General features: G+C 31.7%; 18 protein-coding genes and 1 non-coding gene across 23 annotated transcripts in view; 7 read left to right on the forward strand and 12 right to left on the reverse strand.

Moving 5' to 3' along the window:
* The window catches only part of LOC124843146 (uncharacterized), a 24679-nt gene extending 17670 nt beyond the window's left edge, over positions 1-7009 (forward strand). For both annotated transcript variants that reach the window (XM_088105746.1, XM_088105747.1), the window contains 10 exons: positions 498-578; positions 661-731; positions 1327-1423; positions 1505-1564; positions 2737-2791; positions 2915-3315; positions 3412-5271; positions 5384-5956; positions 6040-6098; positions 6456-7009. In XM_088105746.1, the coding sequence (XP_087961872.1) occupies positions 498-578; positions 661-731; positions 1327-1423; positions 1505-1564; positions 2737-2791; positions 2915-3315; positions 3412-5271; positions 5384-5956; positions 6040-6098; positions 6456-6651 (3453 nt within the window). In that variant the 3' untranslated portion in view covers positions 6652-7009. The remainder of the gene's footprint in view (positions 1-497; positions 579-660; positions 732-1326; positions 1424-1504; positions 1565-2736; positions 2792-2914; positions 3316-3411; positions 5272-5383; positions 5957-6039; positions 6099-6455) is intronic.
* Positions 7010-8737: 1728 nt separating this feature from the next.
* LOC124843108 (DNA-directed RNA polymerases II, IV and V subunit 9A) lies at positions 8738-11159 on the reverse strand. Its single transcript, XM_047319745.2, has 4 exons — positions 11004-11159; positions 10851-10926; positions 10370-10528; positions 8738-9261 (listed from the first exon to the last, which is right to left on the reverse strand). Exons 1-4 carry the CDS (start codon positions 11030-11032, stop codon positions 9181-9183), a joined length of 345 nt encoding a protein of 114 aa, XP_047175701.1. The 5' UTR covers positions 11033-11159; the 3' UTR covers positions 8738-9180.
* A 4876-nt stretch (positions 11160-16035) lies between these two features.
* LOC148203206 (uncharacterized) lies at positions 16036-16942 on the reverse strand. The gene has a single exon (XM_088106425.1). The coding sequence runs from the start codon at positions 16900-16902 to the stop codon at positions 16252-16254; it is 651 nt and encodes a 216-aa protein (XP_087962551.1). The 5' UTR covers positions 16903-16942; the 3' UTR covers positions 16036-16251.
* Positions 16943-21681: 4739 nt separating this feature from the next.
* On the reverse strand, positions 21682-22800 carry LOC148203207 (uncharacterized). The gene has a single exon (XM_088106521.1). It carries the CDS (start codon positions 22694-22696, stop codon positions 21878-21880), a length of 819 nt encoding a protein of 272 aa, XP_087962647.1. The 5' UTR covers positions 22697-22800; the 3' UTR covers positions 21682-21877.
* A 4346-nt stretch (positions 22801-27146) lies between these two features.
* On the reverse strand, positions 27147-28154 carry LOC148203208 (uncharacterized). The gene has a single exon (XM_088106442.1). It carries the CDS (start codon positions 28112-28114, stop codon positions 27350-27352), a length of 765 nt encoding a protein of 254 aa, XP_087962568.1. The 5' UTR covers positions 28115-28154; the 3' UTR covers positions 27147-27349.
* Positions 28155-33025: 4871 nt separating this feature from the next.
* Positions 33026-34247, reverse strand: LOC124836725 (uncharacterized). Its single transcript, XM_047311904.2, has one exon. It carries the CDS (start codon positions 34168-34170, stop codon positions 33280-33282), a length of 891 nt encoding a protein of 296 aa, XP_047167860.1. The 5' UTR covers positions 34171-34247; the 3' UTR covers positions 33026-33279.
* A 1890-nt stretch (positions 34248-36137) lies between these two features.
* Positions 36138-37246, reverse strand: LOC124836715 (uncharacterized). Its single transcript, XM_047311893.2, has one exon. The coding sequence runs from the start codon at positions 37227-37229 to the stop codon at positions 36330-36332; it is 900 nt and encodes a 299-aa protein (XP_047167849.2). The 5' UTR covers positions 37230-37246; the 3' UTR covers positions 36138-36329.
* A 3954-nt stretch (positions 37247-41200) lies between these two features.
* On the reverse strand, positions 41201-42467 carry LOC148203209 (uncharacterized). The gene has a single exon (XM_088106526.1). It carries the CDS (start codon positions 42302-42304, stop codon positions 41396-41398), a length of 909 nt encoding a protein of 302 aa, XP_087962652.1. The 5' UTR covers positions 42305-42467; the 3' UTR covers positions 41201-41395.
* A 1737-nt stretch (positions 42468-44204) lies between these two features.
* On the forward strand, positions 44205-46965 carry LOC124831425 (uncharacterized). The gene is made up of 2 exons (XM_088105748.1): positions 44205-45793; positions 46711-46965. Exon 1 carries the CDS (start codon positions 44234-44236, stop codon positions 45785-45787), a length of 1554 nt encoding a protein of 517 aa, XP_087961874.1. The 5' UTR covers positions 44205-44233; the 3' UTR covers positions 45788-45793; positions 46711-46965.
* Positions 46966-48967: 2002 nt separating this feature from the next.
* LOC124836745 (uncharacterized) lies at positions 48968-50684 on the forward strand. The gene has a single exon (XM_088105749.1). It carries the CDS (start codon positions 48974-48976, stop codon positions 50516-50518), a length of 1545 nt encoding a protein of 514 aa, XP_087961875.1. The 5' UTR covers positions 48968-48973; the 3' UTR covers positions 50519-50684.
* A 754-nt stretch (positions 50685-51438) lies between these two features.
* ATOEP16-2 (Mitochondrial import inner membrane translocase subunit Tim17/Tim22/Tim23 family protein) lies at positions 51439-53515 on the reverse strand. The gene is made up of 7 exons (XM_047311984.2): positions 53290-53515; positions 53167-53218; positions 52863-52937; positions 52549-52580; positions 52422-52455; positions 52093-52160; positions 51439-51721 (listed from the first exon to the last, which is right to left on the reverse strand). The coding sequence occupies exons 1-7, from the start codon at positions 53425-53427 to the stop codon at positions 51578-51580; spliced, it is 543 nt and encodes a 180-aa protein (XP_047167940.1). The 5' UTR covers positions 53428-53515; the 3' UTR covers positions 51439-51577.
* A 1561-nt stretch (positions 53516-55076) lies between these two features.
* LOC124836732 (uncharacterized) lies at positions 55077-76272 on the reverse strand. 3 transcript variants are annotated; one of them, XM_088105752.1, is made up of 25 exons: positions 76198-76272; positions 75991-76044; positions 72162-72242; positions 71567-71666; positions 71391-71475; positions 71240-71289; positions 70556-70635; positions 70138-70197; positions 69438-69537; positions 69278-69355; positions 69062-69129; positions 68870-68938; positions 68715-68792; positions 68537-68632; positions 65234-65304; positions 64556-64636; positions 64376-64469; positions 61423-61521; positions 58095-58288; positions 57891-58005; positions 56825-56956; positions 56644-56751; positions 56462-56571; positions 56277-56381; positions 55077-56195 (listed from the first exon to the last, which is right to left on the reverse strand). In XM_088105752.1, the coding sequence occupies exons 1-25, from the start codon at positions 76255-76257 to the stop codon at positions 55694-55696; spliced, it is 2670 nt and encodes an 889-aa protein (XP_087961878.1). In that variant the 5' UTR covers positions 76258-76272; the 3' UTR covers positions 55077-55693. The 3 variants fall into 3 exon arrangements, with proteins under 3 accessions (XP_087961878.1, XP_047167872.2, XP_087961876.1); XM_047311916.2 differs by lacking the exon at positions 76198-76272 and having other exon boundaries at positions 75991-76197; XM_088105750.1 differs by lacking the exons at positions 71240-71289; positions 75991-76044; positions 76198-76272 and having other exon boundaries at positions 72162-72203.
* Positions 76273-80511: 4239 nt separating this feature from the next.
* On the forward strand, positions 80512-85458 carry LOC124836797 (dihydrolipoyl dehydrogenase 1, chloroplastic-like). Its single transcript, XM_047312004.2, has 15 exons — positions 80512-80928; positions 81391-81537; positions 81640-81774; positions 81936-82044; positions 82454-82578; positions 82771-82896; positions 82973-83053; positions 83283-83345; positions 83438-83512; positions 83599-83677; positions 83751-83851; positions 84055-84168; positions 84787-84900; positions 85086-85157; positions 85263-85458. Exons 1-15 carry the CDS (start codon positions 80629-80631, stop codon positions 85308-85310), a joined length of 1689 nt encoding a protein of 562 aa, XP_047167960.1. The 5' UTR covers positions 80512-80628; the 3' UTR covers positions 85311-85458.
* A 1537-nt stretch (positions 85459-86995) lies between these two features.
* Positions 86996-87769, reverse strand: LOC124836803 (large ribosomal subunit protein eL29z-like). Its single transcript, XM_047312023.2, has 3 exons — positions 87649-87769; positions 87438-87541; positions 86996-87302 (listed from the first exon to the last, which is right to left on the reverse strand). Exons 2-3 carry the CDS (start codon positions 87537-87539, stop codon positions 87219-87221), a joined length of 186 nt encoding a protein of 61 aa, XP_047167979.1. The 5' UTR covers positions 87540-87541; positions 87649-87769; the 3' UTR covers positions 86996-87218.
* Positions 87770-88547: 778 nt separating this feature from the next.
* On the forward strand, positions 88548-90917 carry LOC124836813 (small COPII coat GTPase SAR1A). Its single transcript, XM_047312035.2, has 3 exons — positions 88548-88820; positions 88915-89046; positions 90338-90917. The coding sequence occupies exons 1-3, from the start codon at positions 88692-88694 to the stop codon at positions 90656-90658; spliced, it is 582 nt and encodes a 193-aa protein (XP_047167991.1). The 5' UTR covers positions 88548-88691; the 3' UTR covers positions 90659-90917.
* Positions 89805-89926, forward strand: LOC124836983 (small nucleolar RNA snoR83). The gene has a single exon (XR_007028697.1). It is a non-coding gene; the product is annotated as a small nucleolar RNA snoR83 (small nucleolar RNA).
* A 5648-nt stretch (positions 90918-96565) lies between the features above and the next one.
* LOC124836818 (conserved oligomeric Golgi complex subunit 4-like) lies at positions 96566-101588 on the reverse strand. Its single transcript, XM_047312048.2, has 3 exons — positions 100879-101588; positions 98725-99691; positions 96566-97483 (listed from the first exon to the last, which is right to left on the reverse strand). The coding sequence occupies exons 1-3, from the start codon at positions 101505-101507 to the stop codon at positions 96854-96856; spliced, it is 2226 nt and encodes a 741-aa protein (XP_047168004.1). The 5' UTR covers positions 101508-101588; the 3' UTR covers positions 96566-96853.
* A 1437-nt stretch (positions 101589-103025) lies between these two features.
* On the reverse strand, positions 103026-114371 carry LOC124836824 (calmodulin-binding transcription activator 5-like). Of its 2 annotated transcripts, none has more exons than XM_088105754.1 (15): positions 114223-114371; positions 113926-114073; positions 111323-111448; positions 110754-110869; positions 108766-108854; positions 108557-108602; positions 107633-107756; positions 107124-107240; positions 106984-107042; positions 106089-106125; positions 105749-105963; positions 104758-105455; positions 103945-104491; positions 103415-103714; positions 103026-103317 (listed from the first exon to the last, which is right to left on the reverse strand). In XM_088105754.1, exons 2-15 carry the CDS (start codon positions 113987-113989, stop codon positions 103258-103260), a joined length of 2598 nt encoding a protein of 865 aa, XP_087961880.1. In that variant the 5' UTR covers positions 113990-114073; positions 114223-114371; the 3' UTR covers positions 103026-103257. The 2 variants fall into 2 exon arrangements, with proteins under 2 accessions (XP_087961880.1, XP_087961879.1); XM_088105753.1 differs by having other exon boundaries at positions 106089-106128.
* Positions 114372-129156: 14785 nt separating this feature from the next.
* Positions 129157-131288, forward strand: LOC124836851 (chitinase-like protein 2). Its single transcript, XM_047312087.2, has 3 exons — positions 129157-129631; positions 130330-130489; positions 130582-131288. The coding sequence occupies exons 1-3, from the start codon at positions 129172-129174 to the stop codon at positions 131000-131002; spliced, it is 1041 nt and encodes a 346-aa protein (XP_047168043.1). The 5' UTR covers positions 129157-129171; the 3' UTR covers positions 131003-131288.
* Positions 131289-144179: the final 12891 nt, after the last annotated feature.

Below are 144179 nucleotides of genomic sequence, written 5' to 3' on the forward strand. Positions count from 1 at the left end.
CAGAAAGAAAAGAAATAAAGCTGTAAAAGAACAGCTGATAAAATGCCTATAACAAACTTGATACAACAGATGTCTTCAATGGGCTTGAAATAAGTAGAGTATATTGAAGCTGTACTCTATTTCAAGGGAGAATATCAGTTAGCTAGGGTAACAAGGTTCAAACATGTTAAAACATGGATGACTAGTTTTTTAGTATTATATAAAATAAAGTTGTTGATGTTGAACTTTATAATATCAAGAATGATTTTAGTACTTGTGAAAGTCACTGTCTTCAGGAGGAATTTGATCAAAGTGAAGAGTTTCATTGTCAATCTTTGATTAGCCTCTGCTTTCGTGTTCCCTTTTCTGTTGCTTAGTTTATGCTTTTTTCTCTGATGACATGCCAAGTTTTTTCTCTTGGTCCTAAGACAATTGCTGAATTCATAATTTTGGATGCATAGTTTTTTTTTTTTCTTGGGTCTATCTGGTTTAATTTGTTTCGGTTGTTTTCACTTTAGACATATGTTCTGGATGTTCATCCTTTCAATCCCCGAATAGCTATGAGTGCTGGATATGATGGAAGAACTATTGTTTGGGACGTGAGTCATCAATTACCTTTATCTCACTTCTCTTTAGGCCTTTCTCTATATTTTGAATAACTTCAACGTTTTCTGACTATAGATATGGGAGGGCATGCCTATCCAGATATATGAGATATCACGTTTCAAGTTGGTGGATGGAAAATTTTCTCCGTAAGTACAAAAATTAATGAACTAGGCCCGGAACTTTATTTTGCATAAATATTTTTATTTTTATTTTTTCTCAAAGAAGTTCTCATAATAATTTACAGTTGTTAATTTGAGATACTCATGGAAAGAATTGTGTACACTATTGTTGTTTACAACACTTTATTATATGGATTTCAAAATCATTTCTATTTCCTCAAAACATTAAAATTAAATTACTTTAAAGATGATATGTAAGTTAGATATTTTTCTGAGAATGTGGCTTTTGTATGATCTTTTTTAATACATATTTATTGTTGGGTAAATTAAAATTTTGGTCCCTAATGTCATTTTTGTGACTTGCATAAAATTGACTTGTCGAATTTCCAATGCCTTTCCCACTTAAATCAGTGCCTGTTGAAATTGAATCCATTGTTTGTAATCAATACAGGTTGCAATTTGCAATACGATGCTAGATCACCCTCTGGCACTGAATGCTGTTTTCTAATAAATTTAAATAACATTGACTGGTGAAGACATCATGATTTGTTGGACTTAATCTTCTAGTTTTCTGATTTATAAAAACTCGTTGATTGTTGAAATTTATTTTATTATCACCTAGAGATGGGACATCAATTATACTTTCGGATGATGTTGGTCAACTATATATATTAAGCACAGGTCAAGGCGAGTCCCAAAAAGATGCCAAATATGATCAGGTGCATATGTTATTATGCTAGTATGGTTCTCTTTTCTTTAGTCCTGTTTTGGTACTAATGCAGTCTGCAAAATATTTCTAGTTCTTTCTCGGTGATTATCGACCTCTGATTCAAGACACCCACGGTAATGTACTAGACCAGGTTAGTTGATTACTTGTTTTCTACTCTTTCTTTTCATTTGTGAATCTGTTAGATCCTAAGATGTACAGATACAACATGTGTTTCAGATTATATATATATATATAAGTTAATCTAAAGTTAACAAAATAAAAATTTTAAATGACGGGAGAATTCATGCTTAAAAAGTTATCATATGTCATTTTAAACACAATACAAAATGATATCTAATTATTGTAGTATTCAGATCATTGTTGGTATGGAAGTTTAAAAATTAAAAAAATACAATAAAAAATATTTGAATTGTTCATGTAGAATCCAACGTGCATCTTAATAACAGTCAAGACATAACACAGCTACTATTTAGTAGTGTTAGTTTTTATTAGGTTAGAACATCTTTTTTAGCTTGTTACCTATGTATCAATTTATCATTTGGGTTAGGTTAGGGGTGGGGAGAGGGGAATCAAGAAGTCATTTTGGGAAAAACCAATCCTGAACATCGATTCTTCTTAATGCATTTAGAAAACCAACTTCTTGGTGTACGTGGTCATTGTTTATAAAAAGGAAAGTACAAGTTAATTTGGCCAAAACCTTTTAAAAAACAATTAATGCAAAAAAAAAATGGTTTGTATAACGTGAAGGTTTTACTGTATAGAGGGAAAATTGGGAAGTTATATATTGGATGAAATTGATTAAAAATACATCGGATGAAATTTTATTCAAACGCTTGTAAATATATATAGACTGTGTCGTTGATTGAATATGGACTGTAAATTTTTCAATTAATGGCTATAAAATAACTCCTCATTTTTCCGTCTAAAGTGACTCCCACGGTATCAGTTTAGAGGAGCTGTACTCTGAAAGTAAAAAAAGAGTATTTGGGTTCAAAATATCTGACTTGAATTCAGAAGGGGAAAAGTTTGGAGTCTTAAAAATATAAAAGCCTTTTGTAAAGCTATTAAAGTGTAGTGAATAATTTAATTCACACTGGCACATTAACTGATGCATCTGGGGATACATTCACTGGCTATGCTTATGATAAATTTGTAGAGGTACACATAAGAAGCTTTTTAGTGGGTGGGCCCTTTTGTTAAAAATGAATTTATTTGATATTGTGGGTTAAGTTTTAATGCATGCTTTATCTATTATCGTACAACATGCTTTCTAATTTGAAGAACTAATGAAATTTAACTCAGGAAACTCAAATTGTCCCGTATCGACGGAATGTGCAAGATTTGCTTTGTGATTCAGGTTACTTGTTTTCTTGGATCTATTATTTACATATACCTGTTTCCTTGTGGTATTTCTTAGCCATTTCTTTATCCGTCATGTAATCTTATCAATTGTTGGTTATTTATGCTGCTAAACTTTCAGCAATGATACCATACCCTGAACCTTATCAGAGTGAATTTCAGCAAAGAAGATTAGGAGCATTAGGCCTTGAGTGGCGTCCATCATCGCTAAGGCTTGCTGTTGGTCCTGATTTCAATCTGGACCCTGATTATCACATGCTTCCATTGGCAGACCTGGATTTGGTTACAGAACCACTGCCTGAGTTTATAGATGTTATGGAATGGGAACCTGAAGTTGAGGTGTTTAGCGATGATGCAGATTCAGAATATAACGTCACTGAAGATTGCTCTTCTAAGGGTGAGAAAGGATGTTCAACCTCCAATGCTTCTGGTGATTCAGGGTGCAGCACAGACAACAGTGAAGGGGAAGACAATCACATGGAAAGCATCCGTAGATCAAAGAGGAAAAAACAGAAGACTGAGGTAAGTACAGGTTGAAAACTGTAAAGTGAACAATGGTTGTTAATTTTGTAACAACTTTAAATCATTCCGGTTTCCATATATTTTTTTTTTGTACAGACTGAGATTATGACTTCTTCTGGGAGACGTGTGAAAAGGAGGAACTTGGATGAGTGTGATGACAATACCATTGGGAGTAGCCGACGTAGGAAGGGAAAAAGTGGCCAAAAAATATCAAGAAGGAAATTTTCAAAATCTAAATCTTCCCGGCCTCAAAGGGCTGCTGCACGCAATGCTCTTCATCTATTTTCTAAAATTACTGGTACACCGACAGACGGAGATGGAGATGAAGATAGTTTGATTGGTGATTTTTCAGACAGTGAATCAACATTGCAAGAGTCTAATATTGACAGTGATGAATCTGATGGAACTTTACAGAATGATCAATTGAATTATTCCAAGGGAAAAGAAGTATCATATTATGAATCAGAGGACACAAAATCTCATGAGTTAACTGAAACTCGTGTGAATTCAATGAACAAGAGGAGGTTGGTTCTGAAGTTGCCAATTCGTGATATATCCAAGTCCACAAACGAGTTTGATTACCAGGCTGAGTTGGCTGGCTCATCATCAAAAACTATACCAGAAGTTACTGATTTTAATGAAAACAGACCAAGTTTTAAGGATTCAGGTTATTATTCTGGCAGTACAAGTAACCCTACAGTTGAAAGAACAGATAAACCAAAACTTGGCCAGGTGAAAGACCATGTAGATTTGCTGGGGAAAATTAAATGGGGAATGGTTAGGGCACGATCATCTAAACCGATGAGAGTGGGAGAAGCTGTGCCATCGGAAGAAAATCCTTACTCTGGAAAATGTCCTAATCATGATGAGAAACAGAATGTTAGTAGTGGGCATGAGAAAGAGGAAAAGAACTTTAGTGCACCAACCCCTGAATTTGAAACCCAAAATGATGACAGTCTGGTTGATAGTTTGGCAGAGATTAATGAAAATTGTGCTGATACTACCACCTCACAGCCTTTTAATCCCACCGTTAATGGAGGAAAGATCATAGGTTCCAGCAATTGCAGGGACAAAGATGAATCACTAATTCCTGCATATGTGATTCCTCAGGATACTGTTCCTGCTTCAATCAGCTATAGTGGGGTTGACCAACTACCTGAACCAAATATTAGTTTTTGTTCTGTTTCAACAAAACTAAGGTCGAAAAGGGGTGCAAGGGATCCTGAAAGTCCATCCAAGCATGAAATAAAATCGTCCGTGCTAAAGAATACTGTGTGTAGCTCTAATGATAATACTACTTTGAACAATGATGAACAGCATGTGCTTGTGGATGACAACACTAGAGATAAATCCAATCTGGGAGAGAATGTATCTCAAGAAATAGATCCTCAGATTAGAGAGAATAGTACTTCACAGGATTTGCTAGAACCACAAGCACAAAGAGATAAAATGTATAAAGCGGTTTATAGAAGGTCAAGATCACATAGGGCTGTGACTAATTTAGCTGACAGTGGTGGCCAGGGTGAATCTACTTCAAATGGGAGCAACAGTAATTTCAACACCGCAGCAGACTTCTGTAATGGCACAAATGAGGCTGTTCATATCAATGGCTCCTTAGAGTTGGAACCAATTACTTGTGACCCAAACTATGAGCAGAATAATTGCAAAGTGCTGCAAGGACATCATGGAGATTCTATTATTAAAAGTCCACAAAATGTTTCCACAAGTGGAGGACAACTCACAGAAGAAGAAAGGGGTTCTAGCTCAAAATTGACTGTTGGTTTGAGGTCTACTAGGAGTCGGAGATCTAGTTATAATATTCGTGAGACTAGTCCTGTAAATAAAAGGAAATCACTACAATCGAATGTGAAAGTATCATGGTTGTTGTTATCAACCCATGAAGAAGGATGCAGATATATTCCACAACAGGGAGATGAAGTTGTATATTTGAGACAGGTTACACATAATATTTATCTGATAGTAGCATATTTTTAAAACTTTTACATGTGATTTTTTTTTTAATTTTAAAACTTGAACGTGTTAACCTATGAAAATATCTATTTTTCAGGGACACCAAGAGTATATAGATTATTGTCGTAAAAATGAGTCAGGGCCTTGGAATTCACTCAAGGGACATATAAGAGCTGTAGAATATTGTAGAGTTCAAAGCCTGGAGTATTCCCATCTTGCAGGATCTGGTGATAGCTGCTGCAAAATGAACCTTCAGTTCGTAGATCCTAATTCAAGTGTTGTTGGGAAATCTTTTAAGTTAACCCTACCTGAAGTTACTAATTTCCCAGATTTTCTAGTTGAAAGAACTAGGTTTGATGCCGCTATGCAAAGAAATTGGACACGCAGGGATAAATGCAGGGTTTGGTGGAGAAGTGAGGATAATTCCTCTGGTAATTGGTGGGATGGTCGAATTTTGTGCGTAAAAGCCAAGTCTTCTGAATTTTCAGACAGTCCATGGGAGAGCTGTACTGTTCGGTACAAAAATGACCTCACTGAAACGCATTTGCATAGTCCTTGGGAGCTTTTTGATGCTGAAACTGTATGGGAACAGCCTCACATTGATGATAGCATGAGAAATAAACTGCAATCTGCTCTCACCAAATTACTGCAGTCAGGCAACACAGTCCAGGTATCTGTCCAAACATTCCTATAGAATGTTGAGTTTGTGCGCAGGTAGATGTAAATATTTACTTCTTTTTTATTAATATCCAGGATCGTTACGGAGTGCATGAATTGAAGAAGATTTCAAGCAAATCCAAGTTTATAAACAGGTAATCCATCTATATCCTTTTTGCACGAAATTGTGAAACGTAAGAAAATGTTACGTTGTTTGGTACCGTGACGAGGTTATGGATAATAAATCATTATAGCTATTTTATAAATAGTAACGGAGGAGATCAGAGTAAAATAAGATTTTGGTGTAATTTAGTCTGTTCCAGTTAAACTACAAAAATGTATTCCTGTTATTGGATGGGAGACAAAAATAGCTCGGTTTTTAATTCCCTCAATTTCCCCTCCAATCCAAAATTTTGAATCAAACAAGAAAATTAAAAAATCTATCCCCTCTCTCACTTTCTTTTATTTTCCTCCAATCAAGCACATCGTAAATATGTCTGCTAAATTTGCAGGTATCCTGTTCCTATATCACTTGAATTGGTGCAGTCAAGACTGAAGAACAATTACTACCGTAGTTTGGAGGCTCTGCAGCACGATGTGGCAAATTTACTGGCTAATTCCACTTCCTTTTTTGAAAAGGATGCCGAGATTTCAGCAAAAATCAAACGCCTATCAGAATGGTTCACACGAACATTATCACCTCTATAGCTCCAGCTTTTCTTTCTGGGGCCACAGGCCAGCATTAATTCCAAAGCATAATAGCTGGTTATTTTCCCCCATATATTTTTTGTAGATATATATTTTTTAATTGTACCTTGGATTAGTTTTTTCTTGCTCTCTCAATTAGCCTCTGAGAATAGACATAGGAATATCGGGATAAAGTAGCATTATGCTGTGGAAAATTCCTGCGGCTACATTCATTGTTTGTACAGAGACAACACATTGATAGCAAATGCATAATTCGAATTTAGAATTTGTGGGTAAGGTTGAGGTATTTGCTACCGATACGATACAATTTTGATAATTGTAGTATGAAGATATGAAGTAAGTTTAATTTTGTTTTAAACTTAACTTTTCATAATTCAGTCTAATATTCTTTTTGTATTTTATTTAAGTCTTTACTATTTCGATTCTTTGACAATTATTTTTTTATTTTTGTAATTGGCATATTATTTAGTTGTTTATTTAAGAAGTAGTATATCTCTTAGGTGTGTTTATGGATGGTTTTGGATTAAGTTTCATTAATTTTTTACTTGACTTGATTCAAATAGTTTGAATTGAATTACATTGATTTGTGTTATATATCTTACTAAATTTGAACCCAACCAACTTAACTATTAAGTTAGGTTTCCTTAAAAAAGAAGTTAATGGTTTAGGCTGGATGGAATATTTAAAAATTAAAATTGATCTTATAATTTTAAACATTAGCTTTTATCAATGCATTTTAATATAAATTTTGATTTTTTTTATGTATTTAAATAATGTATTTAAACAAGTTAAATAAATTTAGATTAAAAAACATTAATGCAATGACAGTTTGGGACAAGAAGAAAAATGTCTATCAATCCTTTTTATAAATTAAAATTAAAAATATTTATTATATTTGATTGCATTTCGGCTAAGACATGCTTACTATTGTGCAAGATTCCGAGTCTAAAGAAACTATATATTTTTATGAATTTCATAAATTTAAATGTTTTAATATTAAGAATTATGTTATTAAATAAATTAAATGTTGCTTATTTTTAATTAACTGATTTTATTGTCCATGAGATAATATAGTTGTTATTAGTGTCTTTTTTTATCTTTAATCAGTTGATAAATTTGTTTATTTTTTTCAATTTCTTTGTTGATAAGCTTATTCTTAAAAAGAAAATAAACGAATTAACGATAAAATTGAAAACATTGAAAAAGAAACAGAGGCGTTAATCGATAAATTGCCAATGAAAAAGATAAAAAAAAGTTATCATATCACTATTGAATATCAAAATCAAATGATAAAAATAAAATTTATTTTAAACACTCAATCAAATAATTTTAAATAAAAACTGAATTAAAAATATTAAAATTCATGTGAGGTATGTAAAACTTAATTAATCATATTTTGTTAAAATAATGATGTAATTATGTCTGTGAAAACTTAGAGACTTGAGCCTAACTTGTTTGAAAGTTAAAATCCCAATGGTTGACGTTGTTACTCATTAGTTCCCCCTACAACAAAAACGTAGGTTTTAATTCTAGTTTTTATTATATCTTTTGTTAACGGTTGATAGGTATCAAAAGAGAAAATTACAAATAAGAGGAAACCTTCTAGCAACGTGGTTTAATCGTTATCTTGTTTTTCAATATATGAAATTTAAAATTTTATTTATTGCTATTCAGTTTGTATTTTAAAAAATAGAGAATCATGTTTTCCAAAAGTACACTTTTGTTAACTTTTTTCACGAAATAATTTCTATTGGAAAGTTGGAAATAACTTTTCTCAATTAACATTCTTAATGTTATAAAAACATCAAGGTACTCTTATTAATTAATTTAATGACAGTTAAATTTATGGTGAAAACATTACGTTACTATTTAACTTTTAGGAAATTTATACAAATATTTTTAAAAATAGTTCATCAACCAAATAAATTTTAGTCAATTTTAAGAATCATGAGTTCTGGATATGAAAAAAATTGTCCCGGAACCAAATATATAACTTGTGTTAGTTCGAAATAAATGAGAAAAAGGACAAAAAGAAAATAGAGAAAACTAATAAAAATAACAGAAGAGACATAAAAAGAAAATGGTGTACAAAATAAAATAGAAGTGTAAGTAAATATATGTGAAGTATTTTTCATACAAAATTCTGGTATGAGGAAGTGACACTTCATTTTTAGATTTAGAAAATGTTGAATAAAATTTAAAAATAGCATGACACTTTGTTTTAGGCCTATCCGTACAAGTTATCAGCACTGACTAACAACAGTTTTACATTAACTATTTTAATCATTAGATCAGAAACTGCAGTTAAAACAAAAATAAAAAGCTTTTCAGAAATGCATTCTCTCCTCTGTCATACTATAGACAACAGAGCCCTTTTTGCTTTAGCTTAAAATTTGAGAAGTAGTTTCTGTTTTCCAAAAGCTTTTCAGAAACTTGACAAGAAAAATAAAAAGATTAACTTTTCAAAATAGGCTAAAACAAATATTGGATTTCCCCAGTATTGAACCTTCATCTGAAGAAGCTCAAATTTCAGTCTCTCCATCGGTATCCACAGTTTGGATTGCAGCAAACGAAAAAAAGTGTCATTCCTTCTTCCCCTCTTGCTGTTGCCTGAATACATAAAAAAAATTGCGATGCCACATGAGTAACTAAAATGCAGTTTGAAAATTTTGCCAAAAAAGCATTCAAAAGACATTTGCAGCCGATAGTAGGTTCCTCATCAAGGTGTGCCAAACTAGAGTCTAGTGTTCAGTGCAGAAATCAGTTTAGAATTTAAATAATTAAGAATTAAATAGAATGGGAAGACCTACTTTCCAAACCATGAATAAAATCTTACCAAGATCTGTAGCATACATGATCAGTACTTGAAAAAGAAACATTTGAAACACGAAGATCTTCTAGCATTTTCAAGTCAACCAAGTAAGCAACTCCTTACATAAAGTGTTATATATCACAAAAACACTGACTATTTAGCAAAGGAAAACAAATCCCCTTAGTTTCTTATTTGACAAATGACTGCAGGGACAAAAAAAAAAATACCCAGTACTACATTCATCAATATTTTCCCAGAAAAAGAAAAGTCGAAATTTATTCACTGCAACAATCTGCCCAGAACCATGAATACTACAATGATGGAGACTAAGGCAGCATCACAAGCCATGCTGAATAGAAGTCAAACTTGTTCATGCTTTAATCATTCTAAAGTAAATCTGCCTAAACTTCCAAATAATGAAGGTTATCAAACTATATCAACGTAAAGACAAGAAAGGGTTTACAATCTACTTATAACCTATATCTCATGGCTGCTATCTATGCAATAGCCAGTATACTTTCACAACCCTAAACAGACTTACACACATTAGATAAATGTCAAGGCTTAAATCTCTTTATTAGTTGCTCTCCTTGTGCAATATGTCAAGACTAGAAAGAGCAGCATAGTGTTAAACAGAAATATTGTGCTATATGCAAGAAATAATAAACTTATGAATATTTATCCTCAAATCTTCACAGCTCTACCTCCACATCGCTCCATGTACACACACACAAGGAAGAAGGGGATACCCATCCAATGTGGAACTAAATCAGAATATTGCAATATGACCTAACCTTGGCAAGGACCATTTTACAATCTATCTTCTGCTTAATTCTAATACCAAGATAGCAAACTGCAAAAATAACAAAACAATTTCACAGTTTCAAACACAGAACAGGAATTTACCTGGAAAAAGACAGCTTCACCATGATTGCATTGAGTGCAGCGAACAGACTTGGTCCGAGGAAGCGTTGGATCTGCAGCTACATCCTGCAACACTTGAGTGCGCTCTCCAACAGAATGATGTATCTCATTCCTGTATACACAGAAGTTATCTGCAACCTCCTGAACAAAAAAAAAAAAAAAAAATAGTCAAACAAGCATGTCCCATTAAAATTACTCATATCAGAAATGCAAAGAACCCCTTTCAACATTTTCTTCAAAACAAAGACAACCAACATTTTGACCCATGATTGGGTAGAGCTTAAATCAATAAAATAATCGCTATTTTCTACTAAAAAAATCAAACTTTTTTTCGGTCCCAAAATAAACCAATGCAAACGGGTACTTGACGTGGCAAAAACATGAAGACAATTTTCAGTCCGTCAGAGTTCCACACTTCAAAACAAAAATTAGCTGTAAAGGGATAAAAGAAAAGGAGAAGAACCTGATGGTCGCAGTTGCGGCAAGCGTAGAGAAGAATCTTCTGATCTCTGTCTTCTTTAGGGTAGAGAATGTTGTTACTGAACCAGAAGCAATGAATGAACAAAAAGAATTCAAAAGAGGGAAAATCGAAGAGGAAAATGAAGAGGGGACAAACCATTCACGGCAAAATTTCATAGTACTCATCTTGGCAACGATGTGAAGGGATGAAGAATCCTACTCGATGCTCTTCTTCGCTCCTTTTCTTTGCTCTTTCTGATTTCCCTCTCACGCCTCTGTCTCTGTTATGTAGCATCCAAAATTTGAACAATACACTAAATCTTTTTCTAAACACATTTTTAATTAACTCTCATTTTTTTTTCAATTTTCATGATAATATAAAATTTCCTACTCTATGAAATAAATAAAAATTATGTTTTAATTTCTAAACTAAACTGCTTTAAATTTTAAGTTTATTTCCTTATTGAGAAAATCTAGTTTTTATTATCCTAAACGTACTTTAGCTTAGTGAAAAATTATATTTTTCCTCTCATTACAAATAATAATATTTTTGTAATTAACTTACGTATATTAATTTACGTATATTAGTGAACACCTGAAGGAAAAAATAATATATGTAAAAATATTTTGTTGTGTTAATATGTAAAAATAAGGATAATATGTTTTCCATTCAATCCTTCTTTCTCATCCATCAAGTTACACCTCTTCTTTCACGAAACTATCAGGGCATGATAATGCACAATTCACACATTTTTATATTTCGATGCTACAATTTTTGGAACATTTAAACCAACTTTAAACTTTTATTTAATGTTTAATCAATCTGTTTGATATTTGTTTTTCTCAAATTCAACTATAAATAAAATTCACTTTAAACATCATTTAACTTAAAAGTGATATTTTTTTTTGTAAACTTTGTAGAGTTAAAATGAATTTGACTTTTCAAGCGACATTCAATCACATAACCAATAAAAAAAATGAATGATTCCATTTTTTTTTTCAATTTTTTAATATAATTCAAACCTTTTTTCTCCCATTTTTTTAAAGTTATTGTTTTTTATGTATCATTATGAAACTTTCACACCAGAATCAACTTTGCACTTAAAAGTTCATTCATCATGTGCTCTTAAAAGATAATATTATAAAAAGAGAAAGAAAAATATAATAAACGCAAAACTCATAATACCATGAAATGAAAATCTATCGAAGCCAAAACTAGTTTTTAAAGAAAACTTACTTATAAGTCTTCAAACTAATAAAAAATATTTCGTATAATTAATATCTAAATTTGCTAGTTTTTGTTAGCAAAATTACCTTCTATGCAATATAGAAAAAAAAATTAAAATATTATAAATACTTAAACAATAATTCTATCTTTTCTTTGTAGCACGCATATCATAACACATTTCATTATATTCCTTATAAGTCTATTTTTTAGGATGGGATTAAACCTATTTTGTGTCTTTTAATATAATATTAAAGTATAATTTTAACAAAGTTTGTAGATCTTATCACTTTGTTGTTCGGTTACAATTGAATCACAAATAAATATTTAGTCTCAAACTTAAATTTATGAATATGGGTTAAAAATCTCATTGACTAAAAATATTATCATGTATAAATAATATAAATTTCACATAAAATATAATTAAATTATATTAAAATTATTTTTTAGAATACCATTTGATAAAAATAAAACCATCACACCAACTTGAATTGTACTTTTTTTGTTGTGTGAAAACGTGTTATCTTTTATGAGTCATCTTCAATTTTTAAACAAAACAATAACAAAAAAATACCTAAATATGTATTTGAAATATTTGTTTTTTAAAAGATTGAGACCATTTTTAACTTAAAGTCTTGAAGTATTGAGTTTATGAGTTTTTTTGTTATATGGTGTTTTACTTTATTATTTTAATCTAATGCGAGATATAGACTCACATTTGGATTATTCTAAAAAATATATTATAAAAATAATGCTTTCAAATAGAAAGAGAAATCTAAAATAAAACATACCATATTCATTTATCTAATCACAAATCTTCACTTGATGATCTCAATGTTGAAAACTGAAGAACCATATGTTGTGACCTATCACAGTTTTAGCCCGATCAAATGGTAAATTAAGCTGGAATTGTAATTTTACTAAGGTGGTTCTATGAATACGTAAAAAAAATCTCTCTTTTCTCCCATCCAAAGGCTACTAACACGCTTTCTTGACTAAAAGACATCTCTCCACTTAGGCTAAGTACTGAATTCCCTCTCGATATTAGTGGTCTCAAACTCAATGATTAGTCTTAGTGATCAGCTCATATGAATACAATATGATTTATAATTGAAAGTCTTCAACAAAGTTCAAATATGTATGTCATGTTAAGAAGAATAATCATATGAAGTAATATTCATGATTGAGAATATTTCTATTCGAGAAAGAATATACCGATACGAAAGAGATCACCATTAAGGAAGAACATTAAGGTTTTAGATTATATAGAGTATCAATCCCTTATGTTAATTGGACTTTGTATCTTCATAATAAAACTTCTCTCAATAAACCCATCAATAACATACAACTCTTTCACCTAAATGAGTGTCTTTTTGTCAAAAAAAATAGTGGTTTTATAACGATGTCACTGAGTGAAATAAAATATCCAAAATTACTATAATTTTAGTATTTCAAAAAATAAAAGAAAATGATATTTTAAATTTGCAACACAATATTAAATTTTTTATTTATTTCCAAATATTTTTGAAAAAAATGTGTGTATTTACAAAAAATAAAATGAATGTATATTAATTACTTCAATAACTAACATATTTATTGTTTTTATTATGTATATAAACAAATTTAAAATGTAATTTTGAAATTAAGGAGGTCCTTTTTGAATGACAATTTGTTATATGTTTGAGATAATTCCATTAAACAAAGCAAGGCAATAGAGAACTGGAGACGAATTTATAGAGAATATTTTTTTAGATAAATAGATATTAATTTTATTAAATATTATAAATAACTAAAATATTAAATCACACATTACTTTTCCAAACCATAAAATAACTTTAGAAAGCTCAAATTTCAATCCACCATACATTTTTTTTTCTCTCTTATTAAACAGTTCTATGAAATATATAGTTTGACTTAGCTCCTCTCTGTCAATAAAAGGTTGATAGATATATGGACCAATATATCCTAATGAACATTTATAAATAGTTTACACCTACTATTATAAATGTTTTATTATAAAGGTTGATAGATAATATTTTAATATTTAAATTTAATTTTTATTATATAAATTGAAGCAATTGTTTTATATAAATGAAACTAAGTTTTTCCACTTAAAGGAAATTTATTTTTCCGAAATAGTAAAAAGAATTATAAAAAATACAAATATAGAGAATCAAAACATAAATAATTAAAGAGACTAGCCTTTATTCCCATTCCATTTACCTTTTTCATGTTTGTTCTGTTTCTTTGTTTCAATCTTTCTTCTTAGGTTTCATTATTCTTCACGACTTGATGAAAACGATACTTTCAGAATATTCATCTGCTCCACACATGCTTCTTTCAATAATAATTCTTAGTCAGTGTGATAAAGTGTTTTTAGCATATGGTTTCTTTATTTTATTCTTTATTACTTATATATGTTTTAGAGTTTGTAGTTTTTTATTTTTTAAAAATTTTATACAAACATATTTTTTTAATTTTAAACTCTTTGTTAATAATATAGCTGATCGTTTTTCAAAATTTTCTTATCTTTTGTTAAATTTTTATACAATCATATATTGTTTATGTATTCTTTATTTTGAGATATTTATTAATAATTTAATTAATGAACCAAAAATAATGTTTTTGATTTCTTATATGAAAATATTTTTCGTTTGGAAATGTTTAGATAAGTTTATTATTAAAATATATTTATTTAAATAAGAAAATATGTATATTTTTTACTTTAATTTACTTATCAAATTGTTAAGAAAATATTATTATATAATTTTAACAATATATAAAATTATTCATCAAATTATAAAAAAATTTGAAATTAAAATTTATATTGAAATTATATAATAATATTTTTTATTTAATTTTATTAATAAATTACAACTAAACATACGTATATTTATTTGTTAAAAAATAAATTTTGTAAACATGTAAAAATAATTTATCTAAAAATTTCAAAATAAAAAAATATTTTCACATAAAATAAAATAAGAAACATAACAAATTTTAAAGACTATAGAAGAAATTAAAATCATTATTCAAATCTTTAATTAAATTACTAACAAATATTTCAAAATAAAGAATCTATAAAAAAATATATGATCGGATAAAACTTTAACAAAACATATTTTTTTTGAAAAATATATTAAATAAATAGTTTAAGATTAAAAGATAAGTTTATATAAAAATTTAAAAGAACATAAAACCATAAACTTTAAAAGAGAAACGAACTGTAAAATATATTATATAAAACTATACTAGAAAACAATATTTATATAATATATTAGAAACCGTAGTTTTAGAACACGATTTCATTATTTTGAATGTTTTGAAGTCGTGTTTAATAAACACAACTTTACATATTTACGTAATATTGCGTGATCTCTTTTATCATAATGGTATATTAGGAATTTATCATCCATAAAAGCACATAAGGAAAAGATAAAATAAAGATTAATGGTTTTTTTTTCACTTGCTGATTTTTAAAAATACCAAAAGAATGTATATTTACATGCATGTTTTGAAAAGATTTATATAGTCTATTGTATTTTATCTAGTTAGTTCTGTTAGTTTAGTTTGTTGGGTAGTATAGTTATGTTTTATCGATGAAAAATTCATGGGTGAAATTTGTTGATCTGGTTCATATTCTTTCTGCTCTCTCGTTCTCTTTCCTTTAGTTTTTTTTTATTTTGATCAATTATGTCGTTAGTAACGCCAACGATGACCTTTGCATGTGAGGATGCGCAACATAGAGTTGTGGTTACGATGGAGAGAATGTGAAATATATATAATTTCATTTTTGAGATAATTAATTCCATTAAACAAAGTAAGGCGATAGGGAAATCAGGGAAACGAATTTAATAATTAGAATATTTTTTTTAGATAAATAGATTATAATTTTTCATGAATAACTATAACATTAAATCAAGCATTACTTTTCCAAACCATAAAAACTTTAAAAAACTCAAACTTCACAAAACACATACATTTTCTTATTACATATATACTTCTATATGAACTAGTTTATGACTTCCTCTCAGTCAAGAAAGGTGGATAGATGTGGATCGATATATCTAAAATTTCTATAAATACTGTTATATTTTTTTCTATATCATAATTTTATTTTTTCTAAATATCTCCACACGGTATTTAGAAATTATTTAAAAGTTTAAAAAGTAACACTGATCTAACGACCCTTCTTCTCAATCGCACTTACCATCTTATTCCTCATTCCCGAAACCACAAGGTTCATATAATCCTTTGTAAGCTTCACCGGTCCTTCCACTTCAACATTCAATTCTCCTCTTCCTTTATCGTCGTTCTTTATTTTCACTTTCATGTGCATGGTTTCTTCGCCAACCATGAAATCGTGCGTCGCCTGCACTCTTAGTACCGTACCATGCTTCTCCTCCTTCTTCTTCTCCAGAGTGAAACATCCTCCGCAATCATTTTCACAGCAAATATAACGAACCATTTCTGTCTCCGGTAAAGGTGGCGCGCAGTAATTCTCCTTAGCTGAATTATAGGATCCCCCGAATACGGTGTTCATGTAATTACATAAAATGCCGTACCTCTTGTCTCTCGTGACTCGCATTTCCAGCTTAGCGAAAGAACCCTTACCAGTGTCCTCGGAGATGTCGACGTACACGGTTTTTACACGACCGGAGCACATCTCTTGGGTTATGTCGATAGTTACGACGGTGTCACCGAGGGAGTATGTGGTTTTCGAAGAGAACCTGGTGGCTCCATCCTTGGCCTTGTATTTCTGTGTTTTGGTGTTGTTGACTTCCAACAAACGGCTGGATTTGAGCCTCACAATACTCTTATTTCCTTGCATATTGCCTCTGAAATGTTTATCACTATCTTTATCATGTTCTCTCCATGTAATGCTGCATCTTCATTTATAGGTAAAATTGAAACCACGCACAGATTCCAAGCGTTAAAAGAAAGAAAAGAATTATATGTTGAAAGAGACGTGAAGAGCATCTTTAATCGTAGAACAAGAAAATGTTATCCAGCACCGTTGTGGCCTGATGTTCTTCCACTCTACACGTACTGAGAATTTTACTGTTTTTTTTTTTTAATTCTATATCATCATTTAAAGTGTTTTTTTTATCCGTTTTTAGTGAATTTGGCAAGATAATATGCTAATATTTAAATTTAATTTCTAGTATAAATTGAATAAATTATTTTATATAAATTATAACTATAAGTAAAAGAACTTATTTTTTACTAAAATGAAATTTCATTTTCTAATAAAAAAATAAATGTTGGGTTCGCATGATGCAGAGAAACCAGAAAAGGCAGAAAAATCAAGAAAAGAAAAGCAACATAGAGAAAGATAGAAAGAAATGATCTGAATACTTCGAAATTGAATTACTTCCAAAAAGAAAAGACAGACTACAATATATAACCACTAGTAAAAAAAAGCTATTTTAACACGCTATATACGCCTCGGTTTTACTGAAACCGAAGCGTATAAAAGCGCGGTGGCAATTTTGTAAATACTGAGTGATTATATGTCTCGGTTATTTTTGAACTGGTGCCTATGTATGTTATTGTCTCGCGGTAAAAGGACAACCGAAGCATAAAAGTCATGTCATTTCACCACTTTTTTTCTGACAAAGCGCTATTACCTCGGTTCAACTCAGAACCGAGGCATAATACGCATTACTGCTTCGGTGCAGGCCCAACCGAAGCATAATGGGCTGCCCTTAGGTTAAATCTGAAAATCTGAAAAGGCTTCTCTCTCGCAAAGGCTTCTCTCTCGCAAAGGCTTCTCTCTCGCAGGATTTTCTCTCGCACGCCTCTCTCATCTTTGCCTCTCCGTCGAGCCATCAAGATGGTGTCTACCTCCCTCCGCCGGTGCTTCTGGACTCCACGGTGCCTCCAGTTCTGTCGCTGCCGCCGCTTATTCCTCCGACAACTGACACCGGTGCCTCTAGTTCTCACCGCGGCTCCGGTTCTCTCTGCTCTTCCTCCGATTCTTACTCAAACCCTCCCGCCAGACCCTCCCAACCCATCATCATCCAACCAGTTTCCTACCCTGTCAAGCCCAAATCCCCGCCGCTAGAACCCTCGCCGGAATCCTCACCACCACCTGCCGAACCGCAATCCCTCCGCCCGCCATCAGACTCGCAGCGCGCATGGAGGCCAGATCTGTGGTCATAGTGAGCCTCCAATGCCAGATCTGTGGTCATCGTGAGCCTCCGGCCACCATCGCGCGTTTCGCCTCCGCAGACGCCTCCGGTACCGTCACGATCTGGGGCACGTGAAACGATCTCCGGCCGCATCGACCACCATCAGTGGTCCGCCGACGGCCTCCGAATCAGTGCTTGCGGCGAAGGCCTAGAATCTTCTCGAAACTTCTCTGTGTGTGTGTGTGATATTATGTTTGATTTCGTTTATACGTGTGTTGTTGTTCTTACTGAAAGTTCTCGAATCAGTGATATTATGTTCTTATTGATATTATCTTCTCCGAATCAGCTTTCTGTGTTGTTGTTCGCTGTGTGGTTGGCTTGTTGTTCACTGTGTGTTGTTCGCTGTGTGGTTGGCTGACAGTGAAGAGATATGCCTAAGCCAAAGAATGACTGTATGCCTAAGCCAAAGAATGACTGTATGCCTAAGCCAAAGAATGACTGTTTACTAGCTCTGGGAACGTTAGAAGATCATTTGACAGTGAATAAATTAAAAAAAAAAACAAGTTATCGCCTCGGTTACCTAAAAACCGAGGTATAATCCATTTTTTTCTGACTCAGTTCATAACCGAGGCATAAAACCAATGTCTTATTACCTCGTCTGAATATGCTTCGGTTGTAAAACCGGTGCGTATAAAGAAAACCAACCGGTGCCATATCCTCGTAATGCAGTAGTGAACCAATCCAAACGACTGAAACAAACAAAACAAAACCGAACGATCATAAGCAGCCGAACGTAGGTCGAATATAACAAAGATCAAACAGCACAACCAAAAACAAAAACGAACAAACTTGACTGAACAATCATAAGAGAATGTTCGATCACAAAAAATCAGTACAAGCCGACCAAAAAATACCGACTGGTTATCAACATAAAACCGGAACCGTCAAAAGCAATAGAAGAGTCCAATCAAGAGAATAAAACAAACATAAATAAAGGCAATATAATTTATTCTCATCCCACTACCTCTTTCATGTTTATTCTGTTCCTTGATCTTACTATTTCTTTTTTTTTTTTTTTTGTCTTTCTAGTTATATTTTGTTTCTTTAGGACTCAAACACGCTATATTTCTCGATGTTCGGGTTTGTCTATCATGGGCTCATTCCAAACCACTCAAATGATACATATAGAAAGTATTTTGAATTTGATGCTTAAGTGAATAAGTATTTGAAAGCAAAAGTATTAAATGTAATAATTAATCAATTATTTTACTATGATCTTTTATCTATATTATTTATAATGAACTTTTATTTATTATTAACCTAATTAAAGCTCAATCATATCTTAAATATAATTACTGAACTGATGTGCGTTAACCTATTTTTATATTGGTTAATCGCACTCAACAACAATCGATCAATCACGTTATAGTCTAATGATTGCCATAATCGATTGACCTATGCTTATTCGAAAAAGCATTTTCAGTAAGTAAGTTGAAGAGCGATGGAGAGCGCTTGTTGGGACGATAACGTCCCCGTCAGATCCTTCACAATTTTGCTTATAACAAAGGTTCTACTGAGGTATATATGTAGAATGTGAAGGATAATCCATTGTGCTAGTTAGCTTAATAGAATAACTTTTTCTTAACTTTTTCTCTGCTCCACTCATGGCTCTTTCAATAATTCTTAGAATAAAGGTGCAACAAAGATATTCTAAATAATCCAAAAAGAGAATTCCGATTCAAAGTTTAGTAATTTTAAGTTAGTGATGAAATGTTTTCACTAGGTCATAACAGTAGCAGAATTAACTCACCGAGGTAACCGTGACTCTTAGCAGAATTAAAAGGTTTATAACGAGCACATTTCTTTTTCTTGTTTTTTCTCATTACATGGTTTATTAAATACATAATACTCTCAAACCATGTTAAACCTTCCAAGGCCTCAAACGACCAATTGCTGAACATTTTCTCCATAACGATGATAATATAATGTTCCATGGACTTTCCAAGAAGAGAAACATGAAAGTAAATATATAAAAATATATTTGCATAATCATAAAATTATTAAAATAAAATAACAAATAATAAAAATAATAATGCCTACAAGAAAAAATCCAAAATTAGATGTAAAAAACACATACAATATTAAAACAAAAATATAATGACAAATTGGAAATACATACAAACAAAAGAAATTAACAGTATCATACCTTTCGAACTTAATATTCATACCAATGCCACCATTCATCTCCTATAAAACGAAATTTGGAAAAAAAGAATAATATAAAGAAAAGGAATAGTCAATGTAAATAAAAGGAAATTAGAAGTGACAGTAAACCTAGATAATTTTACTTGCTTATTTCTTCGTTCTTCGTAAAACTAGATAGTTTTTTATTTTTTATTTTTTATTTTTCCTTTCTTCTTCGTGCTCCTTCTCTATGTTTTTTATTTAGTTCAAAAGAGGTGTTCCCTTCCTCCTAGAAATTATGTCTTTATGAAGGGAAGAAGTTTAGGATCTTGGGGTGACTCCAACATAGACTACAAAGAAATTGGTTAAAATGATTAGAGTGAATTATCTAAATCTTTTTTCTTTCATTTACTCCATTTTTTAATTTTATTTATTCTATTTTTTTTAAATTCTCTCCATTTTTATTCCTATCATATTTTTGGAGTTTTTTTTTTAAATAATTTTTATTTATCCTAATGAAATTGAATGTTAACGTCTATTACGCGTACAAATGAATATGTAAAGCAAAATCTCAGTGTCAAACACTACAAGAAAAATCGCAATTTTATACGGCCGAAATCCGTATATAACCTCCAAAATCCGTATAAAAAATGGTGTTATATACAACCAAAAATCCGTATATAAAAAGCCTGTAAATAACATTATATACGGATAATCCGTATATAATGTATATAGTTTTTGTAATAGCAGACCTGCTCATTCAAACAGCCAATTTACAAGACCTGCCCATATCAAATAGACAATTCACAACACCTGCACATTATATCCATTCACAAATTTGACAAATAAATTAAGTCTTAAAACCTACAAACAAGCATTTCACATTAATCATAATAGGAAAGTTTACATAATTGTTAATTATAATAAGTTCAAATAACATGAAATAAGTTATTGAGGGAATAAGTTTGAGTCATAGATGCCCTACTTCTAAAAACATAACTAGTAATCTCCATAAACATTTTCATCTTCTGGTTGATCTGTTAGTTGCTGTGGTTGTTGTGGTTGATGTGGTTGTTGTGGTTGTTGTGGTTGTTGTAGTTGAACATTATAGTATCAAACTATTTTTTCCTATAGTTAAACTATACTTTAAAGTATAGTTTAACTATTGAAAAAAATAGTTTGAAAGTAAATACAATCATTTGACAACCCACTATGTTTTTTTTAATGAATTTTGTATTTGTAAAGAAAAAAGAAAAGGTGACTAATAATATCAAATAAATATAAAAAAAAAGTGTCAAAATATCATTCTCGATTATCTATGAGATTAACAAAATGATAAACTTCTTAAAATTAAATAGTAGCCATTACAAAAGGTTTATGTAAAGTAAAGTAAATTGATACATTCACAACCCACTTTATTGTACACCAACCTAATGGGAAACGACGTTTTTGAGACCATAACAACTAGTTCATAACCCTTATTCTTGTTCAGGACATAGAGCTCATCCTATGCATATTCATACGCACGCGATGGCCAGAAACATATGTTGTTTCTTGTCTAGGAGTGATACTGGCAATCCTGTCCACGTCAGAAACATCAAACTCTCCGCCACCATCCTTCGGCGAACGTCGAGCGGGGCTGTTTTTAACAAGTGGAACCGTACTTGCCTCAATCGCACTTCGCATCTTCTTTGTCATGCTCGAAATCACATGGTTCGTATAATCCGTTGTAAGCTTCATGGGTCCTTCCACTTCAACATTCAACCCTCCTTCTCCCACATTATCGTCATTCTTTATTTTCACTTTTACGTGCATGGTCTCTTCGCCAACAATGAAATCGTGCGTGGCCTGCATTCTCACCACCTCATCATCATCATAATCCTTCTTCTTCTTCAGAGTGAAACACCCTCCGCAACCACTATCACCACAAATGTAACGAACCACTTCTGTCTCTGGTAAAGGCGGCGCACAGTATTTCTCCTTAAGCGAATCATAGGAGCCCCCGAATAAGGTGTTCATGTAATTGCATAAAATGCCATACCTCTGGTTTCTCGTGACTCGCAGACTCAGATTAGCGAAAGATCCTTTACCACTGTCCTCGGAGAGGTCGATGTAGACGGCGTTTACACTACCAGAGTAAATCTCTTGGGTTACGTTGATGGTTACGAGGGTGCTACCGAGGGAGTATGTGATTTCCGAAGACAACCCGGTGGTTCCACCCTCATAGTTGTACTTCAGCCTTTTGGTGTTGACTTCCAACGGAAAACGGGTAGATTTGAGCCTCACAACACTCTTATTTCCTTCCATTGCCTCTCAAATGTTTATCACTATTTTTATCTCGTCTGCTCTCACTCTAATCCTGCATCTTCATTTATAGGTAAAACTGAACCTACCCACAGATTCCAACTAACAGTTAAAAGAATGCAAAGAATTATATATGTTAAAAGAGCCAGGAGCATATTTAATCCTACAACTAGAAAAATGTTATCCAGCATCTTTCTTTTTTTTATTATTATTTTTTTATCAGCATCTAGCATATTTTTGTGGTCTGATATTCTTCCAGTATAGAGAATTTTACTGTTTTTCTAAAAATTCCAAAACATCATTTAAAGCTTTTGTTTTTCATCCGTTTTTATCTAAATTTAATTTTTAGTATAAATTGAATCAATTATTTTTGTAAATTATAACTGTAAGTTAAATCATTTTTTTTTACTAAAATGAAATTTCGTTTTCCTAAATAGTAAATGAAATTGATAAGAACTACAAATATAGAGAATGAAAAACAAACATAATTAAAGGGTATAGAGCGTTTATTCTCATCCCACGTACCTCTTTCATGTTTGTTCCGTTCCTTGATTTGATCTTACTATTCCTTTTTTTTTTCAGTCTTTCTTTTTACGTTTCATTGTTCTTAACCGCTTTTGATAAAAACTATTCTTACGCACTATGGACAACTTTCCCTCCGTTCCACTCATGGTTCTTCCAAGATATTCTAAGTAATCCAGAAAGAGAATTTCGATTCAAAATTTAGTAATTTTAAGTCAGTGTGATGAAGTGTTTTCACTTGGTCATAGTTGTTTGGTATTTATAGAGACTTTTTAAAACTTAAGTAGGGTAAATCTATGGCTTTGGAAAACAAATCCCTCAAGGGAAAGATTCGAACTAATAGAAAACAGACTTTCAAGTAATTTGATAACCAAATATCGTTTTTCGAAACGCAGTGAATGTATTATTAAGTCGACCTAGGCGATATAGGAGTTGGCCTTGATTCATTATTTAGAACTTAGAACGTCTAAGATTACTATAACAGACCCAATCAAAATTTGAACAAACTCAAATGCAAACAGTATCTTGTGAAGGAAAAAGAAGGTCAATACGAGGAGATTCCTCTAAATATATGAGAACACGATGATCAACTTGCATATGAGGTTGCCTTAATTAGTTGAGAAACATAATAACTCAACGTTGTATAGCAAAAAGCAAATGTTTGTACGAATATTAGTTAAATAAATGTCTTTGACACTCAAACGGGTTATCCAACTTTTCATTAATGCACAATGTGCAAGATTGATTAATACAAGCATGCAAGCTAATATGACACTATTATAGAGTAGGTCAAGACAATACTTTCTTCATTGGAGACAATGTTCTTGTTAAAAAGTTTATAACGAGAACATTTCTTTTTCTTGTTTTTTTTCTCATTACATGGTTTATCAAATACATAATAGCTAGCTATGATACCATAGGAACTTTTCAAAGCCTCAAAGTACCAACTGCTGAACATTTTCTTCATGACGATGACAATATTTGTGATGTTCCATAGACTTTCCATGAAACTAAGAGATGAAAGCTGAAAATTTTATTTCTGCATGTGGAAAAGCGTATGTACAAGAGAAGAAGAGATACAGATATACAAGGAACAGAAAAAAAAAAAAACCTTTAAAACAAAATAAAAAAAAGGTCAGGGCGCTAAGCCTCAGGAATTAGCGCTGAGCGACTGGAATCATGATTGAAAGATTGTTATTTTGAGAATAACACTCTTTCACTTCCTCTCTTCAACCTAAATTTACATCCGCGAAATATGATAGCATTGTTATAATCGCCTTTAGCGTATCCAGCGGCGCTTAAAACCGCAGAGATGTTTTGCTGACCGCTCATGTTCATGACCGGAACATTGTCATTGTTTTGGTTCCCAAACTCCATGTCCTTTCCCTTGACATCATCAAACATCTTCAACAACTCCCCTTTCGGATGTTTCCGAGGTTTTTCAATCTCGACACTCAAATCCCCGTCACCGCCGTTACTGCGAATCTTTGCCACAACAGAGACACCATGAGAACTACACGAAGCTACGAAACAGTGCTTCACTGTGATAATGTAAGGAAGCTCTTCATCACCATTAAGGAAGAACATTAAGGTTTTAGATTATATAGAGTATCAATCCCTTATGTTAATTGGACTTTGTATCTTCATAATAAAACTTCTCTTAATAAACCCATCAATAACATACAACTCTTTCACCTAAACGAGTGTCTATTGTCAAATGAAAAGTGGTTTTATAATGATGTCACTGAAATAAAATATCCAAAATTACTATAATTTTAGTATTTCAAAAAATAAAAGAAAATGATATTTTAAATTTGCAACACAATATTAAATTTTTTATTTATTTCCAAATATTTTTGAAAAAAATGTGTGTATTTACAAAAAATAAAATGAATGTATATTAATTACTTCAATAACTAACATATTTATTGTTTTTATTATGTATATAAACAAATTTAAAATGTAATTTTGAAATTAAGGAGGTCCTTTTTGAATGACAATTTGTTATATGTTTGAGATAATTCCATTAAACAAAGCAAGGCAATAGAGAACTGGAGACGAATTTAAAGAGAATATTTTTTTAGATAAATAGATATTAATTTTATTAAATATTATAAATAACTAAAATATTAAATCACACATTACTTTTCCAAACCATAAAATAACTTTAGAAAGCTCAAATTTCAATCCACCATACATTTTTTTTATCTCTTATTAAACAGTTCTATGAAATATATAGTTTGACTTAGCTCCTCTCAGTCAATAAAAGGTTGATAGATATATGGACCAATATATCCTAATGAACATTTATAAATAGTTTACACCTACTATTATAAATGTTTATAATCATAGTTTTATTTTTCTGATTATTTTCATACGGTAAATTGATACTTTGAAACCCATTTTAATAACTTCTCATATCAGGCCATATGAGAAGAGTAAGTACAATTTTTATTTATCATACAATATTTTTTCTTTTTATTTCTCAATTCTTATTATATCATATTATAAACTTACAACTTTATTTTCTCCTGTATATATTAAACAGTATCTAAGTTCTCTGGGAGTCATACGATTTCTTAGGAGTGATACTATCAACCGTCATACGCATACGCACGCGACCCTCAGGAACATCAACACCACCCTTGGGCGAATGTTGAGCGGGTTGTTTCTAACACGTTGAACCGTACTTGCCTCAATGGGACTTCGCATAATAAGGTGTAATTGCATACAATGCCGTACCTCTTGTTTCTCGTGACTTGCAGGCTCAGATTAGCGAAAGAACCGTTACCACTGTCCTCGGAGAGGTCGATGTAGACGGCGTATACACGACCAGAACAAATCTCTTGGGTTACGTTGATAGTTACGAGGGTGTTACCGAGGGAGTATGTGATTTCCGAGGAGAACCCGGTGTGGTTCCACCCTCATAGTTGTATTTCAGCCTTTTGGTGTTGACTTCCAATGGAAAACCTGTAGAGTTGAGCCTCACAACACTCTTATTTCCTTACATTGCCTCTCAAATGTTTCACTCTCTTTGTCGTGTTCTCTCCATCTAATCCTGCATCTTCATTTTATTTATAGGTAAAACTGAGGGTTTTGCAACAAACTAGTCATATGCAACAAATTAGACATATTTGTCTAGAATATTACATAAATGGGTAATTGTTGACCAAATATGAAGTCGTGAGGGCCAAAACGACTTCAAATGAAGAAGTCGTGTCCCCCTCCATGACTTCATACTGTTCATTTGGTTCCCTGCATAACTTTACACGGTTCATTTTGAATGTTTTGAAGTCGTGTTTAATAAACACAACTTGACCTATTTACGTAAATAATGGTATATTAGGAATTTATCATCCATAAAAGCACATAAGGAAAAGATAAAATAAAGATTAATGGTTTTTTTTTCACTTGCTGATTTTTAAAAATACCAAAAGAATGTATATTTACATGCATGTTTTGAAAAGATTTACTTTTGAGGATGAAGAGATTTAGTCTATTGTATTTTATCTAGTTAGTTCTGTTAGTTTAGTTTGTTGGGTAGTATAGTTATGTTTTTTTCTCTTACTTGTATATTGGCACATCTGTAAACATAACACAGTTACACGTTTCTTTCACAATGTATCATGTTTTCTTTTTTCATCCTTCTTAATCCTTCCTTCCTTTTACTATATACATCATCAATAAAATACAATATCATATGATATAATGCTTACTATCATTACAACAGACCTAATAAAAATATTAAGATCCCTCTTTTCATTAACAGATTTCTAATTAGCACTCCAAGTTTTTTTTTTCTCTATTTAAATTTTCATGATGATGTAAATTTCCCTACTATATCTTAAAGTTTGATCCATATGAAAGCTTTATACAAAAGAAAATTTCAAATAACAAGTTCAGAAAATTTACATTCATAAAAGACCATATATCAAATAAATAAAAATTATGTTTTATTTTATAAACTGTTTTAAATTTTAATTTTATTTTCTCATTGATAAAAATATAATTCTATAAATAGTTGACACTGTTATATTTTTTTCTATATCATAATTTTATTTTTTTCTAAATATCTCCACACGGTATTTAGAAATTATTTAAAAGTTTAAAAAGTAACACTGATCTAATGACAAGTCATGGTTTGGGTTCATAACTCCTTACGCGAGACATTGTCAATTTTACACGACTGTCAATTTCTCGGCTACCATCCTTAGACGAATGCTGAACGGTGCCGTTTTTAGCAAGTGAAACCGTACTTGTCTCAATCGCACTTAGCATCTTCTTCCTCATTCCGGAAACCACATGGTTCACATAATCCTTTGTAAGCTTCACCGGTCCTTCCACTTCAACATTCAACCCTTCTTCTTCTCTTCCTTTATCGTCATTCTTTATTTTCACTTTCATGTGCATGGTCTCTTCGCCAACCATGAAATCGTGCGTCGCCTGCACTCTTACTACCGTACCATACTCCTCCTTCTTCTTCTCCAGAGTGAAACACCCTCCGAAACCATTTTCACCGCAAATATAATGAACCATTTCTCTCTCCGGTAATGGTGGAGCACAGTAATTCTCCTTAACCGAATTATAGGATCCCCCGAATAAGGTGTTCATGTAATTGCATAAAATGCCGTACCTCTTGTTTCTCGTGACTCGCATGCTCAGTTTAGCGAAAGAACCCTTACCAGTGTCCTCGGAGATGTCGACGTACACGGTTTTTACACGACCGGAGCAAATCTCTTGGGTTATGTTGATAGTTACGACGGTGTCACCGAGGGAGTATGTGGTTTCCGAAGAGAACCCGGTGGTTCCATCCTGGGCGTTGTATTTCAGTGTTTTGGTGTTGACTTCCAACGGAAAACGGGTAGATTTGAGCCTCACAACACTCTTATTTCCTTGCATATTGCCTCTGAAATGTTTATCACTATCTTTATCATGTTCTCTCCATGTAATGCTGCATCTTCATTTATAGGTAAAATTGAACCCACGAACAGATTCCAAGCGTTAAAAGAAAGCAAAGAATTATATGTTAAAAGAGACGTGAAGAGCATCTTTAATCGTAGAACAAGAAAATGTTATCCAGCATCGTTTTGTGGCCTGATGTTCTTCCACTACACGTACTGAGAATTTTACTGTTTTTTTTTTAAATTCTATATCATCATTTAAAGTGTTTTTTTATCCGTTTTTAGTGAATTTGGCAAGATAATATGCTAATATTTAAATTTAATTTCTAGTATAAATTGAATAAATTATTTTATATAAATTATAACTATAAGTAAAATAACTTATTTTTTACTAAAATGAAATTTCTTTTTCCTAAATAGTATATTGATAAGAAAAATAAATATAGAGAATAAAACAAAACATAATTAAAGGAAATATAATTTATTCTCATCCCACTACCTCTTTCATGTTTATTCTGTTCCTTGATCCTGCTATTTCTTATTTTTTTTCTTGTCTTTCTAATCATATTTTGTTTCCACAGGATTCAAACACATTCTATTTCTTGATGTTCGGGTTTGTCTATCAGTCAATCTCTAATTTGTTTATTTTCCACCATATTCTCCTCGTTCCAAATCACTCCATTGATACATTGATACATTGATACATGGAGAGTCTATTTTGATGTTTAAGTTGATAACAATCTAAATTTAAAAGTATTCTAATATAAGAAATATACTCATCGACTTCTAGGATGGTAAAAAAATTCACGTTCGCGAATATTTGCGGATCAAATCCGCGACGGATAGTTAAAACCCGCGGATATTTACTACCCGCAACCCGCGGGTAGCGGATATTTTAATATCCGCTTATAAACGGGTCGGGTGCGGGTATTATACTATCCATACCCGCGGATACCCGAAAAAATAAAAATAAAAATTTAATTTATATTTTATTATGTTAAATTTAATTAAAATTAACATTAATTTATATTTTACAAGATTAAATTTAATGAAAATTGAATTTAAATTTAAATTAAATTAAATTTATATTATATTTTATATATTTTTTGTAGTTCTATTTAAATTATTTTAATAACTTATTAAAATATATTTTTTTAAAATATTTGCGGGTATCCGCGGGTTTTAAAATATCCGCGGATATTTTTTAAGCGGGTATTCATGCGGCGTTAAAAAGTTAACGGTGCAGCTGTCTCGCTGGCCAAAACTTAATGTACTGTCCACTTCTTCATTTGCGTGGCACGTTGAGAAAAATAACGTGTCAATTTTGAATTTAAAAAATGTTGATGAGGTGGAAATGTTATGACGCAAGCACATCAGCAGTAAGGAGGAAGAATCCCCAAATCGCGAAACCTCCAACCAGACTAGAAAACAAAACACAACCGCGACTCATTTGCATCAACCATCAAATTCCATCAAACCAGAATCGCGCTTTCATCACAAGCTGCTGCGTCGCCAACACCATGCCAGCCTCCATGTTCGTCTCCATGGTGCAACCTCGTCCTCCACCATCTTCATTAACCTACAAAGGAAACCAAGTTGAAACCCAATCGAGACCAGCGTTCCTTTACGCGAAACAAAACCCTAATCGTGTCTCGTACTTGTAAAAGAACATAACCAAGTCTCGTGTAGTTCGTCTCTTACGCCACCATGTCATCGCAAGCTTCGCTACAGCCATCGCAAGAGTTCATCCTGCCAATGTGAGCTTCAAGCCATCAATTTGCAGAAATCCCTTCGCGGCACAGGCAAGCAACTTTTCCCTTTGCAATTCTGAAACCCTAATTTGGGTAGAAAAGGCTGCCACATGTCAAGCCTTCATTGGCATGTTCATCCCGAGTCAACTCCTTTTCTTTTAACTCTATGTCAAAACATTTCCACCTCATCAACTTTTTTTTCAAAATTTCAAAATTGACATGTCATTTTTCCTGAACGTGCCACGCAAATGAAGAAGTGGACAACTCATTAAGTTTTGGTCAGGGGGTCGCTACACCGTTAACTTTTTAGTGCCATAAGCAAAAAGAACTAACTTGAACAGTTTTTACACAAATTTGGACATTTTTAAATTTATTTTAAAAGGTAGGATCACTTTGAACAAACGTCCTGATTCGAGGGACCAAAATAGGTATTAAGCCTAGAGAAAAAGAATGATTAATGTTGTCATGTAAATAAAAGGAAATTAAAAGTGATATTAAAATTTGGTAACTCTACTTGCTTATTTCTTCGGACACAAATAATAAATGAATAATTTTACTTCCATTTACTCTTTTGTTCCTTCTTCTCTATCACTTTTTCATTTCCTATACTCCAACTACCTTTTTCTTTTTACCTTTTCTTCTCTTCTTCTCTAAGATTTTTATTTAGCTCAAAAAGAGGTGTTCCCTTTCCCTTACAAATTAGGTCTTCCTAAAGGGAAGAAGTTTAGGATCTTGGACGTGATTCCAACATCATAAACTACAAAAAATGGTCAAAATTATTCGAGTAAATTAACTAGATCTCTTTTCTTTCATTTATTTTATTTTTTTAATTTTATTTATTCTATTTTTTATTCTTTTTTAAATTCTCTCCATTTTTATTTATATCATATTTTTATTTATCTGAATGAAATTGGATGTCGACACTATTACGTCTCACGTACAAATAAATGTAACGAAAAATCTCAGTGTCAAAGTATAGTTTAACTATTGAAGAAAATTGTTTGATACCAAACATAATCATTTGACAACCCACTGTATTTTTTTAATGAACTTTTGTATTTGTAAATAAAAAAAGAGGTGACTGTTTGGGTAAATAGGATTAAAAATTATATCTTCATATTTTAAACCTCTCCACTTAGTTTAGATTATTTTTATTCTTCCAATATCCTATATATTGAATCTTCTCTTGTAAAGTCCGAATCTGAGCGCTGGCGATTTGCTAAAGATATTGCGACACTGGGGTTAGTTTTTTAGTTAAACCAATCGATTATTACAGTTAAGTTTTAGATGTCTAATAAATGCAATTATCTATTCCTTACCCACTAGTGCAGTCAAGGAAAAAGACGACAACGGTTCCGCAACCGAGGCATTGCCTCAGTTTTGAACCGAGTCAAAAAAATTCAGATTATGCCTCGGTTTCCAGACAACTGAGGCAATAAAGTGTTTTTAATTTTTTAATCTCAACCGAGATCGTTTCCTCGTTATGTTCTATTTTTCTATGCTCTTTTTAATCTAACCCGAGTCTAGAATTCTTGTTCAAACATAGCAAGAAAGAAGCTCGTTACCATTGGCAACTAAAATATAAAGATAACATACTGAAAAGGAAAACCATCCACATATGAAACTTGGTGCTGAGTTCTCACTATTCAATGAAAAGTATGAAGCCACAAACTTAACAAATAAAGTACATATAAATAGAACCTATGATTGTGCTGGAAAAAAGAAGGAAAGAAGATATGAATGACATAAGGAAGAAAACAGACAGAAACACAATTTTGAGACAAAAAAAAACAATATGTGGCTTGATTATCACGAACCAATGGCACCCAAACTCCATCAACGCGTTCTCACTACCAAATCCTCTGATTATCACGAACCAGTGGCACCCAAACTCCAACCTGCACTAACAACCCAAATTTTCAACCCCAATCAGAAGCCCCTGACGGAGGTGCAATCGGAGCTCTCCAATAGGCTTCAAATATGGACGCTGGCCAAGACGCGGGCGGAGACGTAGCTCCAGAGGGCGGTAGGAGAGAGAACGGTGGTGAGGGAGATCGAGGAGCGGCGGCTAGGCTCGCCGACACGCGCTGCACCTTCGGCGGAGGAGATCTTGTTTGCCACCGACAACTTCTCCGAGCGGCTGAGGTTGAAGTCCGGCGGAGATTGGAGCAATGTTTACCGAGGACGCTTCAACCACTCCATCAAGATGCTCCCTTTCTTTCTTTCTCTTCTTTCCTAGCGAGCAATCAGAAGCCGCAGAGCAAACTAAGAAGTAGAACCCCCAAATCCATTTCGTCATCCAATTGCAGAGTCACTATCTTGACCGATTAATCGGTGGAACCAAGGTTTTAAACGGTGGAAAAGAGGAATGAACAAAGGGAAACAGGTTTAATCGATAGAAAAGTGGTTTTATGGTCGCTAAGGCTGAAGAAAGGCAAAATATGGAAGAAGAATGTTGGATCTGTGAAGGAAACTAGACTTACAGTGCGGAGGAGAGGTGGATCTGTGATGGAGGTTGGCGATGAGGAGATGCGCTCTCGAGAGAGAAACTGGCACGCGAGGTGGATCTGTGATGGAGGTGCTAGGTTTTTGGGGAAAAGTTTCCTCCCAGAGGCTAGGTTTTCTTGGCTTTAAGGCTATGTTTCCTACAGTCCAAGCCCATATGTCTCGGTCCATCTGCCAACCGAGTTAGTATCTTTGCCACGTGAGGTTTATGCCTCGGTTCACCCTGACAACCGAAGCGGTATTCTTTTTAGACACCAGTTGCTTAACAACCGAGGTATATACTATTTTAAAAATTACGAGACTACCACCGCGTTTTGATACGCTTCGGTTCCAGAAAAACTGAAGCGTAATGTGCAAGTTAAAAATGCGATTTTTTACTAGTGACCTTATCTCTATATTTATAGGTTTTGAAGTGGACTTTTGATTAAGATTTGTCCAATCACGGTCGTAAGTATGTTTTTACCTTACTAATCGAATTGTGAAATCTTTAATGTGTGAGGTACTTAAACGGTTACAAATTTGGTTGGTGACCGTTTGACTAACTTTGTTTTGAAATTCTCATAGTTGACTTTCTGTGTGATTGACTCTCCGAGTGAAATAGATAAATCGGTCTATAAAAAATGTCAAAATATCATTTTCAATTCTCTATTAGATTAACAAAATGATAAACTTCTTAAGATTAAGTAGTAGCCATTACAAAATGTTTATGTAAAGTAAAGTAAATTGACACATTCACAACCCCACTTTTTATTACACCAACCTAAAAACAATCTAATTAACATCAGGTTTTGAGTAGGAATGGGAAATGACATTTTTTAGACCATACTAACTAGTTCACAACCCTTATTCTTGTTCACGACATACTGCCCTTGCTTTGTGTATACGTACGGGGATCCACAGGAACATGTTAATATTCTTCTAAAGGAGCGGAATTGAAAACCCCCGCATATATATGCACGCGATCGTCAGAAACATCAACCTCTTCGCCACCACCCTTCGGCGAACGTTGAGCAGGGCTGTTTCTAACACGTGGTTGAGCAGGGCTGTTTCTAACACGTGGTTGAGCGGAGCTGTTTCTAACAAGTGGTTCAGCAGGGCTGTTTCTAACAAATGATTGAGCGGGGCTGTTTCTAACAAGTGGAACCGTACTTGCCTCAGTACTTGCCTCAATCGCACTTCGCATCTTCCTCGTCATGTTCGAAACCACATGGTTCATATAATCCGTTGTAAGCTTCATCGGTCCTTCTACTTCAACATTCAACCCTTCTTCTCTCACACCATCATTATTTTTTATTTTCACTTTCACGTGCATGGTCTCTTCGCCAACTATGAAATCGTGAGTAGCCTGCATTTTTATCACCGCACCATCTTCCTTCTTCTTTTCTAGAATGAAACACCCTCCGCAACCACTATCATGACAAATGTAACGAATCACTTCTCTATCTGGTAAAGGTGGCGCGCAGTAATTCTCCTTGAACGAATCATAGGAGCCCCCGAATAAGGTGTTCATGTAATTGCATAAAATTCCGTACTTGTTGTTTCTCGTGACTTGCAGGCTCAGATTAGCGAAAGAATCCTTACCACTGACCTCGGAGAGATCGATGTACACAGCTTTCACACGACCGGAACAAATCTCTTGAGTTATGTTGATAGTTACGAGGGTGATACCGAGGGAGTATGTGATTTCCGAAGAGAACCCGGTGGTTCCACCCTCATAGTTGTATTTCAGCCTTTTGGTGTTGACTTCCAACGGAAAACCGGTGGATTTGAGCCTCACAACACTCTTATTTCCTTGCATTGCCTATCACTATTTTTTTATCTCGTCTGCTCTCATTCTAATCCTCTCTTCCTGCATCTTCATTTATAGGTAAAACTGAACTTACGCACAGACCAATGCAAAGAAGCATATTTAACAGTACAGCTTGAAAACGTTATCCAGAATCTTTTTGTGGTCCAATATTTCCACTATACTTAGTGAGAATTTTTATTGTTTCTTATAAATTTTAAAACATCATTTAAATTTTTTTATTATCTGTTTTTAGTCAATTTCGCAAGATAGTATTTGAATATTTAAATTTAATTTTTATTACACAAATTGAAGCAATTGTTTTATATAAATTATGATTATAAATAAAAGTAAATTGAAGCAATATTGCCTCTGAAATGTTTATCACTGTCTTTATCGTCTGCTCTAACTCTAATCCCGCATCTTCATTTATAGGTAAAACTGAACTTACGATTCCAACTAAGCGTTAAAAGAATGCAAAGAATTATATGTTAAAAGAGCCACAAGGAGCATATTTAATCCTTACAACTAGAAAAATGTTATCCAGCATATTTTTATTTTTATTTATTAATTTTTTATCAGCATCTAGCATATTTTTGTGGTCTGATATGCTTCCATATACGTACTGAGAATTTTACTATTTTATTTTTTAAATTCTAAAACATCATTTAAAGCTTTCGTGTCCGCTTTTAGTGAATTTGACAAGATAATTTGTTAATATTTAAATTTATTTTTTTGTATAAATTGAATCAATTATTTTTATAAATTATAACTATAAGGAAAATACTTTTTTTTTACTAAAATGAAATTTCTTCTTCCTAAATAGTAAATGAAATTGATAAGAAATACAAATATAGAGAATGAAAAAACAAACATAATTAAAGGGTATAGCATTTATTCTCATCCCACTTACCTCTTTCATGTTTGTTCCATTCCTTGATTTGATATTACTATTCCTTCTTCTTTTTTTTCAGACTTTCTTGTTACGTTTAATTGTTCTTAACCGCTTTTGATAAAAACTGTTCTTAGGCACTATGGACAACTTTCCCTCCGCTCCACTCATGGCTATTCCAATAATAATTCTTAGAATGAAAGTGCAAATAAAGATATTCTACGTAATCCAGAAAGAGAATTCCGATTCAAAATTTAGTAATTTTAAGTCTGTGTGATGAAGTGTTTTCACTTGGTCATAGTTGTCTGGTATTTATAGAGAGACTTTTTTAAAATTAAGTAGGGTAAATCGATGGCTTTGGAAAATAAATCCCTCAAGGGAAAGATTCAAACTACTAGAAAACAGACTTTAAAAACTAGTAATTTGATAACCAAATATCGTTTTTTGAAACTCAGTGAATCTATTACTATGTTGGTCTAAGTCGACCTAGGCGATCTAGGAGTTGGCCTTGATTCATTATTTAGAACTTAGAACGTCTAAGATTACTATAACAGACCCAATCAAAATTTGAACAAACTCAAATGCAAACATTATCTCTTGTGAAGGAAAAAGGAGGTCAATACGAGGAGATTCCTCTAAATATATGAGAACATGATGATCAACTTGCATATGAGGTTGCCTTAATTAGTTGAGAAACATAATAACTCAACGTTGTATAGCAAAAAGCCAATGTTTGTACGAATATTAGTTAAATAAATGTCTTTGACACTCAAACGGGTTATCCAACTTTTCATTAATGCACAATGTGCAAGATTGATTAATACAAGCATGCAAGCTAATATGACACTATTACAGAGTAGGTCAAGACAATACTTTCTTCATTGGAGACAATGTTCTTGTTAAAAAGTTTATAACGAGAACATTTCTTTTTCTTGTTTTTTTTTCTCATTACATGGTTTATCAAATACATAATAGCTAGCTATGATACCATCTTAGGAACTTTTCAAAGCCTCAAAGTACCAACTGCTGAACATTTTCTTCATGACGATGATAGTATCTGTGATGTTCCATAGACTTTCCATGAAACTAAGAGATGAAAGCTGAAAATTTTATTTCTGCATGTGGAAAAGCGTATGTACAAGAGAAGAAGAGATACAGATATACAAGGAACAGAAACAAAAAAAAAACCTTTAAAACAAAATAAAAAAAAGGTCATGGCGCTAAGCCTCAGGAATTAGCGCTGAGCGGCTGGAATTGTCATTTTGAGAATAACACTCTTTCACTTCCTCCTCTTCAACCTAAATTTACATCCGCGAAATATGATAGCATTGTTATAATCGCCTTTAGTGTATCCAGCGGCGCTTAAAACCGCAGAGATGTTTTGCTGACCGCTCATGTTCATGACCGGAACATTGCCATTGTTTTGGTTCCCAAACTCCATCTCCTTTCCCTTGACATCATCAAACATCTTCAACAACTCCCCTTTCGGATGTTTCCGAGGTTTTTCAATCTCGACACTCAAATCCCCATCACCGCCGTTACTGCGAATCTTTGCCACAACAGAGACACCATGAGAACTACACGAAGCTACGAAACAGTGCTTCACTGTGATAATGTAAGGAAGCTCTTCATCATCATCACATCTCTTTTCCCTTAAAAGGATAACAAGACCCTTTCGATCAGTGTCGCCTCCGTATAAGAAGAAGGAGGACTTCAGAACCCCACCTTGTGCCACAGGGACTTTTCTCTCCGGAAGTTGCTGTGTGCTTCTAGGTCCGTCCAGAGAAACATTTGCCAACAGAAGACCATTTTCGACAGTGATGTTTATCTTAAAATCAAAATCGCCCTTTGCATGGCTTGATGTGTGGTCATGAATTACGATGAATACCTCTTCATCATGATTATTGCGTGTGATTTTGGTGAGCTCGAGTTCACAGCTTGTCCTTCCAAATAAACAGTATTCTGCACTCCAATTGTTTATAACTTCAGACAATTTGCGGTTCCTGGTTTTACGAAAAAGAACCTCTGAATAATTGTCCAGGGGAAAACTTTCAGAGTAATTGTTGCTACTGGGAACGTTTCCCATGATGGATTCACTCAAATTAATCACAATGGTGAATAATGGTAATACGAATGCTTTCTTATAAATAGGACGCACTTTAAGAGAAAACAAAATCATTTCCCTTGGAAGGAAGCGTTCATCTTCCGCAATGGCTGCTTTTGAATTTGAATATAGAATAGAACCATTTCTAAAAAAATTTCAATTAGGAAATCCTTTTGTATTTAAATTGTTTATAGTATTCTTATGATAAGAGAAAAGAGGGTGAGTATATGTTGGATGGAAATTATTACTTACAAATGAATTATGTTAATTCGCATTTTAATTATATTGATGTTTTATTTAAAATAAATTAAAATTTAATATTGCTTTTTATCTTTGTTTATTATATGATAGTAAGAGAATTGAATATATACTTATTATGCATCATACTATAATTACACAGTAACGAAATAAAAATATATTATTTATATAATAAAAGAATACATAAATATCTCAAAAGAATAGATTATTCATTTACTTAAATAATAAAAGTTAAACAAAGAGACACAACAATCAAATGGTTGAGAAGAAATTACCAGTTAGATATGGTCAGGATATTTAAAGAATACATAAATTGAAGTAGTTCTGCTTATTATTGTTATAAATTATAGATAATAATATCTACCCATTTTTATTACATCCTCTTGTCTTTCTCATTTTTAATTTCTAAATTAAATAAATTTTATCTTTTAAAAAATTATTAAATACCAGCAAAACATATTTATTTGGTGGGAAAAGAAAAACACCTAATAAAATAATAGAAAGAAAAGTGGCGAGATTCCGTGTTCTGTGGCTTAGCTTACTCACAATAGTTACTTTTATTCCTTATTCTCAGTGCACATAAATTCCTTACATTAATTTGTATGAAGTGATTAATATTAATCTTTGCGGATATGGTGACGCACAAACACATAGCATCATCAACTTATCTAAGCTTACGATTTTTTTTTATTTGGTGACATCTTGAGATTAGGTTTCACCAAGTGATACACGCATTGAAATTAAAATTATAGTTTTGGAAAAATTGCATTATTTACATTTTCAGTTTTAAAAGCCGCTTGCAATTTGAAAGAAATATTTACTTTTTCATGTTTTTTAATAAAATAATATTTTAGTTTTGTAAGAATTTTAGTGAATAATATTTACATCCATTTATGTTTTGATAAAGTGGCATATTTTTTTCTCAAAACTTAAGATATCAGTAAGTTTTCAGACATAAAAAATCTTATAATCAGTACAGTAAAATAATAGTGTCAATCAAAAGTTGATGTAGCATCGACGCTAATTAGCCAAAGCATTGAATTTGTATGTACTTTGGCGATTCTAAAACCTTAGACTTGTGTTCGTTTTTGAAGGTTGATTTTAAGTAGCAATAAGTTAATGTCAATTCATCATTGTTTTTTAAATTGACTTTTTAATTGAAATTATTTAGTATCAATCAAGCCTAGCTACGTTGATTTCCTTTAATTTATTTTTAAGTTTATCTAATTTTAGGTTAATTACTTTTAATATTAATTTAATTTGTATTTGCTTGAATAATGATATAATTTAAAAATAAAAACTTATGAGACAATGCATTACTTTTCAAGAATGTAAAATATAAACGAAAAATAAATAAATTATAGATCATGAAAGAGCTAATTGTAAATGAAAGACATGAATTTAAATGAAAGAGATGATGATAACACGAATTAAGAAGATTAGTGTGGTAAAGAAAATAAGTGTGAATAAATGAGACGAGTGTGTAAAGATTTAACTTGAGTAAATGAGATAAGTCTCATAAAGTTTATATAGAAAATAAAGGAGGAAAAGTGTCATTAGGAAGAATTGTCATCTATACATTCAAATTAAAATAAATATATTGTTCTTTTTCTTAAAAACAACTTTCTCAAATCTTATTTATTTTTAATATTTAGTTTTTTACTTATTAAAAATAGTTAGTTATTAAAATTGGTTAAGTTTTAATACTTTGTTAAAAAAATTACAGATTTTAACTTTTCTTTATAAAAATTTATCTTTTACTTGAAATCTATTAACATAATACAAATATTTAATAAATTTTAGTAAAAATAAAAAATATATTAAAACACACCTGTTTTACATTTATTTTTTGTTAGCTTTATGTTTCTCCTTTTCTCATACATTTTTCTCTTAGGTGTGTATATTAATCCAAAGGTGTGATGGATCGTTTTTCTTTCTACATTTAAAATAAAAATTATTTTCCACACAATTATAATTTGACCATATTCAAGAAGTATTTCTTTACTCTTTACTGTTATATATATCTACTTTGTGAGAATTAGAGTTGTATGCATCATTATTGATATAAAACTCTAAACTTTAAGTAGACAAGAACTATAAAACTACATGACAATAACCATATAAATTGTGGTAAGATACATCAGTGAAGGTCGTGGGATAAGGATTGTTGGATACAAACACTTAGGTAAAATATAAAATAGGTTTATATACACATAAAATATTTATTTAAAAAAAAAAATTTAAATAATATTAGAAAGTCTGAGACATCCGTTTTAAGGAAGACAACGTTGTTATCCATCTCATTCTCCATCCGATGCCCCATTTTGGAAAACACACGATTCATGTATTATAAATTGACTTATTTCTGATTGACGTAGAACTTCCAACGACTACAGTTTCAAAATGGCAGAAGATCCCCTTCCGTATTCCTCTTTCACCTCCACGTATACTAAGATTACACTGTCGCTTCTGTACGTCTCAGTTATGGTGAAAACCAGATATCGCTTCCCCACTAAGTATGAAATGCACCTTACCACACACTCCTCACCCGTTTGATTGTTCATGTATCTATCTCTTCTTATCACTGTACACATTCAACGGCCCAGACTTGAGCCACATCACGTTAGTGTTTACGTTTGGTGTGTTTCCGTGCATCTGCATTATTGCTTCTGAAATTGTTTACTTTCTTAATGAATGTGCGTATTCTCAGTTATATAATCTTAGGTGAAAGTGATACGATCATATTCTTCGCGTTCAAAGAAAGCAAGCAAATGTGCTACGAGATAATAAGGAAGAATCAACAGAGAGAACAAAAGTTCCACTTGTGGCTTGTCAGATTGTGCGATTCGAGTTTTGTTTTACACCTGTGCCGTGCTGCATTGCAAATGGATGGAATCATAAGTAAAAGAATATTGCTCATTTGCATGATTCTAATGGAGATGTTACAGCAAATTTAGACCATGTATGTACACACAGTATAAATGGATTAAAGCGCCTCTAATATTCCATAAGTCGTTGAAATTATGGTTATAATGAGTTGAAAAACTTTTACATTAGGATCACAGTTACTGTCATAATATAGGACCAATGCTTCTTTTTTAATTTGATAAATACTCGTTTGATGTTTTCCATTTGACAAAGAATAATATGCATATCTTACATTATAACGACAAGGAAGATATTTGAATTCCAAAGTAAAATCATGTATATGCTACGAAAGAATATGAATATTAATTATATCGATGATAAAGAGTATTTGAACTTTATTCCTTTTATTTGTCCAAATTAATATCAGGATTTTTTATTTTTTATGTGAAAAAGTTTAGTATGTTGTAAACTAAATTTAGAACATGCGTCAAAGATTGAAACAGTGTTTACAGAAGTACTTAAAAACAAGGTCATCGTATTCGTAGCAGAATTCAAACCTATAATGAGTTACAAGTTTGATTAGAATATAATTGATGAACTCATGCAATTGAATAGAATATGTAAATGAGAAATTATTATTGTCTGAAATCAATATAGCCTTCGTTAATTTTCACGTTTTTCGTTTTTCATCAGCAGAAGTGAATTCAATAAAAGGTACAATTTGCACCATGACAATATATATTTATATATGTTAGTTCTTACTACAAAAACAAAACTCACCCAAAGTTACTACTACTGGAGATGACAAAGTCAGACTATACTCCTTAGTCGGTCTGTCAGTCGCTCAAAACAGTTTGTCGATATTAACAAATTTTAGAAATAAAAAATTGACAAAAAATTGGCGGACCAGTTTGTCGATATGCTTTAACCTGTTTTGTTATGGCGGCCTAACTCTTTTTGATGAACTAATGACAAATCGAAACAAAATAAACAGAGTAGCACATTTTTGTCACCTCTAATAATGGCAATAGATAATAGTTGAAACAGATTATATGACTGAAAAACACAAATATGTTGACTTAGTTTCACTGCAAGAAAACGTTGAAATTACCAACTCAGGGGCATCTCGTCAGAGTACCAACGGCTTCTTCATAAAATTCACAGTCCTGAAATATGAGAGAACTGTTATAATTGCCTTCAGTCCATCCACTCGAGCTTATAAGTGACGTGATGTTTTGCTTGCCGCTAATGGTGTAAAAGGCCGGAACAGCATCTGAACTATTGTTCTTTCCCCCAAAGCTAATGGCAGGGACATTATTACCATTACTTTTGTTGGAAAGCTCCATCGGAAAATCAGAAGTAGTAGGATTAGGGCACCACCCTTTTCCTTTAACATCATCAATCATGCTCAACAACTCACGTTTGGACTGCATGTAAGGCTTTTCAATCTCAAAACTCAAACCTCCATCACTCCGATCACTGCGAATCTTCGCCTGAAGAGAGACACCATGAGAACACCACGCAGAAACAAAATAGTGCTTCACAGTCATCATGTAAGGAAGCTCCTTATCGTTATCTCTTCTCTTTGCCCTTAAAACGACAATAAGACCCTTTCGGTCATTGTCACGTCCGTATAAGAAGGAGGAGGATTTGAAAACCCCACCTTGCGCCATAGGGGTTTTCCTCTCGGGAAGTTGCTGCAGGTATCTGGGTCCGTTTAGAGTAAGATTTGCTAAAACAAGACCTTCTTCCACTCTCATGTCCATATGAAAATCAACGTCGTCCTTGCCATTGTTTGATACATGGTCACAGATATCGATGGATATCTCTTCTTCACGCTTGCTGCGGTTGGTTTTGGTCAACTCGTATTCGCAGCTTCTCTTTCCAAATGAGTAATAATCAGCTTTCCAAGTGTCCTCAACTTCATGCCCTTTGCGGTTCTTAGTTCTGCGTAATACAGCCACGGAAGAATCGCCCAGAGGAAATCGCTCCGAGTAATCGCAGCTACCGTGACAATTTCCCATGATGGAAACTTTGTCTGTGTATTGGAACTCTGTGTTATGTGGCTATGGATGCACTTACACAATGCCAAAATAAACACGTTGTAGCGTCCATCTTCAGCAAAGGTTACTTTTGGATGAAGGTTCTTTGACAAACCCTAGAGAGTTTAATAGAGACAGCGAGATAGAAAAGTAATGATATTAAATGGAGAATGTTATTCTCTTATATGTGGCTTGTTTTATTCTTTATAATAACATTTTCGTTTGATGCCAAACATCATTCCTTATTCTGAGTGTGGCATCTTTTGGAATAAAGGATCTATCGTGATGCACAAGCTATTGCACCATGATGTAAAAGCTTATCCTACAGAAAATTAATTATTAGGTATATTGACGATTTCGTTAGTCTCCATCTTTGAATGTGTCATAGCTATATCAATGGCAAACCTATGAAGTCTCACATGCATGTTCAGAAGGGAAATAAAAAACATTTAAGAAAAAATTTATCTTTAAATGTTGGTACAATTAAATAATGTCTATTATTTTTCTCAATAAGCATCAATTAGTGTTTTTAAGAAAATTTGTTTTAGATTATCATCTAATCATAAGTCGGCATATAATTATTTTAAAAGTTATAACAATGTTTAGTTTTGTGATATGACACTAAAATTTATTAGGGTGAAGGGTGCAGTATGCAATATCCAGAAAAAATTCTCTGTTTTTGCTCTATGAATCTCAACAATACCTTGTTCAGTTATGACTAAGTAATTAATACAAAGATGTAAGATTTCTAGGTACACCAAGATTACCAAAAGCACCCCTTGATACATCAATTACCAGTCACTGGTTGGCTATTCAGAATATGTATGGTCCAATTAACTCCTTTAGGCCAGAAAGCTTTTAGAATTTCACTACTTTTAAAAAGAGTTACCATGTTCAAAATTGTATGATTCTTCTTTTCAAAAATGTGATTTTACTTAGGTGTGTATATTGTAGTCAATTGTTTCTTTATTCCTTGTTCATCACAAAATTAATAAATTCTTCTAAATTGTATTCTCCAGCACAATAACTTGATTAGAGTTCATGTTTATTTTTCATTTAGAGTTTTGAAACTTTTAAAGACTGAAAAATTCAGATCTTCATACATCAGAGTGATGGATCCACATAGGTCTGTATGCACGAGCTTCCTTGCTTTCCATGATTTTGCTTTTTGAAATGGTTCTGATGTTGTTTACCAATGACATATTCTTCACATATTTGAGAAGAAGTTTATATTTGTGGGAGTCCTGTCACCATATTCTTTACTTCCAATGTCTTTAAACCTCCAAAATTTAAATGCCAATACCAAAAATGCCAAAGGGAAACTTTGCAAATCATCAATTGAAAGTTTCTCTACTACACAAGCCTTCTCAATGAAAAAAACTACAAAATTGAAGTTGAATACGAACACTATGCCTAAAAATAAAATTATGCATTTAGGTTAGAGAATAATATTGATTTAATGGCTGATATGCTTACTAGAAAGATGATTTCTTCAGCTTTTGTCTTTTTTTTTGTTTCTTCTTATAAAATGGTTAAATTTAAAAATAAAAACTATAAATATGATTATTTTAATTTTAAAAAAATTATTTAAAGGGTGAATTTGTAAAACAAATATGACACTAAAAATGAGAATCTCCTTTAGCTATCGAGATATATGTATTTGACGTTACGTATAAAAAAAATATTTTCAAGCTTATAAAAAAAATTAATTTTAATAAATTTCAATTACCAATTCTACAAAAAATTAAAAATTAATTAATTTTTAAGTAAATTACTTGATTATAAAATTTATCAAACATCTCAATTTATAGAAACAACATCTTTTAAATAATTATATGATAATTTAATTAATCACTATACAAAAGGCCGGAACAGCATCGCCTCCTCTTTCTCTCTAGCCTTAACCTAACAATGTCACTCTCAATAACAAAGTTAAGGTTCTGTATTTCTTTTTCCATTTCCAAGTTCTCTCCTTTTCTTCCAAACCCTTCTTCTATCTCTTCCTTTCGCTTACAGTATCACTCTCAGCCTCCTTCAGTTGATGTTCACGACGTCGTCTCCCAATTTCATCGCATGTTCCATATGCGCCCTGTTCCTCCCATTAACCAATTTCAGCAGATCTTGGGATCTCTTACAAAGATGAAACACTATTCTACAACTATTTTCCTTTTTAAGCAAATGGAGCTCAAAGGAATTCAGGGTAATCTTGTCATTCTCAACATCGTCATCAATTGTTTGTGCCACTTAAGCCAAATGCCATTCTCTTTCTCTATTCTTGCCAAGATTCTCAAACTGGGTTATCATCCAAGTGTCATAACCTTAACTACCCTCATGAAAGGTCTCTGTCTTAATAGTGAGGTCAAGAAAGCACTGACCTTTCATGACAAAGCAGTAACACATGGATTTCGATTTGACCGCGTTAGTTACGGGACTTTGATCAATGGCTTGTGCAAGGTAGGAGAAACCGAAGCTGCCATCAAGTTGCTCAGAATAATAGAAGGCGGATTATGTAAGTCTAATGTTGTAATGTACGCCACTATCATTGACTCTCTGTTCAAAGATAATCTTGCAAAAGAGGCTTATAATTTGGTTATTAAAATGATATCAAATAACATCATGCCTAACGCTTATATCTATACTATAATGATCGATGCTTTATGTAAGGAAGGAAAGATAAAAGAAGCTAAGAATGTGTTAGGTGTGATGGTGAAAGCTTGTGTGAAACCTACTAGTGTTACACTTAACATTTTAATAGATTGGTATTCCTTGGTTAACGAGATGAAAAGTGCTAAACACATATTTAATGTTATGACCCAAATTGGAGTAACTCATCAGGTTCGCAGCTACAATATCATGATTAATGGATTATTGAAGAGTAAAAGAGAGGATGAGGCCATGAATATCTTTCAGGAAATGCATAAAAGGAACATGGTTCCTAACACAGTGACTTACACTACTCTTATAGATGGTTTATGCAAATCTGGGAAAATAAGTTATGTTTGGGATCTTATTGATGAGATGCATGATAGAAATCAACAACCAGATGTAATCACTTACAATTGCTTGATACATGCTTTGTGCAAAAACTATCATCTAGACAAGGCATTTGAATTATTCAAGACAATGATGGAAAAGGGAATTCAGCCGAGTATGTACACCTGGAATATACTTATTGATGGAATGTGCAAAGGGGGAAGACTTGAGGAGGCACAAGAGACCTTTCAAGATCTTTTAATTAAAGGGTACCGTTTAAATGTATTTTGTTATAGTACTATGATCAATGGTCTTTGTAAAAAGGGTTTGATTGATGAGGCATTAACCTTATGGTCCAAAATGAAAGACAATGGTTGCTTACCTGATGCAGTAACTTTCGAAATAATGATTAGGGCCCTCTTCGAAAAGGATGAGATTGATAAGGCAGAGACATTTGTTCGTGAAATGATATTTAGAGGCTTGTTGACATGATGAAAGGTGAAACCTCATTTCTGTATTAAGTTAAATTTGTGTAGTCCTACATAACCTACTTGAATGGTTGCTATATGTTGTATCTGTTTGATGGAAGAAGTGTGACCTTTCTGCAATTGATGCTTGTCTTGCTACATATGGGATGTGAAGAGTTGAAAAATTTTTATTTTGTGCTCGACATTTTCACTGCTATAGAACTTCTGTGTTTTTTTTTTCATTGCATTGTCTGTCAAGAACAAAACCGTGATTTCCCTCCATAAACTCTAATGGCTTTTTTTTTTTAAGTTCATTTAACTTTTTAGAGGTTCTCTACCACTTAAGGTAATTGAGAAAGTTTACTATCATACTATATATTACCTTATTGATATTGATATAACTCATTACAAGTTTTAAATTGTGTAAATAACCTTCAATCCATTGAAAGAGAGGGCCCACTAGTAAATCAATGTAATTGAAATTTTGGATATTTTGTTATCAAGTTGTAGCATATGCCATGACTCTTTCTGGTGTTTGCTGCAGCATCCTGTCTCTTGAATATTTTACCTTAACTTCAACAAATTCTACAATATCACACCCTCCTTCGTGTGTGTATGATTACAAAATAGTTGAGTTGTTATCACTTAAGTTATGAGGTGCCTCCAATTGATAGTTTCATAAGAAAACTGCAATTAACTTAACATTGTATCGTAACAAGCAGTAAACGGTGGCATTTTAAAGATACAGTTCTTTGTGGGATTATAATATGCATAAGAACATTCTGAACACAAATGGAATTCATTTGCAACTATATCAAAATCAGAAAATTATTATCATAGAAATTTATTGTTGATTTGTATGCGATAACTTCTCCCTTCTTTACTTCTTGCTTCCTACTTCTTTCCTTTTTTGCTTTTCAATTTCTGAAAATTTTAGGTGATCTGCAGTGAAACTATAACGGTCACCTGATAGATCCTGGGAGACTGGGACTTCATCAGAAGTGTGAAATTGTCTGCTATGTTACTGTCCCATGTATATTCTAGATATGTTTTTTTTTATGCTTCTTGCATCTATGGTTTACATCTATTATGATTGCCTATATGTTGCTGTCTTGTATAACTCATTGTGTTTTATGACTTCAATTCACATGGTGTGAATAAACATTGTCAAATCTGTTGCAGAGACTTAAAACCAGTCGCAATATTCATTCACTAAATTCTTGGAATGCAGATAAGTTCATTTAATCGCACATATGAACAAAATAAAATTGCTTAGCAGAGCAAATAGTTCATTTATGCATACATCAACGTTCCACGGATAAACTTCAAATTTTATTACCAAACTTTGTTATGTCATATTCAATTGAGCTTTTTGACACAAGTTATCCATTCATTACAAGTCCACGATCCACCAGTGGGTAAAGAAGAAAAATTATATTTTTAATTCAAAGTACAATTTTAATCTTGTTTAATTTTTTTTATGTGCCATGCCCAATTCATCTATATAGCTCAAAGGTTAATGACGTTTTGATAAGAACATTGGTCTAATAATTGGATCCATAGTCTTATAGTTTTATCTATTCATAACTCAATTATATCTAGCTATCTTTTCTAAATGTCATAGCAATAGAATAAAGACATATATAATCAATTCACAACAATTTTTTACCGTAAATTTTTGTATAATATTATATGGAATTAAACTCAGTAAAATTGTAATTAGTTCTTGTCTTTAATAATTTAAAAAATAAATAGATTTAATCACTCTCACTTAACTTAATAATAGTAAATGGTAAGATTTAAATAAAATTCACTTCTTAACATATTATTTAAATTTGATTTAAACTTGAGTGGGTATGTTAACACTGATCGATTTCTGAGTGAAGAAGAGAGACAGAGAGGTTCCATTAATCCTCCATGGGAAACACTCAAACTACCAATTACTCTGAGCAGTTTCCTTTGAGCAACTCAGCAGTGATCTTCCTCCCCAAATGTAAAAGAATATTTGTGATAGATATTCCATATTACTTTGCCAATGTAAAAGAATATTTGTTTATTATAAAAGGAGCATCGATCAATCAGCTTATAATTTTCATTTGGACCACTAATAAGAAACGGACTTGAAATAGTATTTTTGTTATTAATATACATTCTTATTCTAATCATGTTTTCATGTTTGAAGTTAGTCAACCAGGTCACGACGTTGTCAATTTAATAAATTTGATTTAGTTTCTAAATACATAAAAGTACGAATTGGTCCAAACTTTATGATTTTGAAAAGTACAGTTTAGTATTATGTTCGTCCTAAAAATTACAAATAGTAGAAATAGTCTCACATTTTTTTATCAGCAATAATTAATAATAAAATTAAAAAATTAATTTTATTAATTTAATACATCTTTTTATAAATATGTAACTTTTAAAATCCAAAGCGGTCTCACTCAGGTAGGATGTAACAATGGCAACATTTCAACAGATAAAGTCAGATTTTAAGCTTCTACAATGTGTAAAGTATTTTACATTTTCAAAGACTTAATTAATTATTTAATCAAATAATTAAAAAATAAAATATTATTAGATTTTGAAGGAAGGTATAGTAAAAAATATGGATCTGTATTATTATTTGTGGAATTATTATTCGTAGAAGACTTCAATCATTATTTGTAGAAGCCTTCAATGATTGTTTCTCTTTCTCTTATTAGCAAATTTTTAGTTCATGAATCAACAAAGAACTTTACAACTCGTCAATTGAAAGTTTGTCTACTACACGAGCTTCTTTAATGGAGAAAACTACAAAATTGAAGTTAAATACGAACATTATGCCTAAAAATAAATTTATGCATTTAGGTTAGAGAATAATATTGATTTAATGGCTGACATGCGTAGTAGAAAGATGATTTCTTCAGCTTTTGTCTTTTCTTTTGTTTTTTCTTATAAAATGGTTATATTTAAAAAAAAAACTATAATTATAATTTATTTTAATTTTAAAAAATTATTTAAAGGGTGAATTTGTAAAACAAATATGACACAAAAAATGAGAATCTCTTTTAGCTATAGAGATATAGGTAGTTGACATTACTTATAAAAAAAATATTTTCAATTTGTGCTTATAAAAAAATAAAATTTAATAAATTTCAATTACCAATTCTACAAAATAAAATTTAATAAATTTCAGCATCACCTCCTCTTCCTCTTTTGTGTTAACCTAACAATGTCACTCCCAATAACAAAGTTAAGGTTCTGTATTTCTTTTTCCATTTCCAAGTTTTCTCCTTTTCTTCCAAACCCTTCTTCCTTCTCTTCCTTTCACTCTCAGCCTCCTTCAGTTGATGTTCATGTCGACGTCGTCTCCCAATTTCATCGCATGTTTCATATGCGCCCTGTTCCTCCCATCAACCAATTTCAGCAGATCTTGGGATCTCTTGCAAGGATGAAACACTATTCTACAACTATTTCTCTTTTTAAGCAAATGGAGCTCAAAGGAATTCAGAGTAATCTTGTCATTCTCAGCATCATCATCAATTGTTTGTGCCACTTAGGCCAAATGCCCTTCTCTTTCTCTATTCTTGCCAAGATTCTCAAACTGGGTTATCATCCAAATGTCATAACCTTAACTACTCTCATGAAAGGTCTCTGTCTTAATAGTGAGGTCAAGAAAGCACTTACCTTTCATGACAACGCAATAGCACAAGGATTTCGATTTAACCGAGTTACTTACGGGACTTTGATCAATGGCTTGTGCAACGTAGGAAAAACCGAAGCTGCCATCAAGTTGCTCAGAATAATAGAAGGCGGATTATGTAAGTCTGATGTGATAATGTACTCCACTATCATTGACTCTCTATTCAAAGATAATCTTGCAAAAGAGGCTTATGATTTGGTTATTAAAATGATATCAAATAACATCATGCCTGATGCTTGTACCTATAATATAATGATTGATGCTTTATGTAAGGAAGGAAAGATAAAAGAAGCTAAGAATGTGCTAAGTGTGATGGTGAAAGCTTGTGTGAAACCTACTAGTGTTACACTTAACATTTTAATGGATTGGTATTCCTTAGCTAACGAGATGAAAAGTGCTAAACACATATTTAATGTTATGACCCAAATTGGAGTGACTCCTACAGTTTACAGCTACAATATCATGATTAATGGATTATGTAAGAGTAAAAGAGTGGATGAGGCCATGAATCTCTTTCAGGAATTGCATAAGAGGAACATGGTTCCTAATGCAGTGACTTACACTACTCTTATAGATGGTTTATGCAAATCTGGAAGAATAAGTTATGTTTGGGATCTTATTGATGAGATGCATGATAGAAATCAACAACCAAATGAAATCACTTACACTTGCTTGATACATGCTTTCTGCAAAAACTGTCATCTAGACAAAGCATTTCAATTATTCAAAACAATGATGGAAAAGGGAATTCAGCCGAGTATGTACACCTGGAATATACTTATTGATGGAATGTGCAAAGGGGGAAGACTTGAGGAGGCACAAGAGACCTTTCAAGATCTTTTAATTAAAGGGTATCGTTTAAATGTATTTTGTTATAGTACTATGATCAATGGTCTTTGTAAAAAGGGTTTGATTGATGAGGCATTAATCTTATGGTCCAAAATGGAAGACAATGGTTGCTTACCTAATGCGGTAACTTTCGAAATAATGATCAGGGCTCTCTTTGAAAAGGATGAGATTGATAAAGCAGAGATATTTGTTCGTGAAATGATATTTAGAGGCTTGTTGACATGATAAAAGGTGAAACCTCATTTCTGTATTAAGTTACATTTGTGTAGTCCTACATAACGTACTTGAATGGTTGCTATATGTTGTATCTGTTTGATTGGAGAAGTGTGACCTTTCTGCAATTGATGCTTGTCTTGCTACATATTGGATGTGAAGAGTTGAAAATTTTTTATGTTGTGCTCTACATTTTCACTGCTTTAGAACTTCTGTGTGTGTTTTTTTTTTGTTTTTTTGCATTGCATTAATTGTCTGTCAAGACCAAAACCCTGTTCTACCTCCATAAATTCTAATGCCTTTTTGTTTTTCAATTTCATTTAACTTTCTAGAAGTTCTCTACCACTTAACGTAATTGAGGAAGTTTACTCTCATACTATATTACCTTATTGATATTGATATAACTCATTACAAGTTTTAAATTGTGTAAATAACCTTCAATCCTTTGAAAGAGAGGGCCCACAAGTGATTTACAGCTGTACAAGCTTTATGTCTCTTTATGAGACAAAAAGTATTTAAGTTCCCTGATTTGCATGTGTCTACGTCTTTCTGTACTCACAAAAGTATAAAATTTGTCATAAGAACATGGAAAATCAATGAAGGTATTTTTAGAAGACAGGAGCTGAATAGTTGATCAAAAGTTGAAGTAGAAAAATACATTTGAGTTTATCCAAAACAAATTGAAATTAGTGGATGGAGATGGGCATTACAATGTAGCTTCATTGACATTTTCCTGTTCACTTATAGGAATCAAAAGTCTTATTGAAAATTAATCAAATGCAATGGAAATCATCCACTAAATATTCTGCCCACAAAATTCAGGCATGATGTATTTAGTATTTAATTTTACATTTAAATGTTTTCTATGAATGTTTATTAAGGAGAAAAGTAGATTTACATAAGCAAGAAAAGAAAACAAAGCATTAAAATCATTTGACAAGAAATCCACAAGTGACAACTAAAATTGAAAAGGAAATACTTGCAAGTTCATCTTAAACATGTATTACTGTCACGTTCAGAAGCAAAGAAAAGGTAACTACTGTCTTAAGCCAACTCGAACAAGACAACCATTTAGAAAATCCCAGTGAGAAGATTAGCAGCAGTGGAGATAGCTGCTCCTGTGATAGCACATTGCACAATATGTTCATGGGTGGAATCATCCAATGTAAGGGCAAGGGTCGCCCCTGTGATTGCTCCTGCAACTGCGCTGTTTTTCTGCATCAAATACAATAAGTTATGACGTTATTATAGTTGTGCATGTTATATTATCAATATAGTGAACACTAGAAAGTGAAGTTAGATCACATAGCACTATGCTGAAAGCAATAGAAAAAGAAAAGGCAATAAAAAGTGAGACACAAAAGCAATTTTTGTCATTCACTGAAAATAGGGAGAGAATGAAAATTATAGAGTTGAAAATGATCCACAAGAATGGATCAAAATATCCCAAAAGTAGGTACTGTTTTTCCGGCAATGAGACAGATGTGCCGATCTGCCATACTGGTTAAATACTAAAGTATTGAAGTTGAGATGTGAAATATGAAACCAATTACTAAAAAGAAACCGAGAGAGAAAAAAGGTGCTACCCAGTCATGAGCTCCACGAGCTTCCTTCAACCCATAAGTGAGACCTGAATACAATCCTGCGGCCAATCCTGCATTCAAAACAATCTTTTAAGGTCCATCTGGCACTTAAATAGGGGAAAAAATCGTGCAATGCTGGCAAACTCATCGGAGTAAATAGAACAGATACAAGAGGGAAATAGAAAATATTGAAACCCAATCTGTCATTTGTAACTTTGGTGGCAAATCTAAGTTATTACTCAGCTTAAAGCATTCACTGTTTTTAGAAAATTCACATTTTAATATAACATAAGCAAATGGTATCCTGGTTAGGTAGAGGGAAATTTCAATACCCCATTGTAAGGACTCTTTGCCCGTGCTCATCACCTGAGGATTAGAGAAAAAAACAACAAAATTAACAGCAAGAAAAATCATACGGTATGTTCACTTGAGGTATATATTATATAAATAAAAACTCACCATGGCCTCAAGAGATTTGTTACTGGTCTCTCCTAAATGCACAAACAGAAAAGAACAAAAGATCAATACTCTGACAAATTAAAGCTTTCCACCGCACAGATATTCAGTACAACAATGTTAAGAAAGGGAAATAAAGAATTTGACAAAATTTATTTTCTTTTTTGTCTTTCGTTGTTGGGTTAATATATATTTTCAACTCCAATTCTTTGAAATATCCCTATTCCGGTGGACCCACACTTCATTTGAAAAAGAAAAAAAAAGCAAAATGCAATAGTTATTAAAACTCCACTGATAATGAATCTGGCATAATGTACCTCTAAGACCCGGCAACTGATTTTTCTTCGTATTTGAAACTTCTGCAGGCAAACCGCTGCTATTTGCCCCGTTACCTATGAGTATGCGTATCATGCACATCAATACGTTACCATTCTATAATATTATTTTTGTTTACAAATTGGATCACATTTACAAGAAAACAAGAAAGGAACTAATTGAAAAATAATTTACAAAGACGATACAAATCTTAAATCAAGATATATCCCATTCTTCGTATCATTTCCATAATGTAACAAAGATGGTTTACAATTACAACAGAAAGTGGAGGAGTGTCGGTTGCACCTTCAACAGCAGAGAAGAAAGCCTCGCGGGACACAGCTTGAACCGCTCCTATCTGAAAAAAAAAAGGATATTTGTACAGAGAAAAAGGAAGAAAGAGAAAGAAAAGGGTGTTGTGAGAAATACTCCAGCAGCTTTGACGAAGCTCTCAAGGATGCGGTTGAGAAGAGGGTGTCCAAGATCGAAGAGTCCTTTCTTGTCGAAGCTACAGAGCTCATCAAGAAGAGACCGAGTCTCCAAGTTACTGCTCGTGTTGAGGTTCATCTTAGCTAATATGATTCAAATGCTCTCTGATTCAATTCAGGAGTGGGAACGAAGAGAATGTTGGTAGTAATAGTAAGAGTGGGAGAGAGACGACGAAGTGAAAGAAAGAATAGAATGTAAGAAGAATAGGGGGTTGTAGGACACGTGTGTACACGTGGCTTGTGAGGCAACGAGAACGCGAAGACGGTGCCAACTCATTTGCAACAGATTTCACACTTCACTTATTCCACTACACTATTAATCAGAGGTTAATGATGCCTAAGACCCGTTCCCCTTCTGCACATTTTACAAATTCAACTCCCTAAATCCATTTTAGTGTTTCTTTATGTATTAAAAATACTTTACCTCATATATCCTGTCTAAAACTGTTCAAATTTTAAATATATTTCCAATAATTCATATTTAATAAATTTTAAGTTTTTCATTATATATTATTACGTTTATTATGCATATTCAGTATTCAAAATAACAATTTTTTTTAACTCACAAAACAATAACAATTACAGCCTATTTAAAAAAAATCCTTCAATAAATAGATACATTACGTTCATCATATATTAAATAAATAATAGTTTAAACTAAATACATTAATAGTGTGTTTAGTTTCTAGAAAAAGATTTCACATTTATTACGTAAAGTTGAAAAATAGCAGTTACAAGTTTGAAACCTCAAACATGATTTTTCAATTTCAGCAAGTTTTCAGATATACTAAAGAAGTTTATACATATTAAATATTCTTAAATAAATTGATGTTAACCTTAAATATAAATTATTTTGAAATGAAGACCGTAACCGTCAAGGACTATTTCTGTCGGTATTGGTTCCCTAATGTTATCCATTAGAATTTTTAGAGAATTTGAAGAGATTACTAAATTCAGAGTCTGCTGTCTAGAGGGTTCATGTCTGAATGTAAGTAGTTTAGTACATATTCTAATAATTTAAAATCAATTTTTCGCTATTCCAACTCTGAAAGATAGAAAAACCATGTCTAATATTCAATTTTATAATCTTAAGCTTGCATTTATCTAAACTAGATAATACATAAATTTGATAAATGAAAAATTAAAAACATCACTATGACGCGTCTTTTGTTACTTAATCTATCATTAGTTAAAATTTATTCAAAACTGGAAATATCGTGTATTAACAGAAAATAATAATTAACCATGATTTTTATTATAAGAAATAATGAATTTCAATAAAGTATTATAAAAATGTGTTTGTAGGATGAATAAATGTTCAAAACGTACACGTAAATAGTTCTTCGGCAGGCTCAGCGCTGATACACGGGGCTAAGGTTGTTTCCGCCACGATCACTCATCCAATGCACACCGAAATTGAGAAATGTCAGCTACCTGGATGGAGACGTTAGCAATAATAGCAATTTAAGTTTTGAAATCCATTGTCTGTGACCGCAGTTTGAGCCAAAAGACATCATCGACGGCGGAGATTTTTTTACCAGAAACTTTAGTAATTGAGCAACCTACTTGATTTCAAAATGATGTTTTATATTGCCATGAAACCCTTGATCCTTAATATTTGGTCCTTTAATATCCAACTCCTACAGTGGCACCAAGATCAAGGGTTTCATGGCAATGGTAAAAGTTAGGCCAATCTGTCCCCACCAGAGTTTTACCTCAAGGACAGAATACTGGAAAATCCAAATAAAGAATTAAGAAGCGATCTGCGGCGAAAACTAACCACCGCAACTATATGGGAGGTTCAATGCATACGTTACAATTCATTAGATTTACATTGGATCATGTTTTCTTCCTAGTACATTTGCGAAAAAATGGCCCTAGAAAATCACTGCACATATCCCTATATATCACATTCACCAATATTGGGGAGGGAAAAAAAGGTAAAACCTGTGTGGGGCTAATATTGGCGCCCTCTATCTGTAAGTTGATATAACTTTTATAATGACAAGGTGGTCAAACCCCCCAACCCAGAATCCTCTGCAGAATCGAAAAATGAGCTTTAAGAGGTTGAGAAGGAAAGGTAAACGAGAATTATTGCTGGTGAATGTTACACAAATGCAACAGTTACCACGCTCAAAGCCCGAAAAGCCTACTAAAACATAGGAGCAGATCGAAGTTGCTGAATAATATCTTGCACTGTACAGCATTTCCACAATTCATCCCTAGAATGAATAATCAGAACTTACCCTCTCGGTAGAATGCAATTCTCACATTAGCACAGCAACCACTTTACACCAGCAAATCCATTGGCCACAAACAATACGCCTGACTCTGGTATGAAAATCTTAAGATCCAGTAACAGCCATCTCTGGCGGGGATTTTGGTGAAACCATTGTGTGTTCCTCACCACCCAACTGTCCATTGTCAGATGTGTCGTACAACCTATCCGAAGAATTTCTAGACGCAGCAGTTTCTTTCTCTAAATGGTTTAGCTCATCAGCCGATACACTACTATTCTCACAGCAGCTTCCAGAAACATGTTGCTCCTTTTCTTGATCGTCCTCTATACAAGGAACAGTAATAAAGTTGACTAAAGGTTTCTTACGAGGTAGCACAGCCTGGCTCAAAGTTGAACATAAGGCAGCAAAAACACGATCTTTAGATTTTGAAGTTTTAGACAACTTCGGCATCTGTAAAATCTCAACCTTTGTCAATTTTCTTTTCAGCCTGAGAGAGTCCATTGTTTCTTCATACTCTTCAGATGCTTCTGGATTATTCCTTGGTGGTGGCCGGTAGTCTTCATCATCCTCATCATAATCATAGTCAACCAACCCACCGGATCTTGGACTGAAAATCAAGAGATTTCAGAAGATGATGTTGTGCAAATTAAATAGACCAATAAATACAATGAAAAACAAGTATACCTACCTTAACTTTGAGTAGCTTTCAGCATCTCCATTGGATAAGGCATGTTGCCGTTGTTTCACTTTCTGATTATGTGAATTGGATGCAGACGCCGTATCCTCCTCATCACTGATTAACAACCAAATATCTGGAGACTCAATGCCAGGTATATAAAATCTCCTACTATAAATGTGAAAGAGGATATATACCTGTCCTCGTTAAAGTAGTCTTCCTCTTCTTTCTCCGGAGCACGCTCATCAAGTCGTCTTCGAATGTCATTCATAATAGAAGTCCCTTTTATCCCATCATTATCCAAATACTGAAGCAAGCACATAATCTTTAGTCAAAAACTGTACTTCGTAGAGTGTGGGTAAACGAAAATTGGAAATACCTGCTCATATTTTATTTTCAATGAATGAATGGAAACCAAGTACTCAAATTTCACTAACTGGTCCCAGAAAGAATCAACTATATACTTCAGCAATAATTTCATATTCTCCTGCATTATACAATATTATCAGTTCAAAAGTGCTCGAGGTAATGAACAATGAATACATATAAAAGATTGATACCTTGCGAATATACTCAAAAAGCTCAAGAACAGCTGAATTGAGCAGATTGTAGCGATTACCATTAGCAACAAAGGCATCTACAATTGGTTTCAGAAGATCACTTCTAACGAAATGATTTATAAGATGCTCATCCTGCAGGGCAACACTCCAAACTGTTACATGTACTGCAAGAGACAATTAACCATACTCACAAGAAACAACAATAAACAAGGGGATTAAAAAAATAGAATCAAGTAGTAATATCCTAAAACAAGATAATTAGTTTCACATTAAAAAATTCAACCAACTATCTTAAAGGTTGAGTTTCAAAATAATACCACGAGAACAAATCATACAAAAGAATTTAGTGATAACAATTTACATTAAAGCTACCAGCATAAACAACTTAATGCAGCTATAACAAAGTAAACTAAATTGCCCAAAAGTTACATTCTGGCTAACTGGTACCTTCCTCCCCTCTTGGAAATGAAAGGTCGGAGAACGGCCTGATTAAAAAGAAAAAAATTACAGATATTTTTACAGTTATCAAGAAGATGCTCCCAAACAGCCAAGATTTCATACTCCAAGGTTCTCAACCCTAGTTCCCTTCTCAATGAAATTTACTGCAATAAGCTCCAAATTGACAAAATGTACAACTCAACAATTCATCCATAGAAGCTTATGGAAGGAAAAAAACAGAATAAAATGTTATAGGTTCCACATACAATTGATTTCGAATAATCCACTCTATATTTCATAAATTCAGACCATTCTCAAGATTAAGTCACTAACATTACTAGTCAATATGCCTTACCCTAAAAAATAAATAAATCAGTAAATATGCCTCCTTAAAAATAAATAATAAGGTATCAGGGCTCATTCTGTAATGATTGGGAGAATGGTTTTTATTTGCTGTTGATATAAGGCTGTATGTGTAAGTACTATATGAACCATAAAATTACAAGCCAGTAGCAGAATATCAAGATTGAGTTAATACATATAGAATAGGGGAAGGGGGATCTTCACTCTGGCATTTGCACTGGCCAAAGTCAAAACACACAATATCTGCACAAACATTTAAACATACATGACGTGAGAGAACAGCGCGAACAAACCGCACAGCGCCAACAACAAGGTATTTCTCTCTTCTCCGTGACAGTAATAGAATTTTATCCGTAACTTTATTAAGAAGAAAGTTACACCTGCAAAAAAAGAGACCCATGTCTTAATCACATTAAGTGATTCAACAACATAAAGTCATTCAGGTTACTGCTTGGCAAGAAGGAAATACTTTATCCTGTATGGGTGGTGTTGGACGCAAAAGCACAGCAATTCACATATGTTTGATAGAATCTCTGGCTTTGTCCCACTCTGACACTTTATTTGGCTATTCACATGACCATTTTCTGTAGGACATGACGTTGTTATCACATCAATCAGTTGACTCAGATGCTTCTCATAGAAAATATCGATAATAGTATCCCTCTGTCAAGTAAAACTGAAAAGTTAATAAAAAAAAACTCCAATATAACCATCTAATAACACAAGAATGAGACATTAACGCATAGCATACCAGCTTCTCAAACAAAAATCAACACATTAAATTAACACAACTCAATTTTCAAAATTTGCAACCTGCGCAAACAAACTCAAATGAGAAATAAGAGAACGAAACCAATCCCACAATTGATTTCAACAATCTATGTTGTCCAACATCTGAATGTAAAAGTTGCACGACAAGCAAATAGAACTAATAGACAGTCTAGTATATCAAAAAATAGCTCAAAGCTGGAGGGATACACCCCCATTTAATACACTATTTGGTAGAATACTAAGAGCATATGAAAGGAGGAAAAAGAATTAATAGGGTTGTTAGGAGGTTAGGAGGATACTGATGTGTTTATAGCTGTTAGTGACAGTTAGTTAGAGGGAGGGGAGCCTATATAAGAGGCTGAGGAACTCCTGTACATTTTTCAGTTTTGTTAATTCTTTTGTATAGACAGGACATCTATATCCTGTGGAAGGAGAGAGTTCCCTTGGAGGCTTTGTGTGTGTACATTGTTACTGGTTATAGAAGAAATATACAGTTTCTTTTCTTCTTCTGCGCAAGTGTGTGTTGTGAGAGGAATAGATAAATTTCTTGATCAAAGAAACCTATCACTATTTTAGTCATGTCAATAGTCAATATGGAAACTCCTACTACTCACAAGAAATGTGCTCTAGAATTCTTGAATGCTGTAAGAGTATACGAGAAAACGAAAAAATAAAATAGTAGCACATGACTCAATTCATGGAAATAATATTGGAAGCCTGCCCGTCTAATTCCTTCACAATAATTTCTTCCAACAACTACCTGTGGAGTCCCACACGTCCCTACCAATCCAATTATCAAAAGATGCAACCTCTTCTAAACAGTAACAGGAAGCTGCATTGTAACTCTTAGAAAAACTCAACACCACACAATCTGCTTATAAGACGAGGGTTACACCTTCTTGTATATTATAAGTTTGTCATAGACTTAATCAATGTGGTATTTCCGAACACAAAGGACTGAACATATTGGGCAACTCAATAGCAAATAACAAAATAGAACCAACAACAATCGCTAGAATACTCACTAATAACATTTTAAGAAGTGAATTTGACCCTAACTCAACCCTACTACCTGTAAAGTGAGGTGTATATTCCCCTTGTATACTCTAATTTGTTGATATCATTAGATGATGTTGAATCTCCAACATATCAAGAGCAGAGATGATCCAACAAAATTGATTATCATCAACCAACTAAATCAATTATCATCAACTCCTTTCTACATATTCCCTCCAACCAATACACTTTGTAGCTCCCTAAATCACCATGATAAACAATATTGCTGCCAATAAACCATCCCATTCAATAACACATAAGTCATAGCCAAATACTACATATGCCAGCACTTCCCATACATTGTTACCGTTGGTTGGTTCATCTGTCCACATTTTAGACACTAGGGCACTTTCTCCATAGGTATTAGATATTAGATATGTCAATATAATTACATTCATGTATATTCACTTAACAACTCAAGCTTTTTGGATAGTTGGTTCCTGAGGCTGTTAGACATAGAGAAGAGAACAAATAAGAAAGCCATTTCAAAAGCTGAGATGTGATTCCAACCTTTAGTATCCACAACTTCAAATAGAATAAAACTGGAATAGAAGGCTAAAAATAGGACTAAGGAGCACCACTAAAGCTTTTAAAACCGGCACATGAGATTTATTTGATAAATATATGTTTAATAATCTTATTTGTATGTTTCTTGGCTAACATTATTGAGTAAAATTAGCTTTAAAATTGTCAAAAAATAGTAGAAGAATGTTATGTTTCTTGGCTAAGATCATTAAAATAAAGAAAATATAAGAATAGTGATAGAATGATATGATAATTGTTAATATGTCCAAAATTCAAGATGTTAATAGTGCTTATGAGTTTTTTTCATCATAAAGACTTAATAAATAACTTAGTCTAAAATCAACTTACAATCATATCATTATAAAAGGAAAGTAATTAGATTGCAAATGTAATAATTTATTAAAGCCTTTCAAATTGCTTAGTGGATTATAGAAGAAAAAAACTATTTGAAGTCTCACTAAAGATAAGACCAATTTATAGTATATAAGTGGGTGCAAACCTCTCCTTCCAAGCTAGTTTTGTGTTAGAAAGGAAAATAAATAACAATAAAGTATTTTGCTAAAAATATTAAAAAAACACAATGATTTCTATGATGATGATTATAAAAGGGAAATAGAATATTTGTCTGAAGAGGGGAAAATGGCATAATTATCTTCAAAATGAACATCCGAAAAAACAAGATATTGTCAAAAAAAGATAACAAATGCTTAAATATTACTATTTTATAATCAAATCCCCTTAATAAATAGAACCTTTAATATTATACACACACATATTGAAACATTTAAAAATCAACTTACAATCATATCATTATAAAAGGAAAGTAATTAGATTGCAAATGTCATAATTTATTATAGCCTTTCAAATTGCATTAGTAGATTATACAAGAAAAAAACTATTACAAAGGAAAATAAATACTACTCAAGTATTTTTCTAAAAATATTAAAAAAGCACAATGATTTTTATAATGATGACTATAAAAAAGGGAAATAGAATATTTGTCTGAAGAGGGGAAAATGGCATTAATTATCTTAATAATGAACATCATAAAAAACAAGATATTGTCAAAAAAAGATAACAAATACTTAAATATTACTATTTTATAATCAAATCCCCTTAATAAATAGGACCTTTAATATTATACACACACATTGAAACATTTAAAAAATAAAATGGGGGAGGACTCCTAGTTATGTGAATAGATCCATCCTAAGCATGCCTATAATAAAATAATTAATACAATGTAGTTTAAATTCAAGAAATGCAATTTTTAAATTTAAATTAAAATATCATTTAAATTTGAAGTAAATTCTAAAATATTAAAAAAGAAATCTCACTTCCATCCTGTTATCACTCCCAGGATTCTAGACTCAGTTGGGTCAAGCAAAAAATCAGTTAGAAAGCAAGGCAAAATTGAGAGATCAGAGAAAAAGGCCAAATCAAACCTGTGCTCCAGACAATGAGCATGAGTCTAATAGACTGCGGAGAATCTCAAGAAATTGGCAATGCATGTCATCCCCAAAATCTGTTATCATGCCCTTAACCTGTACGTTACAGAACTTAATTAAACAAAACTACTATTCAGAATCCACAATTTTACTGGGGATGTGCACCGAAGTTTATTTCCATTTATTATTTAGAAAGGTAAAATATATTGGTGCAAATTTCAATTAAACTTCCAACAAACTTTTATAAACAATACAACAATGGACTACTTATCAAGTATTTAAATTTAGGAGGTTTAGCACTTTACATTGAAAATTAAAAGATGCAATAAATTATAAAAAGCATTTAGTAAGAATATTTAAATGAATTATAAATAGATTATCCTGATAGTCCTTTCAATTTAATATCCATTATTTCCATTTATTATTAAGGCTAAACTACTATCAGGAACAAAGGCCAATATATTGGTACAACTTCCAATTTACCTTCAAACCAACTTTCATAAACGATACAACAATGATCTACTTATCAAGTATTTAAATTTAGGAGGGATAGCACTTTACATGGACAATTAACAGATTCAACAAATCTTAGAAAGCACTTTCACAGAATATTTAAAATAATAAAAAGATCATCTCGGTCACACCCTTGATTACTTTGTTCTTTGTCAATAACTAAGATTGTCTAGCGGAAAATTGAAGCAGAACATGAATATTGAGAATTATAAAAGATTTTACCACTGATTACTGTATCTATTGTCTACTCTGCTCTTAATATAATGCATCTTATGGTTCCTAGTTACTCCAAAATTTCACCTTTTAGATTTATGCAAATGACACTAATGAAAACATACTCACCATACCAGTAGTCATAAAGTCCAGAAAAATGCTTTATCACCTGCTTCACTCCAATATTTAAGGCTCTACTCATTTCTATTCAATTTTTTTTTGTCACTTTCATTGATGATTATCTACCTGGTTATTCTTTAATGAAAATTACGTTCTACTGTATTTTAAAGTTTGTCAGCTAAAATTCAAAATCGATTTATTCTTCTATTAAATTTTGTTCATTCAAAATGCTAGTGAATAAATCTTCCCAACATCTATTACTTCACAAGGTATTATTTATTAAACATCTTTTACTCCCACAGCATGCCACAATGGTGTTTTCAAAAGAAAGAAACAGCACTTGGTTGAAACCATTCGTAGACTTCTTCCCCATAATGATCCTCTTCATTTATAGGGGAAAAAAAACTTCTCTCCACGTCATTTGATCAAAACCACATTTCACAATCAAGTTCCCCACTCCGCCTGGTATCCACAATATAGTTTCAATCATGTTAGTTTTTTTGCTGCACATTATTTATCCAAGACTGCACTACAGGTAAAGATAAACTATCAAACCTTTAGAATGCCTTCCTTCCGTTACTCGCCTCCAAAAGAACTCATTGTCTTTGTCAATGATTTCAATGATACATTGCACCTACTAGACTTGCCCCTTCACTTCTATTGTAGTTTATGCCAATTTACTGCATACCCTCTACATATTCCATCTACTGTTCCAGAGCAACTATTGCGCTCGTGCTCCACCACACAGTGGTTGACCAACAGTGGACTCAAATTAGTACTTCCTTCCACTAATACTTCAACTTCATTTTCTCCAATCACCTCCACCTATGTCCCCTGTACTTGAACGTTCCACTGCACTACAAAAAGGTATTCAACTCTCACAATCCTAATATTCCGCTCCCTATGCTTGCATTTTAAATATGATCATATCTCATTGCTATTTATTTTCATCCCTTTTGATTCTGCATTTATTTCCAAGTCTATAAGTGAAATCATGGGCAATCCCAACTAGCAACAAGTGAAGTTGGATGAAATGGAGTCTTTACATTCTAGTGGCACTTGAGAACTTGTAACTTCACCTCCTAACAAGACTATGGCATCAGATTCATACATTAAAGACTAAATGTAATGGTCACGTTGATCAGTACAGGGCACCTATGATCGTTTGTGTGGCCAAAAACCATATTTTAATCTCTTCCTAGTCATGGCTGATATTCATCAGAGGCTTGTTTGCAAATCGGATATTAAAAATTGCTTATTGTAAGTGGAATTGCAAGAAGTTTATACAGACCAAACTTTGACTTTGGGTTTTACTGTCTCTAATGACTCCCACCTTATTATCATCTTCATTGTTCGGTCTATGGTTTCAAGCAGACTCATCATTCAAGGTTTACATATTTTAGCTCTGGCTTAATATAGTTTGCCATGCCAAATTATGAAGCTGACCAATCTGCTTTCTCCATTCATTCTCCATAGTATCCGTGATTTCCTTCTCCATCTCAGTAGTGTATTTATTGTATCACCTATGCTGATGAAATAATCATCAATGATGATGACATAAATGGTATAGCATCTCAAACCCAATCTCTTCAGTCAATTTCTGGCAAAAGACTACGGACATCTCAAATACTTCTTGAGGATTGAAGTTCGCTCAATCCTCTTCAAGTATTGCAATGTAGCATGCTTTGAATATGCTTTACTGAGACTGATGCTCAATTATCATCTTACCATAGCCAAAATCACTAGTTTTTCCGATGCTAGTTACTGTTTTCTTATTGGAGGAATCTGAGTTAATGGAGGTGCAAGCATAGCACATAGTTGTCAAATCCATGTCTATGGCAGCAGCTGCATGGGAGCTTAAATGGCTTACACATTTAATCCTAAAGCTAAAATTGCTAGACATATAGGATACAGAACTTATTTGCGACAATATAGTTACACTTCACATTCCGACAAACTCAAACTTCTATTAACATAAATTAACATATCTCTCAAATTAAAACACACGAGGAGAAAGTCACACACACAGACACCAAGGACATTCGATTTCCACCTGCATTCATCTAGAAAGAATACGTGACTTCATTTCCATGCAAAAACTTACCAATAGTCCAAGAAGTGTAATTCCCTCCTCTCGAACAACATAAGATCGCAGAAGATTAGGATCCTGATTCAAGAAGAGAATGAGGATGTCTGTCCTGCAACCATCACAACATTGCCCTCTTAATAATTAATCAATAAGAATGCCAGCAGAAAAGTAAAAACAAAAACGGGGGCATCATACCCAGTAAGCATAAGCTTCTTGTCTTGACTTTGCGAGAGTAAATCAGAGATGACGTCAAAGATCCCCTCATTCATCAGATCTCTACAAACATATATTCAAATCAACCAATAAAATTTAATAAGATCCAATAACAGAACATATAGCAAAATAAATAAATAAATAAATAACCGGGAATTCAAGTAATAAGGCCTCTATGCTACATGTAGAAAAAATAAATGTGAGAGCTTCCTAATAAAAATCCCATTGAAGTGCTTTTATAGAGAGGGCTTTGATAATTATACATAGAATTTGCTTTCTAAAGATGTTTACTGTCATAAAATTACCAGGCATATACTTAGTGAAAAATCCAAACTGAAGATATCAAATCTTCTGTAAATACGTACGATGATAGTTTAAAAATAAAAAGCATGGAGTAAGAAAAATTAAAAGCATATGCGAGCCTTCGCAGATCCACCATTGAAGATTCCATTACCATGCAAGAAGTAGAACTTTTAGACATGCTTGATCAAATTTTCCTTACAAGAAATAAACTTGACAAGAATACAACAATCTGCCTAAATAACTACACCAAGAATGCAATCAAACAAGAGCAACTGATTTTAAAATTGGAGAGCACAAACTTCATAAGAGGAAGACACAGTGTCAATTGCAACCTGTACCACTCCACATGCTACATACCGAAAGAGCCGAAGCTGCCGCACCATCTGTAAGCTCTTGCTACAACTAATAAACTCATGCAAGAAATGGACCTGTTCATCATAGGGAGAGGCAAGAATATTTAATATAAGAATCACCAGTAATGCCAATCATGAGCATAAAAAGTGGCATTAACATTAAAGCAAGTTAACACAAAAGATAGAAAAAACACTGTATTAATATACTCATACATAAATAAGAATAAAGGTCAAGCAGGCTGTTAATGTTATATGTTTTTTTGTTCTTATTTTGTAAAACAGTTATATTTCTTTATCTGTGTGAAGAAGTGGACTTTAAGCCTAACCCAACCCCACAAAACCAGCTTTTAAGGTGAAGTTTTTATCTCTAGTCGATGTGGGACTTCCAACAATCTGTTTTTATTTTCTCTTTATTTTGTAATTTTCAGAGGTTACACTAGTTTGTAACCACCTATAACTGCTCATAACATCTTTCTTTCTCTCTATAAGTTCTGTCTGGTGTAATCTTTCCAACACCAAATATTAAGTATTGTCCAAAATCTATTATGGTATCAAGAGCTGATTGATGATCCACCATGACCAATACCAGTTCTAGCTCCCTACCAACTCCCTCTAGATTTTTCCAACTGCTGTTGCGGACAAATTGGATGATTCCAATTATCTCCACTGGAAGCAACAAGTTGAACCTGTCATTAAGGCCCAACACTCCAGCGGTTTGTTGTTAATCCCGTTATTCCTCCCCAGTTTCTTCCCTCATTTTCTTACAGTCAAATCTTAGGTCAATCATGAAATTCTTCTCCGTGGTGTTGTTGATGCTGATGGCTTGTATTATTTCCCTAATCTTCACATTCCTCCCAGTCCTGCTGCTCACTCCTCAAGTTCTCCTCCTCCTCTCTCCAACACTCATCCTGTTACTGTTCTGGTCTCTGCCAATGGTCCCTCTCCTTCAGCATCTCTCAATTTATGGCCTTCTAGATTAGGCCATCCTCATGTTGATGTATTAAAAACTGTTCTTAGTCAATGCAATATTCCTTTCAATAATAAAAAGTTGGATTTCTGTTCATCTTGTTGTATTGGAAAATCTCATCATTTACCTTCCTCTCTCTAGTCTACTGTTTATACACAACCCTTTCAATTGGTTTTTAGTGATTTGAGGGGGGCGTCTCATGTTCCCTCTACTGCTGATTAGCTGTACTACATATCCTTTGTTGATGCCTTTTCCAGATTTACATGATTTTACCTTCTTAAGTTAAAATCTGAAGCTTTTACTGTTTTTCAACACTTTAAGTCTCATGTAGAACTTCAGTTTGATGCTAAAATTCAAAATATTCAAACTGACTGGGGTGGTTAGTTTAGGTCTTTTAGTTCTTTTCTTGCCACTCATGGCATTTCCAATTGTCTTATTTGTCCCCGCAAACATCACCATATTACTGAATTAGGGTTAACTCCTTTGTCTCATGCTACCCTTGCCTTAAAGCTTTGGGATTTTGCCTTTCAAATGGTTGTTCATTTAATTAATAGGTTACCTACTACTTTTTTGCAGTTTCAAGTGCCTTACAAAATTCTCTATGACTGTTCTCCTGGTTATGGATTTTTTAAGGTATTTGGGTGTGCTTGTTTTCCTTTTCTCCGTCCCTATCACCCACATAAACTTGACTTTCGTTCTGAAGAATGTGTCTTCCTTGGGTACTCCACCTCTCACAAGGGATATCTCTGTTTGTCGAAGTCTGGTCACATTTATACATCCAAAGATGTGGTTTTCAATGAATTTAGTTTTCCCTATCAGTCTCTTTTTTCTCCAGATGTTGTCTCTCATTCTCTACCTATGTATTTTGATCTTAATCGTAATCTGTTTGCCCCTTCCAATCCTCCATCTTGTCCTTCTTCCAGTCCCCCTTCTACTTTCTCTTCCTCTCATTCTTCTCCTTCACGCAGCTCTTCTTCTATTCCATCTTCTCCGTCTCCTATCTCATCCCCGGTTTGTTCTAACCTAAACACCCACCTATGCAAACACGTTCCAAAAGGCACCACCTCCTATAGTCTAGATCTGTGAGTTGCCTCTTCCTCCACTCCTTTCACCTTCACTGCCCTATGTGATGCAGACTGGCTTCTGACGTTGATGATCATAAATCCACCTCTGGTTTATTTGGGCCCTAATCTGATGTTCTGGTGGTCATGCAAACAGCGTGTCGTTGTTCGTTCCACTACTGAAGTGGCGTACTGCAGCTTAGCCCAGGCCTCTACTGAACTTTCGTGGATCCAAGCACTTCTCCAAGGGCTACACATTCTATTTTCTACTCCTGTTCTTCTGTGACCACCAGAGTGTTGTTGCTATTGCCCATAACCCTGTTTTTCACTCCAAGATTAAGCATATGGAGATTGAGGTCTTTTTTTTTCATGAGCAGGTGTTGTCCCAGCAACTCGTGGTCTCTCACATTCCCAACCTTGATCAGTAGGCTGATACTCTCACCAAACCACTCTCCTCTGCTCGTTTTCAATTCCTCCGTTCCAAACTCAAAGTGATGGATTTCATTCATCCCAATCCCTCACCTTGAGTTTGAGGGGGAGCATTAATGTTATATGTTTATTGTTTGTTTGTTGTTTGTTTTTTCTAACTTTGTAATACAGTTGTATTACTTTTGCTATTTTTATTTTCTCTTTATTTTTTCAATTTTCAGAGGTTACACTAGTTTGTAACCCACCCATAACTGCTCATAACTTCTTTCTTTCTCGCTATGAGTTCTGTCTGGCAGAACTGCAAAATGTACTGTAATCTTTCCATACATGTTCTATCATGGTACTTTACATTTTGTTCTTCTATATTGTTCTATCATGGTAACTAACTGAACTGTATTCCGTTAGGGCTGTCAGATAGGAGTTCGTTATTAGCCAATGCTCCACTAAAATAGGTCACAGATTCACATAATAGATAACTATGATATTCTTTACACAAGTTTCTATAAAACTGACAGTACTAGTACCTTGAATAACAACACAACAGTTTTCGGGGGTGGTACCTCGAATAACACAATGCATATTTTCCAAAGTTTTGAAACAAAGTCAGATTGGAGAGGGGGGAGCATAAAAGATCAATAGTTAATAGAATAATGACCTAAACAAAGTGTAGAGAACAACAGGAACCATTTATTGGCATAACCTCACACTGGAATTCCATTTCTTCTCTTAGTAAAATTTCATCAAATGTGACTGCACACACAAATAATAAGCTATGCCACCAAGAGGGAAAATGTCAACTAATGAAATACCAATGTCATGCTGGAAATAGTAAACTAGTATTTGTCATTACCATATTTTTCTTTGATTCAGGAGAGGTGGTGGGTGATTTTAACCTAGCAAACAATTCCTGGATAAATGTGTTGTCATCCTTCAATAAAGAAACAACCTAAAAATAACAGAGTCAAAACAAAATATAACAGTTCCTATATTAAATGTAAACCTTCTTTCCATACAAACCAAAATCTTACAATGGCATTGTTTGCATGTACTATGGAGTTAAGATTAGCAACAGTAGCCTCATCCAAAACTCTAGCCAAAACAACATCCTAAAAGCAATAAATGAAGGTAAAAACCAAGTTACAAATAAATAGAGTGAACAAGAAAAGGCTTCTGAGAAGCAAACCTTCAAAAATCCAACTCTATATGTCTGATGTATCTTAGATAATACAATTGAGTTTCTTATAGGTAAGGCCTACAAAGAAAATAGGTAAATACTATGAGAAAGAAGTAAAAATTTCCTGGCATGCCAAGAGATCTACCTACCACCTGGATTCTCTCCCAAAATAGAATAGATAAACAGATCACAAACACATACCTCTTTAAAAATAACATGGTCCTTTAAGAATTTACGATGATGTTGAACATGGGGAACCTTTGGATCATCTAAATGACATAACAATAGATTCAAAGAAAAAACCACTTTTAGTGTTTGTTCACTACTAACAATGCGTAAAACACAATAGGATGTAATGTCTAAATACCAAATAACGCATTTCACTAGTTTGAGAAAAAAAGTGTGCAACGAACTTACACTCAAGGGTACCAATAATGTCCATCATTAACTCATCACTAAATAAACGCTCAAAAATTTGTGTACTGTTAAGCAAAACTGCAAGAGAACAAACATATATATCAAAATTGACAAATTTCAACAAAAGGGAACTAAGTATGGCATAAAAGTGAATACTGACTGATCCCTTTGATTATTTTGAAAATCATGTGAAGGCCATCCATATTTTCCAAGTCTTCACAAACTCTGAATACTTCTATAAGTTTCCTAAAAAAATCTTGCTGCATTGGAAATACAAAATAAAAAAGGTTAATCTAGAGGGAAAATGGAAGGAATTTACATATTTCTAAGTTTTAAGGCACCCTTACATACACATGATCGTTGAGATGTGTAAACCTCAGAACAAAAGGGGGAAAAAATGTAACAGGATTGACTGTGTAATCTTTTTAAATTTGCAAACAATATAAGACTTGGTAAATAGTAATTAACGTTGGTATAACGGTGCAAGTAAATCAACAGCATAACCATCATCAGTATCACATAAGTATCAATTACTATACCATACATGTTGAAAACTTTGTTGGCAAAATCAGAAAGCACACTTCTCTACCAAAAAGTGATAAAAACATACCCCAAAATTTTATAATCCATGGTAACTTTCACCTAAATTTATTTAAAGATAAGAACAGTGAACAACTTAGAGTAAGAAAAAGTTGTAAATGTTACATGCATCAGAAGTCATGGATGACTCAAACTAACTATCTAGTCTATCTTATCATTCAGTCCTTTAATTACTGGGTGATCCCAAATCATGTACAATGAAGGAGCCTAATCTATGAAGACAATGTATGCACATATACAAGTGATTTATTTAATCTTACATCACTCAAAATTAGTTCCGCAAGCCGTGACTGATCTGTATTGCCACTCTCAACCACCATCTGTGAACAAAAAAGAGGATTAACTTCACTGAAGCTTGATAGATAAGTCTAAACAATTAAAACAATAGCACTGTGCCAAAATTCAACTGAAGTACAATAATATCTACCACAAATTGTGTGAAATATCATTAAAAGCTACACCAACATGTATTTTGTAACAATCATATAACAATCCACACAAAAGTGGCTCAACAAAAGCTATTAACTTGTAAACTATTAATTTGCTTTATTGTTGGTGGTAATTCCATAAACTGATGATAATTGCACAGCAAAATTGTTTCTAAAAGTAAATCAAGAACTTGCATGAATGGATGGATGGATTCCATAAGTAAAGCAACTTAAACAAGTACTTTCAAACCTTAAGAATCAATGGAAGTGTTGACAATTCAACTGTGGGCAAGTCCCTTGACTCACTGTTCACACTATGGAATGCCTCACCTGAAATATACAGCAAACAGAAAGACCAAGTCCATAAAGCACCGAACAAAATAATTCAGCAATATAATGGCTTCTCCCTCCTTTTTATCTTTAACTATAAGTTTAAATTTATTGAAATAGTCATGCCTACAAAAATTAAAACATGACAGTTTCTCATAGAGAGTGTATATACAAGCTGCAGCAATCTACACCCAAAATAATGGTTTCATCAACTCAGCTCCAGGACCAATACAGTCATATCATATGAATTTTACGCCATAGTAAGGAGGAGGAGTGTATTTACTCTAGTTCAAGAAGGAATACCGTGTACAGCACCAAATGACATTTAAATGGTAAAGCAGTAATTATTTTAAAAGTAAGAATTAGAACATCAGATAAATAAATAACTAAAACAAAAGCATATAGTAGCAGAAGCAAAAAACAACTCCTAAGGGTTATATTCTCATTAATAATAAAGTTAACAATAAAATAATATACAGAAATTAAGAAAGTGTTAAAAATTTTCAATAATTGAAAAGGTTAATGAGATATTTAGTAGATAAAAAATGTAAACAACTTCCGGTACAAAGAGAGAATAACAAAATTCAAATTTTTCATTACTTACTATTTAAAGTATTAAAATTCATATTCCTTTGCACATTGCAAATATGGTCCCTGAATAAAACAATTATATGAATTAAGATCTGTTTCATAGCAGAAAGAAAAAAAAATAGAGAAAGATGTGAAGTAATTAAATTTTAATAGTTATATGCTACCATATGTAAGAGCAACCACCAGGGACTTGAAAGCTAAGTGCAAGTTCAGTAGCATATTCTGGATCTCTCCATGAAATAATTCTATCTGCATAACAAAATAGTGTCCACCATCAAACTGACATACACCGTGAACCTTGACATGCTTCAAGAACAAAGGGTACACTACTAGTCATTACCTTCTTGTTTCCTGTAAATATCATCAGGAGAGATGCGATGCAAAAGTATGTTTTCATTGTCTTCTTCATCATAAACATATAAGCCCAGATCTTCTGATCGCTGCATTATAAGATATTATGATGTTTCATTCATCATAATAAAAAACAATTGAGATCAATCAACCACCTATTTCTGTTTAACATCAGATTTTGCTGTCAACTATAAATTGCATCTTTATGCACTAAATTAATAAAACATATTACCATCAATATCACCAATCACAGAGGAAACTACATATTATAAATTATTATCTTAATAAAATGCAAAGACAAAAGCCTCTGACCATACACATAATCAGATATAAAGTGGATATCAAGCATACAATGTAGAGAAGTGGTCATACATGCAACACACATGTTAGTCACAAGTGAAAGCTTTAATCAAAAGGTGTCCAAACCTCCAACTAATCAACACTAATGCAAAGACAAAAGCCTCTGACCATACACATAATCAGATATAAAGTGGATGTTAAGCATACAGTGTACAGGAGTGCTCATATATGCAACATACATGTTAGCACAAGTGAAAGCTTTTATTATCAAAAAGTGTCCAAACCTCCAAATAATCAACACTGACATGCCCAGTGCCTTGGTCATCCCATTTGCCATCACCATTCAAACGATAGACCTTGACACGCTGAAATCCAATAAGAAGAAATACTTGAGTAAAGAGTCAATGTAAACATCTCAACCATTCAAGATATTGAGATTGAAAACACATTCCTGGTAAGTTTTCCAAATGCCCATATTGTATTAAGTCAGAATTCAAAACCCTCTTTTTCTTTCGTTTTCCGAAACCTAAATCTTACTGATTCCACCTTTTCTGATTATTTTTATAGCAGATTAACTGCTTGACTAACTCTTAACAGTTTGAGTGTGTTTTGGATATTACCAAGTCACATTTCCAATGGATAAAATGGGCTTCTAAAGTACCTATCATGTAAGGGCAGATACTGGTGTTGCGAGAATGATTTTGCAGAGGCCATAATTGACTTTGAAAATAAATTAAAATGTTCAGTTTTTATGTTGTCCTAATTGTTTCTGGATGTTAAACCCTTCAAAGTATCTACATCTACATTTTAGAAGGGATTTAAATTTAACAAAAACTAATCATGTTTTTACTAGGAAGGGTTGGCTGCTTGAATTATAAGATATCATAAATTTGTCTTACATTACAAACAAAGATAGACTATTAACCTATAAATCTCTGTTATTGGTTTGACCATAGTGTTTCTCGGTCTTCCTCTACTCATTACAATTTTCTTTCTATTTGGTCAATGCTCCTAACTAACATGGTTGTCAAAATTGATTTCCAACACCAGAATGGATTGTATGCATGGGTGTAGGATTGTAAGATTGTATGCAACATAACCCATAAATAAATCACAACAAACATTTAACTAAAATTGAAAACTCAAGGTTTTATACAAACAGTTCCTAACTCATAAAACCAAGTCCCAACTTCAAACCTAAAGCCTCAGCCCCAGCCCCACTAGCACCATTTCCTTACAACAAAACAAACAGTGAAAAATAAAACCAAGTCTATCTAGTTCACACACTTACTGAGCTGTTGATTACAGGCACAAAGAACCACAGAAGAGGCAACTGAAACGAAAGAGAGATACTCAAGCTACAGAGCAAACAAAGCTGAGGGAAGATCCAAAGAGGGTCATAGGATAAAGAACAGCTGTCATGCAACAGATTAGGGCAGCAAACAGATTGTACAACCCAGTTCACTTGCCAAACTGACATTCCATATACTTTGTCTTTGCTTCACTTCTACTTAGGCCAAACTCATGTATTTCCAAGACCCACTTGTCTCCAAATCTCTAACTTCCCAATTGTTTCTCCTAAAGTATTCTCAAACTAAGGCTGCCTTAAATTTTATCATCACGAAAAAATCAATTCAGCTAAGATGGTGTAATCATGCACTATTAAAACATTTGCATATGTGGTTGCTGAAAAGAAAGCCTTCTAACAGAAGTTGATAGATCTTAGAGGGTGAATTTTAAGAGGAGGGACGGAGGGGTCGGCGACTATGCATATGTGTGTACACACAGTCTTATCTTTAGTTGTGGTGAGATTCCCAACATACCTGAGGGTTGAACATCTAGGGCATGGGAATAGATATTTATAGGTGGCCCAATAGCAGATGACATCAAGGGCTCATTAAACCTCGCTAGGATAAGTTTTGACATTATCTTAAAAGTGGATTTAACTTAATTTTACATAACCGTCTTATAAGATAAAATTTGCATCCTACTTATATAAGTTATAATTTGGTCATATCTCTAGTTGATATAGGGTCTCCAACAACAAACAAACAAACACTCCAATAAGTTTTTGGTCATATATAATATAGTGCAAAAACTGAAGGAAGAGGAGGACCACAAAACTTGTAATTGAAATCATTAAAAGTAACTTAGATCCAATGACCTTTTTCACCACGTGATTTATGACATAAGACAATGGCAAGCCAATGAAAGCATTAAAAATAGTATAGATGATCTAAAGGGAGAATTTTAAGACATGGCTTATAACATAACACATTGCCATCCTTTGTTCCGGGAAGCTAATCACATCTAGCCAGGGAAGGCCTTTTGTTGAAATTGGATAGATAAGATACAAGAAGCGAACAAAATAGTTTATAAGCTTAGTAAAATGTTCCTAAAACGCTATTCATTTAATGTGGCTGCTTATTTGAATGAATATAATACAATATTAATCCACGAAAATGTGAAAATAAGAGCTCCATGTTCCAAATAAGCCATTTCTGCACAACTTCCATTTTGTGCTAATAAGGATGCTTAAATAGTATTAAATTGTTGTATTATGTATGTGCAAAAAGCACAAACAGAGAAGAAAGAATGATGGGTCTTTGAATTGTAATCATTTAGTCTTATTTGCAAAGATTGAGGACAAGACAGAGAAGAGACATGGATCTTTGAACATGCCAATATTGGAGAGAAAACTCGCCAAAATTGATGAGTAGGCACTGGAAATGAAGAAGCAAACTTTAGAAATCTGAAAACTGACCAGAAGATCAGCAGTGAGCACTGCACATAGCAGAAGTGGAACAGAGGAGGGTTGAGGAGCAGAGGTTGCAAAACATAAGAAGGTGCAGGAGCTATGGCAAAAAAAAGTAGAGCAGACAGAAGAGAAACAAGTGAGAATGAAAACAAAAAATGCATCAGATTTAGGATGGGAATTTTACAAGTTGGGCACCAAAAATCCCTGAAAAGGCTGGTGCTCAGGGCTAAACTTGACTTTTGTCATTTATAGACTGTAATGGCCACTATAAATTTTGGGCGCAGATGTGCAACAGCCAGGAGCAACACAACTGCCCTTGGAGTTGGAGAAGCGGCAGGGTGCCACAACACTCTGCTCCAGCCCTATTACCACTTGATTGAGAACCACAGCCAGCTCATGACAAAAAATGTGCAGCTTCAAGCAAGAAATATTAACAGACAGAATCAAGAACCAATCGAAGAACAGAAACTACAAAATCTGGGTTAAATAATAGAATGATCATTTTTTTTAATTTAAATGAGTTCTTACTTTACTAGTGACTAAAGAACTGCCAAAACTGAGCATAGGCAAGTTTAAATGCTAATCTCGACGTGCTATATCTCCATATTACAGTTCATGCCGCACCACATTGTTGCAAGAAAAATGCAGTGTTGGACCCCTCATGCTAAAGACTTAACATCTCGAACACAAAAATAGAGGGGGAACCAGTAACTCTCACTAGGATAGGCTTTGATTGACACTGATTGACATTGATTCCATCTTAGAAACACCTATTGTATTCCCTTATACAGAGCTCCATAAGCACTCAATAACAAACCTATCATCAACAAATCATCCAAATCCAATCACTAGTTTTTAAAGGGCCTTGACTATCACATCACAACGTTATGTAGAAAATCCTACTTTTTATTATTTCCTGACATATCATATAAGTTGATACTAGGTACTATTAAAAAATCCTCAAATGAAAAACTCTGAAATTTAGAAAAGAAAAAACACAAAGGAATAAAAACAGCTATTAGTTTATCACACCAACGAGATACAACATAAAATGCGTATTCAAATATGAGCACTATCCTCCACTTCGTTGCCTTTCACGTTTCTAAGAATATCAACATAGTAAAGCATTTTATAAAGCATGATACTAACTGAGTGATAACTAACAATACACAGTAAACCGCTGCAGCTAAATACAAAAATCCATAACACTTATTCACACGTTCACCAATTCATCAATAAAACAAATTGATATGTGAACTCTGAACACGTCGAACAGCAAAGCAAAATGCAATTACATCCACTGAAACTCGAGGATTAAACACAGAAGCTTTCAACTACTCATAAAGCACACTTGCCTGCATCGAATTAGCGTTTGTCTGCGATTTCTGCGGAGCACCCATCGTAGGCAGCAACTCAAAATTTCAAAGCAAAAAAAAAAAAAAGAGAGAGAGAGATACTGAATTTTGGGGTTCAAATTAGGGTTTGGAGAACGAAAGAAGCGTGAAAGGAAAAAACAACTATAGCAAGGTAACCGAGCTTTGGGGAATCAACAGGAAACCCTAACTGCCATTGACGTAGCATGGTGAAGGTTCCACATATACACTCTCTTGTTTCTCTCTCATATATAATATTTTCCGTGCAAGAGTGTTTCCCTGACTTAGTTTATGCAAAGGAGAAACAGAAAACAAATACGCGTGAGTGAAATACCGAAAACACCACTATGTTCCCGCTGAAATTACTAATGCGCCATTTGCAACTGAAGTTCGCTTTACACGTGTTCGTGACTGGATGGATCCGCCCATTTGTCTAAATTATTTTGACTTGTATATAATTTTAATTTTAGTGTTCGAAAAAATAGTGAATTTTAATTTTATCTTTATTTTCATATAAATAATTTTTAAAATAATTATTCTTTATTCGTAAAAAAGATAAATATTTTAACCAATAAGAGACTTTTTTGTTAAATGAAAATTTACATGAATCCGGATAACATTTCTTGAATTCCATTTCAAATATAATAATTTTACAAATAAATAAATATTATTTTTATCACTTAAAATACAGTATTTTCCTATATAAATTAATAAATTTTATAAAATATATATTAATAATTTTAAATTTAATGAGAAAATTATTTAAATATAAATTCATAAGTTAGTTGGTTTTCAAAATTTAAACTATTATGATATTTTAATCATAATATTTTCATATGTTCATTTTTTTTAATTTTTTTGATTAAACTTCAAAACACATGAGAATGTTTAGATATTTTAGTTTTATAGACGATTTTGTCTTAACACACCTAATACATAGGTTGGACTGAAAAATGGTCAACTCAACTCTCTCCATCGTAGATTGTAGGTTACAATTTATTATATATATTTATTAAAGTACAATCAAAATTAATTCACTTGATTATTTTAGTTTTATAGACGATTTCGTCTTAACACACCTAACACATAGGTTGGACTAAAAAATGGTTAACTCAGCTCGATCTACCATAGATTGGTGGGTTACAATTTATTTTATATATTTATTAAATTACAATCAAAATTAATTCACTCGATTATTTTTTAATAGTACAAGAATCATAGTATTCACCTAATTCTCCAAATATTTATTGTAAAGATAGTAATTGAACATCATTGAACATCATTTTAGTATTTAAAAAGATCAAATCGTGAATCTATATAATTAAAGCTAATAAATAATTATAATAAAAAAGCTTACATAAAAATGGTAAAAAGAGCTAATAAAATGTTGGTGTTGGTGAGTTGAGTCAATTTGGCTCAAATTCGATTAATATGTGGGTTAAGTCTAACAAGTTTATTTCAACCCTATTTAAAAAAATTAAATTTTTTCCAATCCAACTTGGTTCGAAATTGTGATGACACAAGTTAACTCAAAAATTATAACTCATTCTGACATTTCTAACAAATTTGACATGTGTATGTTTATAAGCTTATTGAGTTAGAAACTCTATAATGTAAATCTTACTATAACACATCTCTTAAACATCAAATCACAAGTCATAACATTTTGGTATTATTTATATCGTTTTTTCTAGTCATAATTAATCTTTGTTATATTTTTTTTTCTAGTCATTAATGACTGTTTTTTTTAAGCTTATAGTCTATTTTATCATTTGTATCATTTAAAATTGAAATGCTTTCCCTTTCTTCACGTTATGTAAATAAAAATAGAAACATTATATTATTTAACAATATATTGCAAAGAAAAGTTTCTTTATCATAATATTAAGGTTGTTTAGAATTGAATTGATTCAAGAAAATCATGACTCACAAAAACCAACTTTTTTAATTGTTTGGATTTACTTTTTTTAATGGGTTAATTGTTTTTTTTTTGTTCTGTGTCAAGTTGGTTCAACATTTTAAAAAAGTTTCAATTTAGTCCAAACATGGTTAAAAAGTTTCAATTTAGTCCAAACCTGGAAAATGAATTTTTAACCATATTTGGACTAAATTGAAACTTTTTTTAAAGGTTAGACCAACTTGGCACACTGCACCCAAACCAGAGACAAAGAAAACAATTAAACAAATTGAATAATTTATTCAAATTTCAAATTGAGATAAGACAAAACTACATATTGCATACAATGTTGTTTATTTGTAATTAACTAATAACTAACAAGCTTAAATAAAAATGTTGTTTGTGACATTTATTGTTTTGTGACAAAGGTCAAGTGAGACAATTCACTATTGACATTTTGACTATTATGTTCTCGAGTATAAAAAGTTGCATTGACTATTAGTTATAACTTTTAATCCAATGGGAAACGTGTGATTTAACAATTGATATTTGAGCTAATGTTACAAATTTGAAATTTGATTTTAAGTAGAACAATTTGTCAATAGGAAATTATTGTGGGTTACATATTTTATTTTGTGGTCCATGCTAATTATGGTGAGTCACAATTAAAAAACTCACAATGTACTATAATAAACAATATGGTTTAGTTTAATTAAACAATAATGACTTTCTACTAAGTGTTGTCACGATGTAAACACTTTCTTAAAAAAGTTACATGTGTGTGATATGTAAAAAAGAACTTCATAAAGATAAACGTGAAATATATTTTCTTTCCCCTCCTAATATGATATAATTTGCCAATTATAATGAAATTATAAAATTTTTCCACACACTCATGGATTTACCTTGATTTGCATGTTGTGTAAAATTGGATAAATAACTCAATTATGTTGTGTTTCTTAGTAACTATATTTACACGAATAATGTTTTAATTAGTTATTTTTCTACTACAAAGAGTAGTTTTCCATTTAATCTTTCTTATAAGAGAAATGTTGCATCGCGTGTGTGTTTATCTACAGAATCTTCCCGTGTAGAAAAAGATAATTAAGTTTATTAATAAACTATGTCCTAATTATGTAAATAAATTGTTTTGTATGAGCTAATTTGTGTGCATTTATAAAAGAAAAATGTTAGCAGTAACCTACCTTTAACATCTATTATCTGTATTTGACAATAATTATAATGTGGTTTTTACTAATATTTTTTAATAATATTTTAGGTTTTTAGCCAAATGAAAAATGTAAAAACTTCTAACAAGTATTGTCAACATGTACAACTGACACAAGAGACCTAATCTACAAGACACTTAAAATCAATAAATTTAATTTTTTTATCGTATGTACGATCACATAAGAAATAAGGAGATGTTTAATATTTTAAAGATGTTCTCAGGTTATTTTTGTGTTTAATGCTACGTTGTATATTTTTCCTATTAATGGTAGTGATTGTGCCATCATGTAATTATTTGGCTTCTTAGTCAAATAATCCCATTGACGATAACGATGACCATGGTGAAAAGGATGGACCAGTGAGTTAGGTTGGAACTGAAAATAAACAAAACGAAACGAAGTGAAGATTGAATTAGAAATATATTTGGAGGATAATGTTCAAAACTCAACATACTAATAATAATTTTGACATTTTAAAGAGTTAGAAAAAAATAGAAATTAAGATTATGATAATTCTGTATATTATCAAGAGTGTTTCTAATATGATAAATTGAATCTTTAATTCATTTAGAAGTAAAACTTATTTAAATCTCATTATTGTCAAAGCTTTAATTTGTATAAATTTCTCAAGACCATTGATGAATAAGTTGAGCTAAACTGTGAGATATACCAAATACAAAAGATTAAATCAAATATAAAGAATTGTTTTTTTTTCATAAATTCAAACTTTGTATTTATGTTTTCTAATGGGTTGAACATGACTATAAATTTATGATTAGGTCGATAAAATACTATTTTAAAGAATTGTCTATAACAAATGTAAGATTTATACTCGCATAACCACATCTTAAGGTTATAAATTAACTTTTAATTTATAAATTTTAATTTTCCATCAAACTTATTCTACTATTCAGTTTTGTTATTATCTTATTATATATTGACATTTAATTATATTTTGCTCAGATATTTAGAAAAGAATATATAAACACCACAGTGTTGTAGTGTTGACTATTTTATTTATGTTGGACTTTTGCTTTGTTTTTTAAGATTTTGTTTATATTAAATGTTTGTTGTATACCCGACAAATTTGATTTTTGTTGAGCACTTTGGATTTTGTTGCCAAATTTACATTAAGTGGGACAATTTGGTTTATTTATTTTTTATTATTGCGGATAAAGTTTTATGTTTATTATTCAAATAATTTACATTTTTTAACAACAACTTTATATCTATTTTTTTAGAATAAATTTACGTATTTTATAAACGACCATACTATTTTTATAAAACATATTTTGAGCTCCAAAAGAAAAACCATAAAAAAAATTATGGTTATTGAGGTTGGAAGTTGAAAGTTGAAAGTTGAAAGACATTATAAATCAGTGAAGACAAAGAAAGAGAGAAGAAGGTGGGTTATCCCTCTTCACTCCCAATCCAACCAGCAAATTTTCACTCACAGATAAGCACTTATTTTCACGATTTCTGATTTCCTTCAAAATGCAATCATCCATTTCTCTCTCTTCTTCGTACGCTTCCACCGTCTCGGGGCCACGTCACTCTTTTTCTCTTTCCGGTGGCAGCCTCGTCCCTTCGACTCTCCGCTTCTGTGGTCTCCGCCGCCAGGCATTCACTTCCAGTTCCCTCAATCACCACTGCCGCCGGCGTCTGCAGCACTCCGCCGCAGTGACCGCCGCGCTTTCGAACAACGGTACCGGTCCCACATTGTTCGACTACGACTTGCTCATAATTGGCGCCGGCGTCGGTGGACACGGCGCCGCGCTTCACGCCGTTGAGAAGGTACGCTCAGTGCTTCTGCTTCAGACATCTGGATCGCTGAAAACCTTACTTTAGAGCGCGCGCTCTGTCGAGTTGGAAAATTCAGCTGAATTTTGTAATGAATTAGAGGAGTTAGTTTAATTGAGGCTGAAATGAAAGTTCTCTTCACTCTTTTTATGTTTAGATTTCAGTTTTGTGCCAACTTTAAAGTTTTACTTTGTTACTCAAAGTGTATCTGTTTCAGTTTATTTATTAACTTGTTTAGACGCGAGAAATGTTGCACCAAATAAGTATTTGGCGCGTAACCTAGATTAACAGCAAACAGCTAAGCTTTAAAACTTAGAGGACTAAGCTGAAACAGAAAAAAAAAAAAAAAGACGAGAGACAAAAAAGTATTTTAGCCGTTAATTAATTAATACATTGCGTATTGGTAAAGTATTATGTTATTTGAAGAAGTTATGAAGCGAGGAAGTGGTTTTGCAGGGCCTTAAAACGGCCATTGTTGAGGGAGATGTGGTTGGAGGGACGTGTGTGAATAGGGGCTGTGTTCCTTCTAAGGCACTTTTGGCTGTGAGCGGTCGTATGCGAGAGCTACGGGATGATCATCACTTGAAGTCGCTGGGTTTGCAGGTAAAAGTATTGTGTTGGAATTGAAATGTGTTTAGGATTTTAGAATATAGTGTGCATTGCGGCAGAGATATTGGTTGTATTATGATTAATTTGCTATTTTAGGTTTCTGGTGCTGGGTATGACAGACAAGCAGTAGCTGACCATGCTAATAATCTCGCTTCGAAAATCCGTGGCAACTTGACCAACTCTTTAAAAGCTCTTGGAGTGGATATTCTCACTGGTTTTGGAACCATTTTGGTAAGTGACATGTGCTCCGTGGTGTGAAAGATAAATACTATTGTGATTGCGTTTGGAAATTGAATTATTTGTTTATCAGGCAAGGCTTGAATTTTGACCACAAAAATGCAAATGTCAATTTTAAAATATTTGTCTGCTGCCTTGTCTGTGAATCCATGCAGGGTCCTCAAAAGGTGAAAGTTGGCTCTTCCAACAAAGTGGTAACTGCAAAAGACATCATTATTGCTACTGGGTCGGTTCCTTTTGTTCCTAAGGGCATTGAAGTTGATGGTACGCCGTACACTACATGTTTTATCTTTTCTCTTCATGACGTTATTACTTTATGCTAGCATCTCTAGTTTTACTTAGTGAAAGGATTTGATTATAGGCATATCTTCTTGCTACCAGAAACTAGGATGTACAATAGCATCTATGATAAGAATCATATCATGCCACTAGTGGCATAACGAGTAGAGTGCTATCAGTTATAAACGCAGTTAGCACCCATTGGAAAAAAAGAAGCGATCAATTTGGCATTAGAGAGATTTGATGGATAAGATATTAGTAAAATGTGTATAAGGCGATGAATATCTATATTCTGTTCTATTTGGAGACTGTTCCTCATGTTTACTGTTTTTATTATTTCTGTCATAACTTTTATTTAATTTCAAGTGAAACCTCACCAAGTATATACATTCAGGGAAGACTGTGATTACCAGTGACCATGCACTCAAACTGGAGACTGTTCCAGATTGGGTTGCAATTGTAGGAAGTGGCTATATCGGTCTTGAATTCAGTGATGTTTATACAGCTCTTGGAAGTGAGGTATTACTTCTCCAGTACTTATTTTTTTCTCCTTTCACCGTTGTATTTTTTTCATTAGAAGAACCTGCGATAGTTTGCCCTTTTTTAAGCATGTTTGAAAGTTTTTTATATTATTTCATTGTTCGTAATAGATAGAAACCTAATTAGTGCATGAGTGATATAGTTGCTAATAGTAATAATAATATACTGCAGGTTACTTTTATTGAAGCTTTAGACCAGCTCATGCCAGGATTTGATCCTGAAATTAGCAAGTTGGCTCAACGGGTTCTCATAAATCCCCGGAATATTGACTATCATACTGGAGTTTTTGCATCAAAGGTAATTACATGTGGTGATTTCTGGTATAATATTTTGTTGGGTAGCTCTGAACTCAGTCATCTTCTCCTCTACATAGATCACTCCTGCAAGAGATGGAAAACCTGTCACGATTGAGCTCATTGATGCAAAGACCAAGGAACAAAAGGACACTTTAGAGGTACCCTAATGTTTTTCCTTAATGCTTTCAATTAGTCAGTTAACTCTTAACACTTTAGAGGCAACTTTCTGGAAATTCTCAATTATAAATGACATTTCAAATATCTAGCAATCCATCCATCTTTGTCTGCCCATCCATATATGCACACCCACCCACCCACCCACCCATGCCTTTACATTCATATTTAGTTACTAACTTCTTAAAAGCTGATACTTCTGATTTGCTTTAGGTGGACGCTGCGCTAATAGCAACTGGAAGGGCTCCTTTCACACAAGGTCTTGGATTGGAGAATGTAATTTCTAACTGAAATGCCTTTATGATAAAATGTTTTCCTCAAAGGAAGTGATTGGGTATTTGGTTATTTTTCTTTACTTCTTCCTGCAGATAGATGTTGTAACTCAGCGTGGTTTTGTTCCTGTGGATGAGCGCATGCGAGTACTTGATGCAAATGGAAACCTGGTTTGTTTCAAAAGTTTCATGTACACATTATTTTTTCATCTTGATCTGACACATTGTTACTGATTTAGGGTGTGATGGAATGATAGGTTCCTCATTTGTATTGTATTGGTGATGCAAATGGCAAGATGATGCTTGCTCATGCTGCCAGTGCGCAAGGAATTTCAGGTAAGAAACAAGTAATTTTGCTTGTAATATTTGAGTCATTTGCTTCCTTTACCTAATAAAAGGTTGTTGACAGTGGTTGAACAAGTCACTGGAAGAGATCATGTGCTCAATCATTTAAGCATACCAGCTGCTTGTTTTACTCATCCTGAAATCAGCATGGTTGGATTGACCGAGGTGTATAATATTTTCTTTTTGTTTATGTTTCGACTTCCACCTGCTCCTTTTTTCATTCTTTTATATGCATGGCTATCTGTCTTCTCCTCTGTTATTCTGCTCTGTTACTCCCTTTCCCATTCCATTATTTTACATCTAAAATTCTTCTTGTTGGCCTTCACTCTGATGAACTCATGTATTATGGTTAAACACATTATATGCAGCCTCAAGCAAGGGAGAAAGGAGAAAAGGATGGTTTTCAAGTAAGCGTTGCCAAAACAAGTTTTAAAGCTAACACAAAGGCCTTAGCTGAAAATGAAGGGGAGGGTCTTGCAAAGGTTATATTTCTGTTTCTTTTCCCTTGATTCTCTTATTCTACAAAAGCTTATTTGGGTTGGATTGTAAAGGAAATGATGTTAAAACATCTATTTTTTAAATTCTGTTTAGTGCAATGATTTTTTAATTGTGATCATAATAGGGTTATTTTTGGAAATTTATTCGATTCCCCTTGCTAAAATTGATTTTGTTATCTCGATCTTGTAACCATTTTACAACCTTGAAAAAAGTGAGAATGGATTTTGTCAAACTACCCAAATACGATTGTGGACTCTCCCAAATAAAAACAAACTGTGGGTCTTAGCTCAGTTGATTTTTAAGATCGGGATGTTGTTACTGGGACTGACGGATTTTATCATCATACCTCCACCCCCTACCCCGCCATATCCTGATAGAGTTCTCTTGGTCACCAAAAAATAATCTGAAAAAATTGGACCTAGCAGTTAGAGGCTAACTGAGTTATCTACAAAAGATTATTATTTTGGTGATATCGGTGCTATTTGATTTAGAGCAGGGAGTCCTGGCTTACTTCTTAAGCTCATTATTGCCCTTTTTCTCTAGGAACGTTGTTGTTCTCTATCAGCTTCTTTGTTTACTATTTTTACGCTGTTTTCCTGCAGTTGATATACAGGCCTGACACTGGAGAGATACTGGGAGTTCATATTTTTGGGTTGCATGCTGCTGATCTCATCCACGAGGCGTCCAATGCAATAGCGTTAGGAACACGTATTCAGGTAAATTTTCCCTTCCAAAGCTGTCAAATGTGAAAGCCTGGGATTTGGTTATTAATGATCGCCTCTGCTACACTGAGAAATAAATAAGGTTCTTCGTGCCGTGTTTTTAAATTTACCTGTTAATAGCCTCAAGGATCTTTTTATCTTTTATGGTTATCTGTATGGTAACTCCCACATCAATGCAGGATATAAAATTTGCCGTTCATGCTCATCCGACTTTGTCTGAGGTGCTTGATGAGCTGTTTAAATCAGCAAAGGTGAGTTAATCCATAATTTATTTGTACACTTGCACGTTCATACACAAATAGTTAGTTATGCCTGGTTCTTTAATACGTGCTCTCCTCTTCAATTACTAAAATCAGGTTAAAGCACAAGCTTCTGCACCAGTAAAGGAAGCAGTTGCAGTTTAATCTACCCTGAGTATCCGCTTTACGAATGAGTTCCATGTACAATGGAGTTTCAATGCATTTCACATCTTCTGGCGGAATACTTCAACTCATTCAGGATCCAATAGAAGAAGGAAACACCGTTAAAAGGAGGCTCGGAATGGATGAGTGCCGCATATATTATTTTGTTGGCATATTGTTAGTGTCCAACAAAGATTATATTCCTTTCTCACTTCAAATACTGGTTTTCTCCAAGTTGCAGCCTAGATGCCGTCATGTTCTGTGTGTAGCAGTTGCCTATTTTTCATGTTCCGAGGCCTTTGCGAGTACCCTATTTTTCATTGTTTCAGTTTTGAGCACGAACATAAACCGTCAATTTTTCACGTTATGAAGTGACGATATAACGCAGTCCACCCTATAAAGCAATTTTGGTCTACATTTAGAATTTTCTGCCTCCATTCTGTAATTGGTATCGATCTTTGCTGGACATGATATGCCGAGATGATGGTGTCAAGCACCACGTGATGATGTTATGATCAAAATGTTTATGCCGTTATGAATCATCTAAAATATGGTTCTCCACCTGTTCATGCACTAATTATAATTTTAATTACTAATTAATATTTCTAAATATATTTTTAATACCAACTCACTTTAAACTAATATTCTTAAAATCTAAAACACTTGAACTTTATAAGTACATTATAGCTTTGTTTTCAATAATTCGTAGTTTTCAATACTGGTCTACTGTTCAAATGAGAAGCTTAGAAGACACATTTGTCGAGTCGTCAACTTCAAACATCAACTGACGATGGGCTTAGAAGTAAAGCCATGGTTGAACAAAATGAAGTTGTTTTACAGACAATCACTGCTTCTGAGTTATATGCAAAATCCAGTTTCTTTACTTTCATACAAAACTTCCTCAAGTACAGTTTACTCTGCGCTTGGAATTTAGGAGGTCGCAACTTTGGTTTATGCATCTTTAGATTTCTAGATTTCTCCACAAATTAACTTGTAGACAATTTAAAAAGAATTTCATTCTTGATTTTTTTTCTTCTTATAGAGAAGGTTTCACTAAACAAACTTTATGTTCCTTCTCACAACTCATGTAGCAAGATCAGAGGTATCACGAAAACTCCTACCTGTAACGAGCTATGGAAAGTGATCTGTCTAATATTACATTCACCAAACTATATATACAATAAAACTCCTACTTGTAGCCCTATACATTCATACACTCCAGTCAGCATAATTGTGAACACACTTCTTTAGTCTATGATGAGCATATCACAAATAGCGATTAAAAAATTACAAAAGGACCTGGGTATAATTTTGGAGCAATCATTTTTCTCCATCAGAACCCTCTCCGGGCAATGACTAAAAGACACAAAGACCTTAACATTCATTCCATTGATAAAAAAAATTCAAATAATCCACGTTCAACACCAATTCACCAACTCATCTTGTTTCTCGGTTTATGCATCGTAAAGTGTAAAACTTCTTTTCAACTTGGACCAAAATGGTTTCCAAACACATCCTAAAATCAGCCAGCCATGTCTGCAAAACCCTTTCGATTTTTTTCTCTTCCCAATTGAAACTACATCCAAAAGCAAGGCGACGTAGTGCTAAGCTAACCATTAAAAACAAAACCCATCTCCCTTTCCTTTCCGCAATTAAGATAACAAAAATTCAATTCTCACCCACAGCAATGATTAAAAAGATAACATTCATTCCATTTGATAAAAAAAATAAAAATCAAGGGTCTTCTTCAACAGAAACCAGGAAAACAAAATTAGAAGAGTACTGCATTCTCTGAACAAAGTAATTATACTACTGAAAATTGATTCCAAACAATTCCGAACAAAGTTTACCGTTTAAAGAAAAAAAAACAGTTTAAAAACCCTAAAGATTCCGTTAGAAAGTGCTTCCACTTTACTCTTCCTCGGAAGCAGTTTCACCATCCTTCTTGTTGTGCTTCCTAGCGTACCTCTGATTCCTCAGAAACTTGGGGTCCATCTGCACCAATTGCCAACAATAAAAATGAATACAATTAGAAAAGAAAACACACACACAATTTAAATACCCAAAAAACATACATATTCACATAATAGAAGATAACCTACAAATTTTAAAAAAAAATGAAAAATTTACCCCTTTGGTGGAAGTGTGGCGATGCCTCTTGGGCTTCTTGATGCCATTTTTGTGGGCCTTGTAGGACTGGTTATGAGCTGTGTGATTCTTAGACTTCGCCATCTCTACAATCATCAGAAAAAGCAGAATCAGATATGAAAAGCGGCAGAACAAATTGCGAAACGCAGAATTAGAAGAACATTGTGACGGAAAATCGAATGAACGTACGAACCGAAGAGAAAGTGCTTGCACAATGAGCCGGCTAGGGTTGTTGGAAGATGACTTTGTTTATTTATATATCGAGACGAAACCTTTTAGCGTTTTTCTCATTAAATGACGATAATGCCCTGGCCATAAACGCAACATCCACAAAATAGTCCAAACATAAATTATAAATGTGAAAATGTGTGATTTGATTTTAGAAAGATTAAACTACTCTAAGTCCAATTAATTACAAAATAATTTTGATTTTATTAAATATATGTTTAATCTATTATTATTATAAAATATTTTTTATCACAACTATAAATACATTTCATTTTCTTTAGTGCATCTTTTTGTTTTAGAATAATACAGTCCACAGTTTCACTCTTGAGTGCTTATTCGTGGGTTCATATAGGTGTAGTTGGTGGAATCAATTTATAATTTTCTATTTTCTAATGTTGTTTATTAGGTTTAATCATGTAAATGGCTAATTAATCAAGTTTAAATAAATAAAACAGAATAGCTTGAATTGTTTTTAAGATTAAATCAAATTTAGATTAATTTGAAGGATCACTCTATCACGGGTAATTACTAAAACAATAATTAAAAATATTTTTTTTTTCTAAAAACAATTATTATTTCAATAATTTTTATCACAAATTATTAAAATAATATAATTTAAAAAGTCAATAAACAAATTACCTAATACACTGAAAAAAAATGTTATTGGTACAAAGCAGAGAAAGAGACTTTGAATGAAAAATCACAATTACTGATCTCTATTAAGGACTGCCAGCCACCACCCACCAACCTTCTTTCAATCACTTGTGAGAAAATCAAACCAAAAAAGGTTAAAAAATTTAAAAATAATATTAACAAGAGAAAAAAAAAAAATCAGAGCTGTATCAGTGTATATGTATTGCATTGCATTCCCACCACATGCGCAGACACGTGATCTAGGATCTCTCTTTCTCTGGGGATCTGCTTCCGTCTCTTTTCAATTCCCATTCTTCATTTTCGTTCCTCCGATCTGCGACCGTTCTCTCTTACCCCAACACAACACCACAAATCATGTTTCTCTTCGACTGGTTCTATGGCATTCTCGCTTCCCTTGGTCTATGGCAGAAAGAAGCCAAGATTCTCTTCCTCGGTCTCGATAATGCCGGCAAGACCACTCTCCTTCACATGCTCAAAGACGAGGTTACCTTCCTCTCTTCTTTTCACCCTCTTCACATTTTTTTTCTTCCCAATCGTTCAAAAATTATCTTTTTATAATTTTGATACTTGGTTGCAGAGATTAGTTCAGCATCAGCCGACCCAGCACCCCACTTCGGAGGAATTGAGCATTGGGAAGATCAAGTTTAAGGCTTTCGATTTGGGGGGTCATCAAGTTGCTCGCAGGGTCTGGAAAGACTATTATGCCAAGGTTATTTATTTATTTATTTTTTTGTTAAATTTGTTTTAACCTCTTGATCTTTATGCTGGTCATCGAATTTTTTATGTTTCTTTGGTGGTTATGGGCTATGGGTTGTGTGATTTTGGAGTTTCTGAAAGTGGGGTTTGTCTAATATGAGGCACTCCCAGTTGCATGGGACGGAACATGTAGCCGATGATAGGTTTTTGGGCTTTGTAATGGTTTATTGCTTCTTTTTGTTTACCTGATTGCGGTTGTGATGCAACCAACAATTTCATAACCTGGTTATTGTATTTTTAGTTCCTTTAGGAACTTAACTTTGACTCTGTTTGGATAAACTTCTTCATAAACATAAACATGCCTATAGGAGAAGGAATTAAAGAAATATGAAATAAGTTTCTTTCATGTATAGGCTAAAATCAGATTTATGGCCAAGCTCCTTCTTAATCATTTTTTTGGGTTTATTCAGTCGATATGGCATTTCTACAATAATGTTTCATTTGGCTGGTTATGACTTCTTCACTGACCTTAAAAACCCAGCATCTTTACTTCCATGCTGGCTTGTTCATTATGGAGTGCTAGATTTTCTGATGGGTGTTTTGTGCTGTGGTTTTTGTTGATGAATTGTTGCTGCTTCCGTAAAACTTTTGCTCTCAACATTTATAGTTTGGGTTCTGGCTTGTGCAACATTTTTTCTGTTTAATAATCTAGTATGACTCAACTGTCTGCTTGAATTTTCACCTTGTGGATCCACCATACATGCCTTCATAATCCCAGATGAGGCTCTTTGTATTTATCTGATTCATGGGAGGCAAATATTGACTGTGGAAATTTCGCTGATAGCACCTCTCAATCTTTTTGGAGGTGTTTACTAGTTGATTTCCTAACATATCCTGTTTTTTCCTCGTGAATGAGAAAGAAGTAACGTACACAAGAGTGGAGGAACAAATAAAAGAAGCTTAGGTTTGTGGACTGGGATGATTATCAGTCTTCCTAATAAACTGAATTATCCTTTTAAGCATTGGAAGAAAATCAGGATTCAAGCCACAATCATAAATTTATGCATTCTTTCACTTTGAGGGAGGAGATGTATCTTGAAACTAAAATATGAACTTCGTTTGGTCTGTGTTGTTCATTATCTGGATTCATAACCTTTTCTATTCACCAATTCTGCTAAATGTTTGATGATTTCTTTAGCGTCAACAAGTTCTTCACATGTTTTTACCGAAGCTGCAATGACTATGATGATGAAGATGATATTGTTCTTGGATACTTCAGAATTCTCACATTGCTGTTTTTCCAGGTGGATGCTGTTGTATACCTGGTCGACGCCTATGACAAAGAGAGGTTTGCAGAATCTAAGAAGGAGCTTGATGCTTTGCTTTCAGATGAAGGCTTGGCAGGTGTTCCTTTTCTTGTGCTTGGCAACAAGATTGACATCCCTTATGCAGCATCAGAAGACGAGCTCCGGTATCATCTAGGCCTGACCAATTTCACCACTGGCAAAGGAAAGATCAACCTCACAGACTCCAACCTTCGACCCCTCGAAGTGTTCATGTGCAGCATTGTGCGCAAGATGGGGTATGGTGAAGGCTTCCAGTGGCTTTCCCAGTACATCAAGTAGAGTCTTTGTTCATCTGTAGTTCCCCTTTCTCTTGTCAACCAGCACTGTCTGCAGTTACATCAGAAGATCTTTTGACTTTGCTTTTGCTTTTGATGATTTTTGATTGGATTATTTGATACAACTGCAGTGATATTACATGATAAAATTTGTATCTTGAAAGAATTTTTTGGGGAATGTTCTCCTTTAAAATACTCGATTCTGTTGTAGGATGGTATGACTTGGCAGGAACTATTAATAAATCTGGAAGAATCTTAGTCCATTTCCTTCCTTGTTACATATGAATGGTGGCTGAGTTTTCTTATTTGTACCTTACCTGGTTATGATTTTGCAAATGAGAATAGAGAGGAATGTGCTATTGAAATAAAATTATTATAACACACTGTCATTGTATTGTGACTCTCTTTTTGTCAATGAGTACGTTTATGAAAACAATGTTGGGTTGTGACTAGTTTAAGATCATATGGGAATAACCATTGAAGGAAATCAAGGTTTTTTCAATGTCATCTTTTTCATTCATAAGGTTTCTCTTTTTCATTCATTGAAGGGAAGAACCTTAGTTTCTTTGTGTCTCATCCATAATAACTTAACGGGTGGCAAAAGAATAAAATAAAAATAAAAACTTGAAGAACTTTTAATTTAAAACTCCACTAAATTTAGCATTGATTCTTTGTGCTCTAAGTGTTTTTTTGGGTAATTTTCTTCCCCTTATAAAATTCCAATTGTTCTTCTTTTGTCTTTCTATAGAATGATAGTATTTTTTTTCCTCTTTGAACTTGTTTTCGTATGTAGAATCAATTATATCATGTAAAGATCTCCAAATGTCATTATCTTCTCGCATTCATTCTTGCAAACTCTTACAGCTGATAATTATGCAAACATTTTTCTTAGATACTTTAAAGTTAGTCAAATACGTTAAATGACAATTAATGATATAATAATAATATTATTAATTTATCTTGTGTACTATGTTATTTATATCATTATTGTGAATCCTTATTTAGTAGATATGATTAATTACTTTGACTAAATTTTAAGTCCTAATAATATTTGAGATATTTTCTTTAGTTAATTATCTTTAACTATTATTTATTCGTTCTTGTTAATATGATGTCGTCAAGTCTATCTACATGTTGATTGAGGTGATTGAGATGTAATTGAAACCATATAATACAAGCATTAGATTGAAATGTAATTAAAAACATATAATACAAATATTAGATTAAGATATAATTGAAAATATATAATACAAATTCTTATAAATGTGTCATTATTACTTACAGAGAAAATGTTAAAATTTGCACAGATTCTCTAAAATTATAGGAGTGTTATTATATTTGCTAATAGATGTTCAACAATGTTAAATACATAAGTTAATTGAACACTATAAATCATTGAAATACTTTAATTCCATCAATGACAACCCTTTTGGAGCAACTAAAAAAATACTAAAATTTTTAAAAGAAAAAAAAATATTTACAATTTATAAGTTTCATTGCATAAATGATGATGACACATAATTTTAGAGATGTAGAACATTTGTAATTTTATCAGGATGAAAAATATATTTATTCCTTTTCTTTTGAATTTTAATGTTTTTATTTTTTGTTTTAATTCGATCTTTTAATCCCTTATAGCTTAAGAATGAAGTAAAAAAAAATTAAGACTAAGATTCGTTAAAATTTTGGATCAATTGTCATTATATTGTGATCTAAACGTAAGTCTAATGCCATTAAACTAATGAAATAAAAAGATCATTGAGTTTTACATAATGAATTTGATTATGCAAATGTAGGAGTATTAAGAAAAAGAAGATAAATAGAAGGATAACTTTCATAATACTCAATGTTTCTAAATTAGAAAAAAAAACTGTTAAAAGAATTTTCACATAAATTCCAAAGGTGTAGAATTATTCATTGATTACCCTTGAAGATACCTTTTCTGGTCAATGTTTTTTTTAAGTTTTTTTACAGCACATATATTTTTTGTCTTGTTGCACAATGAACAATTTTCCAAAAGTAACATGTTATATTTTTGTTTTGTCACCATCCATTGTTTTTGAGTGTGTTGTTTTGTTGTACACCTAAATAAATTATTATTATTATGACAACATTGTTTCCTAATTCCATGTCAAACCCAATGACGCGTATCAGCCAATCAAAATGCAACGTTTGGCACACTTCCTCAGCACTTGTTATGAATTATTCATTTGTTATGTTAAAAGTTTGAGAGATTTGAATAAAAGTACCTGATTCCTTACTAGGCAGGTTGTTTCATGACTATATAATTTTTTAAAATTAATTTGTAAAATTAAAAACTATATTATTGTGTTTATCATAGAAAATAATAAAATTATTATTATTGTTATAATTATAAAATTAAATATAAATAAATTTTACAACTTTACTAAGATAGTTTTTATTTATTTCGTAGATGATTTTTAATTAAAAATAATTAAATTAAAAAAAATAATTTAATCTAAAATAACAGTTAAAACTTAAAAGCAAAATCACTTCAAGAATAAAATTGATAAAATAATTATTAGGTTACAATTGAAAAATAAATATGAAAAACAAGTCTCTCTCTCTCTCTATATATATATATATATATATGGGGTTTGCTAACGCGCGTACGCCTGTTTTTCAGTTGGTACAATGTGTACCGGGTTTTAGTAGACAAAAATATCATTATATACCATGGATTCTAAGTTATAAGGTTAAGGGTATTTTAATAATTTTCATTCTCAAAACTAAAAAAAAAAGAAACCCCCAAACCCTTACTCACCTCTCTCATTCCTCTCAACCATTTCGCTTTCATCTTTCTCACTCCAATCTTTTCTCTGTCATCCTACTTAGCCCCAATTAAAAAAATCAGAAACACCCTACTGTAGCCCCAATTGAAAAAATCAGAAACACTTGTCATTAAACAATCACAAAAAAATGATTTTATAATGAATTTTGATCTTATAATTTTGTCTTATCTAATTTTATCCAATTTTCACAAGCATAAGGAATTGGTAATTGACCTGGAAAAAATCAGAAATACTTTGTTGTTAAACAATTTCTTACAAAAAATGATTTTATAATGAGTTTTTATTTATAATTTTTGTCTTATCTAATTTCACAAGCATAATGACATCCGAAAGAATTGGTAATTGGCCTGGAGGGTTTTTTTAGAGATGATGATTCAACATATGCAGATGATGAAATTAGAGAAATTAGTAAAGATGGTGAAATTGGAGAGATCTTGAATAAGTGTTTCTGATTTTTTCAATTGGAGCTACAACAGGGATGACAGAGAAAAGGTTGGAGTGAGAGAGATGAAAGAGAAAGGATTGAGAGGAATGAGAGATGTGAGTAAGGGTTTGGGGGTTTCTTTTTTTTTTTTAAGTTTTGAGAATGAAAATTATAAAATACCCTTAACCTTAAACATAGAATCCATGATATATAGGATATTTTTGTCTACTAAAACCGGTACACATTGCTAAATGTACCAACTGAAAAACAGGCGTACGCGCGTTAGAACCCCTATATATATATTTAATTTTACAATTATAACATATAAAATAAAAATTATACCTCACTCTACATATTATAACTTGAATTTATTTTTATAAAATTAAGAGAGAGACAATTTTTATTTTATTTTAATTGAACAGATTACTGTGGGCTTATACAGGGCTTTCCATGGTTTTTTAAAGTTAATTTATTTTGTTTGCTCAATGCAATAGGTTGAGTGTGTTCTTTTCTATTATTTTTATCATTAGAATTATTATAGTGAATCCCAATGACACCTATGAGTCAATCAAAATGGAATTTATGGTACATTATCAATACTTACTATTTTCAGTAACTTGATATGTTAAATAATTTATTTCATCGAAATATGTCAATCCATATAGGAGAGTTATTAGCTGAGGATTGATTTAAAAAAAAATGAAAGGAATAAAAAATTAAGAGAATACAACTATTTTTTTAGTTGATTACATATAAGAGTAAATGAAAAAGAATAACAAAAAATATATGTGTAAAGTGATATAAATGAAATGTTTTTTTTTAAATTGGCAGAAAATAAATCTTACCAGGACCCATATTCTTTTTCCTTATTTGTAAAGTCATAAACCTTTGTAGCATATGGAATTCAGAAAGTAATATGACAGATGTTTAATGTCTTTCATGTAAGACATTTATCTACTTGGAGTTTTCAGTTTTAGATGCATGTTCTTGTTCTTATACTTACAAGAAATCAAACGTTATATGTGGAGAGCATTGTTTTTCACCAATGACTGTTTACTCATACAAGCTAGTAAGCTAGCTACGTTGACTTTAGAAGATAGCAGAAAGCCTGCATTAATAAATGAATGGATTCTGTGACTAATGCTCAAAGAGCTTGTCTTGTGAACTTCGTTTTGTAGTGCACTTAATTAGGTGATTATAGGTATGCTATTTGCATCATGAGATATCATTGAAACTAATTATTTAACCATAATTAATAATTAAACGCATACATGCCAGGAACAACAGAAGCTAGAAAATTATCCTCATTGGAAATTTGGATCATAAATTCAAATAGAAAAATATATTGACAAGTAATGATGATAGCTCATACATTCAGCAACTTCCAAACTAGAGTGTTAATTTTCATATCTATCATGTTTTGCAGGATATCTGATAAGTGTGAAAAGGAGTTATTTTTATACTTATAAATGAGCTCAATCTTGTAATTATTCATGTTGTTCCTCATTGAAAAGCTGTAATAGGTAGTAGATTGTTATGTAAAATATTGTACAGGAAATGGTGTATTATTTAGACTCTGTCAGCCAATTTTCGCAAAGCGAAAGCCAAAATTCGCACTGTCAAAAGAAGAAAATTCGCATAGCGCACCAGTACCTGTGCGCTGAGCGAATAACATCAGTTAAAGTGCATCAGTTAAGAAAATTCGCATAGTGCACCAGTACATGTGCGCTGAGCAAATTAATGAATTTAAGTGGCTTTAAAAGACGTGACAGAGCAACAGAAACAGCTCTTCTGATAGAAGTTCCGGACAGAAGAAAGAAACGAAAAAATCTCAGGAACTTTCGGAGACTACTTCAAGGCATCAAGACACCATTGTTGCAAGGGATCGCTTCAAATGTGTACGTTTTAGATGACTAGGAGTAGTTAAATTTCTCTTTCGTTGGGATTGGATGTAATGAACTCACTGTGATGCAATTTTCCTGTTCAATATATCGTTGTTCGTTCATATGCTCTTTCTTGAATTTATTATCATTGTATGAAAATATAATGTTATTTGAATGTCTTTGATTACTGGAAAGTAACTTTGAACATGAACGAACATAGATAGAGCACTTAAGTGATTTGGGATAGACTCAATAACTTGATCATTCGTAACATCGGACTTAATGCAAATTGTATATTAAATTGACTAAGGGATTAGGACTAGTATGCCTTGATGTGAATGTTTGAATGAAGTAATGAAATATTGAACAGAGTTTTATATTCATATGATTCATGAAACCCAATTCCAACGAAGTTTCTTTTAAATATAAATTTCTTGCACACCAACTGTTTGATAAAATACCAAAAATAGTTTCTAGTTTTGTGCATTTTGATGTCTAATTGAGTTATAAAAGGAAGAATTGTCATGTGTTGCACAAGTCTCTTGGGAGACGATACTTCTACTTATTCACTGTATTACTTGGAACGATTTGGTATACTTGCCAAAAAGTTATCAATATCTAATGTGATTACAAAAGTAATTGCGTAGAGTGATAATTTGGACTATGTCAGCGTCATTGTTTAAACAATAATTGATTATCCAAATAAATGCAACATAAGTATATTCTGAAACGAAACAAGAAACGTACAGAAGTGTTTTTTGGAAGTGAAATTTTTTATGAACGAAATTGACTGAACAAGCATTAACTAAGCCTCAAAATTGATTTACTAAATACAAAATACAAAAATTCAAAATTGGAAAGTGGCTATTAAGGAACAATGGCCGTTACGCAAGACGCTCTGTATATAGCTTGGCCTCTCAGGTGGCAAATCTGAGTGCTCTTGCTTCTTTTGCCTTTGAAGCTAACAATGCAAGTCGCATAATGCAACTGCATGTAGTGAGAATGAAGCTCTAATACTTATGAGATGAAAAATTAAAGAAGAAAAAAAAAGAATATGCAAGAAACCATATATACGGATATTACAACTTCACAGCAGCTATTGCTTCTGGTTTAAAATCAACCCGCAGACCCAATACACGCCTAACTTCTGCTGGGGTTAATCTCCAGGTCATAGGTCCAGAGTTCTCACCCCAGAAATCTAGAATCTCAGAAACCTTTTCTAAATTTAGAATCGTTGCCATTTGAGTAAGACGTGCAAACTTGTCTCTGACAGTTCTCTGTGTCATGACACTGAAGTGACTTACCAAAGCTCTAGCATCTCTGTCAAGCTGAAGACCGCCTAGCTGACTAAATCTTTTCTGCATCATAATAACTTCTAGCCTTTTCACAATGAAGTCAACGATTAAATGAACAAAAGTATCATAATTGTTAGAAGTCAGTAGTGGCTGCAGCCAAGCCACATTTGTCTCAACAGAATGGAGAAGTCTCTGAACCCATGGGTCATTCACCTCATTATCTGCATACTCAGCCTCTGAAAGCTCATAGCTAATTGTTCCAACGCTGTCTAATACTGGTCTTAATCGAGGTGCAATGGTTGACACAAGTTGTTCTATGCCAGCAGTCAAAGCTTGCTTGAAAGCATTGCTGCTATCTGCCAACTCAGTCAAACAAGATTTTACCTTTTCTCGATCAGCTGGTGCAGGAAACACCTGCAAAAAGTTATTCAGTCAGTTAATTTTGCAACCTAAACTTGTATATTATATAGGCAAAGCAAGCAGACAGAATAAAGAATGACCTATACATTATAAACCCACAAAGGACTAATTGACATTGCGCTACATAATCTTAGTAGGTAGTTAAGTCTGTCTTCAGAATGGGCTGATGGAATATAACTGTTGTCTTAATATGCAGAGAGTAGCAGCAGAATTGGAATATATGAAAGATGATGGTCATATCTAGGAGGTAGAAAGAAAAACAAGTAATGTTCATCCACAAAAATGAGAAGGTAAGGCAACTATACTGAATTATGAGGGAATCCTGCATAGCGGAATTAAATGATTAAACATCTGTTGAAGATAGACAATTCTGATTTTAGATAAGCTATATAGCCAAATAGAACCCAAGTGTTGATGCTGAGAAGATGGAAGTAAACTATTTCAGAATGTTCGAAATAGGGTGAAGGTATAAGATTAGAGGAGGAGGTAAATCATAGTTGCATATGAAGATCGACTTTTAAAGTAGTAAATGCAGATAGAGGGATTTAGATGGAGGTTATTTAGAGTGTTATTATCATCTGGTCATGTGGTTTGGGTGTTCAGAAAACCGGTAGAGTGTATGTGTAGAAATGATGTCTAAGCTTTGATTGTATCTGCAGTGGTCAGGAAATGAGGAGGGACCAAATAATAAGTATATTTGAATAAGGATGGGCAGGGGTAGTATGCAACTATTGTGTCTGCAGAAATAGCAAGGTTAGATAATCTTAGCAGGCAGTTAAGTCCGTCATAAAGATGGGCTAATGGAATATAACAGTTTTGTGAAATGTGATGACAGTACTATGCAGAGAGGAGCAGCAGAATTGGAATACAAGCAAGGTGATGGTCATATCTAGAAGGTAGAAAGCAAAAAAGTAATTTTCAGACAAAAAATGAGAAGGTGAGGCGACTATACTGAATTATGTGGAGGATCCTGCATAAAGGAATTAAATGATTAAGCATCTGCTAGACAATTCTGATTTTAGATAAAACTCTAAATCATGTTACAGTACTTCAGAACTACATCCTGGATACGTTATATGAATAATCCCTAACCTGGGAATCTAAAATTACCTTATAATGGGACCCTAGGCACACACAATGCACGAGGCAAGGGTGTGCCAACTGTATAATTCAAAATTTAACGAATTTCATCAGTGACATATATTTGTAAGGTACTAAAAATATGCAACACTCACCTCAGCACACTGTTCTTCAATTTCATGTTTTAGCTTCAGAACATACTCACTGCTAACATCCATATTATTCAAAGCTGTTGCGATTTCTGTACCTGTCTTTTGCACACCAACACCACCAAAGAACAACTTTGCACCAAGGTTTGTCTCTCTTGTTTTTTGCTGCAAGGCTTCATGGTATTCATTGCCGAGCAAACTGCTGGCACCACTCAAAACGGCAACAACAGAACTGATATTGGAAGTGGATATTGCCCTCCGCAGGCAACTCTGCAATACATAAAACACATCATCCACCATGGAAGTGGTAAGGCTGTCAGGCACTTGTTCATCGATCCTTATTGCTTTCCTGACATTCTCCAACATGAAAAATCCCTCCAAAATGACATAAAAACCGGTTAAATCTTGTGCAACCTTGCTGAAACTGCCACTCCGGAAAGCCTTGGTGGCACGAGGAAGCAACTCAGGATCAATAGAAGTAAGCCCTTTGATCTTTGAAATCATGAATTCGGTGTAATCCTCACCAAGCTGCATAAGGGAGAGAATCTCCTCCAAATATAACTCAACCTCTCGTGGGTCAGGACCCTCAGGACCTCCTCCAACAGCAAGCAAACTGGTGTTGTGTGCATTTATCTCAGAGGACAACTTGGCCAACTTCCTATACTCCATATACTTGTTCAAAATCGCAGAACCACGGGAATCACACTCCTCCTGAAGCTCACAGATGGCATATACAATACCATCCTCACCACAAAGACCACTCAAGATCTCACTATTCTCCTCAATTGCCAATACAATGTCCTTAAACAAATTAGTCAAACAACCAACAAAATTGACATTTCGCTGATCCATTGTCTCCACCAACTGCTCAAACTCCATTCTTGACCTCATTGCAATCACCTTCTTCAAGTACCCAACATAGACCTGCAATCCTTCCTCCTCCACACCCAAAGGGGTGAAGAGACGAATGAACCTGAGCAATGACTGATCCAGGTTCAGCATCATGGAACAAGTTTTTTCCTTAACATAATATCAAGTTCAATTTCTATGACCTCAACGCAAAAATATATACAAACATTAGCATCCAATAAAATTAATCATTGTAAGAATGGGTATTAAAGTAAAAAATGTTAAAGTAAACAAACTAGCTGTAAAACTAATGATAGGAATTTCTAATACTTTTGATAAACAAAGATGCTCTTCTAAAATAAAATGCCGTGTTTGATGACTTTATTAAATAAGCTTTACAACTGCAACATAAACTAAACTTAGAAAAACTAGGAAAACAAACCTAACTTTTAGAATAAATAGTCTTAAATAGGCTTTGTGCTAAACCTAGTTCCTAGATGTACCACTTAGAATTCTCTTCTCTTTTGTCTCATACATTGTATATGATGTATCCAAAATGATTATATATATGAAATCCTAAGAGAGGGAAACACACTTTCAAATTCATTCTAATTTTCTTGTGCATTTTTCTTAAGTTGGTTTCAGAGCAAGTCAGTCCCGCTCTGCTACACTGAACGGTTCATTCTCCTTTGGTTCGTTGATTCCAGATTCAATAACACTACGGTACTCCTTTCATCGAAGTATATTCTCCATGAGTAAACTCCAGTGACCATAGTCTCCACCAAATTTGGGCGAGGTAAAATTGCTTGATTCTGCCATTTCACTTTCTTCATTCACTCTAGTGTTTTTTCCTCTCATACACTCTTGCTTAACTCACTTTAGTGTTTTCTTTCTCAAACACTGTATCAGGCCCATGGTGGAGCTCTGACACCAAGTGGAAAAGTAATGATCGGAACTTCTAATATTTCTGGTAAATAAAGATGCCCTCATGAATAAAATGCAAAGTCTGATGAGTTTAAACAAGCTTTAGAACTGCAACGTAAACTACACCTCGAAAAAACTAGGAGTAGCAACCCTAACAAACTAAAATAATTCAAATACTCATCTAGCGCTTTTGAAACCAGCTTATTAAAGACTATTTTCTAATGAAGATTCCAACACTAACCAAATATAACAATTTGCAATTGGATGACAGAATTCCAGTGAAAAAAAAATATGCATACACTGTTTGCTCTGATCTGTAATATATATATGTATATGCATTCCTCTCATAATTCAAGATAAAGGAAAAAAAGAGATCCATGACTGAACCTGAGAATAGCGGGGTGGTCGCGCTGATCCACAGCGGCAGAGAGCTTCTTCCTTACAATTCCCTCCAACTGCTTCTTTGCTGCCAACAAGCGATCCCTCTGAAGCTGATCGGAGCCGGAATCCTTGTATTGAGCGTCGATCTGCAGGAAGGTCTGGACGTAGCGCGCGGCGGACTCATAGTCCTCATCCTCGAGGGCACGGTGGACACCTTCGAGGGAGTTGGCGCGCTCCACGATGGCATCGATGCGGAGGAGCGTGTTGCGGACGCGCGACTGCGCCAGGTCAAGCTCCCGCACCTTGCGGCTGACCTGGTCAGCGAGGTCGGAGGTGGAGGCGACGTTGGAGAGCATGTATTCAGCGTCGGAGTTGACAATGTCGAGGACGTCGGAGGAGCGCTGGAGCTGGAGAAGGTGACGGTCGAGGTCAGTGCGTTGCGAGAGAAGCTCATCGAGTTCAACGTCGACAGCTCTCTGGTGAGCGATGCACTCATGGAGGAGGCGCGTCATGGCGCCGACGTCGGTGAGGGAACGGACATATTCGACGGCCTCCGCCGTGCCGAAATGAATTGAGCCGCCGAGGGTTTCTTCGTCCGCTACATTACTCCCGTTGGCCTCAGGCGTAGTCCCCATCTTTCTCACACCATCAATTGCCCAACCTACAATCACGTTCTCTTTTTCAGATCGGATATCAAATAACTGAACCTTCAGACGGAAATTCTACAGTTTAAAACGATGCTTTTACTATTTTTTTAAAAAATAATTAAGAAAACACAGTTAGATTTAAACCACAATACCAAAAAAATAAAATAAAACAAGAACAAAGTGTAATACTTTTTAACACAACTTTCTTACTAGAAATTGAGTTTTAGATCATGATCACAATTTAATTAAAATATGTCCACTTTAATAATTATTTTAAAAGGCATTGCATAGAAATGTAAAAAAAAAAAATCCGATGAGTTCAGCTTCAATTTATATTAAAAAAATATATTTTGACACCATCTCTTAATAAAATAATTACTTAATAACTTTTTTTTATTAACACAATAATAGTGAAATCATTAAATTCGTATATTTATTATTATATAAATATAATAAATTGTTAAGGGGTTTAGGATGAATTTATCTTTAGCCAACAAAATATTAGTAAGTATAAACCTATGGAATCTAAAAATATTTAACCTAAATTTGCGTTAAGTGTTAATGTTTTTTTGTCATGTTTTAGGACAATAATTAAGAGGTTCTAACAGAACTCTTTACACAAAAATTAATTCCAATCTTAAAAATGTTCATAACTTAAACAAGGTAGAAAAATTTAGTAAAATTATGTGGCAAATTAATGAAGAATAATCAACAAAACTAACTATTATTAATAACTTAAATCAGCTTAAGGTTGAATCATTGGGTAACATATTAAAATTAAAAGTTCATCATTGGAATATTAACATGAAAATGTAAGTTCTTATATAATAAGGTGAGGAAGTTCTTTTATTTTATGCAAATAATATTAATTTATGACAATCAAGCATCTCACATATTGCTTCTAATATGATTTTTTTTAGATAACCATACATTAAAAATTATCATTTCAAAAGAGAAGAAGAACAATTAAGGGACGTCTTTGTTAACTTGATCAACTAATCATCTCTTTACTAAATATTTGATTCTTTGTTTTGACGGCACAATGAAAAAGAAAATAAAAATTAAAAGATGAAATTGTTTAAAATAAGTGAAGAAAAAATTAAAAATAAGTAGAAAATGATATAACCTTATTTACTATTTTAAATTTTTTTATTATGACGTGGAATTTTCCCAAACAAGTTCAATGAAAAAAACAAACATTTACCCCGCAAACATCACACAATAAGAACAACAATAAATGATTAAAGAAAGGAAGGAAATCAAATAAAATAAAATCATTTATTCCTTTAACATTACCTTTTTAATAATTTATTACCATAATAACAAAAAAGTTTAATATTTTTTTTACCTCAGAATTTATAACAACTGTTTAATGTTTTTCTTTAATTTTTCTTTTACTTATTGTAATATTTATTAAAAGAAGTGAATGTAGTCTCTTCCTTTATAGCAAAAGTAATCTCCATCCTCTTTAAACAACACAGAAGAATTTGATCATCAATAGGTCTATTCAGATCAAAGAAGGCTTGTTATATAAGTTACAAACTTGTTCTTGCATCAGACAGAGCTTAAACACAGACAACCTATTCAAGACATTTAAGCAATATGGAATTGGTTCAGATCTACACCAGGGAATTTACATAATCTACATGCAGCTAGTACTATACAAAGAAGACACCAAAAACCTCCTAGTTTGCTACATTTCAATTATGGAGAAACCTTGTTCTGGGAAGATATCAAGCTATATGTCAGTTAACATGTCAACTTCAGAAGTGAGGAAATCTTCAAATTCCAGATCCATCTGCACAGAGCAGTTCAACAAAGTAAACAGACAAGTGAAATAAAACAAAAAATCAAAACATGAAACATTTGACATTTGACATTTGCATGTTACCAACCTTTGCTTGACTATATGCTAGCTTCATTCTTCTGTATTCTTCTTGAGCTTTCTTAGAACGGAACATGGCCTGCACACGTACGACCGACCTCTCGACACGTTCTTCGGCTTGTTTCAGGCCAGTCCTGAAGAATTCCTCCTCTACACCGTCTTCCTGCTCCCCATCCTCAGCAGAATTAACCTGGAGACCTCGAAAGCCTTTCCTCTTTAACCGCCATCGCAGAATTGCTTTCTCTAACACCCCAACAGACCATATGATCTTTTTATATTGCCTCCGGACTTGAAAGCCCCTGAAAGCAGCCTGCAATGAAAACATATATACCATGAACCTTTTCCAGGGTATAAATTGTATCATCAACTCAAGCTGTTGGTTTAACCAAACAATCACAATACATTTTCAAGTGTCATTGTTGTTATCTACCACTACACTTCCAATGGGAATGTTAGTCCATTCCCAGATTCAGAAATCACATTACACGGTATGTTTACTAAAGACAATGAAGAATAATAGACAAGAAGAGAAGGTCTTACTTGGATTTTAATAGCCTGACGCCGCATATTAAGAAATTCTCTACGGATTTTCCGTGTCCGGAATCTATGCTGAATTCGAACAGCAGCTGCATTTGATTTCTTTGTCTCATACTTGCGAAAGGCATGTTGAATCTTCATTGCTGCTACTATACGACGTGCTTGATGCTCTGGGGTGTTTAATTCAACAGCCTTGTATCGTAGATTTAGCTCATGCTCCTTATATGCAGCTTGAATGCGTGCCGCTGCCCCAGCAGCGGTACGGTAAGCTGCCAATGTCTCCTTTAAGTAGAACTGGTCCTCAGTAAGTTCTTGAGTGTTTACTACATCAGTTGAGCTAGTGTCCAGTGTGCCACTGATATTTCCAGCCAAGCTCATGTCATTGAACTGCTCAACCAGAGACTTTTCGGAAAGGTAAGCAGCTAAGCCATCATAGCCCTTCGTATAAGCAAGATCAGCAGCAGTACACCCACCAGGATTTTTCGGAGTAGGATCTGTGACCAGGTTTGGCCTTGCCCCAGCGGACAGCAGAGTTGCAACCATTTTCTCCCTGCAGAAACAAAAATGAAAAGTTCGTTCAGGCTCCCTACTGGATTAAAAGGAGGGAAAAAAAGCATAGAAGAAAGTATTGCTATATGGAAACTGAAAAGATCATTTGGTGTCTAATTTCATGAAAACATCATAGAGATTATTGTTTATCTTTATAATGAAAATGGAAAATAACTTGAATATGAAGTCTAGTCAAAATGATTTTAAGGTCAATGTGGTTGCAGATAGGGTAATGGTTCAGATAAGTAAGGTATCGATGTATCATACATTCCATAATAAGCTGCCCAATGAAGAGCTGTCCATCCAAATTTGTCACGGAAATCTAGAGACAAGCCTGACCAAGAAAATAAGGAGATTGCCCAACTATATCCAAGCATTGCACACAAATGAAGTACACCTTGCCCTTGTGCATCATATTCCGTACTCTTGCTGCCTACAACAATTCGTTCTAAAAGCCATTCCTTTAATTTGTTTTTCAATGCAATTTCAAACAAGCTATCTTTTACTTGTGGAAATGGAGTTGTTTGCTCGTCAATTGACTTCATCAAGAATTGCCAGCTTTTGGAGATAAATGATGTTTTGAAGGAAAATCTGCTAGCCTCTTTCAGAGCATTTGGTGATACTGTATTTGAGAAAATATCAAGGATCTTGTCGGTAGAAAAGAGCAAATGAGCAAGCCTCATCTGAAGTCGAAATTCATTCCAGTTGTATTTCTCTTCCATTGAAGCAGTTGGATCATGCAAAATGGGAGTACGATACTCAAAATTAACAACATGGCTAATAGGCTTGTGGCCATCAAAGCTCAAATAGATATTGACCAATCCAGGGGAGTGTGGTAGCACCCAGCATCGGTAAACCCCGACCTGAACAATTTCTACAGGAAAACTTACATCACCACAGACACACACTAGGTTGAACTTTGCAAGGTGTTGATAGTCACTATGAAAATATCCAGTTATCAGGACCTGCAAGATGTAAAGAGACATAAAATGTTTACTTATAATTGCAAAAATATAAAATAAAAAACGGTAGTCAGAATGCTAATGGTGCCTGCTGAAAATGAAAGTTTGTGCTCATCATTAAGTTTTCAGTTTCATAGTGAAACTTTGAAATTCCACAACTATACTAAGTTATCAAAGACTGAATGAAAATGTAGACAAATAAACTAAGAAACTATATTTTACATTTAGTGCTAAAGGATACAATTATAACACAAAATAATTACTAGCAATAAGACATGTGAGAGACAAAAGGAAACCTTTGTTTTCTCAGTGGAAGATGCCCAAGCAGGGGACACTTCTGTGAGATTAAATACTTGTTCAGGCAAAGAAGATAGCTGATTATCTGCCACCAGTGATAAATATGGTTCACGAACAGTAGAAATTGATGTTGCGAGAGCTGACTCGTCTATGGAACATGGTGCATCTGACATGATGTTCGTCCACGTTCCAAAGCTGTCCTGACTTTGCAAGCCTTCATTGACCAAAGTGCCCAAGGTGTCAAAACCACAAGAAGATTTAGGACTATTTTTAAGCAGATTAACACTTTCTGAGAAACTGTAAGGAACACTATTGCTCCTATAAATTGAGTTATATTACCTAAAGAAGGAACTTCTGCCGAAGGAGTACCAGATACCTGCTAACAAAAGCCGAATATAGGTTACAACAGCAACTATCACAAAGAAAGTATCACTGGAAAAATACAGAAAGAAGGAGCAGTACAAGATTATAATATATTTAAGAGACAATTTTATTTATATAAACAATAATCCTATATGCTTCGTCTATTTATAAGAATGTTTTTAATGTCAATTTCAGTGATATATAAAATATATTATCTAGTACATCTATAAGTGCCAAAGATATATATTACGCCAATTTACCCCAAGATTTGCGCTATTTTCCTCCATTTCAAGGAATACCTTACACTTCCCATACTTTTGTTTTACTTAGTTTCTCTCCGATTAAATTTTTTTATAAGTATCCATGCAGTTGACAAACTCACCCTCACAAGCTAGCTACTAAGGGAGCATCCCATTATACTCGAGGTGGAACTTTGGCACCTCATAAGACCCAAGTCCTTATCATAGAAATGTCCCAGAGAGTCAACCCGTTAATGACTTTCACTCTGATACTTTACATGATGATATTTCACTCAACTTCTTGTTTAAAACCCACCACACCAGTCAAAACCTTTGGTAGGTAGCCGTTTCCTAGACATGGACAACTAGCTCTAATATACTAAGTTAACAAGTACTCGAAAACTTGGGAAACCCACCATCAAATGCTAGTTATTAAGAGGGGAAACTCAAACACTTGAATACTTCACCAAAAATTTATATTAATAAATGTGGGACCTTGGGACCAATAATGCCCAATCTCTATCATTTTTCTAAGAAAAATCAACGAACTAATATTCCCATAAAGCATTAATGAAAAAACTTGACACAGCTTAATAAAGAATATAACTGAAATAAAGGCATTAGTATCTTACATTGTCAAAGCTTCCACTAAGTAAACTTTGATTTTGTTGATATGAATGTAAAACATTGCCTGCCAAAAGTAAATTTAAGATATAAATACCAAGGTTCTTTCACGATAAATAATCGGTTCTGTTAAAACACAAATAGTTACCTCCATTAGATGTAGTAGAAGTGTTGGCATTTGAAACAACTAGGTCATCCCATTCAAGTGTATTAATCTCATGAAGCTTCTCTTCATAACTTTTAACTGGTAAATTGTCATTAAGCTCTGTTTATTTCAAAAAAAGTAGAAGGTATGAGGATATATACCTAGTCAAGGAAAGAAAGCAGCAGTACGTATGACAGCAACAGTAACAAAACATATGGGATCATTAGATCATAACCAATAAAAGGACTATTATTTATGGTTTCCTTTGGAAAGATGCATAAGACTAAAGTCACGGGACCGGAAGGAATGAAAATTTTCAATGTATGAAGACATTATTCTCTTTATCTTAACTTATTATTCTGCTTATTATTTTATTTTTCCTAACCAACACTTAGCATCTGAATATAAGCTCGCAATATCACAAAGAAATGTAACAAGTCACTCATATTGAAAGCCTTATGAATATAACTTGTAAGAACGTGGACTAGAATCATCTAAAAGTTATTTCTCACCAGCACTGAAAGCACTTTTCGCCCCAGAATCTAAGTCTTCTGCTAGAACCCAAGATGTCGCAGGGTCAGAGACAGAACTTGAATTTGAATTTACAGGTGTAACAGGAGAACTTTGCAATTGTATCTGTATCATAAACCACCACCAAACTTTTAAGGTTAGAAAACCAAATTATTCAGTAACTAGTTCAAATGAGAAAGCGTAAATGGCACATATCCAAAATTGGAAGGAAAAGGCTCCTCTAAATTAAGTAAGGATGTATACACCTTTGATTTAATTTGAATTAGAGTGTTATTTTACTACAGTTTTAGGTGGATACACCCCTTGCTCACTTTAGACACAAACTCTCTAGAGGAGCTTTTTCTTAGATTGAGATGCCTTTAAACATATGCATTGGCAAACAACACCGCATATTTCCAGCCAGACCTATTATTCCCCCTCCCCTCCCCAAATAAAAAAGAAAAAATAAATAAAACAACCAAAGCAATTCGCATGAGAATAAATGAAATTTTCAACCACACAAATTTACAAACAGTGTGACACTATTCTTATAGACAACTTTCGGCATTCAGACATCAAATAATCAGGTCCGTAGTGCGAGCTCTAATACCAACAAAACAGAGACAAGAAATAATCTTTTGGACTGAAAAGCTTGTTTGGAAGGACTCAAAGAGGTAATATAAGTAAAAGATTTCATGGAAAACAATAAACTAATCTAACACATTTTTAGCCTCTATATCGTAAGATTTCTATAATCTTATCACAATTTCAGCAATACAATCTTATCATAATCTCTACGATAAACTGATAATATATGCTTTTTCTATCAGGCAAAGCAACATGCACTTAGCAAATCTTAGTCCTCATTTGGGCATGAAGTTAAAGTTTGTAGAGGAATAAGGAAGAAAGAGAATGACTAACACAACCTCTCGTGTTTCACGATAATGAACAAGGACTATGTGCTCCAAATTCCTGAAAACAAAACCATTCCAATTGTAACTCACTGCAAAGTTATTTTTATTCTATTTTTGATAAAAAAATGAAAGAAATACATAACCCCTGTTACTAACTCAGTCACAAATAAAGACATGCACGATATATTGGAATTGGGAACCTAAAGTCAAGCAAAACATACTTATCAAGCAACCAATAACATCTGCGGACGAAGGTTGGGTTATCTTGGCCATGTGCATAATATACATGGATCCTTTCTTCATTGCCAACCTGATTGAAGAGGAAAGAAAAAAGAATAAAGGAATGCAAAAAAGTAGACACATGGATAATTAGTGACTGAATTAAACATTAGAATTTCATATAACAAAAAACTGTTGAAAGAGAAGTTGATAATAGAAAAAATATAGTGTAATATGGAGACAAGAATAAAGAGGAAGCATAGTTTATCCCTCCTGTCACTTAATGAGAATGATAAAAATAAACTAAATTACTTTTTTCAATCCCTCTATTTATTTACAAAGTTCAATTTGGCCTCTCTATTTTAAAAATATTTAGTTTGGTCCCCCAATTTTTAGACTTAATGCAATGCAGTCCTCCTCGGTCCTCTTGGTCAAGCCAAAACTAATGGTGTTAGAATTTAAAACTAGTGGCAGTTTTCAACAACCACTGTTATTTTAATTAGTAAAAGATTAAAAAATATAATAAGTTTAAAACTGCAGATGAACAAAGCATAGATAATGTGATATAAATCTATTAATAATCCTAATTCTAATAGAAATTGTTCTGGTCGAGGGTCAGTGTTAAAGAATTTTGGATCCTTGTATGAATGGGCTAATCTTTTTGTTACAATGGTATCGAGTCTTGCAACAAACCCAACGTCTCGAATTTGAACCTTGTTGAGGCTCCTATTCCTACAAAGGGAAGTCCCGAATTCACCTGGCTGCCAGGTGTCGGCCTCTGAAGGAGGGGCCTTTGCTAAGGAAATTTGGATCCTTCTATGCATGGGTTAACCATTTTGTAACAATTGTATGAGTAAGTACCCGATTCCTTGATATTAGGCGGTGGGTTATCTTTGAAATTTTAGCTATGATTTTAACTGACTGAACAAACTACCCATTCACCTTCCAGACAACTAAACTACATTAATCATAAATAGAAACCCTAATAGGACATATCAGTATAGATACTTTTTTTTTGGTTACGTAGACCTGGTTTTGATGGCACATAAATGATGTCTAAATCCACATAATGTCAAAAACTCCAAGACCAAACACCAAATTACCACCCATGGCTCATTGAAGAAAGCGCATTGAATTGAATTTGGTGTCAATAAAACTGGTAAAATGCAGAACTGAGCTTTAGAAAGCTCCTAGTGTTTCAATATTTAACCTATTTTAGTATTAAGGTGACATATCATTCAAACCTATGATCTCATGAAAACTATCTGACTATCTCACCACTAACCCAATTCTAGTGGCTTAGTTAAAGATTTAGCCCAAACACTCAAGAGGCTACTTGATATACTCCATCATATTCATGGCACGATACCTTATTCCCTTCAAATACCATACTAAAAGAAAAAGAGAAGTATACTATACTGATGATCATAAACATGATGATTTTGTCCCCCTCTATATTTACAAGATAACAAAAGTTGCCCATATACCATTAGGTGTAGTTCGCTAAGGGTTTGTCTGACAAATTTAGTAAATAAGCTAGCTAAAAGTTTATAAGAAGGCTTACTGAATAAAGATCTGGTAAAACTAGCCATTGAACTAGCTAATAAGTATAGGATGAAAGTTAATTACTGGGCCATAAGTTGAAATTCGGTAATTTTAAGATAATTATCACTTTCCAAATTTTAATTTGTTTAACATTATTTGTCATCTTAGAAGAAGAAACACTGATCAACTGATGCCACTGGCCACTCCAATAAACCAAAACTTTAGTTAAACTAATTTGAGAGTCTAATTAAACAGGATCGAGGAAGGCACAAGAAAACTTTAGGTACTATATTAAAAAAATACCAGTTTTGCTATAGTAGGAGAAAGCATTAAATGATCAAATTGAACACAGGAGAAACCAATAAAACCCCCAGGATACTTGTTCAGAATGGAGTAGCTGCTAACACCAAACTTTAAATAAACAACCAGGAAATGAAATCCTCACTTTTAAGTGTTCGTGCGCTTCTTTAACAGTTTTCCCATCGCTTTTCTTTTTCCAATTGTGCCCATCTTTTCTGAAATTTCTAAGCATCTTGCGGTCAAATAGTACAATAGTACCACCTGTTTTACAAACAAAATTATAATCTAACATTAGTAATGATTGGAATCCTATTGGACGCCATATAATTCTCAATAATGCAAACACTTTACTAGTTAGATGCAAAATATTACCCTAGCTAAAATTTCATTCGATAAATCTATGAAGGAAGAATGCCAAAAATTAATCATGGAAGTTTTACACATTGCTTTATGCTCATAAAACACACTTGAACAGTGCATAAATTTGTGTATAAAACCTTTTCTTCTTTTGCCTATCTTACTTTTTGTTAAGATGTGCTTCAACAAGAGTGAAAGATCTACATAAAATGCTCAGGAGCAAGAAAATAAAAATGCTACATGAAAATAACAAAAAGAAGTTGAGAGGTACATGAACAATAATGATGAGAAGTAATCTATACGAAAATACATATCTAATTTACAAACATCATATTTCTGTTAATAGTAGCATATTACTTTCGGGCAAATGCACTGGCTTGGCCTTGATCTTGAAATATTTGTGATTACAGAGTATGGCATGTATCTCATTTGGACGAAGCCATCTGCTTTTTGCTTCCTCCATAGTATTACTAACATCCAGATCTGGGCCACGAATAAGAAATTAATTTAGAAAAACAAATCAACAAACAGTTTAAAGTGATGCTTTCACATCTAAAGGTTTTAACTTTGTACTTCCTTTAATCAGTTTACATACTAACAAAAGCTATCTATTATAGATATTTATGTTTGACATCTCAGCTGGCTTACTGAGTCTTTTGACTAATCCTTGTACAATCATGAACCTTCTAGCTATATGTTGCAACATTTTGTTTGAGCATGTAAAATTTCAAATTAATATATAACAACATTGCCAGTCACAACTATCTATCTGATAAGTGGTAACATAAAGAGGAACAATTTATTCATAATCATCGCAAACACAATACATACAATTTATTATTAATAGTATTTCAGAGAAGTTCAGTTCAGTTTAAGTCAGTGCCAGTACGGTTCCAATAAATTACTTCATATTAACTTACTGGAAGAAAATAAGAAGGTAAAATGAATTCAATTTCTCTCATAAGTCAAAGTCAACTATGCACCTTAGTTTTAAGCAAAGTCTTTTAAAAAAAATAAAGTCCATAAGTTAATTTTAACTTCTGGTAGAAATTCAATTCAAGTTGCCTCCTTATTTTCTTTTCTACTGGCGCAAATAGAAAATTATATCCATACGGGACTCAAGCCTTTTGAAAAGCAAGGAAAATCATTTTCTAATATAAGGAGACAACATAAAAAATGGAGATTTGCCGTGGTACCATGTTCTTTTTAACTTCAGTACCAATACCCATAATTTAAGTTCTCAAGGAATGATTTTGTTGTCAGTTCTTCCAAAAATGTTTGAACTTCATCAAGTTTAAACAGCAGCCAATACTAGATCAATCAACAAAATCCTATATTAGTTGTTTTCCACAGAAACACCAAGAGAAGTTCACACTTGACGAAGGAGAAACAATCTACAATCAAACCAGCAGTACTTTGTTTCTTCACTTCAAGGTTGCATTCAAAATCACACTCTAGCATCTTTAGAAGACAAAAAACTGTTGGAATATATGATTATATTCGTAATTTAAAATCTAAAATATCATTCTATTTATTTTGAAATCAGTGTTTTTTTTTAATATGTAAAACCACCCACTATCTTCTTAATTCCTCTTTTATAGGATTCATATTTAACACGTTAAACAGATATTTTCTATTTTTTTGATTTTCTGAGTTGAAGGATCTTTTATTAATTAGTTTCTCAACGGGGTGTGCCACTTCTGTAGGAAGTGCTTTTGGGGTCTTATTCTCATAAATAGTGCTCAGCTCTTGAGAAAAGGAGAAAAACACAAAATACAAAATCCAGTTTACTTATATATAAATATTCAACCCAGACTATCCTAAATTTTTTCATCTATTAATTTAATATTCATGTTGGTTATTATAAACATTTTTTGTGTTTCAATTCTGATGGATATTCTACTATTTCTTCCATTGTTCTAGTTTTATATGTTAAATTTTTCTATCCAACAATTTTAACAGAAAAATAAGTTCTTGAGATTCTCTTTCTTTGAGTAATATGTTTCTGTTTTTAAAACATGACTGCATGGAACATGCAATTCTTGTTTCTACGCCTCTGCCAATATTTCAATTAGAAACGTCTTTCTTTATGCAACTCTTACATTATTCATAGTGTCTACGAGTAATTATCTATAAGAAACTATATTCTTAAGTGCCTTGGATTGCTCTATATTGTATTCAATAGTTCTATTGGCTGACCTTATTTTTCTGTCACTTTAAGCACCATAAGAATGGAAGACAATGGATCAAAAGCAAATAAAAAGAGACACCATAAGTGTGGGAGACATTTTAAAGACACATTCACACAACCAAAAGTAATTGAAAGTCTATTTATCTGTAAATAATAAAGCAATAAGATATAAATATTATTGTATGAGACACATTATAACTTGTGGTGATAAAATGGTTTGATTATTGATGATATATTTAGATAATGAACATTTGAAAATTTTCATAAAATATTTTTTTAAGAGATAGAACAAAGTTTACATGCAATTAAAATTCTTAATTGCATGTGATACAATTCATGTCATCATATATCATATATTAAAATTGACTACAAGTATTCTTCAATGATAAAAGTTGGCCAAGAATTTCATATGCATTTGAGAGAGTAACAAGCTTGTTTCTTAGTTGTGTTCTTACAAGTAAAATCCTTAATGAATAAAACAAAGGCACCTCAAGACATAAAGCCTTCGGAAACTTTAACATCTGAGGGTGTTATTTCTCTTGACTTTATCAACTCAAAGATTTTCGCCAATCCGATTACAAAAGAACCAACATGTCAAAATTCCACTCAAAATCCAACCCCCCCAAAAAATAAATAAAACCATGGCACAAAGAAACGTTAAAAAAAGTTGGAAGTTCTCAAAAAATAAATTGAAACTTAATAAAAGTGTAGGTTCAGCCAAACACGAGCATAATCAAATAGAGAGGTAAGAGGAGAAGAATGCAAGTACCCTGCAAGGTGTGAAACCCATGTATCTCTGAACCCACAAGCTGCCCCGTTAAGTCGTGAGCCATCAGAAAAAGACAAACCAAGTGCAAATTATCGCCCCCAACACCTTCTTCTCTCACCACAAAACCAACAATTGCATCACCGACAACCTTAGCAAGCAGTCAACAAACACATGATCAGACAAGAGAGAAGAGTAAAGATAAATAATATATTGGGAACCATAAGTTGTGAACAGAAAACGCAAATGGTCAAAGTCAAATGGGGAGAGAAGAAAGGAAGACAAGGTGAGAAATTTTACCTGATTGAAGATTGGGTATGTTAGAATCGGAAGAAAGAAAAACGCAGCTCGGAGCTGAATAATAATGACACTGGTTTCCTCTGTTCCTTTTTCGTACTTTCTATTTTCTTTCTTGTCGACTTATTTTATTTATCTGATAATAATATCCATCTTGGTCGATCTTTGCTCGGCTATGATTAAATGATTTTAAAAAGAAAACAAAAGGAAAAGGTTCTAAGGAAAGAAAAAGAAAAAAAAAGTGAAATGGTTTTTTAGTTATTTAATTAAAAATGAAAAGGGAAATTGTCTAATCATGTAAAAGATTGTGAATTAATATAAACAATGTAAAATTTTATTTAAACTAGGGTATTTTGTTTTGTTTATAAAAAATTATTTATCTTCCTTACGTTTTTATACCCTATGTTTGAGGAACATGAGATTTAGCATGTCTTTAAAAATTGATTGTTAACAAATTTGATCTGATATTTTCTTAAAATGCATAAAAAATTATTTTTATATTCTACGTTTTGGAATGCGTGCGAGTTTTTCAACAATGTTGTTATCTGGTAAGCCCGTTACAATTTCACACGTGGTTAGTCTTTCCATCCCATAATTATTATAATACGAATATTTCTTAAACTAAAAATTAAAATTAAAATAATTAGAAATTGATCTTTTATTAAATCACATGAATATATAACAATATTTTAATTTAAGTTATTAAACTTATAAATTAAATGATAATATTAAATATGATGAAGCAATTTAATATGTAAAGTTATTAATTTATCCTAATTAAAAATTTAAGAAAATCTATATAATTATATATTATAGAGAGAGATGAAAAATAAAAATAAAAATAAAAATGATGGAATAGTTCATAAATTTCACAGTAAATCAGTCTACTTTATTATAGTTTTGTGGTTGTAAACCATCGTATTATCTTAGAGATGACAAAAAATTAATCATGAATATGTTAGTAAAATATATATAATATATAATATATAATAAATAAATATTTTAGTAAATATCATATATAGTTATTTAATTACTTTTTTACCAAGTAAATATAGGTGTCCATGAATATGTAAAAAAGATAAAACAATCAAACACAAAAAAAAGCTAATAATAACTTTGAGAGCTCGTAATATTCAAATGAATTTAAAAGAAAATTACAACATCAAACATACATTATGCAATAAAGCACACATTCACAAACATTTAATTTTATACTCAATTTACTTGAATTTATATATTGACTCGGAGTCCATAAATCTTATACTTGTCACTTAAAGATTAAAATTCTTAAAACCTAAAGTATTACAAACCAATAATGATATATGGTTTTCCCTCCTCGTGATAGAATAAATTATCTATGGTTTAAAAGAAAATAAGTTTCACCTTAAAATCAGCTAAGAATCTCCTCCATTTTTTATCACCTAAACTCCATCCTCTACAAGATTTTGTGAATATAATAGGATATAAAGATAAAAGAACGAAAACTCACTTTATTTTTTATTTTGATATGTGAGATTTGTAGAGTTTTACACAATAATTCCAACCAGATACTTTAACCACAAAGAAGACAAATATTTTAGAAAGAAAAAAGAAAACTTTACAAGAAAGATGACCAACTTCCTATTGAGTTCTCTAAAAAAAACTTACAGTATTATTTAATACATTTAAAAGTATTACTTGAAAAGAGGTTTCACACATTGTCATTTCTTATTAATCATTTTTACTTTTTAATCTTTGAAATTTCTACCTTCCACATTTTGTACTAAGTAAAGGACTACTTGTGTGACATCCCAATTATATAGAAAGCATATATCATAAAGACGTCATCATGCATAATATAGGAAAGCAGTTGAGAGTAAATAGGATTACAGTCATCCTCAAAGTAACTTCAGAATCTAAACTTAAACTCCAAAGAGATCTAAAATGTAAGCTGAAAGGGAAATAATATTTTAGAATACAGAATCCACTAATAACATCCTAGGAGACTAGGCAGCAGCATTGTCCTCAACTTCCAAAGTTGTCTCCAAAGGAACCTCCTCGTCATCTGCTCTCATCCAAATGGAGGATCATCGCAAGAAGAAACATACACAAGCAATACAAACAAGCAAGGGTGAGCTAGATATAAAAATCATGTTATTCAATCACACATGACATGCAAAAGTCACTCAAACATGATACATTAACATCAAAAGACTTATTGCTTTACAGACTGACTCATCCGGACCAGAATGATTACTGAGCTATGGCGGGTTATGCACTCGTGGTGGCCTCTACTGCTTTTCAAAGTCGTTGCCAATGGATTCCACCCTACCACACTTACGATGTTAGTCTGTTTCGCGCCCTGGAACATACTGGAAGCCTCAAAGACTAGGACCTCCTGCTACTCCTCACCACATGGATCAATCATCTCTAGTTGAGAATGAAAGACCATTGGAGCGTCAGGGAAACCCCCAAGACTGAGCTACCATGCAATCATTCTACACACCACCAGGGCACCACCATGTATCCTCTCCTTGAGGACCATGGAATTACGTTTATGAACCGTACTGACACTTTGAAACTTAACCCATACATGAATATCCAGATACCATCATATTATCACAGTGAATCCATACACATCTCATACATTCATACACTTCCCACATAAATCACATGATCATATCATTTTATGCATCCTAAACACCTCACACCCTAGAATCAATCAGGATAGAGAGCAAAAGAAAAGGCTTGACCCGAAAGAATTCGCACAACGCATCCTACCCACAAGGCGAGACAGAAGGATCTCGCACAGCGCACCTTAGTTCGCATAGCGAATTAAGTCGCAACATACATCAGACTTCAAACATCTCGCATAGCGCACCCAGGTCGCTATGCGAGAACCCCGACAGAGACCAACCTCCCCAAAGTTCTCGCTATGCGCCTCACTCGCCCTTCGAATTAAATGGGCAGTAATCCCAGACCACCACCAGTCGCATAGCGACAGGATTCGCCATGGCGAGTCCATAAACAGTAAGCATCACCCTTTGGAAATTCGCATAGTGCACCAGCTCGCACAGCGAATTTCCAAGACAATGAGCACCCTCTATAGGGTCTCGCTATGCGAGACAATTCTTTATTAACATGGTTCTAAGGTGAATAATACTCAGATTTAACTTAAAACTCCAATTTCATTAACCCAAGAACCCAATTTCAATTCTACCACATTGAACATGATTTTTTTTACTCAGTTTTAGGCTCCTAACCAGTTTCATTCACTCATCTAAACTAACCCAACTGCCCAATTGGTTACCGGAGAAGAACTCAATGTCTGAACGCATCAAACTCACCTTCAACACCAGCACATATGACTAGTCACAACTGACTGGACCAGGACAGGGCTGCTCTATGATCAGGGATGTGCCAACTCAGGTTTTTAAGGTTCATCTATCCTACCAACATAGTACTCTCGACAAGCCACAAGTTATTTATCTAAGTCATCCAAACTGACTATGGTGTTTTAGACTCTAATTTCCCCATTTCCCTATCTCACTTCCCCTTACAGTAACCTAGAACAGTACCTGTGCACCTAATTATTGTCCATATGACCAATATTATAGAATTCTTACTCCCACCTCTCCCACAAAATCAATTACAGCCAACAAACTCATCCAAGTCAAGTGAAAATCAGCATACCATGTTCACACCAATTTCTCATTTTCAACAAACACAATTTAAACATGCTCATCACCAAAAGTAGCATACAGTAAAACAATCAAAATAATTCAAACAGGCATATCATACAACATCTAAAATGTAACTAGCTCCTCTTACCTTGAAGTTGAGCAGTATAGCCAACTAGAGTGCCCTAACAGTGCCTTCACAAGAGAACCCAAACAGTGCCCTACAACCACCTAAATGGTGATGAAAACAACTCTTAGAGCTAGAATAGGCAGAGAATAAAAAAGGAGCACCACTAGTTGCATGCCCTGGGTTCAAGACGAGTGGAGAAATTGACTTACCCGTCCAAATCAAAATTTCAATCGGATGAATGGGAAGCTCTCAACTCCGTGAACGAAAGCACATGACCTATTTGAAATTTCAACGGTTCAAATGAGTGTAAGAGTAGAGAGAAGGCAGAGCAAGAAGGAGGAAAATGGAACTAAGCTTAGAGATAGAAAGAGTGACGGGAAAAATTAGATCAGAGTTGTAAAATGAAAGAACCCCTTCTAAGGTTATGGTGTCTTTGGCCCTTTGGGCCTGGTTGCCTCAAAAAATAGGACCCCATAGCCCATATAATTTCCAGGTTGCAATATAATTTTCAAAATAATTATTAAAAATAATAAAAGCATAAGCACAAGATATAATTAAATAATAATACTAACAATAATAATGTATACTTATATATAAAAAAAGAGATTTCTCTTTTTGATGTTCACATTTGTTTTTTTATTTTATCTTTTAAATAAAAGTTTTTTAAATTAAAATAGTTATTTTATCAATTTTATCCTTTAAATAAATATTTCTTTAAATTTAACCATTTTCGTTATTTGACCATTTTTCTAAACTATTTTCTAATTAAAAATTTATGTGCAGTATAAATGAAAGCTATTTACAAAAAGAATATAAAAATGATTTTAATTTAATTTTATAATTATAATAATAATAATAATTTTATTAGTTTTTATTATTATGTATTCAATAACGATGATAATAATAATAATAGAAAAAACTTTTCAAACGTTTATTACCATCATTGTTAAACAAATCTCAACATGGTTGAGGAGTTCTCTCTCCCTTAATTCTTTGGATCATTTTATAAAAACAAAATAACGAAAGTGTCACCAAAGTATTTAAAATGATTAACTTTAAAAATACTATTTTTTTTGTGTAGTTTTTTTTTAGGAAAAGCATTTTCGAAGTGAAAACTATATATAAAAGACAACAATTAGATAAAGTTTTAGAAGCGCGTAAGAAAAGTTTTCTCACTTAGCAACGCGTGGGTGGTGACAATACATATTCCGGCAAGGCAAACCAAAGCCCAAAAATGACGGTGCCGGCACGTTGTTGTCATCAAATCATTATGTCGCATGCAAAATCTTTTTTTTTTTTATACATATCTATAAAATGTGCTGTGTAAACACAAAATAAAACAAAAAATCTATTGCGTGTTTTGGAAATTCAATAAATACCAGACACAAAGGAGCAAATACGGTTCAACTTTTTCGGAATTTAGGTATTAATTAGTTCAACATTTAATTTTACCAAATTTTCAGTTTAATTCTTAATTTTATAAAATGTCTTCATTTCTCACTTTTTATTTTATTTTATTTTATTGTCTCTTAAAAAAAACAGTACAGATTATATTTTATAGGTATCCTTAATAGAAAAAAGTGGACAGAGTATGGTTCAACATTTTTTTTCACATAAAGCTATCCTTGAAAAATAATGGAAGTTTTGACCATAACCAATTGAATATGTATCAATTTCCATCTGAATTTACATTTATGAAAGTGTTAACTTTTCAATCTTTGACATTTTTACTGGATAAAAGATTTAAAAATAACTTCTGTAAGTATCTACTACAGATGCCCTTGTATCATGCATGAAAATATATAATGTCTTACATTGGATACGGCTAGTTAAAATAAACATATAATAAAAAAATATTTATATTATTTTAAATTTTGGAGTAGAAGGATTAATTTATTTCTTATATAAAATTGTTCATGATTCATAAATATTAGTTATGTATCCTTTAAAAAAAATACGGATAAACTAAATATATACTTATACATATATTTTTTATTATGATATTTTTTTTTAAGAAAGAGTAAATATACATAAGTTGGAATGAATGAACGTTTTTTTGTTATTTTTACTATTGAACATTTATTTATGCCTAGTTATTATTGCACAAGCTTTTATGAGAATATTTTGAACTTCGTTTTTTCAATTAAAATATGATCTCCTTATATTGTCTACTATAACTATCTTTTGAAAATATATGCAAAAGTGTTTTAAAGTTCAACTAAACATGTTATATTTTAAATTTAACATGATATTTCAATTGGAATTTAATTGTTGTTGATGAATGAAATGAGAGTTTGATTGAAATACTTTATTTTAATTGGAATTTTAATCGGAATTTTAGTCGACGGACTAAGTTGAATGTCTACGATGAAGATTGGTATTTAGAATTAGATTATACTTAAGTAACTTATTTTGAAACATGAAATTTGTTTTGAATTACATTTACAATGTTTAAGATAAATCTGAGTAAAAGGAATTAAGGTTTGATATGAGATTATTTTGAATTGAATGATTTAATTTAATTCTTTTGAAATTCTTTTTGGTATGATGATATTTACATATATTTTTTTTAAAAAAATAGTAAGTATAGAAATATAAGGATATTTGAATTTTGATTTAGCAACAATATTAATCACTTAAGAAACTACTTATAATTTGTGTAAGAAATAAATTACATCAATTATCTCTTCCATTTATAGAGATGAATATTTGTTGCTCAAGTGATAATATATTATTATGATTGAAGAGAATATCATAACAATTTTCTCTCATTTAATCAAATACGTCGTTGAATTGATATTCCTTTAAATTTTAACATTTTATTAAGCTCTTTTAAATAATTCATAAAGGATACATATGCTCTATTAAAATAATTTCAATATTTTAAATATTATTTCAGTGTTTATTATATTTAAATGTAGTTATATGATTAAATAGGATAAATTTCATCTAATTAATTATATTATTATACAAAAAAACTAGTTTTTATGGAGAATTATTATTAAGTTGGCGAGACAATTTCTATTATTAAGAGATTCATTAAAATATTTAATGAAAATTGAATAAAATATGTAACTTTGATTTTGAATTATCCAATTTGGTCTTTATATTTTGCAGAACTATTATTTTAAGTCTCTAGATTTTTGTATGCAATTTTAATCTTCTTATTTTGCTAAACCCGTAGTTTTGATCTAAATGTGTTCACCTAATTTTGATATTTTAGCTTTTCATTATTCATAAGTTTGTTCAATTTTTAGTTTTAGAAATACTTATATTACATATTTGACCTTTACTGGTGTCGATCGGTATAATTATTCATAGTTAGAAATATTGATTATTAGGAGATATTGAACATATGGAATATGCTTTATCTTTCCTCATAATTTGAAAAGTAAATTAATAGATAATTTAATTAATTAAAATATACAAAAATAATATTAAAAGATTATACTTTTGGTAGGTTTAGTGATTATTATTTCTCTTTTGCTTTGTCCTTACTGTTTAATTTTAACAGCCTACTCTTAAAAATTAAAATAAACTTAGTGATCTATTAATTACTTTTTTATTAGAAAATAAAAAAAATCACATTAACAAAACTTAATATTATCAAATATTTAATATAAAAAGATATATTATAATATCTTTAGTGTTAAATATTTTAAAAAATTACAATAATATAAATTTCAAATCAGAATAATAAATAATAATTAGGTAGAAGTAAAAAAAATTATATAAAATATTTCACCATTATACATAAAAAAAAATTTATATACTAATGAAACAAAAAAAAAGTTTATAATGTTAAAAAGCATTTATATTAAATTATAAAAAAACAAATATTCAAGTTTAAATATTTCAAACATTTCTTTACTATTTTTTTATACACATATTAAAATTATATTGAATGAAATCACGTAGATGAAAAATATTAAGTTGATAATAACTCAATTTTAGACATAAATTTTTAATATTTTTGAACTTCAATATATTGAATAGTGTAAAAATACTTAAAAAATATAATTTTTATACTTATATATATATATATATATATATATATATATATATATATATTTCGTCTTCAAATTTAATTAAAAAAATGAATATTACATGCTTATATCTAAAAAACTATTGAGAATGAGTTTAGAGAATATCCATATCAAGGAATTCGTTTACCATATAACCTTGTTATCAAAATGTATTTAAAGAAAAAAGATAACATAAGTCTACAAATAATAAAAAATAGAAATAAAAGTTGTTAAATTAAGAGTAAAAATTTGAGACTTTATAAAATATAGAGTTGTCGAAACGGGTAACTCAGTTTGATCCGGCTCAGCCCACCATGGGTTAGTCACTTAGTAAGGTAACTCAATCCGATTTACTTATTAGCGGTCTGAAAAAATTTCCCACTATTGGTTGGTGGATTAAACGGGCCGGCTCACTGACTCATTTAATTATAAGTTTTTTTTAAAATAAAAAATACATTTTAATTCAAATCTAAATAATCATCACATTAAAATGATGTTAAACTCCAAAAACAATTCAAAATAAAAAAATAAGTATCATAAAGCGTAATCGAAAAAATGTACAAAAAGACGAACAAATAAGTTTTTAATATTGATAATTTTTGTATCACTTGTCCATTTATAATATTAGAGTCTTGAATAGATAAATCTATAATATTTTTCTCTTTAAAACATTTTCTTTATCACCATCTACAATATAATAAAAAAATGTTAATTAATAATATTGAAAAAAAATAATTAAATTAAATTAGGTGAACGGTGAGCCAACAATCCGATGAGCCAGGTTGAAAACTAACCTACATAAAAAAGTTACATTTTTTTAAATTCAATCCGACTCAAATCCGACCGTGGTGAGATTGTCTCCTGGTTTACAACCTATTTTGACAGCACTGATAAAATATAAGAACTAACATTTTAAAAGCCAAAATTACAAATTCTTTTATAGAAAACAAAATTTCAACTAAACCTCATCAAAACACTACTATTAACTTAATTTTTTTTTCCATAGAATGTTGGAAGTGTGAAACATAACACCACAAATGCATGTCAGATCAACATCGTACAGGGTGATAGTTACTTAAATTTGTGCAATAACTAGACAGAAAGAAAAGTAGAGACCAAACTCTGTTTTGGTTGCTTTGTTTCATTGGATTAAAACTTTATATTATATTATATATATATATATATATATATATATATTATTATATTATAGAGAGAGAAAGTTGAATGAAAAGCTTAAGTGTGATAGACACATCTCAACTCCAAATATGTTGATGTTCATTGCATCCATCCATGGGAACAGAAATTGTAGGTCCAGATTTGACTTCTGCAACTTCCATTTAAAGCGTTCATATTGCAATATGTTTAAAATGTCATTCATGAGTCCTTTCTCATTTCTTTTTAAAGGTGAGAAATTGTTCATGCCAATGTTTAAAATGGAGGGAAAGAGAAGAAAACAAAATACATTCGTGTTGGGGTGAGTACATTTTTATCTTTTCCTCAACTTAAAGTTAAAATTTTTAGAAATAAAGTATAGGTTGTTTGATAATTTTCATTAGTTTATAGTTCTTTTTAAACTAAAAGTTGCGTGGTAAAAAATAAATTTAAATTTAATTTGAAGCTATTTTATTAGTTTAAGAAAACATAATATATAAATTTAATTTAATCAACACATGAATTTCATTAATGATAATAAAGTAAATAAATGTTTTAATGTATATATATATATATATATATAGGTTTAATTGAAATTTTTTTAAAAATATCTTAATATTAATAAAAATAACAAAAATATAATTTAGAAATAATGTGTCGTATAATATTAACTTAAGAATTTACAGGAGATAAAATGTTTGGAAATTTATATTATTTCTCGATAATATTTTGCAAAAATTATTTAAATAAAAAAATGTTAAACTATGTTAAAATGTATTAAATAAATTTATAAAATATTTAATAAATACATCGTTGTAATTAAAAATTCAAAAACTTAATGAAAAACCTCTTTGACCTCAAATTCAACTTTTCAAAATGCTGCATAATTTAAAGAAATTATAAAATGACTGGTTAGTAAAATTTTTAAATCCTAATTATTATAAAACCTCGGTGATTATTATAAAAAATGCATATTATATTTCATTTTTTTAATGTATTGCTTCTATTCCAAAATGTTACTACAATATTTTGTCTCAGCATATTTGTCTTTTTTTTTACTACTTTAACTAACTTACAAAGTGCCTCTGGTAAGACTACTTTTTTTTTCAAGTTTAAGAAAATAAATTTCAATTAAATGAAAACAAAAAAAATTCTCTTTTTTTAAAAAAATAAAACATTAAATTATTGGAAAACATATATTTATCTATTATTTTAAATCTTCAACCTTATTTTCAATATATTAAACCGATTATTCAATATTCTCAATAATATATTACAACACGATAACAATGACGATGATGAAATAAAATTCATTCTATCACAATCTTAACACGAACAATCAATTATTAATATATATTTGAATGTAGGTCAAACCTAATCGGTTAAACAAGGTGAAATAGTTGGTTAAATAATTTAAATTTTTGGTTAAGGGTCTCATAATTGAGATATTGTATGAATTGTATCACATGGGAGCAATGTGTAAGAATTTTTTAGACATGTGAAATTCTAAATGAATGAGTGAACATGATGGAGACATATGACATCCTAGTTTTGTTTTCGAGATTGCAAACATTTTGGTTAAACTGGTCTAATGTTTTTGTTAAATTAATACAATTCTTGATTAAAGATTCATATAAGTGACATCAAGTTGGAATATTCAACATGTATAATTATTATCACTCCATGCCTTTTAAAATGTGTACGAATAAGTAAGATGTTAATAGATAAATTTTTAAGGAAGTGTATTTTTCATCTTTTGGGTGCTTTATTGTTATTTTGTATATACTAATTCAACATTTAATTAGTTGTTCAGTTAACTCTAAGAGATGATACTAAATTAATGTATAAAGTATTATCAATTGAGTATCCAATTAGTCAATACAATTAACTCAAACCATAATTTGATATTTGAACAAGAGAAATATCAATGTAATTATATTTTCTCTAAAATATTCATTATTTAAGCAAAATGAGATTATTCAAGTGATAAAAGTCACAAATTGATGAGTTATATAAATGTGAAGTGTGAATGAGTTATTTAAAATTAAAATTTGAATGAATCACTAAATTTTACTCATTTCTTAATTCATAGAGGATATTTATAATTTGGTTTTATTTTTAAATCAAGAAAAACTGACTTGTTTAAAAATATTTTTAATTTCTAAACATATATTTACTTACAAAAGTTAAATGTTGTATTAAATATGTATATGATTGAATTATTTGATTATTGAATTGGTTTATTGTTGAAAAATATACGAATGAATTAAACCAATGGTTTGATATTAAACTAAACCATTGGTTATTCTACTATTCATCTTATACAGTAAATCTTAAAATATTTTTACCGTCTTAATCAAATAACGTACTTTCACTGAATGAAGTAATCGAATGATTAAGAAATAATATCATATAGAAAAATATGAACTATCAATATTAATGTGAATTAAGATTTGTAATGAGGGATTAGTGCTGTGTCAAATCAGACTCGCTTTCCGTAAATGTAGAATTTAGTGTTGTTGGCCCATCAACTGAAGGAATTCTCTGGTTAATAGAAAAATGAGTTATATATTTCAAACTTCAAATATGTAATTTGTTAAGCAGTCAAATCGAACAGTATCCACAACTGTCTTTCTCTTCGCTTATCTACAAAGAACCTCGTGAGAAATTTCAGAGAAAGAGAAAAAAAAACATAACTATGAGATATAGCCATGATTTATAGCTATAATTATTTGAAGAAGCATAAGAAAACAAAAATAGACAGAAAAGACATCACAAAAATCAATAGAGAACCAAAATTCATTTTTCTAATGTGTTTCAAAAACATACCGATTAACACTAATTTTAATATTTTAAAATATATTAAAAAATTATAATATATCAACAGTATATTTTTAATCTTTAAAATTGAACAATAAAAAAGATTTAATAAAAAATCCAGACCTATATAAAAACAATACAAAAAAATTCTGACAGATAATCAAAATTAGAAAAGAAACCGTTAGAAGTATTTTTCAATAAACAAAATTATGTGAGTGGGAAAAGGTTCCGCCTAAATCAACTCGTGTTATTAGTATCTTTAATTTTATTTTTTGGTATTAATATATATTTAATAGGCTAGGCTCTTAACATTTTAAAATTATTTTTAAATAATATTAAAGCAGTATCTTTATTAATAAGTGTAATAAATCTATACAATAAACATGGCTAAATTTTTATTATACAAACAAAAATCTTACATAGAAGAAATAAACATAAATTTATATATAACATAAAATATCTTTAATAAATTTTTTATATAAATAATTTTTTTGAAAAAGTAAATTCGTTTGACTCATAATCATTAGACAAATAATATTTATTCTTTATAGTTAACCTTTTCAACTACCTATTAACTCGTGTTTGTGGTAGTTAGAAGTATGACCGTCTTTTGATAATGTTCTTTTACTTTTTGTTTGAGTATCTTTTCTGTTTTGGTTTAGATAGCAATACTTTTGTGAAGCTCTCTTTTCACTAGTCAACCAAAACCAATATAAACAGGAAAAAAAGTTTGTTTCTTCCTTCCAAACTATTAAATGCAATTTTGGTTCTTCATAAAAAATCGTTTAAATTAAAAGATTAAAAGAAATTAAATATTTTTAAGATTAAATATATTTTTAATCGATAAAATATGATATGAAATTAAGTTTTATCTATATTTCAAAACTTTTTTTGGAGTTTCATTCTTAAATATATAAAAACATTTCACGAAATTTGGAAGAAAATGAATAATTGAGCAGAGTTTCAATATTTCCCTTTTTTAATCATAGTTATGCAATATCTCTCTTAACGCTGAGACTTATCATCACTAGTTATGCAATATTTCCTTCTTAATGTTGACACTTATCATCAGTAATCACAACCAAACACTAACCAACAAAACTCCCAAATCTCTTAACCTTAATCACACTCTCAACAGCAAAATAATCAGGAGGATGAAGTTTAAGTGAAGCACATCTTGATTATGAAGATTATTAGCATATCTTATAGGTTAAACTTAGAGAATATTTGTTCTTAACATGTGTTTAATATGTTGTGTTTGGTATGCTGCATATCATTTGTATGATGCTTATGTATTCATATGGTGGTTTGTTCTATTATGTAGATTATTTGATAGTTATTGTTCTCTTCAATATATTTTATACGTGGTTTGTATTGATATGGGATTTGTATTTGAGATTGTATAGTGATAAATTGGTTGTTAAATTTATTTTATTGACGAATTTTTGACAAAAATATCAATCGATAAATACTACAATGTCAATGTTAAATTTATCAACAAAATTATCTGTTGATAGTTATAAAGAGATTCATCTGTGTGTATAATTATTGATAAATTTGTGTCATCATTAATGACTAAGAGATCTATACTAACATATTTGAGCTAACACTACAATTTCAACACTGAATTTTTTTTTGTCAGTAATTACTAAAAAATTATATAGACAAATTTTCTAAATCCTTCTATAAATTTACCAATAAAAAATTTATCAACAATTTTTTTTACTGATTTACCAACAAATTTATGTTTTTATCAACAACTATTTGTAATCTTTGTTTTTTCTTATGGTGCATTAATGATTCAAAAGGCTCTAAACAAAAAAAAAAATAGAAAATGGTACCCAAGGCAAAAATTTGATAAATAAATTTGAGGCTTAAGTACATTGGCATGAAAAATTTAAAAATTTTGAGCTTTGTAATAATTTTATTATTATTGTTATTTTGTATTTTACGTTTGGTCTTTCTAATATATAATATTTGTACTGAAATGATAAGTCATCGTATAAAACATATCATGATAAAAAGATAAAAAAAAAAATTTAAAAATATTTAAAGATAATATACTTAATGGTAAACAGTAATGGCCGTTGAATAAAAATAAACAAACACATCTTAAAAATCAAACACAAAATCTGTAAATATTTTAGCAATCATAAGTAAATAAATATTTTTAATAAAGACTAAATGAAAACTTCATAAAATTTTCAAGAATTAAAAATATATTTAAATTTAAATTTTAGTTTTTTATAAAAAAAATTAATTACTTTTTAAAACACCGGTTCTATTCTTTTAAAAAATAATTAATAAAGCACAGTTAAATTTAAACCACAACTCCTTAATAATAAAAAAAATTCATATATTTCAAAACAAAATTTTGTTTTGAAATTACATTTTTTAACATGATTTTTCCATTAATTAAAGTTTTCATTTAAAATTTAAATACTTAAAACTTAAACTTTTATTTAAAACATATTTATTTTAGTAATTTTTCTAATAAATGTCTAAAATATGTAAAAAATTCTATGAATTCAATTTCCCGACTAAGAAAATAGGAAAACCATATTTTGATAATTCTTTTAAAAAAATACTTAAGCACTTATTTATCTTAAAATAATAATAAATAATAGAAGTTTTAAATATTTAAATTTATTTATTTTCATTATTACGTTAATAAGGTGAGTTGTTAGTTTAGAAGGTAGGTGAAAATTTATCATTACCCAACAAAGTAGGAGTAAGTATACATATATCTATGGATACAAAAATATGTTTAACCTAAAAAATGATTCCTATCTTACTAAAAGAAGTGTATATAGTGCCGTAACTTATATAAATTTTTACACAATATCCTAATTGAACAAGAATACACGCAATCTCAGAAACAAGTTATTTATAGTAATCTGTACAATCAAGAGCAAAAGATAAACACACTAAATATGAAAAAATCCCACAATTTTGCCAAAGTCCATGACGATTATGGCAGTAGGTTTTGATTATTTCTACATTAATTAGATGGAAGGAAGCTCTACCATCTGAGTTTTCTTCCCTTCTACTCAAAAGTGAATGAAAATGGAAGCAAAAGCTCCATTTATTCCAACTCTGAAAAATCACTTCCTCCTAATAAGTTACACACTCGCTTTCCATTCCTTTCACTCCACCCTCTTCCTGCATGCAACATCTCTATATAGTATCTCTAAAACCAAACGAACACGCCACACAGCAAAAGCATTGTTCAAGGCAAAAGAAAGAGAGAAAGATGAGCCCAACATGGGTTTTTGTGGTGTGTGTTGCAGCCATGTTGGTGGTTGGGAATGGACAATCATCGGTGAAGCCATTGGTGAAGACAGTGAGGGGGAAGAAGGTGTGTGACAAAGGGTGGGAGTGCAAGGGTTGGTCTGCTTATTGCTGCAACGATACTATATCTGACTATTTCCAGACTTACCAGTTTGAGAACCTCTTTGCAAAGCGCAATTCGCCGGTGGCACATGCCGTTGGATTCTGGGACTACCGTTCTTTTATCACTGCTGCAGCACAGTATCAGCCTCTCGGATTTGGCACTACCGGAGGAACCACCAGTGGCCAGAAGGAGGTCGCCGCTTTCCTTGGCCATGTTGGCAGCAAAACCTCTTGTGAGTCACTTTTCTTTCACATACGAATCTGATTACCACATTTGATATGAATATATGATCAGTAAATATTTAAGTTTTAGATAAGAAAGTACATATTTTTTTTATAAGGTAGAAAACTCGTTGATCCATTACTTCTGGGTTTGAGAAGTGGACTAGATTTAAGTTTTGTTTGGATTTATGGGATTGAAGCCAAGTCTTTTCACATAAATAATTTCCAAACTTTGTGTTTAGGTGAAAATCTTAGTTTTTAGTCATCTCTTTTCATTGTTCGACTTTATTGGATACGAGATGATGTAGAAAACACTCCAACGTCGAAATTAGTGTTTATATGAACATTTTGATAATAACTTATGTTAAAGTTGCAACTACTTGGATATTAAACATATATTTATAGATTTTGAAATGAATATTTAATTAGTGTCAAGCTAATTTGATAATGGTTGAGATTAGAATTAACATGATTATTTTTATTGCTAATATTGTCTGTAGTTTGACTACCAGTAGACCGAATGTTTTACTGTAGATTCTTATTGCGAAATGTTTCAATAGTGTATAAGTTTCATTGATATTATATCTTTACGACGAATTCTGCTTCTAGATAGACCATCTGGGATGTCCTTAATCTTATACAGTTATGTTTTTCAAATTGTTTAAGACCATGAAGTTGTGTGGTAAGCATTGTTGGAATAATGTTTCAGGTGGTTATGGGGTGGCTACCGGGGGACCCTTAGCCTGGGGTTTATGCTACAACAAGGAATTGAGTCCTGATAAATTCTACTGCGACGAATACTACAAATTGACATATCCCTGCTCTCCTGGTGCAGCATACTATGGTCGTGGTGCCATCCCACTTTACTGGTTAGTCAGAAGCATTTTATGCAAAGATTTTACCAAATCTGGAGCAACAGTTATGATAAAAAACACCTTTTTTTTTTGTCCTTTGATACCAGGAACTACAACTACGGAAAAGCTGGGGAAGCCTTGAAGGTGGATCTATTGAACCATCCAGAATACATAGAACAAAATGCAACCCTAGCCTTTCAGGCTGCACTGTGGCAGTGGATGAGCCCACCTGAGAAGCACCTACCTTCACCCCATGATGTGTTTGTGGGCAATTGGAAACCCACCAAGAACGACACATTGTCCAAAAGGGTACCTGGATTTGGTGCCACAATCAATTTGCTCTATGGGGACCAAACTTGTGGGCAGGGACCTGATAATGAGGCCATGAACAACATCATTTCTCACTATCTTTATTACCTTGATCTCATGGGTGTTGGCAGAGAAGAAGCTGGGCCTAATGAAGTTCTCTCCTGTGCTGAACAAAAGGCTTTTAAGCCCTCTGGTTCACCATCTTCTGCCACAAATTGATCTTTCCTTCTTCGGTCCATTCTTCGATCCTGCTAAACATTCTTAATAAAGGAGGCAAGTAGACAACATATTTCAACTACTTTGGCCTTCACATGATGAGACTGAAACAAGTTTGGAGTGGACACTCATAGTTAATTTCTGTATAGATTCTTACTTTGCATACATATATATATATATATACATCTTGCCTTTTGATGTCTCCTTTCTCTTGTATAATTTGAATATATTTTGGTATAATGTATACAATTGAATATTTGATCATCAAAGATTGTAACAATTTTGTTCATATTTGGATTTTGTGCAATCAAAATCATACCAAGCTTCGCACGAATAATCTGTTGTATCATTACTCATTTTTATGTGTTGTGGGTTTGTTCAGTAATATTCTGTATTTTTGTTTTTAGTATTATATACTTTTACTGTTATATAAGACAATGTAATGAGAAAATAGTTTTCATTCACTCCCTCTCTCTCATGAGATCAGGTTTTCTAACAATCTGAAAATAAAAAATGACTTTCTTTATAATTTGGAAATAAAAACTTACTTCCAATTGCACAATTAAATTTTTTTTTTCTAAAAATATACTTATGGACAATCCGTAATCGTTTTGACTTTCTGATTATGTGATCCAAAAATAAAAAAATACCTATGAATTTTGCAATTTGAAAGTCATTAATTTAAAAAATAAAGACTTTCGGATTATATAATACAAAGTAATTTTTTTTTCTTTTGGATATTATGCAATCCAAAACTTGTTTATGAGAAAAAATAACTTTTAAATTACACAATTTGATTTTTTTTATTTTTACATTATATAATTCGAAAGTCAAAAGGTATTTTTGAATCATACGAGTAAATTGAAAATGTTATTATATGGGAGTACCGGAAGAAACTGTCCACAGGCAGTTGGTAACACGAAGGACTTGCGTTCTTCAAGCCCAATATGCTTTCTTATTGGGTCACAAAAGCAGCTCTGCACGGCCCTTTCAAATTTTATATTTCATATAATATGCGACAAAAACAAGGGAATTGCTTTCTGCACCCAACTGTTTTTCTTCCTGCAACCTACGTTTCCTGAATTTATTTTTTGGACCACAAAAACAATTCCAGAAAATATTTTTGGGACAGCATATGAAGAAAAAGTAATATGTTTTCTTAACACCTGAACCAATATTATAAAATAATATATTAACTATGAACATTAATTTAAGTAATTTTTGCTTCCTTAAATTAATAGACACATATGTATTAGAAAGTTCGTCTGTAATATTTTAATTGCTAATGCAGTGATATCAAATAGTCATGTAATTGTTATCATTCAACGTTTTAGTACATCTATTTGAGAAGTTATATATTTTTTTAATACTCATAAATTTATCTTCAATTCTTTTAATCTCTTAAAACAAAATTATAATGAAATAGAATCATGTGAAGGAGATTGCTAACAAATCTCGACAATTTAATGTGTTCTTTACTGTGTTCGTTAAAAAAAATATCAATTACCTTTAATAAAGTATAAGCCGTAATTATTGTTGAAAAGTATTGAATAAAAACAACTAAAATTTCAGACATTAACACATATTAAAGTGTTTTTCAATCGTCTATAAAAGATATAAAATTATCCATGGTTCAAAAGAGAAATGAATAAAATGAATAATCTGCATAAGAAATCCATTTTTAAAAAAAATAATATTTAAGCCTTCTATTAATAAAGGAAAGAGATAAGAAAAAAAAAATAAAAGGGGGATTTTTAAAGAAGAAGAAAAAAATATTTTACTTACTTTTTTAGTACTTTATTTAATATGACTCTAAATAAATCAATCTAATTATTAAATATTCACAATTTAATTATTAATTTAATTCCATAAAAATGAAATAGGTTGCCTTTACTTAACATATTTTTCAACTTAAGTTTCAAAGCTAGTTTGCATTAGCTTTTTTGAATGTAATTTTTTTCAACTTAATAAGTTTCAAAGACTCCATGGATCTTTCGTGATGAAGCTTCTTTTACAAGAAGTTGAAGCTTTGGATTGTTGAAGATATACAGAAACTAATCCCACCAACACATCTAACAAAAATCTTCCATTTTAACCTAAAAAGAAAGAAGAAAGAGAAGGAATGAAAAAAAATACTGACCTTGTGAAGGAAATGAAGAGAAAGTGAAAAGCTTGAAGAAATAAGAAGCTTTATAGCTGAAGTTCATTAGATGGAGTTAACTTGAAGAAAAGTGGTGGCTATGATGAGAGTGGAAGAGAGAAAAAAAGGATACATTTTCATTGTTGTTGTGTATGTGGGTGATAACTTGATTTAAAGTTTGTGTTTTTATGTTATATATTTAGCTTTTAAACTTTGAAATAGTCATAATTTAAGTTCTTTGTCTTTCTTCATTTAGTCAAACTTCAATTTTATTTCAAAACACCAAAAATAGAGAGTGGAAGAAAGTTCAAAATGACTAAAGTGGTCATTTTTTTTGAAAGACAAGAAAAATGTGATTTACGAATAAGAGATAAATTACATTTTTTTTATAAATGAAAAGAAAGAAACGAAAATTATTCACATAATGTCATACATATTTTAACATTTATATTTTTATAATAATAATAAATGATATTGAGATAATAAATATAAATTAAAGTAATAATAATAAATACATTTATTTATTTATATTGTTTTCACTCAATTTAAATGATCTCAGTTTACTTAAAGGAAATCTATCCAAGGAGATTAAGTTTTATTGAAGTATGTTTAAGGCATTAATTGACCAAGTTTAAGAAAAATGATTTAACCATTTTGTTAACCAAGTTTAATCTCATATTGTTATATTAGGTTACATACGACAAGTGCAGAGTATAATACTAATTTAGTGAGTGATGATTAGTATTAGATGTATCTTTGGTTCAAACTAAATTGTTCTTTATGTATTTACTATTATATCAATTAAGTAATAATACTTTATTTTAGAGTTTAAAAAGTTTTACAGAAAGTTATTCATGTTTAATAATAGCTTATACTCATATCAATTTTCCTGAAATATTTAATTATAAAGTCGAAAGAAAAAAATTGAAAGAATATCTTAATATTTATAACACTTTTAGTTTTATACTGATCAAATTCACAGTTAAAAATCATATAATTATATAGTTCTTATCACATTATGATGTAACTTGATAGGCTAAAACTAACAATACCTTAAATGTATGATGATTGACCTTATAAAAGACTCTTTAACGTTCTACCTACCCTAAAGCACAATTGATGAACTAAGGGGTATTGTTTGTATTCAAACATAATTTTATTTATGTGAGATGCTTAGAAAAATTTATTGAACATAATAGTTGTGGTTTAACACCAATGAATGCGTTTGCGGCCAAAATGATATCATTTCTATGGTACAACCACCACGTCAAATATTTACATTTGTTGTAAGGTTGTCTCTTCTGCAAATATCAAATGCTAGTTTAATGAAATCAAACGGTTCCATACTAGAGCGGGATCCATGATCTTTTTATTGATGAGACTAATACGAAACTTCGTTTCAATTTTATTCTTAAAAAATCATCGAATGGTAGAAAAATAAGAATATTTTAAACTCTCTTAAGCTTAAACTCTTAACCGATATAAGACAAGTGTGATAGGAACATAGTCTAATTAATACTTACAATACTTTTAAATAGTGTTAATTAAGTTATTAATACTTATTTAATACTCTTATATAGTGTTAATTAAGTTAATAAAAGGAATAGTATAAATTAGGTGTTATACTTTTGCAATTAAAATTTTCTTCAAAGATCTCCATTAAATATATAGATCCAAGACATACACACAACCTAAAAATAATCTTTAATCATTAACATTAAATGTCTAGTTCCCGTCATAACACCAAATTTGTGTGAAAAAAAAAGCCATAGATAGTATAAATTTAGAATAAAAGCTGTGGGACCAATCAACAGTTCATTTCGTACATATGATGATTAATTTTATTATTTTCCAATGTTCCAATTATGATTATCGTATTGAGAAACATGTTAAAGTATATTGCATCAATTAAATATTTTATCTGTAAATTATATCTTAAAATATTATGAATTAAAGTAAATTTAACGTTCTCTTTTTGAGATAACTTATTGTAATAAATTTTATCGAATTCATCATTTCACCTATTTTAGGTATATAAATTCTAGATAGTAAAGTAAACATTTTTCTCATAAAAACAAATAATTTTATAAATTATTACAGTAAGCAAAAATCTAGTCAAAGAGTTTGTAAGAAAAAAAAAATAACACTCCTGTTTAAGATAAGAACATGAAGAAAAGACTGGGTTCAATCTACTTTAAAATATTAAAACTAAATTATATACGAAACCTCTTCTTACATGTTAATATAATTTTGTTATTACATAAACAATTTACTCATTATCATTGATGTACAAATTTTCAAAATCTGAAAGATAAATTTACCAAACAAGTTAGATGCCAACAAAGAAGTAGAATTTTAGGAGCAACTAACTTCCCCAAAGCATGGATGATGTTCATGAACAAACCATTTTTTTATCACTTTCTCACCTTCTCATCATTTATTTTTGAGCTTTATATATGACTAGCAATTATAATAAATAGATAGATATGATACAAATAAAAGCATATAAAATTCAGAAAAAAGAATATAATAATCCAAAAGAGAGACAGAGAATTATGACATTCATCATAGTGGATAACTGCAAAAAATAAAAAAATAAAAAAATAAAAAAATAAAAGAGTTAATGTTTGGTCTGCCACTACCTCTTCAGGGGCTTTATTCTGACAACAAATTCTCTATACTTGTACACATAATCTTTATCATCTCCAGAGACAAATACCAACAACAGATATTACTCTTGTTGTATCATTTTACATCTCTATTTTAAGTGTTTCAATATATATATAATTTGTACTTTTTTTACGGTTTAAAATCACAAAAATGAAAAAGATTTGAATTAGTGGGATTAAATAGCAAATTATTGAGACCAGAATAAATAATTTAACCTTTAAAAGGAAACAAAATGATTAATAATTTTAAATAATATCCTAGTGCAAGTAATTAGGTTCGCATCCACATCTGAACTCTTTGAATAACGATAACTTTATGAGAAGATATGTATAATTGAGATGCTATTTGAAAAACGAAGTGGCGTAGAATAAAATCAAAGCATGTATCCGGATAACGCAAAGGTTGTTTCCAAATTGGTTATTCATATGATTTCTATCTCTTATAACTGCCATGATTTGATTGCCCATGAAGATGTTACTTGCAATATTCTCAAACTCAAGAACCAATTTTCCAACAAGAAGGACCCACAATTTATTATTCCATTTGGATATTATATAAAACGAAAACAATAATTTATATATTATTAGGTAATTACAACTTTTGAAAAGTCAACTCAAGAGATAACTCAAAGCATGTTACAATGAATAAACTATTGTTCCTTAAAATGTTAACATGATGTTGCAAGAAAAGCTTGAATTTGATGAAAAAACATTGTCTTCACGTCTCCTTGTAGAGATTTAAGGATAAGAAGGTATACCAGATTATTGAGCAACCATGTTTGTTGTTTGTAGAATGTAACAGATATGAACCACCCAACTAGCTTTGTGTTCGTGATTCGGCTTCCATGGTGAACACTTAAAGCTAATCTTTGTTCTAATCCAGAAATATTAGTCAAAATCGACACAGTCAATGGATAGGATTTGTGGGCCCATTTTATTTATGATCTAGTTGGGTCTGCTTAGGCCCATTTCCTTTTCCACCTCAACAATTTATCCGTTTTCTCCTTTCGCTCTCATTCTCTTTCGTATTGCTGAAAAGTTGTACTCAAGTCTCTATGATAGCATTCATACGTGATGTTGTAAGCCACCCCCAAGAATTTTTATATCTTCATTTTTTTTCTTATTTTCATATATCCTTTTTTTAAATTACACATCTTATGAATTATTTTTTTCCCTCTTAATAAAGAATTAGAAGTGAATTTTTCGCATTTATTTTAATAATTTTTTTTTTGGTTTTTCTCTTGGATGAAAACTCTAACTTCTTATGGTAGATTAGTTCTAGTGGTATAATTATGTTTACTCTAAATGCTATAAATATTTGATATGGTTTAACTTTTTCTTTTCTTTTTACTAATTTTTGTTTAAAGATAAATGAATTGATTTAGGTGTTAGTTCAGATGACTGGTTCTTCGAATGTTTTCAATCTTACAAATATTTTATCGATTACACCCTTACATAAATCAATATGTTATTCTTGTATTAGTGTTGTTTAATTTTCTTCTACGCTCGATAATGTTTTTTATGCATTTTAAATCAATTTTATTTTGTTATTTATCGTAGTAACTTGTGAATCACCTTTCTTAATTTTTTTATCCATAAGATGTTTCACTCGGTGAAAATTGCCGGTGGTAATATGATTAAAAGATTGTATATATTATCTAGATGAGTTATTTATAAAGTAATTATAATTTTATTTCCTATAATAGTAGTCTAAATATTATTTTTTAGAATACTAATTATTCTTATAATACTAATTATACTTCCACTTTTGAGTAATGACATTCTATTTGATATTTCACATAATTTTTTTTTCTTTCAATATTAAATTTGTATCTTTGCTAAATTAAAAGATCATCTTATGTTTCACTCAACAACAAGGTGTCTCGGTCATTATTTGATATATGACATTTTTATGCTTATGGACCTTATGGTAAATCTACTTATAATGACAAGAGATATTTCCTAACATTGATAGATGATTGTAATTGTTTTACTTTGATATTTCTTCTCACACAAATCTGAAGCTTCTATAAATATCTAATTTTACACTTTGGAAATTCATAAATGAATTTAAAAAATTTGTATAAAAAAAATCTATATTAATTATGAATTCGATTAAATTATAACATATGTAGTAAACTTATATTATACACAGATGCATGCCACCACACGACATGAATATTTGACAATGAATTCTGTCAATATTTATTAGAAAGTAGAGAAGAAAAACTTGCTTTCATTTAATTTGATTACCCATTCTTACGTATCTTCCCTGGAAATAAGGTTCATTTATTTAAATAAAAACAAAAGTGAGCCACATAATATAGACACACATTTTATTTTATTTTTTTATTATTTATTCTTTTATGTTTGGACTAAATTGCTTACTAAGTTGGCAACCGATTTCCTTCACCAAGCTTCCTTCTACCTCACTGATTACATTCTTGAATTTTATCCGAAATTTCTTCCTTTAGAAACACATAAAAACTAGAGAGATTTTAACAAAGTAAACTAAGACGGATCAAAGAAAAACGACTATAATTTGATTCAGATAATAAACAACAAGAGTCTAAATTAACTTTAAAAAAATGTTTCGAACCTGGAATTTAGTTTATATTTTTGTTATCTGTTTTTTAGAATCTAGTTTGTAATTTATTTGTAGGGACAGTAGAACACCTTGTCATTAATGTATATATAGTTATCTGCCAAGAATAATTCTGATCACATGTTTACGTGGTTAGATGTATTTTCACATTTATTAAATATGTATATATCATTAACATCCAATGAAATAAAGTCTATTAAATTAAAATACAATAATTTATAAATGTGTAATTTCATAGTATACACATATTTATTATAATTCATAATTCATTATTTAATTTAGGTATACAAATTTCTTTAGTCGTAGAAATGACACCAAGGTATTACTACAAGTACATCATTAGCAAGTGATACAATACTCATTAATAAAAATATTTTGATGGTATGTATTTTCCCATCTATGAAATATATGAATATATCATTACATTCGTCTAAATTAAAATATATGAACCTAACCTTATAAAACTAATTTGTATAGTTATATATTATGATCTCAACATATCTTAAAATCTTATATACATTATTGCAACATTATTGGATAATTTCTTGCACGTTCAAATATTGTGAAACACAAAAATGACTTAAGAAAATGGAGAATGGTTGTCTTCTAGTGCCATCTAATCAAATGGTTGCATAGTCTCTGTAAATTCTGTTAAACAATATGGTCCCACCCCTACATAACGTAACTTCAGGTGACTATGAGTTTTAGTTTTTCGAGTAATTAAGAAGGAAACAAACTCAAACAATGCATTTTTATTTTTATTTTAAATATGTTTTTAGTCTCTAAACTATTAGCCGTTTCTGATTTTCATCTCTTTTTCAAAATAAGGTACAATTTGGTCCTCATTCTTTTAAAAATAAAATTTTGGTTTTAGTCCTCGAAAATTAACACCGTTAAAAATGTGGTAGTTTTCGAGGTTAGTTTTCGAGGACTAAAACCAAAGTTTCGAAGACTAAAACTAGAGTTTCGAAAAGAATGAGGACCAAATTATACCTTATTTTGAAAGAGGAACGAAAACCAGGCCAATAGTTTAGGGACTAAAAACATATTTAACCCTTTTTTTTGTTTATTTTGAAAATTTATTATTTGTATAAATAAGCTTATCACCAAATTCTTAAGTTATAGAAGTTGTATCGAACTAGCCTAATTACAATTGCATTCTTAAGTATAAGAGTTGATGATATCAATACATAAGTATAATACGTAAGTGTTGGATGGTATTTGGTTATAAGAAAGACGTTCAAAAGTGAACGTCATTTAAATGCAAATTTTAGAAAAATTATAAACAAAGTTGGATAGGCGTAACATTTATTTAAGAGTACATACAACAAATGTAAAATAAAACGTTTAAACTTATGTTTTCATCCTTGTCTAAAGCTCTCTTTTGAGAAAATACAATAACTTATGCATTTAGTGAAATTGATAACCCTTTTCTATCATATGGAAATGGATAATACTTCATATGCGTTTGCTTATTTTATAAACGTTGAAGTAAGTTAGTAGAACAATAAAAAGTCACACTTTCACATTAACAAACTTACTATAATTCATGCCTCTTAACAACAACACTAAAGAAGAACCAAAGAACCGAAACAATGCAAAATGGCATACAAAGTAAAAGGTTGTCTTGTGTTAAGAAAAACATATTTACTTAAGGAAAATTTTGTTCTATTCTAAATAAATATATGGTTTATTAATATATATAATTTTTTGAGATATCTTGAAAAATAACTTTACTTTTAGAAGCTGTTACTTTGAGACTATGTATTGATATTTGTACTGGTAACTCATTGCTCAACATGTTTGTGATTTGTAATGTTGAATTATAATTACTTGGTACAAGCTTATTTATTGTATACTACAAATGTATTGTAATATATGTTGAGGGTTGTACAAGATATTGTTAATTAAATTATTTGTGAGTGTGATGATATGTTTCACACGCATGTTGTAGTTGTAATATGAATATTTCTAAATACTGAAAATAGTCATTCTAAAGCGAATAATTGAAATTATATAAAATTATAGAAATCAAACCTAATCTAAAATAATTTCAGTGTGCAATTTCTCTATCTATATATTTAACTATATTGTTTATATGTGAAAAAAAAACTCACTTTTCTCATTAAGTGCTTGAGAAAATATTTTTTCAAAAAGATTTATGATTACATTTCGAAAGGATTAATTCATCCCTCTTAATTAGTGATTAATCGTTATTTTATTTATAAAACTGTTATAATTTATTCAGCAAACTTTTTCAAATATTTTGCTTGATTATTGATAAATGTTTAATTTACTTGCATTTATATTTAATAAAATTGTACATTGTGATAAAGTTTCAAATATGACATAAAAAATATAGAATAATTTAAATTAATTTTAATAAAATTTGCAGTAATATTTATTTATTATTAAAGAAAATAAATAATTGATAAAGTCATATAATAGAAAAAGAAAAAAAGACATATAATAAACAAATTCATAAACTTATTATTTTAAACTTTTAAATTAAGATGTGATATTAAGTTTTGAGTCAATTTATATGAATTTTTTACACAATAAAATTAAATAATTATATTATATTTTTTAAAATATGTTTAGTCCATTAAGAAAATTAAAATATATTTAATCAGTCAAAATTTTTAACATTTTATATTATTACATAATTTTCCGATATAAGTAATCAAAAAGTTTATTGAAACTTTTAAAAAAATTTATATTAATATGATTAATTATATATTTTTATTTAAAACGAAAAAAGTCTATGGAGTCATGTAATTCACGTAAATTTTGTAAATATTTTGATTTTCTAAAATTTTTCAATAAAGAGTTTATTTTACCCGGTTAAAACTATTCATAACTAAGGTACTATTTAATCTCTTTTTTTGTTCGTATTTCACTTTACAATGCCCTTTTTTCGAAGTAGAAGTTTTGAAATGATACTAAAAAGAAATTGCATATAAAAGAAACAAAATCTGAGTTAATTTTACTTGCACATAATTACTCTTTCCATTTATAAATATGGTAACTTCTCTCAGTATTCTACAGATCTGACAATAGGCATATTATATTAGTATTAGAAAGTAGACAATATATTAAAATGGCAAAACATTATACTATAATTTTGCCATCATCTAGGTCACATTTATGGCTTTTAATAATGGTGCGTACCCTTTTTTGGTTGATGGGTGTTAACACAACATGCATGATGATAACTCTAACTAAAAACTATAGCATGACAAATGTTCAACTACAAAAAGAGTTTACCATAATTGCTTTTTTCTATATGCTTCAAAATCAAGCTTTCCCTTCTAAACTTATGGTGATTCATTCATCATTTCTTGAACTTTATAGTCAGCATTTACCCACTGATGAATACAATAATTTCTTTAGACGTAATTTTCAAAATTCATTTTCTGTCATAATGGAAAGAGAATATTACCTAATTCTAATATTGGATAAAAACTAATATTGCTCATACTAGAAAAAGGGACAGAATAATGACTTATATTAAAATATATTTTTTCACTCGAAAATTCTAGTTCACAGATATCGTATTCGTGGTCTTCCCAACACCAAATTATTCAAACATTTGTGTTTTTCTATCTGAAAAACAGATCATATGTGCTCTTAATTCAGAATTATGGAAAAGATGAGACGAAAAATCTGTTCCATGAATTTTTAAAGAATAAATGTTGGATCGGAGTGACACCTATTTCTAATTAATGGACTATCTCTTCTGTCATGTCATTGTAATAATAATATCTATTTATATTATTTTAATTGTAGGTTGGTTTGGCATCAGATCCTGGATGAAGAGTTTGGTAGTTGCGTTCTATATTTTTCACTAATAAAGAAATTTAACAGTACCAAACGTTTTGTTAAAAAGATATTTTTTATATTAAAATCATGTTTATAAATAATTATAAAAAATCACCCTACCCAATTCGGAGAGGGTGAGAATTTCACCCTATTCAGTCGTTTTTTTTTTACACTCATGTAAATAAATCATTCTTTTCATTTTTTTGCTCTTTGTATTATATATACACAGCTTATGTGAGTGAAATTAGTATTTTTTTTTAAAGATTTTATAACTTTGCGACTTTAAATTATTACTGAAATACTATATATAGTATCTTTAATATCAACTTTAAATTAAACAATATTTTTGTTGGGAATGCCTTTGGTTTAGTAAAAATATTATATTTTGTTGTGAATTATAACAATAATTTATTTATTTCAAATTAAATTATATCAATTATTAGTATTATGAGTATGTAACTATTTTCAGTTTATATCTAATTTATTTTATGTTCAGGAAAATATTGTCATCATTAACATATCATTGCTACAATTACACTACTTTCTTAAAATTTGAATGAAATAAAAATTTACTAAAAGTTTCATGATCGAAAGAATACATATGATAAAATAACTATAATTTAAATTATTAAATATTTGTATACAAATATTTATCCTATGCATTTGTAAATATTAAAAATGCATGAAAAAATATTAAAATTATTAAGTGCTAAAAGAGAAAGTTCTATTTATCCTATTGTAACAATTAGGGGTCTGCCGTCAAATTGGACAAACGGCCGTTTAATTGTTTCTTACGTGTCAGATGGGAATCATGCCACGTGTCATTACTGAAAACACTGTTCATGCCACGTAAGAAACAATTAAACGGCCGTTTGTCCAATTTGACAGCAGACCCCTAATTGTTACAATTTTACAAAAATGGGGACCCAATTGAGACGCTGAAAAGAAAAGGGACCTATTTGAGATTCACGCCGAAAATAGGGACCTACCGAGACATTAAACCTTAGTTATTCTATCCTATGTGTGTAAAAATATTTATTACAGAGAATATATAGTACATATATTAACTAAAAAAAAGTGCTTTTTTTTTTAAAGTTTAAACAAACAAACAAACAAACTGATTTTCTTATAATTTTACAAGACGTAAAGCAAGAAAAAACTATACATATTAGTGTATGGTTATTTGTTTGGACATAAAAGGGTTTACCCTAATTTAATGAACAAAAGAAGACCAAACCATTACGTACACTCCTCGTTTTTTTCCTGATTTTTTCCCCTTGAAATGATTATTTTTTTCCCCACATTCAAGCACGAATTAGTGATTCTGTAATTAATGCACCAGATTTTCGATCCAACATGATACATACAATATCATGTTTGAACAAATCAAAGGTTCAAATAGGATGATCATAATCTTTTTGAAAAATAAAAATCTAACCTCAAGAATTTGCATTCCATGCTTGGCTTATTTGTTATTGTATTGAGACAGTGGTGGCATGTGGAACTTGGAATCTTGCTCGAGAACCTCACATGCCCAAGTTGGTTGGCTATCACATAATTCACAAAAAATGAAACAAAATGGGACGTGCTGTTCGCAGATAATTTCAAATTATTTATTAGGTCAATGCTTTCAATTTTTATATATTTGGAACGTTTTTTAATAAAAATTCATAGAACCCTACAATTTATTCTCAATTATTCCTATTGCACTTTATAAAAAGATATATATACACTAATTATAGATGGATAGCATTTCCTTATCCAATCACTAACACAAAAAATGCCCACGAGCCTATCTATATATATATGCACTTCTCAAAAGCACGTGGGACCCTTACAACTTGGCATAGAGTTTCATGTACATGCATGCATGTTTATATATTTAACAAGAAATCAATAATAATTTTCTATTACAATTTTCTGGGGTAAGTAAGGACTCACCCA

The sequence above is a fragment of the Vigna umbellata genome, chromosome 2, assembly GCF_029865625.1.
Source record: "Vigna umbellata cultivar VRB3 chromosome 2, Vumbellata_1.0, whole genome shotgun sequence".
In the NCBI taxonomy this organism is placed as follows: domain Eukaryota; kingdom Viridiplantae; phylum Streptophyta; class Magnoliopsida; order Fabales; family Fabaceae; genus Vigna; species Vigna umbellata.

Coding starts and splice junctions, on each gene's coding strand:
- LOC124843108 (XM_047319745.2), bottom strand. CDS start 11,032: ATGAGTACTATGAAATTTTGCCGTGAATG. Junction 10,927..11,003: donor ATGAAATTTTGCCGTGAATG/GTTTGTCCCCTC, acceptor CTTCTGGTTCAG/TAACAACATTCTCTACCCTA. Junction 10,529..10,850: donor GCCGCAACTGCGACCATCAG/GTTCTTCTCCTT, acceptor TTTTTTGTTCAG/GAGGTTGCAGATAACTTCTG.
- LOC148203206 (XM_088106425.1), bottom strand. CDS start 16,902: ATGCAAGGAAATAAGAGTATTGTGAGGCTCAAATCCAGCCGTTTGTTG.
- LOC148203207 (XM_088106521.1), bottom strand. CDS start 22,696: ATGGAAGGAAATAAGAGTGTTGTGAGGCTCAAATCTACCCGTTTTCCG.
- LOC148203208 (XM_088106442.1), bottom strand. CDS start 28,114: ATGCAAGGAAATAAGAGTGTTGTGAGGCTCAAATCTACCCGTTTTCCG.
- LOC124836725 (XM_047311904.2), bottom strand. CDS start 34,170: ATGCAAGGAAATAAGAGTGTTGTGAGGCTCAAATCCACCGGTTTTCCG.
- LOC124836715 (XM_047311893.2), bottom strand. CDS start 37,229: ATGATTTTGTTTTCTCTTAAAGTGCGTCCTATTTATAAGAAAGCATTC.
- LOC148203209 (XM_088106526.1), bottom strand. CDS start 42,304: ATGGGAAATTGTCACGGTAGCTGCGATTACTCGGAGCGATTTCCTCTG.
- LOC124831425 (XM_088105748.1), top strand. CDS start 44,234: ATGTCACTCTCAATAACAAAGTTAAGGTTCTGTATTTCTTTTTCCATT.
- LOC124836745 (XM_088105749.1), top strand. CDS start 48,974: ATGTCACTCCCAATAACAAAGTTAAGGTTCTGTATTTCTTTTTCCATT.
- ATOEP16-2 (XM_047311984.2), bottom strand. CDS start 53,427: ATGAACCTCAACACGAGCAGTAACTTGGAGACTCGGTCTCTTCTTGAT. Junction 52,938..53,166: donor TTTCTTCTCTGCTGTTGAAG/GTGCAACCGACA, acceptor GCATACTCATAG/GTAACGGGGCAAATAGCAGC. Junction 52,161..52,421: donor CAAAGAGTCCTTACAATGGG/GTATTGAAATTT, acceptor TTTTGAATGCAG/GATTGGCCGCAGGATTGTAT.
- LOC124836732 (XM_088105752.1), bottom strand. CDS start 76,257: ATGAGAGAGAAACAAGAGAGTGTATATGTGGAACCTTCACCATGCTAC. Junction 69,356..69,437: donor CAAAATAATCAAAGGGATCA/GTCAGTATTCAC, acceptor GTTCTCTTGCAG/TTTTGCTTAACAGTACACAA. Junction 64,637..65,233: donor CGGCAGCTTCGGCTCTTTCG/GTATGTAGCATG, acceptor ATATGTTTGTAG/AGATCTGATGAATGAGGGGA.
- LOC124836797 (XM_047312004.2), top strand. CDS start 80,629: ATGCAATCATCCATTTCTCTCTCTTCTTCGTACGCTTCCACCGTCTCG. Junction 80,929..81,390: donor CGCTTCACGCCGTTGAGAAG/GTACGCTCAGTG, acceptor GTGGTTTTGCAG/GGCCTTAAAACGGCCATTGT. Junction 82,897..82,972: donor CTGGAGTTTTTGCATCAAAG/GTAATTACATGT, acceptor TCCTCTACATAG/ATCACTCCTGCAAGAGATGG.
- LOC124836803 (XM_047312023.2), bottom strand. CDS start 87,539: ATGGCGAAGTCTAAGAATCACACAGCTCATAACCAGTCCTACAAGGCC. Junction 87,303..87,437: donor GCCACACTTCCACCAAAGGG/GTAAATTTTTCA, acceptor CAATTGGTGCAG/ATGGACCCCAAGTTTCTGAG.
- LOC124836813 (XM_047312035.2), top strand. CDS start 88,692: ATGTTTCTCTTCGACTGGTTCTATGGCATTCTCGCTTCCCTTGGTCTA. Junction 88,821..88,914: donor TTCACATGCTCAAAGACGAG/GTTACCTTCCTC, acceptor ACTTGGTTGCAG/AGATTAGTTCAGCATCAGCC. Junction 89,047..90,337: donor GGAAAGACTATTATGCCAAG/GTTATTTATTTA, acceptor CTGTTTTTCCAG/GTGGATGCTGTTGTATACCT.
- LOC124836818 (XM_047312048.2), bottom strand. CDS start 101,507: ATGGGGACTACGCCTGAGGCCAACGGGAGTAATGTAGCGGACGAAGAA. Junction 99,692..100,878: donor GACCACCCCGCTATTCTCAG/GTTCAGTCATGG, acceptor GTCATTGCTCAG/GTTCATTCGTCTCTTCACCC. Junction 97,484..98,724: donor TTGAAGAACAGTGTGCTGAG/GTGAGTGTTGCA, acceptor AACTTTTTGCAG/GTGTTTCCTGCACCAGCTGA.
- LOC124836824 (XM_088105753.1), bottom strand. CDS start 113,989: ATGGCTCACGACTTAACGGGGCAGCTTGTGGGTTCAGAGATACATGGG. Junction 110,870..111,322: donor GCCAGTGCATTTGCCCGAAA/GTAATATGCTAC, acceptor TTTGTAAAACAG/GTGGTACTATTGTACTATTT. Junction 108,603..108,765: donor TGTTATTGGTTGCTTGATAA/GTATGTTTTGCT, acceptor TTTTGTTTTCAG/GAATTTGGAGCACATAGTCC.
- LOC124836851 (XM_047312087.2), top strand. CDS start 129,172: ATGCAACATCTCTATATAGTATCTCTAAAACCAAACGAACACGCCACA. Junction 129,632..130,329: donor TGTTGGCAGCAAAACCTCTT/GTGAGTCACTTT, acceptor ATAATGTTTCAG/GTGGTTATGGGGTGGCTACC. Junction 130,490..130,581: donor GGTGCCATCCCACTTTACTG/GTTAGTCAGAAG, acceptor CTTTGATACCAG/GAACTACAACTACGGAAAAG.